Genomic DNA, 144,179 nt, shown 5'->3' on the forward strand with positions numbered 1-144,179 from the left:
CACACAATGGAATATTTTTCAGCCTTTAAAAAGAAGAGAATCCTGCCATTTGTGACAATGTGGATGAACCAGGAGGACATTATGCTAAGTGAAATAAACCAGACACAGAAGGACAAATAATGCATGATACCATTTATATGAGGAATCTAAAAAAGTCAAACTGGTAGAGCAGAGAGTAAAATGGTGGTTGCTGGTGCTGAGGGAAGACAGAAATGGGGAGGTGTCGTCTAAGGGTACAAAGTTTCAGTTATACAAGATAAACAAGTCCTAGAGATCCACTGTACAACAAAATGCTTACAGTTTACAATACTGTATTATATACTTAAAAATTTGCTAACATGGTAGCTGTTACATGTTATTACAAAAAAATTAAAAATAATAAGCGAGAGGGCAGGAGGAAACTTTTAGAGGTGATGAATATATCTATGGCATAGATTGTGGTGATGGTTTCATGGATATATACGTATCTCCAACTCATAAAGTGGTATACACAAACTACCTACAGCTTTTTGTATATCAATCAAACCTCAATCAAGGACTTCCCTGGTGGTGCAGTGGTTAAGAATCTGCCTGCTAATGCAGGGGACGGACACAGTTGGAGCCCTGGTCCGGGAAGATCCCACATGCTGCGGAGCGACTAAGCCCGTATGCCACAACTACTGAGCCCGTGTGCCACAACTACTGAAGCCCGCACGCCTAGAGCCTGTGCTCCGCAACAAGAGAAGCCCCTGCTCGCCGCAACTAGAGTAAGCCAGTGCGCAGCAGAGAAGACCAGCGCAGCCAAAAATAAATAAATTAAATAAAAAGATTATTATAATAATAATTTTAAAAAAACCCTCAATCAAGTGGTTTTTAAAGAAGTGTATTGTATTTCACTCTAATGGGCATCAAACATATGGGTGTTCTTTTGCCATACTCTAGTGGATTTCTGAAGGAGTGGGGGAGGAACATGTACGATTCCTACAAGCTCCATGGTTGTCCAGGACAGGTGTTAGGATGAGAAGAAAAGGGGCAGTACTAACACACTTATTTTATTATGAAAGTGGATGAAGTATAATCATCTGGTAGGTGTCAGAGAGCAGAAGACACAGGTGGAATGAATTCCTGCTTCCCAGGGTCGATCTCTGTCTCTGTCTTCGTGTCTCTCTCTCTCTCTCTCTCTCTCTGTGTGTCTCAACACACACGCATGCACACACACACACACACACACATGCACACACCAAAGTTCTGTCTTTGTGCTGTCCCCAGTTTACAGACATTGGCATGGCAGGGAATTTGAGGTGGTCCTGCATGGTCATGGGCCTGGTATCCCCCTTCTTGTGTTTAATTGTACCAAACTCCACAAACGCCATGAGCAACTAGTCTTCTTTGAGTGATCAGGACCAGTCCTTGCCCGTAATCTTAAATTGCCTTATCTCATTTGATTTTCACAATGACCCTAAGAATAAATTTTGTAAACGACGAAACAAGCTCACAGAGGTCAGGTAATTTGCCTAAGGTCACGCAGAGAGAAGAAATTACAAATCTAGCTTTGATCCCATTTCCTTTCTTACTCAAGCTGTGATTCATTTCCTCTAACCTCTCCCAGTTACACTGAAATAATCGCTGTTCCTCTAACACCCCATGTTGCTTTACACCTCTGCACACACTGCGTACTTCTGCTTGGAATCCTCCTCTCTGATATTCAGCTGTCAAAGTCCTACCTAGGGCCCCTCATGTCTGCGGAGATTCTTCTGAGCCTCCTGCCTTGATGCCCTGTACACATTCCCCTCTTGCACGCATCACGCTTCACTGTAATGATGTGTTTACACATCCCTCCCTGTCTCCAGGCTGTGAGCTTCTGGAGGCAGGGCCAGTCTTAGTGTTCTTGCCTCACTGTGTCCGGCAGATATTACTGTCCAGTAAGGGCTTTTGAACTAAACTGGTGTGTACAGTCCCTGGTGGGTTCTCAGTAAATGTCACTGGACATAATAGTGCCTGGGAAGAACAAACCAGTTTCTAGAGAATGTAAACACTAGTAATGGGAAAAAAAAAGTGGCTTGGAAAATCATAATCTTTGAACGCATTATTTATGTATGAAACTTTTAACGATTGTCTTTCTCTCCTGTAATCCTTCACCATTAATATTAGGCTTACTTATTAAGTTTAGTTTATTGGGAGTCAATGTTTAATTTAAAAATGTAATTCTTATTAGGGTTTTAATAAATAACATGTAATAACTGCCAATGATATTTTAGCATATAAAACACTTAATTTTTAACATAATTAATTTTTAAAGAAAATGTAATAGAAAAATTACTCTGCATGCAACTCTACACCTTGACCAAGTTTTAGGTCTAATCTTATCTTTGATTCTCTTTGTGTTTCTCATTCCACAGCTTTCTCTCCTTTTTTCTTCCTATTATTTCTTCAGTAAGGTTTACGTGAAAGAAGATGGACTTTCTTCAGGGCTACTGTAACGTGGGGAAAACAACACTGACTAAAGAAAGACAACAAAATATAGTTACTTTTAATATATAGGAAGATATAAAAATGTCTACAAATAAACATTTTTGGGTTTAAACTTTAAAATTCCATTTTTCTATAGGCTGTGGTTAATTTTATTATAAATTAACAAGTATTTAAAACATCTGCAGTGCTGCCTGTCCTGGCTTTTGTGATTCAGAAGAGGTTCTGGGGTTTTGGCTCACACACACACACACACACACACACACATTAATATATCTCTAAAAGCATTTGATTAACAGATACACACAACTATATATAAAATAGATAACCAACAAGGACCTACTTTATAGCACAGGGAACTATATTCAATATCTTCTAATAACCTATAATGGAAAACAATCTGAAAAAGAATATATATATGTGTGTGTGTGTGTGTGTGTGTCTGTATGTGTGTGTGTATATATATATATATATACACAAACACACACACATATATATATATATATATATAAAACTGAATCACTTTGCTGTACACCTGAAACCTTGTAAATCAACTATACTTCAATAAAATAAATAAGTAAATAAAACAAAAACCAAACCAAACCAAACCCAGATGCAAACTAATATCCTTAGCAAGACAGCTCAATTAGTAAATTGTAAACTTTCACTGTCAACTCTAAAAAAATAGAAAAATATTCCCTAAAAGCATCTGTTAGAACCTTCAGGGAACAGTCACTCAGATAACCACAAGTAGTGTTAGTTTATCATACAACCATGTTTCTCAAACTGAGGTCACCACACCTCCGAGGATTACATGAGTTATTGGCCAGGAGTTTACGGAAAGCAACTGAAAAAAATTGTGGCACATCTCCTTAAGTTGTTAATTTAAATTAATGGATTAAACATTATTTTTATATAAAAACCAGTACAGATCTCTTGAGGAGAATGCAAATTTCTCATGAAATTTTAAAGATAAAAATAACGAGAGACTGCAAAGAAATGTTGAACTTGTGATAAGCTGCTTGGGCTGTGTCCCAGACTGCTAGTAGTACACAGGATTTTCTTTTCTTTAGTTAAGTGGAAAGGTCAGAGAAGTATTGTACAGGATTTACATAGAAACAAGGACAATAGCAAGAACTGCTCAACAAAATGTTGGAAATTGGAATGTTGTTCAAAGAACAGAGCAAGCTAAAAAAAAAAAAAAAATTCCAGGATGGCTGTAGAAAATGAATTATCTTGACATCACTTCAGCAGGTGAATGCTTCATCCTCTGCCCTTAAGATAACTCCATCTAGGGTCTATATGACTGCTTTGACAGTTCTTACTGCCACCAGCCAACCATGCTCTCCATTCCTTTATATATCTTTTGCTTTCTTCTTTCTTATTGCATTTGCCTTCTAATAATTTTAGTATATCCAGTAGTCTTTCATATGCTTTCCAGCCGACTCTCTTTCTGGGTATCTTTTCTTCTGCTCCATCTTTCAAATGCTCAAACCAATTTGCGTATTACACGTAAAACTCTCCAAAGAGGGAAAGTAATTCCTTTATTTAATCACCATTATCCCTATTTTGACATAGATTTTGTGCCAAGCTGCCTCATAGAGCACCAGCCAGCCTACATGTTGTTTGCCCTTGAGTTCAGTTCCCACTTCTGGGGAGGTTGGCTGTTGTTGTGTCAGAGGAGTACCACAGCTTAAGGATTAAAATCACATCAGTTGAAGGATTCACCTGGGTCAGGTTTCCTCTGCAGGAGACTGTGGAAGTGTGTCATGGACACTCTCACTCTTGCCTTCTCCAAAACAGCCCCTCTAAAAGATGTCAGAAATGGATTCCTTTAGAATGAGGCACAGCTGATATAAGAAGATAAAGATCTAAAGCCCTTTCATTGACACCAGAAATCCGGATAAAATTATATAGAAATTTAAAGAACAAAAACTTTGTTTGAAAGGATCACATAGGTAATGCAGGTATTCTTTCTTATTTATTTTTCTTTCTGTTACTTTTTTTTTTTTTGTATCTCAGTTACAGAACATTGAGTTGACCATACTCAGTTCCCAGCCCACCATCACTATTGGTCCGAGCAAGGCCTCCCTTTGTTGATTGAGTGATTAATTGGAATCCTCTCCACAATGTCTCTGACAGACATTTTAAACTACTTCTGGAACTCACTATCTCTAAAGGGAACAGATAATACCATATATAGAGCCCTCCAACTCTTAGATAATTCTTTCTTACATTATACCAAAAATAACTTTCCTATAAGTTTGCCCCAATGTTCCCAGGTTTTTCCTGTAGAACCATACAAAAAAAATCAATTCTTTCCTCAGCTGATAGCCTTTCAACCCTACAAAGTCAGCTATCATGAAGAAGTAAATTTTCCCTTTTCTATGTGAAACATATTCTGTTTCTTGAGTCTTCATATGATGTGGGTTTAAGACAGTTTACTACCTAGTCACCTTCCCTTGGACAAACTCTAGTTTGACAATGACTTTTTAAAAAATAGGTATTTAAATATTTTGAAATTGATGTGCTCTGCCAGTGCAAAATATGATGAGTGCAACCCTCCCCCCTTCCTTAATTTCAGTTTCTATTAATGTATCCTAAAATTTGTATTCATTTTTTTAAAAATAATACCATATTTTTGACTCTCATTGAACTTTAAATCTTTTTCAAGTGAACTGCTGTCAATCCAGAGCTTTTCTACCTTGTATTTAAGTAGTTGATTCTTTGAACTCAGATGCAGAACTTAACATTTAACCCTATTAAATTGTATATCGTTAATTGCATTCCACCTTTCTCCTTTGTCAAGGTCTTTTTCAAGTTTGATTCTTTAAAATGGTTTATCCATTTTTCCTCCCACTTTCAGTCATCTATTAATTTGATAGACAAAATTTATGTTGGAATTCACCTAACTTACTGATTAATATGTTTAGGGTTTTAGGAAAGAGGGCAGAGAACTTTAGAGTGGCTCTCAAATGTTAATGTACAAAAGAATTATCTGGGACATTTGTTAAACATGCAGATGACCAAGTCGCATTTATGGAAATTTTGATTCAGTAAGTGTGGGATGGGACTTCACATGTGCATTTCTAACAAGCACCACATGTGATTCTGATGCTTTGGGTCCTAGGCTACACTTTAGAAACATATTTAGAAATTTCTTTAAGCCGGAGTTAACAGTAATGTGTTCATTCATTCTAATAGGGTGGTTGTCTACCACAGTGCTGAACACATGGTTAATACTGAATGAATGAGTGAAGGGATGAAGGAATGAAGAATGGGAAGGAAAGCTTAGCTGATAACCCAGTTTATATTTTTCCATGTTAATCATGATACCAATATGATTGACTTTTTCAAATACTTTGTTGCAATTAAATTGTATCTTTGATATTCCCCACTGGGAAAGGTGTATTTTGCATGACTTATTCTTCATAACATATGTAGTCTTCTAATGGTCGTGTCCTTTCTAAGTGCTCACACATCATGCATTTAATTCCTCTAAAATTTCATTGAGAATTAAAGGGTGTTTTATATTAAAACCCAGAGATCTCCCTCTACTAATTCCTGCTTGACTTATAAGAAATTAGGGTGTTTTTAGTGTTTGACTTATTCGTTCCCCTTCAGGCCATGTTGTTCATCTTTTGTTTTAACATCTTTGCAGATATTGGGTTGGCCAAAAAGTTAGGTGTTACAGAAAAACCCGAACGAACTTTTTGGCCAACTCAACAAATAAGAACCCAAGTGCCAGACACTTCAGCATGGAGCGATTTCTTACTTTTCCCCTGAATTTATAGTTTTGAAAACTATCAAAGTCCACAGAAAGACTCAAAGACTAATACAATGTTCTTTACCTAGATCAACAGTTGCTAGCATTTTGCCACATTGGTTTTTTTGTATCTAGTTATAGCTAGATTTCTTTCCCCTGAACCAACTGGTCACCATGTTTCTTTAGTCTCTTTTAGTCTAGAACAATTCCTCTACCCTGTTTTCTGCATTTTTGGGGAGGACATCTGAATTATCTAAGTATGCTTCTTGTTTGTGTTTGTTTGTTTAGTATTTTAAGTGTTGGCTTTCAAATCACATAGTTTTATGTATTCAAAAAATAAAATTAAAGAGTATTTTTTTTTAAAGCTAACTTTAAAATTTGTTCCTAAAGGGGGATTGGAGTTGCATATCACAGAATTCAACACAAATTTTAAGGAATCAGATCCTGAGTACAGGAGAGAGGGACAGAAAGCTGGGTGGAAGCATCCTAGACCCTGTGAAATTTAAGAAAACTTCAGCAAAGCCATTGGGATTTCTCCAGACTAAATCAGCCATCAGATGAGGAAGAGACCTGCCTTGGCATCCTGATGGATTTCAGATCCCAGCCCTGGGTCTGTGGGAGGAGACCTGAGAGGTGACACAAGGCTGCCACACCAGGGTCATGCCCTCTTCTTAGGGTGGTCCTCATTTGATCGATTGCAGGGCTCTCAAGGCGAACTGCCCTCTCACCCCAACTCAGGACAGATCTGGAGGGTCCCCACCGAGGCTCTGTCAAGATTTCATCACAGTTCAATGTCTCACTCTGCTCAGTCCTGCTTCCTTCCTTTAGCTACACCAGCTGAGGATTTTAAGAGCATTCTCTAATAAACCCCATGCTCGCCCATCTCCAAGCACGGCTCCAAGCTCTTATTAGCTATGAATGTATGTAATCCTCAAACACTATGAGGTAGGTGCTATTAGCATCCCTATTTTATATGTGAGAACACTGAGGCACGGAGAGTGGCTAACTGATCACCCAAAGGTACAAAGGCATGACTCACACACAGGCAACTGACAGCCCTGCCACTCCCTGAGCTCTCCTCTGTGACAAGAGATGGCTGTTGGCACACACAGTATCCTAGTTCTATCATATTTTCGAGATGCTTCCTAAGCAAAGATGTAGAAAAACTTCCTGTAGATTTAGCAAGGGAGGGGATTTGTCCTGATCATGTAAGAAAGGCAGGTAAAGGCAGTCTAACCAGACTGCCTTCCAGAGGGCTTTAGCCCTAACTGTTGTTCTTCCAGAGGGCTTTAGCCCTAACTGGGAGTACACTTCACCCTCTGAGCTGACTCCCTGGAGCTCAGTTTTCCTCTGGTGACATGATACACCTGCCACTCCCACTCTTGCCAAAGGAAAGAATGTGCACAGCACAAAAAAAATGAAAAGAGAGATAAATAGGCTTCTCTTCCCAGAGACAAGAGGTAGTTAACCTGACCTATTTGGGTAAGCATTCAGAGCTTGTATAATGTAGCTTAACCAGCCTATTTAGCATTTATGCAATCTGCTCTGCTTTCAACAAGCTCTTTAAGATGTGACTTATTTAAAAATCTTCATAAATAATGCAAGGTCAAAATAGCCACTTCTATCTATAGGAAGACTCAAGGAATTATCAAGACTACTTTTGCAGTTCACAGTTGGGAAATCTTTCCACTCCAGTGATTTTTTTTAAGCCAAAAATAGGATGACCAACTGTCCTGCTTTTGCCTGGGCTGAGAGGGTTCCCAGGATGTGATATATTTTCTTTGCTGAAACATGTGAGTTGATCACACTACAATAGACACTTTATGACCCAACACCATTATGCTACAGGAAATGCCTGTTTCTCTATTGCAGATACTTTCTATTATCTCAAAAATATTATATTTTATTATTAAACTAGAAAATTTAGAAACCATGGAAGGAAATAAAAGAGAAACTAAAAACCACACAAGTCCATAATGCAGAGATCACTATTTAAACCTTTTGGCACATTCCATGCATTTTTCTGTGTGTGTGTGTGTGTGTGTGTGTGTGTGTGTGTGTGTGTATACGTATATTTTACAAATCTAAATTGTGCAGTACAAATAATTCTGTGTCCTGATTTTCACTTAGCATGAGCATTCTACCATAACAGTAAATATTTTTTGAAAAGATCATTGCTAATTGTTGTATAATTTCCACTGAGGATGTGCTATACTTTATTTAACAATTCTCCTATTGTTCAGCATTTAGGCTAAATTTTTTTCTGTTAAAGGTAATGTTGCATTGAACATCTTTGGTTTTCTAATGATTTCTCTTGCAAGGGTTTCCAGGACCGAACTGGGTGAAAAGTTATGGGCTTAGTTAATGCTACTGAATCCTATCTCCAAAATGCTTCCAGAAAAGGTTGTACATCAGCAGTGTTTACACCTGCCCCACTCAACTCCTGCCAGCACTGAGAATTTTTTCAACCTTCATCAATGTTACAGGTTAAAAAAAAGTTACTCTAAACAATCTACATTTCTTTGTTTGTTAATAAAGCTTAAACCTCTTTCATATCTTTCTCATTTGAACTTTTCTGTAAATTGTTTGTTCATATAGTTTCTCAGATTTTGTATTTCATATCTTGCTTCTCAGTTTATATGAATTCCTTACAGTCTAACTATAATAACTCTTTTTATGTCATATTTGTTTCAAATACTTTTCCTGAGTAAATGTTAGATAGACGTTTTTTAAATACCCTTAAAACTTCCCTGGTGGCACAGTGGTTAAGAATGAGCTTGCCAATGCAGGGGACAGGGGTTTGAGCCCTGGTCTGGGAAGATCCCACATGCCGCGGAGCAACTAAGCCTGTGGGTCACAGCTGCTGAACCCCGCGTGCCTAGAGCCCGTGCTCCGCAGCAAGAGAAGCCACCGCAATGAGAAGCCCATGCACCGCAACGAAAAGTAGCCCCCCACCTCGTCGCAACTAGAGAAAGCCCAGGCGCAACAATGAAGACCCAGTGCAGCCAAAAATAAATAAATAAATTTATTTTTAAAAATACCCTTAAAACCTTAGATGTTAATGACAGTGTATCAAATTCTGCACACATGCATGGGCACACATACAACACTTGGGAGAGGTCTACGCTTTCCTTTAAAAGTCTATTTTTTTTAACTCAGCTCATCAGACTTCAATTATTTTGTAATATTTGAAAAGAATATGTGTAATATATATGTAGTTTTGAAGAAAAATGGTAAAACAAAATCACATGAATTAACCACCCAACCTAAGAACTAAAACATACTAACTACTCAGTGTTCCTCCCTGTGATGGCTAATTTTGTGTGTCAACTTGACTGTGCCCTGGGGTGGCCCAGATTAAACATTATACCCGAGTATGTCTGTGAAGGTGTTTCTAGATGAGATAGCATTTGAATTGGTGGACTTAGTAGATTGCCCTCTTCTGTGTGGGTGGGAATTATCCAATCTGTTTAGGGCCTGAATAAAACAAAAAAGTGGAGGAAGGAAAAATGTGTCCCCTTTGCTTCCTGCCTGCCTGTGGAGCTGGGACATGGGTCTTCTCCTCCCCTTGGACTGGGATTTCCCCCATCGGCTCCCCTGGTTCTCAGGCCTTTGGACTGGAACTACACCACTGACTTTCCTGGGTCTCCAGCTGGCAGATGGCAGATGGCAGATCACAGGACTTCCCAGCTTCCATCATATCATGAGCCAATTCCTTATAATAAATCTCTTCCTATACGTATATGATTGGTTCTGTTTCTCTGGAGAATCCTGACTAATATGCTCCGCAATCTCAGATTCCTGTCTTTCCCAAGATGTAGCTACCACCTGCTTTTGCCTTTATCATCCCCTTGTTTTTTTTTTGAAAAAACCGTTTGATCCTGTATATGTTTGTACCTCTAACCATATGTTTAGTTTTCACATTTTTGAGCTTTACAAAAATAGATTCATCTTTTAACTTATCTTCTCAGTCTCGCTTTTTTCCCCCATTAAGTACTATATATAAGATTTATCCATCTTTTATGCGAGTATATGATTCATTCATCTTCACCCCTGGACAATATTTCATTTCATGAATTATATATATTATACATATACCTCTACATACAGGTATATACACAGTAATCGAACGGCTGGGCTGAAGTGTATGTTCATATTCAATTTTATAAGCTATTGCTAAATTGTTTTCCTGTGTGGTTGTACTAATTACATTCCCAACTGCAGAGTATAAGATTCTTGTTGCTTGACTTTCTTGCCAATACTTTGATATTTTCAAGTATTGAAATCTGGTAGCCATTTTTTACTCAGGAGATTTGCACTCACTTTTTAGGCTTATTTGTCCAAGTTCTTAAAGTCTGAAAACTAGTTCTCAAAACAAATCCAACCTCTTTGGATTTGGGCTTCTAGTGTCTCCTTGAGGTCAGTCACCTTGGCATGGTGGCTTTACAGGAAAACCCTTAACAAGCTGTTCATAATGTGTCTTGCTGGATCTAATGTTCAACCCTTCGGAAAAGAGGCTACATCCGTTCGGACAAGTGAACAGCAGATGGAGATAGGGATTGGGAAGACTGGCTCTCACTTTGTTCTGCCCCTGCAAGTTTGCAGGGCAGGCATATAAGTCACGTCACCTCTCAGCATCCTATCTGCTCACTAGGCAAAATGCAGCTGACCTTCCTCCCTGCCCTGCAGTGAGGATGAAATCCTGTTGTGGAGCACTTTGAAATCTTTGGATGAAAAGCCCGACAGAAGCGCCAAGTGTGATTGTTACCCGTGCCAGCAACACTAGAAGACCGCATAAAAATAGGAAGCAAAGAAAATTTCATTTTACAAAAGCGTCAGGGAGAAAATTGGCTGGTCAGAATGTCAGTCCCTGTTTTTGGTTCACATAGACATTGGCTTTTATAAAATTAGAAAAAAAAATAAATGTACACATGTTTGTCTTTGCCAGGCAGAAACCCTTTGATCGTCGCCATCCCTGTGACATCAGGTGAGTCACTGATGCAGAAGGGAGATTAATACATTAGGAGACTCTGTGAAATCACTTCTTCGTAGTTACCCCCCAAATCTCACCTTTCATTACAAGGCACTAAAGCCATAAAGTCTGAGGGGATGTTTTATATATATATATATATATATCCTTCAGCTGAAATGGAGACCTGGCCTCCGCTCAGATGTTCTCAGACGCTCTCAGACCCCTATCCTGCACTTCACATGAGAACATGAGAGATAACAGATTTAAATTCTCATAGGGGACCTTTGTAACAAACTTTGATATATTAGGAACCCCCAAATAAAGTGAATCATGCCAGTTAATGCGCAGGTTCATTCTAAAAATGACTTAGGCATAATTTTAGTAGCTTAGACCCATCTTTGGTATAATGCTGCAAGAGACTTGTGATGAGCTGTAATCACGTTACTTATGAATCGGATGGGCTGTGGAGACAGTTCCCAACCACAGAAACAACAATTTCAGACCCTGATCTTGCCACCTATTATGACACTCAGAGAATTTAGAATAGGAGCTTTTGATTCTTCTGCCACTTCTTTATTACCCAAGGTTTTTATGTTGGAATTTTAAAAAGTCAACCCCCTAAAGGGTGGTTTGGTTGCTGCACCCCACTGAGAAGCTGAGAAGTAAAAGGTCAGAAGGTGTAGCCATGGGTGTAAAGGGGGATGTGAGTGACATGAGTCCACCCACAGCAACTGTTCCATGAAGTTATGAATCATTGTGTTCAGCTCCTAATTTCCACTCAGGAAGGCAAAACTACTGAGCCTATGGAAATGTTTTGTTCAGAATTTCTCAGAGAGAGGGTCCTCACAGTGTTTCGTGGAATAATTTCTATTCTAAATGGCATAATTAAATTATTTCCCTAGAATTGGCAAGGTGTGACTTTGGTAGAAACACTGTCCATTAGGAAATACCCCTTACAAAAAAAAATGTTCCCTGTAGCACCCAGTCACCTGGCAATCTCTATTTATTCTATTCAATAACACATTGAGAAGGGTCATTCGCACTGGATTTTCAATTGCTTACCTGAAGAAATTAGTTGAAAAGTGGAAATCCAACCTGCTCATAGTTTCTTTATCTGCCCACACCTAATAATTGGTTTGACTGATTTTTCTTTTTAAATTGACAGATTATTTTTGCCTCTGTGAATTACAATGTTACAAGGGTCTTCCTTTAAAATATTTTTTTTTGGATGTTAGAACTGTTCATAGTCAGGGTAAAATTCCATTCCCATCTTCATCATTCTTGTTTGTATAATATGAATTTTTAACAATGGCGGACAGTGGATAATTCCACATCCTGGAAGTATCACGTTGATTAAGACAATGGAGCACCATAGGGAAATGATGGCATGTTAAGGGAAAAAGAATATGAAATTGTATCTGTACCATGATTTCAAATACACACGTTGTGTATATATGAGCATGGACTGAAAAAGGAATATGGACAGAGGAAAAAGGCGGTTGATTAAGATGATGGGATTATGAAAGTTCCCCCCAGTTGTTTTTAGTTCTCCATTGGCACTCTTACAATATCGCATGTGTAGTAAACACAGTTATAAAAGCATTCAGTTGGGTGCAGGAGAAGATACAGCAGGAACCTAGTAAAGTGTAAGCTGCAGTTCCCCTCACTTACCTGGGCCCAGTGAGAACCTGAGTTGCTGGGCTCTGAAGAGTGTTCCAGGTGGAGAGAAGAGCCGCGTGACAATCAGAAGAATTTCTATGTCAGCGTTTCTGGTAAACTGCCTGAAAAGATCTCAGAAGAAAGGGACTTGATCCTCCAGTGCTCCTGAAATTTGTCATTATCTATTTTCTCATTCAAAGTAAATATTCACTTCCATGCCTAATTTTGTATTTGTAAATCTGCATCATTGTTTTTCCTTAACGAGGGCTCTTGTAATTGTATAAGCTTCATGCTTCACAAACCCTTAAGGTGCCTTTGATTAGCTGGGTCCTCAGAACATTAACTGAGGACTGCCAAGTGTGAAGTCTGCCACCAGAGTCCATCCCTGACTTTTCCTAAGTACCGTTTAGAAAGTGCTCTTGTGTTTGGGTCACCACACTTCTGATTCCACTCTGTCTCCTCCTAAGCTGATTTCGGTTCTTATTAATGGGAAAAGCAGCTTGGAAATACCAGCTCAGAATCTCAGGGTAGGAAGGGCCCTACCTGAGGGTCAACTTCAGCCACTGCTCTGCCACTCCATTCTCCTCTTCAAGGCACATTCCAGCCTGAGCTTCAACCCCGTGCCAGAGGCAACGCACTACTAAGGCTTTTTTCTCGTCTTGTGTCAAACCTTGTGGCTGCTGGTATGGCTCTGTTCTCATGGGTTCAGTAGAACAAGTCCAGCCTTTCAGATGACAATGGCAGAGAGCAGGGAAAAGGAAATAACTCAGTTCTTCCTTAACTTCCCTACTAGGCTCACTGGGAAGGGTTTTAATACAGTGTTGACTTAATCTTCACAGTAACTCTCTGAGTTAGGTATTATTATTATTACCTAGGGTTATTAGATTTAGTAAATAAGATAGAGAATGCCAGTTAAATACAAATTTCAGATAAAAGCAAGTAATTTTTAATGTAAGTATGCCGCTTCCCCCAAAATGTGAAGTGAACTTGTCCTTGGAGAACAGCTACCAAAATGCCATACATTTTTATTGGCAACCGAATTATTATGCCCCTTTTGTAGCTGAGGAAACTAAAGTTCAGAGTCTGGCAAGAAGCAGAGGTGGAATCCAAGCCCAGGTCTTTGGTTTTAAAGCTGTTTTTTTCCCCTTCATCATATGATACAATTATGCAAAATCTCCCTCTGACCCACTCCAAGCAAAACGTGGAATTAGTTCTAGAGAAGAACTACCAAAGCTATTAAAACAAATAAGCAAACGTGAAACAAAAAAAATAACAAACCAAAAATCAAACACATTTTCAGCTAAGAGAAGACAACCCCCAGGAATCTACTGCTCCATTTATTTAACATCGTGGGCAGAATTCCTGGTGAGAAACCAGCAAGAGCTGTAGCTTGAAGTAAACGCTGGCAGCGTGGAGTGAACAACACTGGGAGGTGTGAGGTGACCCTGAGAAACAGAAGAGAACTGTGGGCTGGAAGCTCCTTCCACACAAAGCTGTTTCCAAGGTCTCTGGAAAGCACCCTCCTTTGTCATGGCAGCGATGGGAAAGGGGAGGTTGGGCCCCTGCTGCACGCCTTTCCACCTGGGTGTCACTGGAAACTGATGTCCTAATCATATTTCCCTGTCACCTCTCAGCACTGATTTACTTTCTCTTCCCATTCTCTATGCAGCAGAACTAATTGGCTGCCTAATTGCCAAAACTAATTGCTGTGACATTCATTGTTCATCTGCTCTCTTCTCTGGCTTGAGCTCAGGCAGGTGGCTTACGCAAAGGCAAGGATGGAATTATTTCTGGGTTGCTTTGGGGACAGGGTGCTTCAGAGCAATGTCCCAGCAATTGCTTCTGTCATGTAGGTGGACCAAGGAACCAGCTTCCTTGCTGCAGAGAGGACAATGTTTGTTGGCAGAGGTTCACCTTCTTCTGGCTTGAGATGGTGTTACTCTGACAGATTTTGAGTCCATTAAATCATACTTTTCAGGGAGTCCTTTTCTCCCATTTAGAGATTAGAATTAGATTTGTTGATTAAAAAATTCAGAGAGATGAGCCTGCTTTTCTCTGGCCACACAGTTAGTTAGAGGCAGAGCTGAATCTGGTGCTGGGACTTCCCAATTCCCACAATGATCTCTACTGCACCTCAACTATTAAAGATGCACTCGGGGTTTCCCTGGTGGCGCAGTGGTTGAGAGTCCGCCTGCCGGTGCAGGGGACACGGGTTCGTGCCCCGGTCTGGGAGGATCCCACATGCCGCGGAGCGGCTGGGCCAGTGAGCCAGGGCCGCTGGGCCTGCGTGTCTGGAGCCTGTGCTCCACAACAGGAGAGGCCACAACAGTGAGAGGCCCGCGTAACACACGCACACACAAAAATAAATAAAAAAAAAATAATAAAGATGCACTCAGTTTTTCTTTTACATTTGTTTATACATTTTTATTAAAACACTGTCAAGTAGTTTCCTCATTGGTAGCTGTTAATATTTATAACTGTTTAATAATAATATTTATTTATAAATATTATTTATAAATAAATATAATATTTATTTATTATTTATAAATAATAATACTTATAACTGTTAATATTTATTGAGCTGTTATGAATATGAAGCCCTTTCCATGCATTATCTCATTTAATCCTCAAAAACAGCAGCATGAGCAGGTGCTATCAGCATCCTTATCTAACAAATGGGGAAACTGAGGCAGAGGAAGGTTAATAACCTGCTTGGGTTTGATGCCAGAGCCCATCCTCTGGCCAACACAAGGTCATGTGCAGGATCCTGATGACAGCTTCTAGATTCTGATAGACGGAAGAACTTCTGAAGTTGGATTGAAGGTTGGAGTTGGAGCAGTTTGAAATTAATCAACAAAATTATGCAAATTAGTATTAAAATTTATTGTTAAGCCAGGAGTCATGACATCCTCTTTCCTCCATATTGTTGAGATAAACACAAATGGACCACAACCCTGGTTTGGGATGAACTTGAGGAGATCAGGAGGAATTCCTGAGACTTATCGGACAGTGGAAAAGGCAGTGTGTCGAGAATCAGAGGCCTGAGGTTGGGTTCAGTATCTGCCTCTAGCTAGCTGTGTGTTCCTGGGAAGACCTGGTTGCCTCAGTTTCTTCTTTTGTGAAATGAAGGGATTAGACTCCATGGACTAGGAGACCAAGGCTGCTGCCATTCTATGCATCTCGGATAGCATGTCCAAGATGGAAGCACACAATAGCAGAGGCCTGTAATAACTTTCAAGACAGCTCTCCAGTGGCTGGAAATAAAAGTCTTATTGTTTGGTTCTTGATCTTTTGCCCCCTCGGTGACAGGAAGAATAATAAAAGCAATAACACTATTGTGTGAAATAAGAGTTTTCTCATCCAGAAGTGAACTACAACACATACAATAGCAAACTATTTGGAAGCTGAGAAAATAATTATATAATTGATTGAACAGCGTAGGAAAAACGAATTAGGATAAGGGAAAAGGACTAAGAGTTTTAAAAAGTTTTAGAATTTTGTTTGCTAAAAAGTGTGCATTGTCATGGCCGCTGAGCCTGCGCGTCCGGAGCTTGTGCTCCGCAACGGGAGAGGCCACAGCAGTGAGAGGCCCGCGTACCGCAAAAAAAAAAAAAAAGTGTGCATTGTAAGGTGACTAACATGTAGAAAGAAAGAACTATTTCAGAGAATTTTTAAAAGGAAAGCCTAAGCACAATTAGAAAAACACGAGGAAGGAAAAAAGAGAAATTTAATTTTATCTGAGGAAAACAAAAGTTGTGTTCATGAAAAACAAAGATTTTGAAACAAAGACTTCTGTCTTCAGTTGCCTCTTTTAGAATTCTTCTGGGTAATTTCACGAGGCCCTTGTGATCTTGCAACATCTAAATGCCTATTTGAGGGAAAGGTAGTAAGGCATGAATTTAAAAATTAATTTTCACGGTATAGATTTTACAGTAGAATGCTCCTTAGCAGGATGTACCATGGAAACCTGGTAGAAAGACCCCTGGAGAACAGGGCAGAATTCAAGTTCCCAATCTGCTTCTTCCTGCTGTGTGACCTTGGGCAAGTCCCATCCTCTCTCAGGGCTTCAGTGCCCTCCTGTCTGCATGAAGTCATTGGATTGAATGCCTCCAAGGCCCTATTCTGCATGTTTGCATTTCTCATCATAGAACATGGTTAAAGAACCATTTTGTAGTCCTTGGTCTATAGGCTACAGACATTAGGGTAAAACCCAGAAAGTCTATTTTTAAAATTCGGAGTGTTGGGTCTGGTGAAACATTCATATTTCGGACCAGGAGATTCTGCTGATAGAATGATCCTAGAGCAGTCTGCCTTGTTTGCAGGCCAAAGAGGAAGTGAACACAGGCTCTTCTTTTTCCTGTTTCCTTCTTTCCTCAGGCGAGTGCGCACACTTTTGTGGGGAGCCACAGCAGCAAACCATTCAAGAAAGCACTTGAGCAATTCAGTGTGGCCGTAACTACAGCTCCTCCCAGAGGACCTCGCTGAGCCGCTTGGGGTTAGGGACGCCGTGTGCCCTGCATGGCCATGGGGAGCCAAGTTAGAGCTTCAGCTGCAGCCTGGGAGTGACAGGCAAGAGGCTGCCTTGCGGTGGGGTGGGTGGTGGCAGAGCCACCTATCAAATGGAAACACCTGCCACAGAGGGTTCTCTGAAGCCTGAGAAATAAATGTCCAGGGCTGTGGCCTCCACCATTATTCTGGTTAGAATGCACCTATCGGATCACAGTGCCATGAAAGAAACCAAGAAAACCGCTACTGTGAGCACTGGCCTGCAGAGATAATGAGCCATTGAAATAATTCTGAGATGGCAGCCAGAGGGGCTGGGATGGAGGAGAAGTCAGGGAGTGGGAATGGGGAGATAAGGGGGGCCAGACACAGTAGCCTAGGGGCTGGTTTCACTTCAGATACGTGACCTAAGATCTGCGTGTGTGTGTGTGTGTGTGTGTGTGTGTGTGTGTGTGTGCATGCGCGGGGGGGTGGGCTGTCACTGGAGGGGGAAGCATGGGGAAAGGGACTGAAAAGAGAGCTGTAAAACCATGACAGGATAATAAGCATCTGAAATATTTAATTACTACAAAGTGTTCTGCGGCTTTATCTACAGCCAAAGTTTCTGTACCGCAGGTTGTACCTTGCAGACGTTTGTGAGATCAATTTGGTCATGCAGGGGTTCTTAACCTGGGTCCACGGACACAGTCCCCTCTCCCCCCAGAGGCACAAGCATAAGACTGTATTTCAGTATAATTGATTTCCTTTGTAATCCTATGAGTTTTGTTTTATGCATTAAAAAACATTAGCCCAAGAAGGGATCCATGAGCTTCACCACACTGAGTAGAAATGGCACCAAAAAAAAAAGGTTAAAATCCCAAGATCAAGACCAGTATTTTAAAAAAGTTATTATGATAGACTAGATTAAAATGAAAAAGAACAATTTGAGCTCTGTATGTGATAAGGGTGAGTATTATTTTGTGAAACTTTTGTTTCAGATACATAAATAGGTGTGTGTACACATACACATATGTATATATATGTGTGCATGTGTGTGTTTATACGTATACATATTTATTTATAACAGTAGAGTATGGTCCAAAAAATTGGTAGCCACCAATCTATTGGCTTCTAGATATTAGGGTAAAAACTTAAAAATCCCATTTAAAAATGATGGCTGCAGAATGTGGTAAAATATTTATATTTTGGATGCAGACATTTGACATTGGACATCCATCCCCTTGGTGGTTGGTCACCAGCTGGCCCTGACCACGGCTTGTAAGGCACGGCTACATCTCTTTCTGCCTTGTTGAGGCCTGAGTTAATCTGAAATGATGAAACCTCTCAGAGACACATGTTGATTCCTGTGGCTACCAGGCACCAAGAAGTGTTAGAAACAGAGGTATTATATTATTTCCTGAGAAGTGTGTCTTCCTGTTATTTCTGCCAGGAAGTTTGTTCTTTCCTGCCAAAACACCAAAGCCATCTGAAGACACAGAGAGAGCGGCTCCCACTCCCACTTTTTTGCTCCCAGCAAAAAAGGAAATGTGAAAGTGAAGACAGAGAAATAGGGGGCAGAGAGGTGAGCTGTGGCAAATGTTCAGGAGAAGGCGGGGTAGGGTCATCAAGGAGAGAAAGGCAAAGAGAAAAACAGCAAGTGTATAAGGCAAGGAGCGGGCCAGCTGACCCACAGCACAGTAAAAAGCTATCGCTCTAGTCTGTTAGCCCCCTGCAGGATTCACAGCATCAAGGATGGTGAAACTAAAAGAAGGAAAAGGCAGTTCAGCAGGAAAGATCAACAAAGACAAATCCTGGGACTAGACCAAACTGGGATTACACTTGAACCAAGCCAGAGATATGGCCTCCCCTGTTAGTGAGCTAATGCTCACTTACTAGTATTTTAAAAATGAAACTCATATTTACTTGGTTAGCGTAGAAAATGTAAGCTTCAGCAGAGCAGGTGGACTTTGTCTACCTCATTTCCTAGATCAGCACTAGTGTCCTGGTAAAGGCACAATCAATATTTGTAAAGGAATGTTAATTGATCAGCCGGTAGTTGCTATTTAAGATTACTTGGAATAATAATAATAGTAATGACTAAAATGTATGCAGTGCTTAATAGTTTAGAAATCAATTTCATGGATATTATTTCATTCAATCCTCACACAGTCCCATCAGTTATCACCACTAGCAACCTCATTTTAAAGATAAGGACACTAGTTTAATGCCATTCGATGGTAAGCGTCTGGGATGTTAATCCATACTCTCCGATGTCAAAGCCAATACAGCACTTTGCCTCTTTTGGAATGTTGTACACTTGATGTAAAAGCCTTGTAAATGTAAGTAGCTATGCCCGTAGTAGGTATGTGTATAAGTTTGGGTCCTCCAGGAAGCTGACACTCTGATGGAGTGTGGCAGGAGGAAGAGGAAGTACCACATGCGAAAGATAAAGAAGGAGGGAGTGGGATGGGGCAGGGATGCAGATCTTGCATCCCTCCTTGTGAGAGAAGAGGTGGAAGGAAGCAGACTCAAGCTGAGAGTGCCTCAGACCATGTTACAGATCTGATGAAGTCTTAACCAATATGAGGGGCATCCCTGAGCAAAGATTACCTGTAGTGGAGCCCCACGTTAGATAGAAATGGCCAGGCTCTGACCCCTCACCTCGCTCATCAATGTCTGGGTCTGCCCAGGAAGCATGTGTCCTTGGCTTGAAGGTTGAGGTGGATTCTGCAGGCACTGCAGCTGGATGTTATCAGCTAACTGCTCTTCTTATAGCTGAGTGACAAGTTCTTTCTCAAGGGGAGAGGCAAGCGGTGCACCCCCATGGTCAGTACAGCAAATATTGAATGTTAGTTAAGATATGACATTTTCTTTACAAATACAGTTTAGGTACGCTAGCTGGATATTGTTTTACGTAGAATACTTTGACTTTCTAGTTAGTAAACTATGGCCTGCGTAAGGACTAAACGTCTCAGTTTGAAAATACTAAATTCCTGCCTACAGGGTTAAGAGAAGAAAAGGGGTTACACTAGGTTGAGCAATTAAAATCTGATACACTGGGTCAGGTCAACTGTTACAAAAATAGGGTGCTGCCACTCCATTTTTCACATTCATGGGGCCTTGGCCTATTGATCACAACACTCTTCCTCATGAGTTGTGTTGTCTGCCTCAAAATTATTCTCAGCATAGTGATCCAGACAGCCACTGACAATTTATCAATGTTGGCATCTGAGATGAAACCAATTTATCAACCCAGCACTAGGTAATAGGGACAAATATGGGTCTTTGAGCAGGTGTGTGTGCACAAATGTACGTGTGTGTGGGTGCTAGGGAGAGCAAAGAGTTGAGGGAGAGGTAACGAAAATGAACACTTGAACCTGTTTATTAGTTAGGGACTTAAGTTTCAAATACTTTTTAAAAAACATTTTTATTGAAGTATAATTAATTTACAATGTTGTGTTAGTTTAAAAACACGTTTAAAACTTTTTAAAAAGTCTGAACCCAGAATACTTTGTCCTCCCCAGAAGCAACGTTATAAATACGAATTATACACAAAAGTAAGCACCTAAATTCCTACTTTCCCATACATAAGTATTAATAGAGATGCTTTTGGATCCTAACAAAAAACTCAACACTCATTGACCTTATCGAATAGGGGTTTTCTTTTTCTCCCATAGTAAGAAATTTGTACATAGGCAACAGCCAGCATGAGTTCAGGGTTTTCACAATGCATCCCTGTGTTTCTGTTGCTGCTTTCCTCATAGTTACAGAATGGTTGTTTTTGTTCCAGATGTTGCTTTCAATGTCAGAAGAATTTGGAAGTGGGGTTGCCCTGGAAAGAATGAGGAAAGAACGAGCTCTCTATGAAACCTCCCCTAGAAGACTTCCATTTACATCTCATGGGCCAGACAGGATCACTGACTGTCTCTAGCTTCAAGAAAAATGGGGAAAGCACATGTTTTGTTTTTCAGCCTCGATAGTGGGAGGTGGAAAGAGACAAGGGATTGGGAGCAGCTCATAAACAGCTAACCAGCTGTGAATGACACACCTAGAGGATAGTAACGATTGAATTCTACCGGTTAAAGTGACTCTCAGACATTCTTGAGCACAGGTGGAAAAGACTGTTTACTATTCTACTCATTTCCACTTTCCAAATGAAGGCCATGTACAAGTACATTTGTTGGATGAGGGTGGATTCTACATATATGTGCGTTAGCAAAATAAATGCTTATTTTGCTCTTCAAAGAACCTATGGCTTAAAATCAAGTCATTAGGTAATTTTGAGCCCAAATATTATGGATACATCATTATTCACTGTAGGATTAACCCAACAACTCACTGCAAACTAAAACAAGAATTCTAAAATTAAAATAACAATGAATTGTAATTAAAGGTAACAGTAACTTCAACAGAAGTTGAAGTCTCCCGCCCATCATGATAACAGCACTAAAAATGTAGAGCATATTTACTCAAAATTACAGAAGTTCCAAACTATCTCCATGCCTTTAAGGAGGTCACATGCCAAAGATGACAATCCTTTGGTGCTATTCAATCTTCTTAGTAGAATGTAGAATTAAGTCCTTGGTAAACGCTAATAGTGTGTTATTTTAGATCACAATACCATATTTTAGTAATCCTTAGCAACATACTTTGTTGGTTATTAGAAAGAAACTCTCATTATATGTAAAAAAGAAAATCTAAGGCATTGTATGTCATGTATGTCGTTTACTTCCAAGAACTGGAGGAAGGAAATTTTGGGGATTCGTTTTTGGTCCAGTTTTGGATAATACATTGAACGCTATTTTAAAGAATCATGATGCAGTAGAAGACAGAACTGGTTTGAAGTCAGCTCCAGGATTTGAATTTTCATTCCACCTCTGACTACTTGGGCAATTCTCTTAACCTCTCTAAAGCCCACTTTCCTCATCAGTAGACCAGCTACGAATACAGAAACTCTACCAACAATCAAGTTGCAAGTGAATCCATTTGTCGGAAAGTCCAAAGTGACTAAACTTGCAGTCCCAAGTGCATTTCCAGAAATAGGAGCATGAATCAGTTCTGTAAACTTTTAACTAAGGCTAGCAGTCTTATTCATACATGTGCTATGTTGTGAATGCCTAGATGAGACAATAGAGCTTGGCACACACAAAATATTGAATAAATATTTTTTGAATGATTGAATGATCTATTTTCACCACATCATCCTTGTTTGTGTCTACTGGAAGTCTATGCAGGCAGATAACTGCTCTCCTTGGGAATCTACCAGGGTTCTGAGCTGTCCCTTAGCAGCTAGTCACCATCTTACCACCTCCCCACTGGGGTGGATGTAAGGCAGATTGGAAGAGAATTTCTCTTTGGCTAGAGACAAGAGTTTCAGGAGTAGGGCCCCATCAGCTAATCCTTAAACTTCTCCAATGCCTAGAATTAACCCAAGGCTCCTACCCACCCCGTGTCTAGCCACGCACTCAAATAGTGTTCCACTGTGTCCCTCTTCCCTTCTCTTGACGATATTGTCCATTGCAACAAGCACAGCATCTTTATATGTTACATGATTTGCTCTTTGTCCTTCAGAATCATTTCTACTCTTGAATAATACATTCTATATTAACATGAAACATTCCTACTTTTCTCACCACTTTAAAAATTTAAAAATCTCTTCTGTTTCCATGGTGATTGTATATCTTGCAAAGACTTTTAACACTCAGTGCTCTTGGACTTACTGGACCTGATGTGGTTAATAATGTTCGGGAAAAGTGTCTTAAACACAAACACAGCAAGATGCACTGATGGTAAGTAATGCAGTTTTAGAGTCCAAAAGGCAGCAGCCCACATTCCAACATCAACTGCTGGTACCATGCAGTGTGTTCTCACAGGAGAGTTCTGTTTTTATCTGTGCACATCCATAGGTTGAAAGTCGGCAAGCAGAAGAGTGACTGTAACTAATCTACTTTCTTCACAGATTTGTTGTTGGAATAAAGTGAAGTGAAACTGTGAAATGTTATTCAGAGCTTTGTTATCATTTCCATGAAACATGCCCCATTTCTGCACTTCCATGTTGGGACACCAGGGCCAGATCTTTGTCCCACAGCAAAAGTGGGAACTCCAAGCTCAATCCCTCTTTATTTCAAACATATGAGCATGTGTTCAGTCATCTTCAATTCTCTTTTTTATTTTCTTTTTCTTTCTCTTTCTTCTCTCTCTGTCTCTTTTACCTTCTTTTGTCTTTATGATATTTCAAGTTAAAGAACATTGTTGATGCTGTTACAGATCAATATATATGGACCAGTGGACCAATAAAGAAGTTAGTATATAAAGTGGCTAAAACCCAGTAAAAATATCTAGCTTCTACATGTCTATTTCATTCTGAGGGTGGTACATGTTTTATTTACACACACACATACACACACATGCAGTCTCACTTAATTCTCCTAACAGCACAACTCTATAATAATGTTATGCCCAATTTTTGGATGAATAAACAAATTAGATAAGTTGCTTAATACACACACACACACACACACACACACACACACACACACCCACCCACTATCAGGAGAGGTAAGGTTCCGGGTTTGCAGAGTTTTCATCCCCTACAGCAGGAAGGGGAATAGAGACAAAATTCCTATTTGCAGATAACTTGCAAACTCTCTTCATTTTCACAAGGAAAGAGTTCCTATTATTTACTTAATGGAAGAAGGCAAATCATTTGATAAATGTTTTGAATTGGACTAAAAAAGGACACAGATTGAGATTAGGGTGAAGGATTTTTATTACATCCCAGAGCACCAATATAAAGTATGTTGCAGTTATGTTTAACTGAAAGTTTTTCTAAATAATAAAGAGGAGACTCACTGGCATTTCTGAAATGCTATAGGAATGAGGAAGTGGAGATGCCAGCTCATGTTCATGTAATGTAATCAAATAATGAACGACCAATTTTTATGTTAAGTTATAGAATCACACAGTTATAAACAATTTACCTAGAAGGAGGGGGTCATAGAGATAACCTATAGGAAAACAAGATGGATTTTTCCAGCCAAACTTGTCTTGGATCACAACTACCTTAGACATATTGTTAGATTTTATAAAGATATTCTTCCTCTCACACTTCACTTTCACTATCTAGAAGCCAAGTTGAGGTATTTTCCTTGATGAGGGGGATTTGTAAGGACTAGCTCAAGAGTGGAGTGGGCTTTAGGCAAAGCTAAATGCAGGGGAAATTATTGCTGTAGCTGCACCTAGTTTCAGTGTTTGAGCCCAAGCCCTATCCCCTGCCAAGCACCTCGAATTCCTGCAGACACAAAATCCACCACAGAAGCGGCTCCCTGCTCTTTTTACCAGTGCCCTGGGCTTAATTTCTCTTCGCCACCATCCAAAATTTAACAGTTCAAATATTTATTTCTTCAGGGCCTCAGTTTGTGAACATTAATTGGTACCAATACCCATAGTTCTTATGATGTAAAAGTAGTTTTCTTCCGAGTACATAGTTTGCATTTTAACAAAGGTAAAAACAAATGCCTTAGTTCAAAAGACTGGCATCATAGGGTTGTTAAAATTTAACTTCCTCCAGGAAGTATACCCTGTCTCCCTCCATCCCCACAGGTTAAAATGTTATAGAAAGGCTCCCGAGCAAAGCGTACTTTTCCTGCCATGGCACTGAGCACCAATTACTGTGATCACTGTTTAACTGGCCCCCTTCTGGACCCACTGTGAGTTCTGTGTACGTTGCAGCCTCATATATATTCATATACATATGCTGCTCTATGAGTTCCCACCACCTAGTTCTGTGATGAAATACTTGGAGGACCTCAATAAATACTTGTGGACTGAAGAATGAATGAAGTGCTGAGGATTTCAGAAGCTATAGAAGAGTGAGGGGAGAGGAGGGCAGCATTTTCGAGGCCAGATGGTTTTTGTTTATGCTTCCTACTTAGTTATTTTATGAGGCTAGAAGGCCCTGCTGACCAACCTCAGAAAACGGCACTTGAAGATAACAGACACAGATTTCAATATCACTTTATGTGCTTTTAGAAACCCACTCAGCATTGGATGTAAATGGTTAGTTAAGGGGTGCAGTCTTAATCTGTTACAGCCAGAGGTACTGTTCATATACAGAAATTATACAGAAAAAGTCATGGCATCCACGTTTTACTCAATGAGGGAATTCATTGTTCAGGTTGAAACCAACGTGAAAATTACTCCCTCCACCAACAGGAGCAGAGAATGAGAAGAAAAACGAAAGTAAAATCTCCCCAGTATGACCTAGAATACAGCAGACCCTCCTTATCTGCTGTTTTGCTTGCTGAAATTTCAATTATCCGCAGTCAACCTTGGTCAGAAAAGATTAAATGGAAAATTACAGAAATAAACATTTCATAAGTTTTAAGTTGCACGCTGTTCTGAGTAGCATGATGAAATCTCGCTCTGTCCCTCCCGGGACGTGAATCATGCCTTTGTCCAGTGTATTCCGCCAGGTAGTCACCTAGGTTATCAGATAACTATTGCAGTATCACGTTGCTTATTGTCAAGTAACCCTTATTTTACTTAATAATGGCCCCAAAGTAGTGATGCTGGCAATTCAGATACGCCAAAGAGAAGCCGTAAAGTGCTATCCAAATTTAATGTAAAGGTGAAAGTTCTCAACTTAATAAGAAAAAAAAAAAATCATGTGCTGTGTTTGCTAAGACCTATGGTAAGAATGAATCTTCTCTTTGTAAAATTGGAAGAGGGAAAAAGAAATTCACATTCACCACATTAAGTGATAAGTGCTTAGTTAAGATGGAAAGGGTATTAAATCTGTAAAATAAGATATTTTGAGAGAGAGAGACCATATTCACCTAACTTTTAGTACAGTATATCATTATAATTATTCTATTTTATTATGAGTTGTTGTTAATCTCTTATTGTGCCTAATTTATAAATTAAACTTTATCATAGGTGTGTATGTATAGGAAAGAAAACGTAATATACATAGAGTTTGGTACTATCTGTGGTTTCAGGCATCCACTGGGAGGTCATGAAACATCCCCTGTGGAAAAGGGCAGGGGGCTCCTCTGGCCGGATAAAAAAGAGAAAAAAGCTTTGAGGGAAACAAAAATAAAAAGAGGAGTATTTCAATGATATCCCAAGTAAATAGTGGCTAGCATTCTGATTCAGTCTCTGGAGAGTATGAGACCTTCCTTAGCAATACAGTGATAAGAGCTCTTCTCAAAGTAAAGCAAACGTGGAGCAAGTGAATGAGAAAATATTGAGAACAGGGGCCAGCTAGACTGCAGCCTCTCAGAGCAGGCGGGGAAGGCTTGGCTGAAAAAGGAGGAAAGGAAACTTTATCCTAGACCAGAGACTACTCTATTTGTCTTGCCCGTGGGAGTCTTCTTCAGTTCTCAGTGAGGAGGAATTGTGAGTTATATCAGAACTCCACTGTACGGAACATACAGTTTTTTAGTACAGCTATGGCTAAGTCAACTGCATGTAGCTCTCAGTAATATGGCATTTCAGTCATTTTCAATTCTTCTTTTTCTTTTTCCTTTCTCTCTCTCTCTCTCTATCTCTTTCACTTCCCTTTGCAGTTACGATATTTCAAGCTAAAGAACCTCTCTGATGCTATGATTAGATAAGTATATGTGGACCAGGTGGACCAATAAAGAAGTTAATATATAAAGCAGGCAAAGCACAGTAAAAGCATCTAACTTCTACAGGTTTAACATCTAACAAAACATGTGACATGTTCTGTTTATATACACACACACACAATCTCATTTAATTCCCCTAACAGCACTACTCTATAATAATTTTATGCCTATTTAAAAAAATTTTATTGAAGTATAGTTGATGTACAATATTATACGTTACAGGAGTACAGTATAGTGAGTCACAATTTTTAAAAGTTATATTGCATTTATAGTTATAAGATACTGGCTGTATTCCTCATGTTGTACAATATATTCTTATAGCTTATTTTATACCTAATAGCTTGTACCTCTTAATCTCCTACTCCTATGTGGCCCCTCACCTGTTCCCTCTCCCCACTGGTAACCACTAGTTTGTTCTCTGTATCTGTGAGTCGGCCTCTTTTTATTGTTATATTCACTAGTTGTATTTTTTAGAATCTATTCCATTTGGAATCTAAAAAATGCCTATGTTAAGATGAATAAACAAATCAGGTAAGTTAAGTAGCTAGGTCAATAACTAGAATGTGGAGCATGAATTCAAAGCCAGATTGTCTGGCTCCAAAGCCTTTATTCTTTTCCCTGCCTATCTTGGGAGATAACATGTACAAAGTAGGACCAAATGAGTGTTGCAATTACTGCTTAGCTTAGATAAAGATGTAATATCCTCCTTCATAGGGAATACATTTCCCTAGCCTTGAAGACGAAATTGCTTTAAAGCTACAAGATACAACTGAAGATTCAGAAGCTATCCACGCACAAGTTTTTAAACACAGCATCTTCATGGTTTCCTCCTTCCTTTAGCCTGGGTCAGTGGACAAAATGGCCACGTTCCTGGCGTAGAGATCTCATCCATTGTAGATGTTCCTGAATAGGTGCCTGAGGCTCCAAGGCTTAGGGGAGTCCCTCCAGGGTCCTGCACACCTTCCACAGGGCACCCAGATGAGTGGCATGCCCTGGCACCGGTTCAGGAGCTACCACTTCTACTTCTCCCTATTTGACTTACAGTATGACCTAGTACAGGATCAGAATGTTGATATATTTTAATTTGCTCATATGCCAAATTGCAGTGTTTATATTTGCAACTCTGAAAGTTGATGGGGAGAATAAATAGAATTGGAATTCATAAATATGAACGCCATGAGGTACTTTGAGCTTCACTAAAAGGGGAGATACACAAGACATTACACTGAGAAATTGTTTAGGAGCAGCAAATGGAGAGAAGCAACATTTTGTTTTAAAAAAAAGCCCCACATCACAACCCTTTCATTATGTGCAGCACATAATTTAACAGGTGTGTGATTTACTCATTTATTCACAGACTCATGGACAAACCATTCCATCACAGCACTATTGTCTGTGAAGCAAAACACATTTACAACAAACTGTACCAGCTTCTTCAGAGACACTGAATTAGCTGACCTCCAGAAATCCTTTGCTGCCAGTTGAAAAGAGGGTTAATAATCACCAAAATGGTGAACATGAATAATTAAACTTGACCTCAGTAAACTCTTTTCCATCCTGTGATTTCTGGGTCATCAATAACCAGTGCTTGATATGAAAGGAAAAAGTATTTTGGTGTATTATTTCCACTGGAGAAATAATGAAAAATAACAGTTTCTCTACATGCTTCGGAATGGTCAATGACCCTGGTAGGAAATGTTCTATAGCCCTGCCCTTCCCACCTTCCTCAGTTCTTCTCTTGGAGGAAGATGGTCTTCTGATTGGTGAGACTAGGGAAAGTGTCCCACCTACTCGCCACATTTCCTTACTGGGCAAAGTTAAGTGTTGATAGGTCACTGTTCTTTTTCTCCTGGTTTCTTAGACCCAAGTGCTCCTAGGAGCTGCACGTGCCTATCTCAAGTCTCCAAGAGGTTAGCTTGTCACTGATGGGTCCAGCTAAGTGATTTGTTCTTGCTTCTCCACTTGCAGGTGGGTAATAAGTCATGGTCCAGTGGATCCCCAGGTATAGACACTGAACAGAGAACTAGGAGGTCCGGGCTGAACTTCCGCGCAGGTTAACAAAGCGCCCTGTGTTTTCTGGCCCTATCAGAAAACTGATCCTCTGCTTGGACGTCACAGTGTTACCCTATCCGGCTTTACTGCTGGTAAAGCTGATGCTGTGCTCTGGTTCTCCAGTTGCTCCTTTTGCCAAGTTCTTAACTGCGTGGAATTGGAAGGTGAGGATTGGATGAGTGATTTTTACCCTGCCCCCCAAACTCCAATAGAACGGGAGCATCCCTGAAGAGAGGCAGGGCAGCAAGGAGATGGGAGGGGAGGATATCGTGGAGGAATGGGTGTGCCTGTGGGTGTGTGTGGAGAGATAGCTACTTTTCACTTTCTGCCTGCCTTTAATACATTACAGTGTCCTAATATAAAAAACTAAAAAGCTATGTTCAAAACTGATCCCGGGGACTAGGATGCTGCTGGCACAGTGAGGAACATGCAATCGATAAGTAAACAGACCATGTCAGCCTGAAGAACTTTCAGAACAACATTTCTACTCCGGAAAAAATAAATAAATAAATAAAAGTAGATTGAGTCTATTTAAATATTCCCCAAGATCTCTGTTAAATTTCAGGTAATAATGTTTCTTCCTTTGAACCTCATTGCATGTTTGCCTTTGACTGAAAATAGCCTGAGCTAGACACCATTTGATATTCACCCTGTGACTATTTTAGTATTGGGGCTGGACCAAAAGAAATTCATGCTCACTGAAATGATTTTCACTTACTGAAACGAATTCACTTTTTTCTTCCTTCAGCAATTCATCAATCTAATGGGAGAAACAGAAGCTATCATAATAATGAGAATAGACTTCTAGGAGCAGCAGCCAATATCAATACTTTAATAATGCAAATTCGATTGCTATATATTTGGCTTCAATTTTTAATTAAGTTTTTTGCCATTGCATGATCCTCTCTCTCTCCACACACACACACACACACAAACTTTATATATATATATATATATATATATATATATATATATTTTATAGCACAGGTATCACATTTGACCAGATCCTATTATCTCTGGACAACATTAATAATGACATGGAGGATATCACTATTATCATCATCATTATCATCATCTTGATAAACATTTTTAGAACGTTTTGAATGTGGCTGTGAACTGCGTTTTGGATAAAGTAAATACCTCCTGTACGATATATCCCAAAACAATAACAGTAATTGAAAATTATAGAGAATGTTTTTTAAAGTAACATATTAACATCATATATAAGTATCAGAATTTCATAATGTGTCATGGCTTAACTTATATAACATAGGACACTCTTAAACTAGAAGGGCTACCAAATTCTATTATTTCATTGTTTATGTATAGAACAATTTTAATTATTTTTAGGGGTAAGTTGTTCTGAGCAGCAGGCATCTATCTACCTAAGAATGGTATGAAATCCTGTGGCTTCTCCCATCTCGTCCCTCTATCTTCAGTAAGATGCTCTGGGCATCCCATAGTTAGCAGGCAGTTCCCAGTCTCTCGCTCCTTCATTTCTGACCTGTTCCTGGGCTATTTCCAGCCTGTTCCTGACTCTGCTTTATTGTCCCCTACTCTCTATCTCCTTTTATTCCTTGAACCAGGCCTTTGATTTTGGGTTCCCTTCAAGGACTCTTGCCTCCCTTTCTATCTGCTTGAAAAGGGATAACCCACCCCAGCAGACTCCAGATACAGCTGCTGACCTAGTTTCTCTGGTGGGTGGATTTGGACAGCACAGATTCAGACTGTAATGCGGTTGTTCTTCATCCTTCTGTATCCAGTCATTAAACATTGGATTTCCACAAGGCTTAGCCCTGGGTGGAAGAAGGAAAGTCTACACTGGTTTATAAAATAGTTACTAGATTCTGAGAACCATGCTAAGAGTTTTAAATTCCTCATGCCGTTTCATATTCCCAACAGTGTTATAAGGTAGGAAATATTATTGTCTCTGTTTTATAGATAGGAAAATTTGGTTTAGAGTATTTGCGCCATTTCCTCATGGGTGCACAGTTAGGAGGAAACCGAGCTGGGCTGCAAATCCAGGCAGTTTTACTCCAGGACCCCTGCCCTCAATCACCACTCTGTATTGCATGGGTTACATGGAATCTCTAAGTGATCTCATCCACACTTACGAGTGCAATTACCATCAAAGCATGAGGACTCCTGAACTTCAGGTCCCTCCTCCAGATCTCCATTCGGATGTCTCAGAAACACTTCAAGCTAAGCATATCCAAAAGTTAACATAATTATTTTCCCCTCCAAACCCAGTCCTCTTAAGTGTTCCCTCCATCAGGGAAGGACAGAGTCCTCCATTTAGTGGTACGAGCTAGACACCTAGGCATGATTCCTGACTCATCCCTCTCCTCTCCTTTAATCCTGTATCAAATCCATTATTAAGTCCTGTCACTGATACCTCCGAAATGTGTCTCAAAGCAGTCTTCTTCTCCCCATCTCCACTGCCACCCGCTTTGCCCAAGCCACGGTTATCATTCATCTGACCTGGTTCCATAGACCCCCGAGTGGTGTTCTCACTTCCAACCTTGGCCCTCTTCGTCTGTTCTTGACACTGCAGTATAAGAGGACTTTTTAAAATGCAAACTGACCATATCATCCCCTGCTTCACATGGTTCTCGTTGTTCTTAGATAAAGAACTGTCTGCTTAGCTGGACCAGCAAGGCCCTGCAAAGTCTGACCTCTGCCTGTAGCTCCAGCCTCATGCGAATCTCCTTCTCTCTGTTCTCTGTACTCAGGACCACTTGCTTGCTTTCATGTGGACATCTTCAACCCACTGCAGAGGAAAAATGCTGTTTCCTCTGTCTGAAATGCTCTTCCCACCAAGTCTGATTAACTTGCTCATTCTTCAGTTCTTAGACCACATGTCACTTCTGCAGGGACACCTTCTTGCCGCACCACCCCCGACCTTCCCAGACTAGGACAGGTACTCCTGTAATATATCTTTATAATACCCTGAACCTCACTGTCGTTAACACTTAGCTCTGTTTGCAATAATGCTTTTTTTAATGTGATTATTTACTAAACCACTCTCTTCCCTGTGGGAATATAAACTCTCTAAGGGCAGAGACCAAGTCAGTTTTTGCTGAACATTGTATCCCCTGCAGGCATTGATAAATATTCATTGAACGAATCCAAGTCGACTTTTAAAACACAACAGAATTCATTTTAAATGCAACAGATTAAATGGCAAGAACTAAATTTCTGTTGAGTGATAGGGAATATATTAAATTTTAAGATAGTTAAAATTTTTTGACTCAAAACTCTCTTCTGTTGTAAGCCTCTTACCACACTCTGAATTGTATAATCCTTTTAATTTTCTTACTGACATATGACAAAAGGGTATGATCTAATCTTTTCCATCCTTGGGTCTTGAAACTTGGCCTCACTGCAGTGTGTGGCAGCCACAGGGTGCTTTTGGATACTGGCTTGGCTGCCCCCTTTCCACCACACTCACTACACTTCCCTGCATCTTCAACCATTTGGGCTTCCCAGCTACCCTGCCTTCAACTCAGAGCCTGTTGCTAGCCCTTGGTTGGGGTGATTCTTAGGCTCTATTTTTTGCTCCATCCTTGGATTTTGTGTCCCTACAGCTTCAGCAGAAGTGGGGAGTGCAGGGCTGGGGATGGAAGGAAGAGAGGATGGCATTGGGAATACTGATGGTTGGGCTCATTCCAGAGGCATGGCAGGAGGGAAATTTGTGAAGGTCTGACCTAGAATCCAAACAGTCTAGAAGAAAGAACAGGGAGTGTTGAGAATTGCATGAAAAGATGAGATACTAATAGGATTCAATATTTTCAGTGTGCTTTGGGGAAATGATTAAGTGCCAGGTCTTCTAACTCTGAATCTCTGAGACTGGCCCAGAAATCTGCACTTTAATATGCAGCCCAGGTAATTTTGATGCATGTGGTCCCTGTACTGCACTTTGAAACAACAGTGGCATAGAGTCACCTTTTATTCAGAGCACTGTTAACACTTATTCTCAAAAAAAAAAAAAAAAAAAGCCCATATTCTTAGCTCTACTGACTTGCTTGGAACAAGATATATATATTCCACCAATGGGTTGATCCTCTGGTCCCTTCTATTAAATATATTAACGGCTATTATTGTGTTTTTATGCTAAGAAGCATAGAGGAGCAGTTACCTGTTTTTCTTTGTGAATCCCAGGAACATCTGTTGCTTAACACCTGGCGTTCTCTGTGACAGGTGTATGCTCGAGATAGCAATGGTAAAAAATCAGATGATGTTGGCTCAGATCACGATTTGCAGCCTGTCACTCCTGCCAAATGGGTCAGTTGAGGTGGAAACCACAATTTGAGCAGATGTGTATTAATAAGTTAGGGAAGTGTGACAATTTAAAGGCAAGAGGACGAGAAGACGGGCTGTCTTGTGAAGTGGGAGAGGCAGTTTTCAACTGTCCAGGAAGATCATTTTCTTTCTTCCTCTTTATAAGTTCTCATTCCCTCCTTACTCGTCCCCCAAAGTTTTAGGTACTTCCAAAGCCTATGAAGGAGATAGAAGTTGGAACATTGTTTGAACAAAAGAAAGCAGTTGTGTCGAGTGGAGACCTCAGCTGGATACTGTTAGATTGTCTGGTTCAAACCTTCCACTACGTAGACAAGGAAATGGAGGCCTGGGGACATTATGCGATTGAGCCCAAGGATGGGCTACTTTATCTTTTATTCTGTCTGGAACCCAAAGCACAGCTAAAGTCCAGGTGTCAGATGTAGTTTATTATTCTTCCCACATTATCACAACATGGTAACTCAAAGAGTTCTAGGCAAGGGAAATGGTCAATGATGTTCTCTCCACTACAGTGGAGATTGTATGACTGCAAGCACCTTGCCTGTCTTGTTCTTCACTGTAACCTCAGCGTTTAAAACAGTGCCAAGCACATTGTGAGTAATTGGTACGTCTCAAGAAGCCCTGTTAGCTTCTACTTCAGTGTTTCTGGGAACCTTGAGCTGCCTATAAGAAGTCTGGCTACTCTGATGGAGATACCAGGTGGATAGACCATGTGCCAAACCAGAACCTGGGAGTGAGACCTTATTTGGAAATAGGGTCGCTGCAAATGGAATCAAGTTAAAATGAGGTCATATGGATTAGAGGGAACCTAAAGCCAGTGGCTGGTATGCTCATAAGAAGGCCATGTAAATACACAGATACACAAGGGGAAAAGGCCATGTGATGACAGAGGCAGAGATTTTAGTGATGCAGCTGCAAGTCAAGGAACCTCAAGGACTGACAGCAACTGCCAGAAGCTAGAAATGAAGAAGGATTCTTCCCCAGAGCCTGCAGAAGGTGGCCCTGCTGACACCTTGATTTTGGACTTTTAGCCACCAGAACTGTGAGACAATACATATCTGGTTTTGTTTGTTTCTTTTGTTTTTGTTTTTGTTTTTGCATTACATGGGCCTCTCACTGCTGTGGCCTCTCCCGCTGTGGAGCACAGGCTCTGGACGCGCAGGCTCAGCGGCCATGGCTCACAGGCCCAGCCGCTCCGCGGCATGTGGGATCTTCCCGGACCGGGGCACGAACCCGTGTCCCCTGCATCGGGAGGCGGACTCTCAACCACTGTGCCACCAGGGAAGCCCACATATCTGTTGTTTTAAGCCACCAGTTTGTGGTACTTTTTTTTTTTTACAGCAGCCCTAGGAAACAAATATAAGAGAAGCAGCCTTGGAACTGCATGGAAAGGGAATGAAGACCAGCTATACAGCATTCTGGTTGGTTCTTCAGGTGACTCTAGGCCCAGCTGTCATCTGACCACAACCACATGAGAGACCCCAGGTGTGACAAGCAGAACTGTCAGGGGGCCTCAGACACCTGAGGATCCACGGCATGGGGCGTCTTGGACATTCCAGCCCAGATGACTGCAGCCCCAGCTGTCATCACCTGCGATAGAAGAACCACGCACCAGAGACAGTCCACCCACTGAATTGTGAGAGAGAATAAAACAGTTGTTTTAACCACTACATTTTGGGATGGTTTTACTACACAGCGAGAGATAACCAAAATATTTGGATTCCTCAGAAGCAGCCTCTGAGATAAGGAAGTGATTTATTAGGAGGTACTCCCAGGAATACTAGGAGTGAATGGGGAAGTGGGACAGCAAAGGGAAGACAACCAAGCCAGGATGTGGCATCAAAGTCCCACGGAGGGTAAGTTTGACCTAATCTTGTCAGGAGCACTGGAGACAGTGAAAGTCCTAACTCAACATTGACCCCATCAGGGTCAAAAACACTGGTGTAGCTAAACCCCTTCACCCTTCAGTCATTGGTTAAGAGCTGGCCCAGGGACAGATAAACTCTCAGACACTTCTCGCTCTTTGGGAGGGGTGGGGAGGAGGTTAGGGGAGGTTAGCAGCCTGAGGGCAGCTCTTCAGCAAGGAGACACAGGTGCCAGGAGTGAAGATGCTCACAGAAGCAGGGGATGTAAATTAGAAAAGGGAGGGTAAGCCGTTCATCCCAGTTTGCCAGGGACTGGATTTAAAATGGAAAGCCCCACATCTTGGGAACCTGCTCAGTTCCAGGCAAGTCAAATTAGTTGGTCACCCTAGAAAGGGATCCCAGGGGACATGGGCAGAGCCTGACAGCATCTGCTATAGCGGATGCATGAATATCTCTAAACTGGAGAGAATGGGGCTCACAGGACTCGCCAGAGGCACCTCTGTAAGAGTCCAGGGATGTTGGACTTCAACCAGCAGTCAAGGACCCTCTTAATGATAAGAGCCTGTGACCTATGACAGGTATAAATGATTTCAAACTGTTTCAAACACTGCAGAAGGGCTGAGGATGATCAGAGTGGGGAACTGTCTTTTAGTTTGGCAATTAGACCCATGGGTGAAAGAAGAGGGGCAGACACACAATGGTACAACATGAAACTCAACAATGGGTAGACAGCGCAGCGTCCTCCATGGACGAGGGTGTAAAGGGAACAAGAAACCTGGGAGTTAGAGGAATGACGGGGGACAGGAAGAGATGAATTTAGTGCTAGGATGTTTTTAGAAATGTCTGTGTTGCATAATGATCATTTTTGGATGTTTTCTCAGGGAAAAGAGCTCATGGATGAAAATGAAGGTAAAAGGTAGTCAGGGGAAGGGTGAGACTGGTGGCTGATGGTTCCAGTAGGGGGAAGAAATGAAGTCCCAGTCACTTCAATTACAAGCCCGGAACCTGATTTATGTAATGAACAGAATGGAAATAAGGATTTTATTAGCAGGAATGAGAACTCTTCAGTGAGAAAAAGCAAAGAGAATGGGGAGATTTCATTTAGGCTTATAGATTAATGAATGGTCTGAGGACAGTACACATAAATATGTTCATTTAATCTCAGCATATTAGATGAAAGGTGTTTGTTTTTCAACCAAGAAAGAAATGCTTATAGGATAAACCAAAGGAATGCTATTTTATTTAATTCAACAAGGAAATATATGGAAGAATCCCTGCTCACAGGGTGTAATATGTAGGCTAAATTGATAAAGAGGTTCAAGACAGGTTTGGATAAATTACTGAGTGCAAGTCCATATCAGATTAATAAAGAAAGGTGTTTAAGATTTTCTTGTTTATTTTTTCATATGTATTTGATTTGATTTGAATATTTAGTAAATGTAAAAGGCCATACAGTGAAAACTTGCTCTCTTGACCCCTGTTCTACATCTCCCCAGTCCCTGCCTCTCCCAACAAGTAATCACTATTATGGATTTTCTTTATCTTTTAATATACTTTTTAAAGTGCATATACAGGCAGATAAGAATAAATTCCTTGAAGGCAAAGAGTTTAATCTGTTTTGTTTGCAGTCATATTCTCAGAGTCTAGAAGAGTTCCTGGGACATCGAAGATGTTCAATAAATATATATTAAATGATCAAATATATTTACCCCCATAATTGTTAAACGAATAGCAGCATCCTATACATACTTGCTTCTTTGCATATTGCTTTGTGTATTTGAAAATATGTCCTTGAGATCTTTCCTTATTTGTACATAAAGACCTTCATCCTTTATTTTTTTTATTTTATTTTTTTTTAGCGGTACACGGGCCTCTCACCGCTGTGGCCTCTCCCGTTGCGGAGCAAAGCCTCCGGACGCGCAGGCTCAGCGGCCATGGCTCACGGGCCCAGCTGCTCCGCGGCATGTGGGATTTTCCCGGACCGGGGCACGAACCCGCATCCCCTGCATCGGCAGGCGGACTCTCAACCACTGCGCCACCAGGGAAGCCCCCGTCCTTTTTTTTAGAGCTGAGTTATAGTCCATTGTATGGATGTGCCATAATTTATTCAACCAATCTCACTAACGACCACCTAGTTAGTTCCCAAGTTCTTGTTTTTACAAATGTCAGTGCAATGAATAATCTTGTGTGATTCTTGTATTTGTAGGATAAGTTTTCAGATGTGCAACACCAGTTTTTAAGAAGTCATGTCTTCCCTTAAATGTCTCAGATAATGGTGACAGAATTCTTGATCAAATGGACCACTGACCTGCCCTGCATGACATTTCTTATGTGTTTTTCAGTGGTCATTGCTAACGCCAGATGTCTTTGGCCTGCTTAAAAAAAAACCAGAGAGATTTGCAGGATGAGAAATAGTGGAGTATAGGAAGCAGTGAAATTGACACATGGATGTTTAAGATCAGGCTGAAACATCACTGCAGAATCGAATCTAAAATCCCAGCTCTTGTGTGGCCACTGCTCGGATGGCTAAGCTGGCTGTCTTCACTGTGAGAGATAGGTCTTAATTGCCGCTGTATCATAATACACATCTATGTTTTTACTTCTTTTCTAAGGACAATTGAGTACCCAGGGTTCTTTGCTGATCTCATCACCATAGCCTCTTATTTTCATCATAGCCTTGGGGCTTTGATCTTATTATTTTGGTCAGACTGTGACACCAGGGACATCAGGCTGAAATGACAGCATCCCCCTTGGTTTATCTCAGTGTTGTTTCTTACAGGGGAGTGCAGAGCCGAATTGCACGTGGATGATGGTGCTAAAAGAGAACAGTCTCTGAATCCTTAACCCGGACACACGTGGCTATGCTTCTGTTCCCTGCCATGTTTCCGTCGGAAACATGAAAATAATAATACATGCCCTGCACCCATTGAAGGTGTGGTGGTGAATATTAATAAGCTTCAAAATGCAGTTTGAGCTCTTCAGCCCTGAGGTTCTTGATAAAAATTGGGGTATAGAGTTAGTGAGATAAAGAAGCACATTCCAACCATGACCATTTTTCATTATAGAGTACCTTGACAACTGCTTTAAGCCTCGCACTCCAATACAATACCTAGGAACTTTCAGTACAGCGCACGTGTATTTTTAATATTCGGCTTTATCTTCTTATGTACTAACTGCCGGAGACTGTGGTCGTTTAGTCAATCAGCAGATATGTTTTAGATGTTCACTGGATTCTGTGGAGGCATCAGTCTCAGAAAGAGCCCTGGGCTCCTGCCCAGGAGATTGGCTTTTCTACGACTCCTCCCCAACCACCTGAAAGCCTGTGAGCAGCCGCTTCACCGGAGCCTCAGTTTCCTTTTCAGCAAATCGGGGTAATGACTCCTGCCCTGTGCGTCTCTGTGAGTGAATGGGAAAGCTCAGTGACAACGGATGGACAGGCTGTTTTGTAAGATACGGTCCATTAAAGATTAATATGACTATTAATGTCTATGCAGGGTACTTCCTCACATGGGAAAGAAAACTGAGATGTCAGGAAACAGGGGCCACACACCCCAGGCCAGGGCTTCCCAACCTCAACTGAACTACAGACCGGGAATATATCTAAGTTTTCTACTGTGATATATCAAAATCACATAGGCCTATATATGTATAAAATAGGTACACAGGATATATGTAAAATATGCATATATGGATATAAACTATAGGGATACCAATACTTCAGTGATAGCAACAACAAAAAGATCTTCCTTTCAGTCAGATCACACTGAACTGGCCTATGACGCAAGTTGGTTTTCTGCCCCCTGAAGAGACAAGAAATGTCAAAGGGGCCAATGCCAAACTCAGAGCCCTGCCAGCCCACGTTCCAGCCCCGGGAACAGGCTCGTGGCCTTTGGATGCCCTTAGGAGCCTGGTACAACTCCATTCCAAGAGCTCTAGGGACTCAGTGAGAAGGGGGGAAAAAAAACCTGTTGATCCTTTTTTTTCCCTGAAAGTAGACAGCTAACTGAGGGCTTGGTGATGCTGGTGCCCATGGTGGCGATGAGAGTCTAGGAGAAAGTGAAAATTCACTCGTTTCCACTCAAATGCCTACTGGGCTCATCAGGTAATGTAGAAGAGTGAAGCAGCCAACGTAAGAATTCTTATCATCCAGTGTCGTTATATTTCGTAATCAGAACTGCAACGGACTGAGGTTCAACAGAGAGTATCGATCCTCTTGATCTGAGGTCACAGATGGGATGCAGGCTTCGTGTTGTGGCATCCTCCGATTTTTAGTTGAGGTCTAATGAATCCTATGTGACATTATTCTAAGTTTTGGATGTTGGCGTGTGTATACATGTACTTACACATACATGCACAGATCATTATGTGAGGCAAGCTGGGGTGGTCTCCTGGGGATCCCTGGACCCTCAGGGGTGGAGAGGAGATAGTGGTGCCAGGCACAAGGAGCAGACATGATTATAACTCAACAATACCGTGGTCTCTCCTTCTGGAACTCAGCCTAACCTCCAAGGTGCGGGAAGAGAGGCTGCTGGGCCATGACGGAAACATTCATCAATTTCTTAGGGACTGGCAGCTGAGAAAGACTCCTTTACAACTGTTTTAGATTCCCCGTGTGATTTGTCAAGGATCGGGGTTCCCCCGGCCGTAAGAGAGTGAACAGGCAGATAATGGAACTATGCTTTGACAGCTGTGTGGGTTTCTAAGCGAAAACACTGTGCATTGTATTACAGGAAATGAGGGTCTGGGAAGTGGTCTTGGTGACTCCTAGAATCATAAACGCTGGCTACTTCTAATAAGGGGAAAAGGTAAACAGGCCAATGATTAACTTCGTTGCACTTGTGAAATAGAAGAGCTGAAATGTAAGAGCTAAGCAACAGACCTCCTGTAAGGTAATTCCGGGGAACTGCTTTGCTCCAGAACTGGAAGGATAAGTACTTCCAAATGACTCATTGTCTTGTTTCTTTTGACTCCCTGGAATTTCCCAAATGCTAAGCGACAGGCAAGAAAGTGTCTGCCAGGGCACAGACTAGAACTATAAGTCTGGATAGGGTACTTCTATTCAGTTGATTATTTCAATTTTCTCACCCATTAAAGGGTATATAGCAAAGAACACCTTTTCATACACCGTGAAAGCTGATTTGGAAACCAAAGGCTTGATTCTTTTCTTTCACTATTAAGCCTGTGTGTAGAAATCAACCACACCTAATATAATCACACCTGTTTCTATTTTGATGATGAGATCAAGGGATTTATAAGCTGAGGCGTATAACCCCAGGGAAGCGGGAGGGTAGGAAGTGGTGCAAATCAGTACACGTTGAGCACCCAAAGATGCAGTCATGTCCACGGTCCCATTTAATACTCACAGCTTCCCCAGAGGGAGGTGTCATTACCTTCATTTTCTAATGAAACGAGTTTTCTTTTTGAAAGTTTGTTCTAATTGGAAATCAAAGTAAAAAATAAAAGTGATACACAGGAAACAAGGGAAGGAGGGAAAGAAGGGAAACATTAAAAGCTACATTCTCCTCACTTACCTTTAACTGATCTGATTAATCCTTCTTACTTTCCTTCCTCTGGACAGCCCTTAAGGGTAAGCACTTCCAGTCCTTGGTCCTTTCCCAGTCTCTGCTTCTGAAAGATCTTACCTACTCCAGGCTTGAGGTACAGCCTCCTGAAAGGCGACTCCCATCTCTAGCCCTGATTCTGTCCTAATTCCAGACCTGTGCAGCCTTGCTGGCTCCCAGCTACCTGAGGGCTCCCCACCCTACCTAAATGGGCAGGGCTGAACTGCTCACGGGCAATGGGTGTGTGTGAGGCCAGAGTCACTCCAGCCCCTTCCAGAATCCCAGTGAGAGCAGGACCAAAGAGCATCTGCCTGAGCCAGGAGGTCAGAAATCTGACTGAAGGGGGCACCTTGGATCGGCAGTACCCTCTGGAAATAATGGGGCTGCTGAGTGGTTTCCAAGGGCCTTGTGTTTTCTGGCATCCTGGGCATTTTGGATCCCCTCCCAGGTGTGTTCACTGCATGGGGACACCCATCCAGTATCCCTACCAAATCCTATTTCCCTACCAGCCCCAGGGCCTGGGAAGACCAGCTCTTATACTCGTTCTCCACAATCTGGCTTTACCTACTTTTGCATTTGGTATCATATCCACTCTGCTCTGACCCATGTCCCTGGATTGAAACCTCAGGATCGCCACCTCCTGATTCCAGACTGGACTAAATCGTAATATCCCTGAGCAGACTCCGTCTTTGCCATATGGGCCCCCTCCAAGGCACGGAAGCTTGGTCCATTTTCTCATTTTCCATTTTAGTTTCAAGTCAGGTTCCTCCACCATCTCCCATACCAACTACTGACTGACAGTCCCAGCAGCTGCCTGTTTGAGTGTATCCACATGCATGTTTTGAACATGCTTCAAATCCCACGAGACTCAGATAAAGTAGGGCCTCTCTCCTGACCCTGCCTCCGGTTCCTTCTCTCTGTTCAAATGGAAGAAGAGTCAGTGGCAGAAGGCCTAGAATGGTGTAGTTGTCATCCACAGCTACCAAGACTTCCTCACTTATTTTCCACTGATGCCTCTCTGGAAAGTCATGACTGGTGTCTCCCTCCCTCACTCAGCTCCCTCTGCCCTTTTTGTGTGGCTTTGCCACTAACTGGGTGACTTTGGTCAAAGTTTTTCTTCAAGCTGTTCTGAAAATTTAATACAGGCATACCTTGTTTTATTGCACTTCACGTTACTGTGCTTCACAGATATTGTGTTTTTTACACATTGAAGCTTTGTGGCAACCCTTTGTTGAACAAGTCTATCAGCACTAATCTTCTAACAGCATTTGTTCACTTCGTGTCTGTGTCATGCACTGGTAATTCTCACAACATTTTGAACTTTTTCATTATTATAATACTTGTTATGGTGATCTGGGGTCAGTGATCTTTAATGTGACAATTGTAATTGTTTTGGGGCACCACGAACCATGCCCATATAAGATGGCAAACGTAATGGATAGACGGTGCATGTGTCTGACTGCTCCACTGACTGGCTGTTCCCCAGCACTCCCCTCCTTGGGCCTCTCTAATCCCTAAGACACAGTAATATTGAAATTAGGCCAATTAGTAGCCCCATAATGACCTCTAAGTGTTCAAATGAAAGGAAGAGTCGCACGTCTCTCACTTTAATTCAAAACCTAGAAATGATCAAGCTTAGTGAGGAAAACATGTCAAAAGCTGAGACAGGCTGAAAGCTTGGCCTCTTTTGCCAAACAGTTGGCCAAGTTGTGGATGCAAAGGAAACGTTCTTGAAGGAAATTAAAGTGCTACTCCGGTGAACACACGAGTGATAAGAAAGAGAAACAGCCTTACTGCTGATATGGAGAAAGTTTTAGTGGTCTGGATAGAAGATCAAACCAGCCATAACATTCCCTTAAGGCAAAGCCTAATTCCAAGGAAGGCCCTGACTCTCTTCAATTCTGTGAAGGCTGAGAGAGGTGAGGAAGCTACAGAAGAAACGTTTGAAGCCAGCGGAGGCTGGTTCATGAGTTTTAAGGAAAGAAGCTGCCTCCATAACATCAAAGTCCAAGGTGAAGCAGCAAGTGCTGGTGTAGAAGCTGCAGTAAGTTATCAGCAGATCCAGCTAAGATACTTCATGAAGGTAGCTGGCTACACTAAACAACAGATTTTTCAACATAGATGAAACAGTCTTATATTGGGAGAAGGTGCCAGCTAAAACTTTCATAGTGACACAGGAGTCAATGCCTGCCTTCAAAGTTTCAAATGACAGGCTGACTCTCCTGTTAGGGGCTAATGCAGCTGGTGACTTTAAGTTGAAGGCAATGCTCATTTACCTTTCCCAAAATTCTAGGGCCCTTAAGAATTCTGCTAGATCTATTCTGCCTGTGCTCTCTAAATGGGACAACAAAGCCTAGATGACAACGCATCTTTTTACAACGTAGCTTATGGAATACACACCCACAGTTGAGACTTACAGCTCAGAAGAAAAGTTTCCATTTAAAATATTACCACTTATTGACAATGCACCCAGTCACCCAAGATCTCTGATGGAGATGTACAATTAGATACATGTTGTTTTCATGCCTGCTAACACAACAACCATTCTGCAGCCCACGGATCAAGGAGTCATTTCGACTTTTAAGTCTTAGTATTTAAGAAATACATTTCGTAAGACTATAGCTGCCTTAGATAGTGATTTCTCTTATGGAATCCGGGCAAAGAAAATGAAAACCTTGTGGAAAGCATTCAACATTCTAGATGTCATTAAGAACATTCGAGATTCATGGGAAGAGATCAAAACACATTAACAGGAGTTTGGAAGAAGTTGATTCCAACCCTCATGGATGATTCTGAGGTGTTCAGGACTTCAGTGGAGGATGTAACTGCAGATGTGATGGAAATAGCAAGAGAACTAGAAATAGAAGTGGAGCCTGAAGATGTGGCTGAGTTGCTGCAATCTCAGGATGAAACTTGAACGGATGAGAAGCCGCTTCTTATAGATTAGCAGAGAAAGTGGTTTCTTGAGATGGAATCTACTCCTAGTGAAGATTGTTGAAATGACAACAAAGGATTTAGAATATGATATACACTTAGTTGATACAGCAGCGGCAGGGTTTGAGAGAATTGAGAAATCATGATTTCTCTACAGAGAAATCATTCGTGAAAGGACGTGTCAATCGATGCAACAAACTTTACTGTTGTCTTATTTTAAGAAATTGGCCACAGCCACCCTATCGTTCAGCAACCACCATCCTCATCAGTCAGCAGCATCAACAGCGATGCAAGACCCTCCACCAGCAAAAAGATGACGACCCTTTGAGGGCTCAAATGATGGTTAGCATATTTCAGCAATAAAGTATTTTTAAATTAAGGTATTTACATTTTTTAGACATAATGTTATTACACACTTAATAGACTACAGTATAGTGTAAACATAACTTTTATATGCACTGGGAAATAAAAAATTTGTGTGACTTTATTGCGGTGGTCAGGAACTGAACAACAGTATCTCTACGGTATGCCTGTACATATATTAAGTTCCTTTCAAAACAGTAGTTGCTCAATAAAGGATTATTATAATTTAAAAAATGTATTACACTATAACCAGCTTGACTTACCGTTGCCCTCCCACGTCATATATCTTTACGTTTCTCAGATTGAAATTATTATAGCATAAAGGGTTCAAGTCTACTACTGTGGGGCCTTGGGCATGTTACTTAGCTTCTCTGCAGCTCAGTTTCATATCTGTAAAATGGAAATAATACCTCCCTCATTCAGTTGCAAAATGAAATCTGGTAATATAGATAAGACGCTCAGCACAGTGGCTGGCATATAGAGTGACAATCACTATATTTGTGCCTTTGTTCACGTTAGTCTTCTTAGAATACTGCTTCTCCTCTTTTTCATTTTGCAAAATTCCAGAAGAAAGACCTGGTTGAAACTTCATTTCTTCCTCGTGGATTCATGTTTCCTCAATTGTGTTCCACTGCATTCAGGTCTAATATTACAGTTTATTGCATGATACATATTTGATTTACCACTTTCCCTGCTTGACTCCTTATCCTGGTATTGATTTTACCTTTCCTTTCTCCCAATGTTCCTCTAATACTTCCTCTCAACCACCTGATCCCTTACTGTAACACACTCCCATGACTTTGTGTCTTTCCTTCTGCCAGGAATGGCTTTTCCCCATTTTTCTTTGCTACTGGAATCTTACTCATCCATCAAGGAACAACTCTACGAATCCTTCTCTGTCTCCTCCAAGTTAGAATTACTTTTTTCAACTAGCTTCAGTAACACTGTTTATTTCTCTGTTAGGAAACTTAGCATTATAACATTTTAATTATACGCACATATCTTTCCCATTAGACTGTGAGCTCTTGGAGGGAAGGATAATGTCTTATTCATATTTGTTTCCCTCAGTACCTAATATTGTGCTCAAAATATAGGAGTAATTCATCAAATTTTTGTTGTATTTGTACTACTTAAATGTACTAAATAGCATCGCCTAAACCAATAGGTCAGACATATGACGGAAGGTGACACTTCTGGATCAGCAGTACCTTCTGTAAAGCTCGTGGGTTGCTGAATGGTTTCCAAGAACCAGATGAATAGGTGGTTTAAAATGTATCACAATATCCATCTGAAATAAAATATCCAGTCATGAACATAAGTATAAGCTAACATTTAATGACTAACGAAGTCCAGGAAGCGTAAAAGAAACCAGGTCATATGCAACGGCAATAGATCAGTGAAACTACGAAAAAAATCTAATAAACTCTGGCTGTGATTTTTAGTCCCTGTGTATTATGAAGAATTCTTACTGAAATTTATGCTTGTGGAAAATTGGCCAGCCTCAGTCTCAGCATGGTTGGGTCAGGGACATTTCCTGTTATCAATAGGAAGCTGCTATACAATTAAATGGATTAATGATGCAGTGAACTGAATTAGTTGTTTTCTTACAGCCAAGTAATTGAACTCGTTGTGCATTCTACATATTTTTAGTTGTACAAGCATGATCTTTGAATCTATCGTGTAAGAAGATGCTTGGGCTGCTTTAGCCTACTGATTCGAGAAGCAGTAAAAGGAACTGGGTTTAGTTAGGAAGGCAGTAAAGTAACATCAATAAAATGGTGCAGGGGATGCACATCTGACACACTCAGTAGGTTTATGGAGACAATGAGTTTTGAGAACAATTTGCAAATCTGGTCTAATTCAGTTAGTACTTTAATAATCTACCTTAAAATATGGTGGAACATTCTGTTGTCTATTCACTGCATTTGGTTCTAGTCTATGGAACATTTTAATACTTATTATCAGCGGTGTGCTGGTAAACCGGATCTCTGTTCTGTTTTCTTTTTGTTTTTTAAAGCCCTGCTTTTTAGTGTTTTCCTATTTCTATGGTGTAAGTACTCCCATTATGGGCTGGTTTTAAGCTACCAAGTTTAACAAATGCTCTCAAAGTTTCTGAATCTCTGACAATCAGCTCTTAGGAGATGGTACACCACTGCAAGTTATTACAAACAGTGGAGGAGAGCCTGTTAAAGTTTTAAAATCATGCAGTCTTAGGACTAGAAGTATCCAAAATATTCTAGTCCTACTGCTAACTTTTCAGAAGAAGAAAATTGACACTAAGGAGAAGTAACATCCTAAAAGTCATGCAGGCCATTACTAGCAAACTTGGGATTGGAATCAGAGTGTCTGGACTCCCCATGCAGTATTCTATGCAAAAGCCTTTATATAGGGAGTAGAGAAAAAAGTAGTCATTGGATATAAATGGAAATATTACTGTATAATCTTGCGTTGGGATGTGGATGGGACAGGATGGGTGACAGGGGCTGTGAACGAGAAGTTCCCTCAGAGCTGTTTCAAGCCGTGTTGAGAATCACTTAGGAAACCGTGAAGTTTTTAATCTTGGTTTGTTAAATGGGCAGGCCACTTAACCTTTGGGGGCTTAGGTTTTATGGTTTTTTTAAGTGACAGTTTTTAATATTAGTATGTCTTAAACTCTAGTGTTTGTTACATAATCTAGGGTACTTATTAAAAATCATTCCAGGCAGGGCAAATTTTGAGATTGTATACAGGCCATACTTTAAAAAACAATAATTTAGATCCTCTTTAAAGACCCTTTTAGATCTAAAATGGTTTACCTGTTTACTCGCAGCCAGGAAACATTTCTAGAGTGGTAGCTCCTTAAAGTAGTTCTTCCATTAGCTGCATCAAAGTCACATGAAAAGGGCTTCCCTGGTGGCGCAGTGGTTGAGAGTCTGCCTGCTGATGCAGGGGATGCGGGTTCATGCCCCGGTCCGGGAAGATCCCACATACCGCGGAGCAGCTGGGCCCGTGAGCCGTGGCCGTTGAGCAGCTGGGCCCGTGAGCCGTGGCCGTCGAGCCTGCGCGTCCGGAGCCTGTGCTCCACAACAGGAGAGGCCACAGCGGTGAGAGGCCCGCGTACCGCAAAAAAACAACAAAAAAAGTCACGTGAGGAGCTTTTTAAAATTTCTGACCACCCAAGGTCCCACCAGAGACCTGTGAAGTAAGAATTGAGGGAGAAGAGGGCTGAAAAATTGGGTATTTTTCTAGAAGTTGCCTGTTTGATTTTGATTCCCAATTAGAGTTAGGAACTTCAGCCGTTTCTAGCCTAGAGACTGCTGTGTAAGGTAAGAAAGCAGTAATTAGTTGTTAACCACTGACCCATACAGTAGGGGCTATGTACAAAGGCTTTATCTAATAGCTTCTCAAGTAGGGGATGAGAAGAAGCAGGTGGGCTCTAGGGTACTGTCTGAGGGTCAACTGGAAAATGTCCTTGTAGTACTTAGCAATGCAAGGACAAAGTATGGAGGGGACCAAGATGGGCCTAAAATAAAGCACTGATGGTAAGTCAGCAAGTCACAGGTTTGAACTTTGCATGTCTGTATCAACAGCACCCAATTATGGAATTGGGTGCTTGAGACCTGCTATGTAGAACATATTAAGATAAGCATGGTTCTTGCCCTTCTCTTCCCTGTATTTTTAAAAAGACTTGTCAAACAACAGCAACAACAACAACAACTAGTGAACCCCAAATTGTTTTTACCCTTTAGAAATGCCATTACACCTCTTCAAATATAAAGTTTTAGGAATTACGACCTGGCTGTTGGGCACACTCAGTTTTAAAAAGGTAATGCTTTGACAATGGTTGCTATTTGACCGCAAAGTAGAGGGGTGCTTTCTAACTACTATAATTGCATTGTTATAATGAAGACTAAAGAAAACACAAAAAGCCTTTTGGGCTGGCAGAGAAGAGTTTTAAGAAGAAAAGCACTTGGCCATTTAATCCCATGTTCTCTACAAAGTTTCCCAAATCCTCAGTCTACTGACATTCAGAGAGCATCCATCCCATGCTTGTTAACCATCCACACAGCAGAGCTTTGAATCAGAATTACATGTTTTCTCATATTCCTACACAGGTCCACCAGTTCTAATAAAAGGTTGGAAAATAATCTCAGATTTGTATACTGATTTTCACATACCCATTTAATTAAATCTGCATTCTTAAAGCATGTTCTGAGTGAAAAGTGTCTGTGATTACATATTTGCAAAAAGAAGGAATTACATTTGTTGCTTGCAGATTCACAATGTAGATGAGAAGTCCTGAAGAAAATGAAACTTGTTTAACGTTTCTCAAATTTACTGGTTACAGAGACTTTTGCTTTTGTTTAAACTCATGGGAAATGCTGACCTAGATAAATTAAGAGGGCAGTAGAGAAAAACTTCCTTAGAGGGGCCAAAAAATTGTTCCTACTTGGTCAATGAGTAAATGATTATATAAGCTTAAGACATGTTCACCAGGCCATATAATTTTATTGGAGAGGTTATATGATTTACACAGTTGATTGTCTATTTGATTCAGAAGGGGACTAAATTCTGTATAAAGCATATCATTTCCAAGAAACATCATTTTTTTAACCTTTGTATTTTGTAATAATTTCAGATTTATAGAAAAGTTGTAAAAAATGTACAATGGATTTCTATATATTCTTCTCTCAAATTCCCCAAAATGTTAACGGTTCACATTTTAAAAATCATTCTCCCTTTCTCTCTATATGTGTGTGAATATACAAACACACACATATGTATATGTACATTTTTTTCCCTGAACCATTTGAGAGCAAGTTGCTGACATGATGCTCCTTTACCTCCAAAGACTTGTGTGTATTGCTAAAAACAAGGATATCTCTTTATATAACCACAGTACAAATATCAAAAAATTAACATTGATTTAATACTATTATCCAGTCTACAGACCTTATTTGAATTTTACCTGTCTCAATAATGTCCTTTTCTGGGACTTTCCTGGTGGTGCAGTGGTTAAGAATCCGCTTGCCAATTCAGGGGACACAGGTTTGAGCCCGGGTCCGGGAAGATTCCCACATGCCGTGGAGCAACTAAGCCTGTGTGCCACAACTACTGAGCCTGCGCTCTGGAGCCCGCGAGCCACAACTACTGAAGCCTGTGCGCCTAGAGCCCGTGCTCCGCAACAAGAGAAGCCACCACAATGAGTAGCCCGCCCACTGCGATGAGAAGCCTGCGCACTGCAACGAAGAGTAGCCTCTGCTCGCTGCAACTAGAGAAAGACTGCGCGTAGTAACAAAGACCCAATGCAGCCAAAAAAAAAAAAGTCCTTTTCTAACAAACAAAGTTTTGTTTTGTTTTTTTTCCTGGCCCAGGATCCAGTCTGGAATCACTTGTTGCATTTAATTATGTCTCTTTCACCTCCTTTAATTTAGAGCAGTTCCTCAGTCTTTGAGCTCATGACGCTATCATTTTTGAAGAACACAGGCCATTTTGAACAGTGTCCCTCCATTGGATTGTCTAATGTTTCCTCATGACTAGATTCAAGTCATACATTTTCAAGAACATGGGCTTTTTTCAGGAGAGACACATGATGGCTATTTGTTCCACTACTAGTAAGGTTAACTTCTGATCACTTAAAGTGATATCTGCCAGGTTTCTCTACCATAAAGTTACAATTTTTCTTTTCATGTAATATCTTATAGGCTTCGAGATTATGTAAATATTCAGTTTTTCATTAAACTTTCACCTACGAGTTTTAGCATCTGTCACCCTAAATAAAGAGGTAAATTGAGGCAAGCTCAAATTACCAGAAATATTGGTGCCATTTTTCCATTTGCTCATTTCATTCTCTGTGTCCCATTTTGGTAATTATTGCAATATTTCACTTTATTATTAATTATTATTACATTATTATATGATTGGTGATCTTTGTTGCTACTACTATGACTATGACTCACTAAACCTCAGATGATGGTTAGCATTTTTTAACAATAAAGTATTTTGTAATTAAAATATGTACATTGTTTTTTAAAGACAATGTTATTGCACAGTTAATAGACTACAGTATATTGTAAACATAACTTTTACATGCATGGGAAACTGAAAAATTCATGTTACTTACTTAATTGTGATATTCACTTTATTGCGGTAGCCTGGAATTGAACCTGCAGTGTCTCTGAGATATTCCTGCATGGTAGTTTCCAGATGGTGATTTCTAAACGCAGTATTCCTTTTACTTTAACTGTCATTCTAGTGTAAGGAAGACCCTTCTCTTCTGCTGTTGATTCATTTATCTCTATCTGTATGGACTTGTGGTTTCTTGTTTCATTCTGTGGGTTATAATTTATTACTATAATTATTTGTTTTGACACTCAATTATCTCAGATTGGCTGGTGGGATACCCCTCAATCTGTGTCCTTTAGTCATATCCCCATCATTCTCTGAGCACGTCCTTACTATCTGGCAGAGCAAGGTATTCCAGGCTTATCTTGTGCTTTCCCTGCCCCAGCCCAGGAATCAGTTGTTTTTCTAAGAAGTCTGGGTATGTCTGTTGGGTTTTTTTCTTTAAGTAGAAAATTTAGAAACCAGGATGTGTTAGGTATTCTCATTGTTATTGGACTGTCACTGCTTCTAGACCCTCTTAGAGGACAGAACTAGTAAATACATGTATATGTGTATATGCATATCTGTATCTATAAGTATTTATATTTTCTATTCATCTATATGTATGAAAAACCTATGAGTTCATACTGATGCTGCCAATTCCAGTCCTGGACCCATCATTTATAATTACTATCTTGAAACTGTGTCAAATCTCATAGACTTGAAGACATTAAATTCACCTGCTGTAGAATAGCAGCTACAAGATATTCTGGAACTGCATAATTCCAGTCATCTACCCATTCACTTACTAAGTCACACCCTATGTGCTAGGACTTGGCTAGGAATATGGAAATGAAAAAGACTTTCTCCTTGTCCTCAAGCAGCTCAATCTACTAGAGACAGTTGAGGAAAAAATAATTACAATATAGTACAATAAGTTCTGTATTAGAGTTATTCACAGTGCTCTATGGAAACAGAGAGGAGGGCCCCCCAACCCAACCCGAGTAAACTGGGTTATTTCAAAGGAAGTAAAAATAGGTTGCTTACAGTAGTTATTGGAAGAGTTCTTAGATTACTGAATTTGCATGAAACGAAGAGTGCACTTTGATTCCAAGCAAAAGTACATTTTGTGGAGAGCTCTGATTTATCTAGAAGGGTTCTCTGCATCAATTGAATTCATCACAAAACTACTCAGCCCTGACAATATCTATGCAAATAAGTTCCAGGGGAATCACTGTTAGTTTGTGGGTCCAAAGGTTAGGTTTCACACTTTCTATTCTGCCCCTTCCTCTGACCATACAGGAAGGGAAAAATTTTGAACTTTTTCAAACTGCCTGTTATCCCAAATTAAATAAACTGACTTTGCCATTGTATCGATTGCCACCCTCTTGTGTAATAGTTTACACATACTGATTTTCTTTTATCTAAACTCAGTCTTGAACTAGAGAGAGTATGAAGGAAAGAAAAAGATTTGTGTGTGTGAGGGTGAAAGTAATGGCTAAAAAAAGAAATTGGGGTGGGGATAAAATATTAAGATAAAAATGAGAAAGGGATTTTATTAGTTTTGTTGTATATATATGTATTCTTATCAAAATTTATCACTAGGTAAATTTATTTTCCCCCTTCTTTTCAAAAAATAAATGTGGACTATCTTGTGGTTTGAGTGCATCTCACCAGTTTCCCCCAGTTCCAAGTTGGTCACTTTAATATTGCTTATTTCACCAATTTAGAAATCCCAGACTAGAAAGTTGCTCAGTAATACATGTAAGTAAAGATCACCAGCATCAGCAGGTTGATCTTGACATGACTTGCTGTCTCTCCTTCTGCTACAACATGATTCTTTAGTATAGCTGATACCATAGAAAAAAGTAGAACTGAGAAATGTATATACATTTTCATCACTATAGGAGCAAAGCCAAACATGACGGAAATGTTTATTTTTTATTAGGTGGCCTTAGATCATAGAAGATATAAAATCAGTTTAGTCATGAAATGCTCGTGATAAATAATAGACTTCAAGTGTTAATAAAGATACTGAAGATTTTTCTGATGCTTTCTTTTTAAAAAATGTAATTTTAGGTAACCATAATGCTGAGGCAAGGGTAGTTTGGGTTCTTGGAAAGAATCCCCAGCCATCACTGGCTGCCTCTGGGTGCAGAAGTACTTGTGTGTGGATCCAGTGGAAGGGGCCAGGCTTATGTCAAAGGTCCATGTGCTGACAGCAGCGGCAGCACCTGCAGAAAGCACGGGTCCTACACATTTGGCATCATGTACCTCTTCCTCAAGTGCACGGAACCATAAGGACAGTGAGCCACCAGGTGGGGGCTTTAACACATGTAATGATTAGTGAAAGCTTCTTTGAAAGTGAGAATTTTTCATTACTTTATTAAATATTATATTCAATTCAAAGGCTTTGACCATCCATAATCATCATTGTATGTATACACACATACAATATGTGTGTATATATGTAAAAAATACCCGTTCAACATGCTTTTAAAGGAATAACTGTTTTGAAGTCTATGCAACATGAAATATGATTTGATATAAAAAAACTAATCAGAAGCCTGAAAAACGGTATGTTTTAATAAGAGCCTATTGCAGATTCTGGAATGATTGTGGCATGCATGTCCCTGGTCATGTTGGACTTCTCCTTCAGTTTTGACTGGAGTAATGTGTGTTCCACAACACCGATTCTAATGTCCATCTGAATAGTTTCTTGCTTCAGCTTCGTTAAGCTCTGTTTAATCTTCACCAAAGGAGCTGCAGAATGAAAATAACATGGAATAAAAATGTTCATTTGGAGTATCAGTGTATTACAGAATGGTATGACATTTTCCTCACTTTGTCTTAAGCCAAAAGTGGGGTTAAAAACACAGCCAACAATTTACTGACATTCACACAGTTTTGCTGTGGCATTTTAAACACCTGAGATTTCTAGGCTGGGAAATGATGCAGCATTTGAGGTACTGAGGCTGAACTTCCTTTCTTTTCTAGAGGAAGAGTTGCTAAAGGTGTGTTTAAGAATGTCTTCTATATATATATATATATATATATATATATATATATATACACACACTTTTTTTTTTTTTTTTTTTTGCGGTACGCGGGCCTCTCACTGTTATGGCCTCTCCCGTTACGGAGCAACAGGCTCCGGACGCACAGGCTCAGCGTCCATGGCTCACGGGCCTAGCCGCTCTGTGGCATGAGGGATCTTCCCGGACCGGGGCACGAACCCATATCCCCTGCATCGGCAGGCGGACTCTCAACCACTGCGCTACCAGGGAAGCCCAAGAACGTCTTCAATATTTTTTAAGGGGCTAGTATATTTATCTAAAGGAAAAGGGGATACAATGGAAGAAAAAGAGAAGGAAGAACTACCTTTAAGACATAGCTAATGGCTCATTCAAACATTCTACAAACCCCCTATACATCACCTTCTGAAAGATCACTCAGTATATTCTGTTAGAACTCTAGAAAATCTTTCTAGAGCAACGAAGGGCCTTAGGCAATCACCACTGGGCCATGTCAAAGTAACTAGCTCACAACAGAGGATGATTACTGCAGGATTATTAATTCTTCTCTATTTGACCCTTGCCCAGTCTTTGACCTTTCCCCAGGGAAGAGGGGAAAAAAAGGTCATCACATCACCACCTTTGCGCTGTTTGGGCGTACACTTAGTGCTTTTTTTGTACATAAAATGGAATAATGAAGCTCATTTGATGAAAACAGAACAAAATATTATTTTTTTAAACTGGCATAACAAAGTGCATATTTAACTATCTCCTACTCTATTTCTGAATTAATACAGTTTGAATTTTTTTAAAAATCCTGAATGATAGTAAAAAAAATTACGACTCTTCTCAGTTCATTTATAAAGAAAACAGTATACTGATTATCAGACCTCATTTTTGCACCATGTACCTCCCCTTCAAACAAATTCATTTTAAAAAGCAGCCTTCCTATTTATTAATACCTCTTTAAAAAATAGATTTCTTAAAGATATATTCTTCTTTTGCTCATTTTCTTCTTAAAATGAGTGTGTACTTACCACCATCAGTCATACTGCTGCCTTTTTCTTCCATTTCTTGTTTTACCTTTTCTAGCTCTTCTGTAACCTTTCATTGAAAACAAAAGTTTTCATGAGCACTGTATTTTAATAAACTTTCAAAATTTTTGTATGATGTATTAAAAAATTAATTCAGATATAATACATACATAAAGGGATACAAAGATATTAGCAGTATTCTGGACATAATTTGAATAATAAAGTATGCAGACATGAAAAGCTTTTTATCTTCTGAGAGTGCTCCTATTGTTGAACTTCACCAAATTATTCTTTTATTGACTGTCTCAGGTTGTAACATGATAGAATAAAAACGATCAAGTTGTTTTTTTAGGCATCAAGCACTCAAGCTTTGCAGTTATCTCATAGCATCTACCATGCCAGTCTCTAATGATCAGTTATTAACTAAAACAGCACAAACATCCTAAAAAGATTTTAAATTTCTAGAAGTTTACTACATATCTTTAATATTACAGTTTTATAAGAGAATATGCCACCTTTTCCTCTACAGGACACTAAAAATAACGTTTATACCATATGGGTATATATAAAAATATTCTAACTGCTTTACTTTATCTAATCCATGAACTCCAAGAGGCACACTGGGCTGTTATATTGGCTCTAATCTGTACTCTATATCATACTCAAAATTATACTCCTATAGCCTCTATAAATTCCAAACTAGCATAAATGTAGGTAGAAAATATCTTTTAAAAATTGAAAAATTTTGATATGATCTAGAATGAAACCATAATCGTAACTTAGTAGGCTTTATTTTTATCATGCTGGTGAGTAAAAACTTCCTTGGGAATAAAGTGCTCATCCAAGTAAAAGCAAATTAACTTCTTTCAGGCACCTGAAATGTTACAACTGGGGATAGCTACATACTCCAAAAGAACTAAATGGTTCCCTGGACTCCCTTCAAGTGTTAATTTACCTAACATAAGTGAGCACTTTACTTCTGTATAATGTTTTATCTGCCTAGAAGCACCACGGGGTTAGAGTCTAAATATTTCTAAAGTTATATTTTTAGTATTTTAAAATAACTATTTACTCTTCAAATAATCTCCATAAAAGAAGCTTAATTCTATTATACAGAAAAGTTTGTGACAATTATACTTGATTGTATCCAAAGATAATCTTGGACTTTAGTCCCATATTGGCTACTGACCTTGTTGTAAGGTTTTTTTTCCTCTCAGCTCTTCAGTGAAAAATGGGAGTATATATTATTAATATACATATATAAATATACATGGGTAAGATCTAATATATAATATATATGTATTACTAATATAATTCATGTAGTATGTTATATGTTAGGTCTTACATCTCCTGCAAGATGATGAAAATAAATACACTATACGTAAATATTCTGTAAGTTTTTAGAAGGGAAAGGGTTACAAGCCATTCCCAATTTGTGGACAGAGAAATACGCAGGATCACACACAAGTTACTAACAACAAGCACTAAAAACAAATCTTATATCTTAAAGACTAACATTAAAATTTATTATAAGACATTTAAGTCAATGCTTTACCTACTCTTCTATATATTAATTACAATTATGTTTTAAAAAAGATTAAGGAAGATTATAAATGTGCTAATATTATGAGCATGTGTTATGTTACATTTAGTAAAACAACTTCAGGCATTTTTGTGGAAACAAGTAGTACATAAATAGGTAATTGATTCACTGATAAGACAATTTAGGGATTTTCTCCTGAAGGAAAGGATTTAAGAGCCACAGGAGGCAATTACTAGAGGAAACAACCCACGGCAGTAGCAGATTAAACCATTCATGGCTCTGAACCATGGTACCCCGCTGACAGGTGAGAATCTGGCAGGAGCACACAGTATGTACCTCAGACAGGAGTCTGGTCCTTTCAGTTACTCCACCGTTTCCCTGCTGGTAACGCTCCCTTGCCTGAGGGAGAAAACATTTTGTTTAATGGCAAGTTCAAAACAGAAGCCCATGACTTAAATATGACCTCGTTGTGTTTGTAATTTTTGCATATCATTTTATGACAACGCCCCTCCTTGTTTGTGAATACTATTGTGAAAAGTGACATTTTAACGGTAGCTATTTTATGTCCCTCATAGGCACCATGTATTTAACAAGAGCACTATACAACGATGAACTACCTTAACCTTCATATAATAATTGTGTAACTCACAGGGGCATGGTTCACAATAAAAACTGTCCTCAGCCACTCCTAAACAGTTTAGACAACGGCTCTTGGTCGATCTAATCTGCGTGCTATGCAGAGAAAACATGTTCTAAAAAATAAATCATAATACAGCATCAGAGTCAGTAAGTAATAAGGATTAACAAACAGTATGACAATATGGAATATGTCCTTGGGAACGAACTTAATCAATTATTTAATATCAATGTTTGAGAGATACAGGGTGGCTTTAATCAGAGACTTTTTATACATTTTAGAAGTAAAAACATTTGCAAATAGACGTGTATATGTGTGAATAACTAATTAAACAAATAATAAAACAGTGAAGGTTACTTTCTGCTTGGTCTTTGAGAACTTCTGAAAGTATGGAAGTATCTCAAGTTTATTTCCATTTTTTTCTCCTTCTAACCTTGTCTGCTGAAAGAAAAAAATATGCCTTCAACTGACATTCGCAGTTGTTGAGGAAGACATTAGTAGTCTTCCTCAACATCAGGGAAGAGGGGGCATAAATCCCAAAGGAAAGCCTTTAGATCCCTACTGTTGGAACAAAGCACTGCTGCTTTCAAAGGCTGAAGGTTTTATTTTATTTTGGTAGAATTTCTAAAACTTTGAAAAGATTAAAAAATTTGCTCATTTAATTAAACTGCTTGCCTTCGAACGTGTCTTGCTTTCATATTCCTTATTATGTGGTTGTAAGCCACAATGGCAAGGATGTCTTTTCTCCCTGACACATGTAAATGCATACTATTCCACTTCCTCCTACTCAGACAGTAAATTAACAGCAGACTTAGAAACAAAACCAGGTGTCCTGACACTCTGTTCCTGTTCTAAGCCATGTTTCTCAGCAATATGACTTCTTTTACTTAAATCAAATGAAGAAATACATTTAAAGACTTCTAGGAGATAATTTCTATCACATGTAAAATGGAGATGACAAGTTGTATTTGCTTCCTAAAGTGGGCAGAGAATCAATGTGCTGCTGTTTGTGAAAAGTATTTCATGATTCTCAAATGAAAGGTCCTGTGTCGGGACTTCCCTGGCGGTCCAGTGATTTAAGATTCTGCCTTCCAGTGCAGGAGGCGCGGGTTCAATCCCTGGTCGGGGAAATCAGATCCCACATGCAGTGGGGTGAGGCCAAAAACTTAAAAAAAAAAAAAGTGCTTTGTCAAGTTTAGGGATTAGGGTCATTAATTGGAATGAACCCTGGATATCATTCCTCAGTTACCTCACTCAGCTGGGCTTGAGCTGCACGATATTCTTGAACCAAGTGCTCAAGCTGATTGTTGATGTACTTTTCCCGGCTGCCAATCTTCTCCAGAGTCCTGCTAATTTCACTATGAAGTTTGTCCAAAAGTCCCTAGAAATTTTAGTAGACAGAGAATTCACAAATATATTCTTCAAAAGTAGTTTTAAATGGGTTAAATCTCCCTCAATTCATCTCACAAATTCTCAACCACCAATGAAAAAGTAGTTTGAAATTTTCAGCAACAAAAAAGTCTGTAATGAAAATTATTTTAGTCACACTTTGCAGAATGTTAAAATAAAAAAGCACCTGGTAGTGTTAGTCAATTTATTTGTCCTTACGCAAATCTAAAATATATGTGAGTGGAATGTGCTTTATATAAAGTCCACAATCAAAGTAAGTAAGGGAATAACACAATTTTCTTATAGCACAATTCAAAGATGACTGGAATATTCCAGTTGGAAGTAGATCATTAAACTTATAGCTCTAGGCTGGGACCCATAACTTCTTACTCCAGCTTTGCTTCTTTGTGGTATTCTCCAAAAGTCCCTATTTCTGGCAGGGCAGCAAGCCTGGGAAGCTGTAGGTTCTAGGCGTTGCTGGGCTGATGCTGTTATCCCCTGAGATTCAGTGGGGAAAGAATGATGAAATGATTCTAATGTGCCTACCTATATATCTAGAGTATGTAATAATATACTAGGTATATATCATATTGCTTTTATACAGTTACCTTTCTTTAGTTGGTTTAAGTGTTAGGGCTGTTGAAACATAATATGGTACATTCAATCAGGAAACTCCTCAAGGGCAAGGATTGGGTCTTTTTTCCTTTCATGTTCTCTCTTAATAGGTATTACACAGATGAGTAAATGTACTCATGTACTCATCTGAAGTAATTCACATACCTTGGTCTCCTTTAGAGCAGATTCAATTCCACTTTTGTGCTGGTGCATTTGGTCAACATGGATTCTCCAATCCTATAGGCATAAGAGCATACAGGAACAAGTAAAACATACTACATTTCCACTACTTTTTTGAAGTTGTATCCTTTATTTTAATTACTTTGGTTGCTGCCCTATTTCAGGTGGGAGAGTCCTATATATAGCTTGCAATCAGATTGTAAAGAAATGTGTGTAGAGCACTTTACGATAAAAGGTTCTAAATAAATCTAAATTATTTTACGTATTCACAGAGTGATGTCTCACAATTTGAATGTAAATTATCCCTGCACTGCTGGTGGTTAATAGTTATGACTACCCATCAAAATGAAAAAAATTCTAATTGCTAGAAAAAAATACCTGTTTAAACAGTAACAATTATGTTTGCCAGAAGCAACTCTGGAATCAAGTAACATATATCAAATATTAGCCTGTCCCTTGAAATTAAAGTGGGACGCTTCTTTGGACTTTGGAATCCCTTTCTTAAGAAAGGAAGTCTGTAATGATAGTTAGAGTTCATATATTTGAGATGTATTGTACTACTGCTAGACCGATCTGAATTTGTGTGCATATATATATATATATATATATATATATTTTTTTTTTTTTTTTTTTGCGGTACGCGGGCCTCTCACTGTTGTGGCCCCTCCCGTTGCGGAGCACAGGCTCCGGACGCGCAGGCTCAGTGGCCATGGCTCACGGGCCCAGCCGCTCCACAGCATGTGGGATCTTCCCTGACCAGGGCACGAACCCGTGTCCCCTGCAACAGCAGGCGGACTCTCAACCACTGCGCCACCAGGGAAGCCCTGTGTGCATATTTGAACTCTCTAATCTAACATTTTAATTTCCTACCAAAGATCCTCAAAATGTTTTGGTTTACATTACTAAAGGTAACAATTTTAAGACTTGAGAAATACTCATCAGAAGAGAAAATATATTAAGGTGAGTTGGAGTAAGTGATGGAGCCAGGATATCCCTCAATCACACACATCTGCTTGCATGCCCTGACGCTCCACTTTGCTATCTACACTATTTAGTGAAGGAAAAACAATTTTGTGAATAATCCCATTCTACTGACTTCTTAACTTTGCAACGTGGGCCAGTGACCATAGGGTAAAAAAATCCTTGGGTACTTCACACATACCAATTATACAATTACATTACAGCTGCAAAGAACCTCAAAGAATATCTAGCCTGACCTTCATCATTGCAGAGATAGGCAAACAGAGGCCCAGCGACAGAAAGGGGCACACCCAAGGCCACAGAGGTGGTGGTACACCTGGATCAGAAGCCAAATGCACTAATTCCCATGCAGTACCTTTTGGCAGTTCAGAGTGAATAAAAGGAGGAATTGGCTGCGTGACACCAGTGAAAGAGCTAGACCCGAGAACAAACAGCACTTTCCTTTGTCCTTAAGCATTTTTCTGTCTCATGAGCGGAAAGTATCTCAGAATATAGAGCGTGGAAAGGACCTTGAAGATCACCTACTCATCCGTCTAACAGTCATCTAGAGCAATGCCTTCATTTTGCAGTTGAGGGGACTGTTCATCACCTGTGACTACGGCTAGACAGATGCGGCCAGGAAACAGGCCCCTCCAGCTCAGCCAGTGAACACTGAAACAGGAAGGAGAAGCAACTGGCTGGCCTCCTGCGACGAGACCTAATATGGTTAAGCTTCAAAATGGAAACCTGCTTAAGCCCAAGCAAGCATCTTTATGAAAGATAATAAACCTAACAAGTATCATTATGTTAATCTTTTAAAGAAGTACTCATCCTGCCTGATTCCAAAAAGAATTTTAGAAGCTTAATAAACACCAAACTCAAGTATTCCTATCGGTCTCTGTCTCTGTCAATCGATATATATGTATATGTGTGTATATATACATATATAAATGTATAAACATACACACATATATATATATCTATACATATATTATATAGTTTTAAAATTTATTGTAATTGATGTGTTTAAAATAGTTTGTGTTCTGCTTTTTCTACGCAGCATTATTTTCTATCCAGCAAATGTAAAAAATGTATTTTTTTCATGTTTTGATATTCAAAATACTTTGAGAGAAGAAAACATGCCTGACTCATCTAAGAAGTATAACTATGATAATTTACGTTGATGGTAAGCTCCACGGAGGAGCTGGCATTTCAGTGGCACCTTGAAGCATGAGTAGCATTTCAACACACTGGAAAGGAGGGGGAGAGTAAGGGTATTTTAGGCTGAGGGAGTAACAAGAACAAAGAAAAACAGGAAAGTATATAGGGAACAGGCAGCCTAGGCTGGCTAGAATATAACACAAAAAGTTCTTGGGGTGGGGTGTGGAAGGTGAATCACAAGGAAACGAAGCTGGAGAGGTAGGTTGAATTAGATCAAGGGCTTTAATTAAGGAGTGTGGATTTTATCCTGTAGATAATGGAGAGCTATCAACGACTTTTGGTTTCAGTTTTAAAGACAAGTCTGTGTTTTGGGAAAGTACAGAGTGAAGGACTGATTAGAAAGGCAAGAGACTGAAGACAGATAGCAGACCAGTTAGGAGGTTGTGTCACGGTCCACATGACAGATTAGCAGGGGTTAATTAGAGCAGCGCTTGTAAGAATGGAAGGGAAAGGATGGATTCGAGGGACATTGCAGACACAGACTAGCAGCACTTGATTATTGACTAAGGGGAAGTGAGGGGTGGCTGAAGTGGAGGTGGGCCAGTAGAGAGAAGATGTTTGTAAGGTTTCTAGTCTGAGGAACTGAGAGGATAGTAATATCACAGTGTGACAAGAACAGAGTAGATTTCAGGGAGTCTGAATTATTGAGGAATTTGGTTTTGCACTTTTTAATTTGATAAGCCACTGGAACACTGTGTATTCTTATTGCCTTTCAAAGTGGAAAGCTAGTAATGATTTATAATTATCCATCAGGCAAATCTGAATGTTTGTTTCATTAAAATCTTCTAAGTGGACACACTTCCTGATGTACAGCTATTTTTATATAAGCTTTAAAAGTGTTCTTACCCTTTAACCCAGCAATTTCACCTCTAGAAATTATTTCCAAGGAAATAATTGGGGATACACACAAAGATCAATGTACAAGTTCTGTGTAAAACAGCAGAAGACTCTCTAACAGTAGAGGACAATTTCAACTAATTTTGTAATGTTCATTTCATCCCTAAAAATAATGGGGTATGATGCCGTTTTTATAAAGCTCAAAGTAAAACTCAAGGATACACACTATTTGGAGATACACACATATGTGAAAACACACACACACACACACGAAGAAGAAGAGGCAGCAGCAGCTAATGACAGTACACAAACCAGGGGACAGCTGTTACCTAAAGGTGGGAAGGGGCAGCCGCAGAGCAGCACATAGGTAACTTCCAGGATGTTGTAATGGTCTAGTTCTCAAGTTGGGTAGTGGTTTCATAAGTGATCGCTTTATTACTGGATTTTATAATCCTATATGATTGCATATTAAATACATTAGTATTGTATATTGAAATGTTAAATTCATGTTCCCCAAAATATTTCATAGTCAGAAAAAATGCATGTTAACAACACACAGTAATGTGGAAAAACACTGCCAAAGAGTATATTCATTAGCTGTCTAATTTAGTAAAAATTAATATTTGTGTATATCTGTATGTGTGTATTAACACAGGGATTTGAATACTGGTGTTTTTAATTTCTTCCTCATCCTAACAACATTTTCCAAATTTCCTATAAGAGAATTTTGTCACTTTTAATCATCCGGGGAAAAAATGTCAAAAACTTTCTGGGTGCCCAAGACGTTTCCTAAAGGGGTTTAATATAGTTATAACAGAGAACATAAATGACTGTACTTGTAACAGTTTAAAGACATGAATACACAGCTTTTAAAAAACTGCAACTGAGATGGTTAAAAACTTTACAAACGTTTGTGGTAAGAATGGAGAATATAGGTTTTAATGATATGTAAGGATTTGATCCTCCAAATAAGTAACAGTAAAAGGAACTGTTAATAATAACTATTCTTAAATAAGAGAGAATCCATTGGGTTACAATGCACTTTTAAACATCTTTCCTTACTTGAGACTCACAAAGATTTGGAGCACTAAGTACATATTCTCATCCCTTCCTTTTCACCACTATCCTTCCCTGTAAGAGGGTTATGTGACTTGCTGGCTGGTTGTGGGAGGACTGCACTTCACTGCTCCAGTGATGCCGGCCTTGGCCATGTGCTTCTCTTCGGCCAGTAGAATGATGATGGACATGGCCTATGCCAGGACTGTGCAGAAGCTGTAAGAGGCATCCACCAGCTCTCTTGCCCTTTCTTTCAGCCATGATAATAGGCATGCCCCACAGAGGGGTTTATCCTTTAGGTCTGGGAATATGAAACATGGAACATAGCTGGAATAGAGCCACAGCTGTGCCACGCTTTGGCAGATGTGTATCTTGAGTGAGAATAAATGTATGCTATTCTTATTGTAAACCACTGTGATTTGGGGGTGGTTTGTTATACCAAAAAACTGAGTATATATACACAATTTAGAGGGACAAAAAAGAATCAGATAGGTTAAATGACCTTTCCAAAGTTTTATGTCTGGAAAGCGGAAAGCACTCCATACCAGTGCTTTTCCCACATATTATATGCTGCTTTTCTTTATGATAAAATGAACTACCAAAGAGTATCTAAGGTAAACCAAGAATTCTTTTTGTTATATATCAAGTGAGACCACATGGGCCACTGGAGGTTACTAGTCACCTATCCCAAAGTGCTCTACGTGTGTGTCTATTAAGCATCATTTCTGATCTCTGTTGAAGTTGAGTTTTTCACCTAATCTAGCACATTTCCTCTCTATGGAAATGAGAAGACTAATAACGATATAGAATATCATTTCTTTAGACTTTCTATTTTTAAAAATCCTTTCATACAAACTCTCATGTGTAATTCTCTCTGTCACCTGTGAGGTAGATGGCAAAGGTATTGTTGAACTATAACTCCCCTCCTGGCTCCAAATTCTTTAGCACCAAATTATATATCTCCCTTTTTCAGAAACTGGAGAATTGTGATGACATCTCTGCAGATGGTGATTCACAGTATACTGTAAAATCACAACGTATGAGATCTTTTCGCAGAAGTTAAGGTGACTGGAAGACTATGTGGATCTCTGGGTTTTCCTTCAACAGAACAGCACCTGAACAGTTTCCTTTGCGGACACAGAGACATTTTGTTTCTTTGGCTGGATCTCCAGCTCAGTGCTTAAAGTACCTCTCTGAAACTGCAGGGGAAAGACAGACTGAAACATGAGCTAAGCATGGCAAATGGAACTTCTATCTGTGTATAAGTTACACTAATTTACAACTTGTGAAATGTCAAACTCTCAGGTTTTTTTTCACCCAAGTTTGAGCTTCTTTATGTGTGGAGAGGCAGAGTGCCAAAGGACTCTTGATACAGAAAAGCTGAGGAAGGCACCTTCATGTGTACTGGGATGGTTTTCTCCTGGGCTCACGAAAAGTCCATGCCAGAGCACAGCTGACTCTGGCAGCAGGGGCCCTGCCTCTCTCCCAAGGGCAGGCGCAGGGCCCCAAGGCTCTGACGTGCCTTGAATTGCCGTCCATCACAAAATGCAACTTCTGCCATATACCCCACTTTTCTCCTCTATTCTTACTGTTCCTCCCTCAATTCTGTTATGAATAATTAGTGATGAAATCTTAATTCATTGTTCTGCTTTTGCAGTTTTATTTTAATGAATATAAAAATATTTACAAGGGCTTTTATGGGCTCCCTCCATTAAAGGTGCCTAACCCATTTTTTTCTTAATCATCTTAGGCCTTTTTTCTTAATCATCTTAGGCCTTAATTTTCTTAGGCCTTTGTTTCAGCTCTGAATTCACTTTCTCTAGGGATTTTCAAGATCACTCTGGGGAGGAAATCCTATGTACTTCACATCCATTTTGATATCTTTTTAAGTCTAATAACAACAACTTCCATGTTAACATTCAAGGAAGGCTTCATAAGTGTCAGGCACTATGCTCAGCACTGTTCGTACATCATCACATACGATTCTCTTAAAAACTTTATGAGGGTATTGAGATGCAGCTACTTTAAAGTAGGCTTCCCAAGCCCACACAGTGGTAGAGCCTAAACCTGCAAAGACCACTATATCATATTATGTCATTCCCCTGATGAAATGCAGTAAAGCCATAACTAAAAATTTTAATGGGGCAATGGTTAAAGGAGACTTTAGTTTTATCTTTAATATTTGAATTTTTATAAGAATGTATTTATATATCAACTGTATAGTGAAAAAATATATTTAAAACATTTTAGGATAAACATATATATATAATTAAAAACTTTCTCACAAAGAAATAGCCACACCTACATGGCTTTATCAGTGAATTTTCTCAAACATTTAAGAAAGAAATAACAGCAACCTTGTATGAATTCTACCAGAGAACAGGAAAAAAAGGGAGAGCAATTGCCAACTTGTTTTACAAGAACTGCATAGTGTTACACTAAAACCTGACAAAGTCACCTAAAAAACAAGAAAATTAAAGATTAATATCTTTTGTAAACAGATATAAAAATCCTCAACAAAATACCAGGAAATAGAATCCAATAATATACAAAAAGGTAATATAACATGATTAAGTTGCATTTATTCCAAAATGCAAGGTTAGTTTAATACTCAAAAATCAACCATTATATACAGTATTGTAAGCCATATTCATACTGCTTTACATTAGATCTCCAGAATGTATTCATCTTGCATAATGGAAACTTTGTATCCTTTAATCATCTCTCTCCATTTCCCCTTATCCCCAACCCCTGGCAACCACCATTCTACTACATGCTTCTATGAATTTGACTATTTCAGATTCCTCTTATAACAGAGATCATACAATGTTTGTCTTTCTGCATCTGGTTTATTTCACTTAGCATAATGTCTTCTAGCTTCATCCATGTTGTCACAAAAGTCAGGATTTCCTTTATTTTTAAAGCTGAATATTATTTCATGTCTGTATAATATTGCATTGTATGGATATACAATGTTTACTTTATTCATTCATCAATTGATGGACATTGGTGTTATTTCTGCCTTTTGGCTATTATGAGTAATACTGTTATAAACCCACGTATCTGTGGTCAACTGATTTTCAACGAGGGGGCCAAGACCATTCAATGGGAAAAGAACAGTCTTTCCAACAAATAGTCATGAGGCAACTGGATATCCATATTCAGAACAATGAATTTGGACCTGTACTTCACACAAAATGTAAAAATTAACGCAAAATGAATCAAAGACCTAAATATAAGAGCTGAAACTAGAAAACTCTTGGGAGAAAAAATGGGTGTAAGTCTTCATGAGTTTGGATTAGACAAGGCCTTTTAATTATGACATCAAAAGCACAAGCAACAAAAGAAAACACAGATAAGTTGAACTTCACTGGAATTAAAAACTTTGGCTCAAAGGGAACCATCAAAAAAGTGAAAAGGTAACCCACAGAAGGGGAAGCAATGTTTACAAATCATATAATTGATAATGGGATAGTACCCATTATATATAAACAATTCTTATAACGCAAGACGAAAGACAACCCAATTTAAAAAATGAGTAAAAGTGAGTAAAATGAGTAAACAGACATTTTTTCCAAGGAAGATACACAAATAGTTAACAAGTACTTGAAAAGATACTCAGCATCATTAGTCATCAGGGAAGAGTTTTAAAACCACAATGAAATACCACTTTATATCCACTAGGAAGGTGATTTTTTTAAAAAAAGGAAAAGGAAATTAACAAGTTTTAACAAAGATGTGGAGAAATTGGAATCCTAAATTCTTTGCTGGTAGGAATGTAAAATGGTACAGCCCCTGTGGAAAACACTTGGTATTTCCTCAAAAAGTTGATAAAGTTACCATACAATCTAGCATTTCCACTTGTTGGAATTGCTGCCAAGTACACGAAGACAACTGAAGACATATGTTCATACAAAAACCAGCACCATAAACTTTCACAGCCAGTGACAAACTGTGTCTGCTTTAAGCCTACCTCCTTCTCCTTCCTCAGCTTTTTTCATGCTTCAATTTTCTTTCTCATTTGGGAGTAAAAGTTCTTTTTGTGGAAACACTTTGCTTTTTTATTGAATATATTTAATATATTTTGTTCTAACAAAAATTCATTTATTTGTGTTTTGGTTTTGCCTTGCTATATTGTAAATGATAACATTTATGGCCTGACATACAAACAATACATGTTATTGCATAAAAGTCAACTGCTTGTTAACAAATATATTGATTGTTTAGCAATAAAATGGAGAGAGTAAAAAAAAAAAAAAAATCAACCATTATAATCCACCATAACAAGAGAGAAAAAAAGAGGAGATAAGTCAAATGGTCATCTCAATAGATGAAGGAAAAAAAAAAACAATCACTTGAAAAAATTTGACATCCATTCATAACAATAACTCAGCAAACTGGGAACCAAAGGAAAGTTCCTTAATCTACCTTATGATATTTGTGAAAGTCATAAAGCTAACATCACCCTGAATGGTAAAACTGAAATACTGAAAGCTTTCCCCCTGCTAATGTCACTTATAACCAACACAGACTAGGTATTTCAAGCAAGATAAAGGAAATAAAAGGGATAAGCTTGTAAAGAAAGAAATGAGATTGATGTTATTTGCAGATGATATAATTGTATACACAGAAAATGCAAAAGAATCTACAGGCTTACAGTTAGAATAAGTGAATTTAGCAAGTTTGCTGAAGATGTATACAAATATACACACACAGAGAAATGTATTTTTGTATAACAGCAACAAATAAACAGAAAAGAAAATCTAAAAGATACCACTGAAACAAATAGCCCGATGTAATAGAACAGAATGTCCAGATACAGACGCTCACAAGCATGTTCTCTTTTTATGACAAAGCAGAGCACTGGTAAAAGGATAACTTTTTCAATAAACTGGGTCAACTGCATATACATATGAAAACCAAATAAATCTTGAGTTCTACCTCACACCCTCATACTGTACACAAGAATAAATGCTAGATGGACTGTAGATCTCACTGCAAAAGGTGAAACAATACAGCATCAAAAGGAAAACAGGAGAATATGTTCATAACACCGGGAGAAGCAAAGATTCTTAAACATAGACTTAAATAAAGAGTAAACGAAGATTCTTTAAACAAAGATTAAAGCATAAATATTAGCCATACTCCACTCCCTGCAAAAGAGATCATTTTGAGTATATTAAAATTAAGCCGCCTTTATCATAATACACCAATAAGAGTGAAAAGGAAGCTAAAGAGTAGATATTTGCAATACATATATCTGACAAGGGACTCATATCCAGAGTATATAAAGAACTTCTATAAATCAAAAGAAAAAGCAGATAAGCCAATAGCAAAAGACAAAAGAGAATATCCAATTGCCAGATAAACATATGGAAAGGGGCACAATTTCATCAGTCATCAGGAAAATTCATATTAAAATGACAGTGAGACATCACAACAAACCTACCAGGATGACTAAAATAAAAACGACTGAACCAATACTAAATGTTGATGAAGACGGGGAGCAACTGGAACTTTCAGATACTGCTAGGAGTATAAATTTGTGTAACCACTTTCAAATATGCAGACACTATGACCTAGCAATTTCACTCTCAGCAGAAACTGCAGGAGAAAGGTGTACTTACGTTTCCCAAAAGACACTTCAAGACTTTTCAAATCAGCATTATTTAAGTCACAAACTATAAACAACTCACATAAGCCAGATGTGGGCTCCCCTGGAAGGGCACAACCTTGAGTTAGGCAGCTCTGCACTGAAGGAGCAGACAGCTGGAGGTTGTCTGCTGACCGCACTCTCTGCGGCTGGGCGGCAAGTCCTTGTTTGGAAGGGGATCTGGACAATTCATCTCTGTTTTAACCACAGGGAGACAGACTTAGTTATTAAAATGATAACTGTAGCTGCAGTGGTAGAGAGGTAGGGCCAAGGGTGAGCTGCAGTCCCAAAGCGATCAGTCTCAAGATTTCACTGTGGAATACTGATGTTCCTGTGACATGTTTAATACTCCATCCACAGTGAATGATAAAATTCTCTGGAAATCTGATGGCAAGAAATCAGGCTAAATGAAAGAGGCAGAGAAGACAGCTTGATAGAAGGAGTTGCATATGTCTAAGCTCACTGTAGCAAATATTTTTGGGACAGGTCAATAATTTATCATTCTCTTTGCAAGGATATGAGCAGCATATTTCCCTCCTCTACCCAGAACACTCCTTTCTCTAATGACAGAACATTATTTGTATTCCCTCCTTTTGCCACTTTGCACAAGCAGTTTTGCCATCTCTTCTTCCTGTTCTAATTGTTAGATTAATTTGCAGCTTCATCACTGCTCACATTTATGTGTGTATTTGTGTGTGTGTATGTGTGACAGAGAAAGAGAGAGACTGTCCATTAAATTAAGTAACTTTTTCATGAGATTACTTTCTTAATGAAAAATGCCCATCAGGTTGCAGGACAGTTGCAGAGTGTGGCTTTCCTAAATTTTTAAATGTGACATTTTTCTTTAATTGTCAGCAGCTTAAAGTCTTCTGTGGTATACACCTTTGTGGTGTGAGAGCATGATTTTTCTTCATAAGTGTTCAAATAACTAGACATACGACCTAGGAAGAGTTCAGTATGTACGTGTGCTGTATGCTGTATGTGTGTGTTTGTTGCAGGGGGTGTGGCAATCAAGCTGGAAACATATGTTTCCTCGGGAAAGTTCTTGCTTTCTAGATATTGTTCTTGTAGACAAAAATAATACGTGTGCATAGAGGGTAAGCAAAGGCTATCATAACAATCACTGGGATTCTCACACCTGCCTGTAATTGAACTGAAACTGGAGATCCATAATCTCTCCATAAAATACCTTGTTAGTAAAATGATTACATTTCTAATGTGTGCTCAGAAATTATCTTTACTACCATCTGCTACTAAGCATTTTCACATGTTGACTCAGACTTATTATTCATGCTTATTCTATCCACACCCCTTTTCTATGGGCCACACAAATCTTCCGAGCGAGGTTTTCCAGACTTTAGAAGGCATTGCAAGCCTTGAGAAGAGATTTGGCAAGGCCGAGATTGGGGGCCTTCTGAGAATGCAGGAACACCCTTAGGCTAACTCAGAATGTCACTGTTTCACAGGATGCTGAGGAACCATGGTGGAGAGCTGGAAGAGATGACCTCGCCAGTCCCTCTCAACTTTGAGAATCTACTAATCAAAACTTTGATCTCATACTGATACGCAAAAAACAAAAACTGAAAAAATGGAGTCATCTCCATATCTGAAGAACTAAGAAACATTAAGTCACTACCTTGGCCTAAAGAAACAATCACATATAATGGGAAAAAGACTATGGGGGTAACAATTTGTCCAAATATTAAGAAATTTGTAATAAAACACTCTGATAGTGAGAACCGCTCTAATACTGTTGATTGGAAAAATGAGTCAAGGCAATTAAAAAGTGCAGTTTATAGGGAGGTCCATACGATACATGGTTTCTGCTTCAATTCATATTTTATATTAAGTAAAAGGAAACATGAAATTATACTTCGTAATAATGATGTATTTAGGCTAGAAATTTCAATTATAATCAATGTATATTAACTCAATGCTCTCAATCACAAATGTCTATTTGAGGTATATCGACCGTGAGGCATTAGTAACTTTCCTCCTTAGCATTTACATAACATGCAGTCTTTATTGGTTATTTCCTTAAAAATCTACCACTGTTGATGCTCTTTAGTTAGAGATGATGGTAATCTCTAAAGCAAAAACACTTGTTCTCCTATTTCAACTTGTGATAAATGAAACCTTTACGGATCCAGCTGAAACATTTATCATGCTCAGGGTAAATAGGAAGAAAGGCATCATCAACTAACTTTAAACCCAGAATACCCTGAATGTTCAACAAGACTGGGACAGAAGCAGCTGAAAATCATTTCCAGTTGCTTAAGGATGGCTGGGTTTTTCTACACCCCTATGCAGTATTTTCAAATGTATAATTTAAGCATAGTATTCTTTCCCACAACCCTGTCCATGACCTACATGCTACAAAGGAAAAAAAAAATGTTGACCTTGAGAATACAACTTAAAGTCCACCAAATAACACCATATTTTAAAAATAACACAAAAATCCAAAACGGTATTCTGTTTTGTGTAGTCTCCCTTAAAGAAAGCTTGCCTGTAAAAGTCCATCAGTGAATACTTCCCCTCATTCTCTGAGACGACGTGGCAGTTGAGTAATCACACCGGCTGCTCTAAAAATGTATGTGTGTCTAGTTAATTTAGGCAGTTTATTTTGATAGCATTCACCTCTTTCTGATTACAGCAGGTGTTTCAAGGATAAATTTGCTGAAAATTGTATTTTGTTTAAACAACAGCAGCATGTACATTTATGGCCTTACTATATTAAAAAGCATTTACTGTCTGGCAGCAATGGATACAATTACAAACATTTGTGACAGTAACTGGAGCTATTACTCCTGCATGGAGTCTCATGAAGACCAACTTATTGCCACCTGTATTTACATGTGTTACTGGTAATTGCAAAAGCTGATTTTTAAAAATTTGGTTCCTTATTTTTTAGAAATTGTGTGACTATGTTTCAACAAAAGGTCTGTCTACCAGAACATCTGTAAGAATTATAAACGTGGTTTCTCCGTTATTTAAATAACAGGCAGAATTCCATTTTATGAGGAACATATATGTAAAAGGTATTCCTGTATCCTAGCCCACAGAATATATTATACTTTTTTGCTCATGACTGCAAGAAACCTATCAATATAGCCTATCCGGCAACCAGGGTACAAGTCTTGGGAAATGCTCTTTACTCCAAAACTATAATAATTTATAAACCCCTACAGGTCAGAAATATTTAGAAAGCTAAATTTTATTACTCTGCATCCAAACACAGTGATGGCAGAAGGTCAAAGCAAGTTGACCTTCCACTGCTTCGGAATGAAAGAAAATACCCTCCATTGCTTCCAGATACAGATTTGTCTACAAGAGTGAAAAGAGGAAGCCTACCATTGTCCATTTCTGCATGATTTGGCTTCCAATTTCAAGAGACTTAGATCTAATATGGCAATTCTGTGGTCCTCCCAGGTTCATTTAAATGGAATTCCACCTGCTGATTAATGAAGGCCTCTCTATTCCCTCTTAGGTTTTAGCTCTCACAGTGACTAGAGAGCCCAAGGGCTCAAGACTATTGTCATGATTCCATCCTTAGCAGAAAGACTCCCAAAAGGTTTCCTGCTGTGAATTACCCAAGGCAACACCTGTACGGTTTATTTACATTAAAACGAAATCCAATTGCTTAGAGTTGAAATTTTAAGTTTAAGGTTCTTTTTACAACTGCAACCTTCAGAAAGTTGGACACTGAAGAACAGTTAAGGATGTAAAAAAGCAGTTCAGTGAAGCAAAGGCTTGAAATAATTAGACACACATGCTGTAGTACTTCCTAAGCCTTAAATAAAAAATAATCTCTTTATCTAAATTCCTTGTAATGAACCTGAAGATTTACATAATTACTAAAGACATTTTGGTGGAATGAAGGGGGTACCTAGCCAACTATCTTTTAAAACAACAAAGCAGGAAACATTTAATTATAATTTGGAAAAAAGTCTATTTAAGTCATTAATCAAAATTCTAATTACAATATCCACAGGGCATTAAAGCATGATAGAACATTTGTTCATTGCATTATATACCTAATATTAAATCATTACAATATACAATCTTTTAGGAATAAATACTGCATAATTGAAAAAAAAGGGCCTATGTAAGGTTTCGTTGAAAACTGATTTCACGCTTGCTGCTCTTCTTTAATTCTGGGGAACAGAAATAAATATTATTAATGATTACTTAGTTTCTTTGTAAAAACCCCTGACTTGGAAAAAATCATTCTCCTGATAAAGATTAATAAGAGTGACCATTTTAAGAAGACACTTTCCCTCGGTTCAATGAATGAAGTTGAGAAACTGAACATACAAATGGACAACAGATAACAGCTAGATCATTACCCAAAATATTTAGAATCCTGACCCACAATCTGTGGCACCTAGTCCAGGAAGCCAAATATAACCTCTGTAGCAACTGACTTCTGTAGCAAGGACTTTGTAATTGTCAGCTTCCCCAATTTTTGCTCAAACCGCACTCTCCCGCCCCGCCCCGCATTTCCAATGTAGGACCAATTAGACAAAGCCAAATGTCCTCCCCTAACCAATCACATGAGAGGCCCTGCTTCTAGTGAGCCCACCTCCAAATTTCTAGCCACATATGAACATACTTGAAGCGTTCCCTTTTTTCCACTACACGTCTTTCAAATTCTCCTGCGTGCCTTAAGTTCTCTGCCGACGCAAGTAGTGATGGCTGACTCCCTTGCTATGGCAAGCTCTGAATAGCCTCTGCCTGTTCTCATTTAGGCGGCTTCTGTTTATTTCCACAAAGCCAAATAAAAGCTTGCTGTTTTTAATAGTAAAACAGAAACTAAAAAAGATAGAATAATTTTCCTCAAGAAACGGCATTAATTATTTATTTAGCAATCAAAATTAATCAAAAATACAGAGAGTGAAATCTATATGAATATGCATTCACATTTTCTTTCTATTCCCCTAGAAATAGAGGACATGCAGAATTCTTTCGCAGTTCAGCTTCAACCATTTTATTATTCAACTCAGCAACTGTCAACTGACTCAAAAGTTTAAAAAATTACTATTATGGAATTTAAAATATTTCAATCAAGTAGGAAATATTACCCTTCAATAATTATCATAAAGTACCCTGAGGAAGAGCCCCTCACACAGTTAAAAACAGGTAAAAGCAGCTACAACCTACAGGCTGGTCTGACTGTACATTCTTGCAGCAATGAGTAAGTATACAAGATTTCTAAATTTCATTTTCTATTTAATCTTCATTTCTGCTTCTTGCTCTCCATGTTTTCTCTTTCAGCTGGATTTCCAAAGTCAACAATCACTTGTTCTCTAAAATGATCCACTGGCCGATCCATTTCTTGCTAGTGGTCTGTGTTCTCCTAAGAAGGTCTGTGTTCTATCCTAAGCATCAGTTCCTGCAGGACAATGCCCTGTCATTTCTCCACCCAGATCCTAGAGCTCCTGGTTTGACCCCAACCTGCTGAGCTTGGCCAAGCCATCTCCCTACCAAGCACTCAGCTGGAGACTGACAGTAACCTTCTAGCACTACAGACAGCCATCTAAAGGTATGGTTTGTAATTTTTAAGGCTATGTGGAAAATGCTCATGATGAAATGATATGTTAAAAAAAGAGGTAAAATCTCAGCACCATACATAAAAGCCCACAGAAATAGTGGTCAACATATATTAAGTGATTCTTCTGGCACCATTCTAAGTGCTTTAGATATGTTAATTCATTTAATACTTTTTTTTTTTTTTTTTTCAGTACGCGGGCCTCCCACTGTTGTGGCCTCTCCCATTGCGGAGCACAGGCTCCGGACGCGCAGGCTCAGTGGCCATGGCTCACAGGTCTAGCCGCTCCACGGCATGTGGGATCTTCCCAGACTGGGGCACAAACCCGTGTCCCCTGCATCGGCAGGCGGACTCTCAACCACTGCGCCACCAGGGAAGCCCCCTTTTTTTTTTTCATTTAATACTTTCAATAACTTTGTTGAGGTAAGCTTTATAATGAATTCCATTTTACAGATGAGGAAACTGAGGCACAGAGTGGTTGCGTAACCTACCCACAGGTTCCAACCGCTAATAACTGTTAGACTCAAGATGAGTACTCAAGTGTCCTGAGTTTAGAATTTGTGCTTTTCACCAGTATGCTATATTGTCACTAATTGAATAGGTAAGAGCCTGGGTTGGAGGTTCAAATATCATATCTGTCACTTACTAGGCAGAGGCAAATAACTTCTCTGTGTTTCAGTTTCCTCATCTGTAGTAAAAGGTACCTGCATATCATAGGGCAGTGGAAAGGATTAAATGAGTCAATGTACGTAGTGCTAAGAACAGCACTTGGCACAATGCAAACACTTAGTAAATATCATTTATTATTATTATTTTCATCATATCATATATACCTTTACTAAGGAAAAAATTAGAAAGATTTACCAAAGTGATACTTATATGAATCCAATTACACCCTAGGTAAAAATATAAGGCTGATTGTTATCAATATTCCCTTAAGTGATGGAAGCATTAGGGCAGGAATTTTGTAAATTCTTCCTGAATACCGATACAGATACAAACCTAAGAGAGCTATCATAGAATACAATAATATTACAAAACAATATTGTAACATAACAATAATTAACATTTATTAGGCAGTAACTATGTGTCAGACACTGTTCTTGTTTCTTTACAACTCCTCCATGAGGTAAGGAATATAATTAGTCCCATTTTACAGATGAGGAAAGGAGGAACAGAGAGCTATAGTAGCTTGCCCTAGATCACACAGCTAGTAAGTGGTAGAAATATGAATTTTGGGTGTCAAGGGAAGGTGTGTGAGATAGGCTCCATCCTCTCTGGGTCTTTATAGCTACCAAAGTTCTACTAAGTTTCTGAAACTCTGGGTCAATAAATCAGGATTTGATGGTGGGACTAAATGTGCAATCCCTAGCTTCTAATTCACAGTACACTACCTGCCTCCTCTCCCCTTGAAATATTACTTCTGTATTATTTTTATAATTAACAACAAAATTGTGTTTTAAAAAGACTCAGAGATTAGGATAATTCTTGACCAGTTACAGATTTAAGTCTAGTGAGTATAATCACAGATGTTTGCTCTTAGTGTTAAATTCCACCAGCGTAGTTATATAACACTTGTGGGCACTACTATGGGGTCTAATAAAGAACAATAAAAAAGAGATAAAAAAAATCAGAAAAGGAAAGAGTTAGAGAAATAAAGAGTAAAAAAAAAAAGAAAGGAAAGAACAAAAAGTCCAGGATGTATTATACTCGTAGACGATTTTATTAGGTGGCACCGACATCCACTCTAGTTTAGGTGTCCTCAGACTGCCCTTCTAAGGAATTGATGCCTGAGCCTTACTCACTTGGTCAGAACTGAGGCCTTAACGAGGATTGGCTAATGACCTGGTTAATGATCCAGGATTTTGCTGAATTTATCAACTCTCTTGGCAAAACTTCTGACTGTCTTCAGATACATTATTCCAAATTGAGGCAGATCTGAGATGGGTATATAGCTACTCTAGAAGTAATCACCAGGAGCATTCTCTATACCCAGCTCTAAAAAGGGAACTGCTAATACAGTCCATTCAAGCCAGCATATGACAAAAATCCTTTATCTTCAGTTGTGGAATGTATTATTTGCAGTTTTGGCAACATACTTATTTTCCCAGTTGTAATTTGTTTAAGCTAATATTAAAATTTATTTGCATTCTTTGAGAACTGGTAATAGTAACAAGTAGTGCCAGAAACAAGAATAAGCTAGCCTAGCAATAAAAACCTGATTACATTATGAAGAATATACAAAATAAAATACTGGTGTATGACAGGATGTCATCAAGCATACAGACTATAATATGCAAAAAGAACGGAAAAGAAGATTTACTTTTTTAATATAATACACTGCTGGGAAGCATACAAGGACTAAAATGAACCTGTGAAGAAAAAAAGCAAAACATTTGATCCAGTGCCAAATAAATATGGGACTTTTTTTACTTCTAACACAAGGTAATTTTAAAGAAATTTATCATTGTTTTAAATAGTGCTGACCCTATATTACTTATCTCCTACATCTCTATGCTACTTAAAAATTAATGTAACAGTGATCAGTAAAACACATTGATCTGAAAGTAATTAATTCCTTTTCTTCCCCCTCAAACATGAAGTTGAAATCTTGAAAGGTCCTAAATGCCTGCAGTGAGTAAGAGGTTACTGTTTTGTCCAAAAGTAAAGGAGAGGGTTTGGTTTTGGTAGTTAGGAGTTGAGGAAGAATGGGATCAACCATGATTCTGGTGTCAACACTTCCTGATTAAGGAGGATAATGAGTCCGTGAGAAACCACATGTATAACCAGATTACTTTATTTCTGAGACATGAAAAACATTTCTCTATTCATTAGCCCCTTATTTTCTCAAATCAATGTATAATTTTATTTTTCTTAAGTAAGCTGAATAAAGAATTGACCCTAAAGCTGTAATTCCCATTTGCTACAGCTGAAATACTTAGGAGAAAGAAGGGTTTACGAAACACTGGACACAAGGACCAAATTATCTAGAGAAGAATTCTGAAAAAGTAATCAAATAGGACTCTATGTCAGTATTTTTACCACAAAAATCTAAACTCAAAATGACATTCACATATTCGAAAAAATACCAACCCCCCCAAAACTTTATCTGACATTTTCGAATGTTGCCTGTAACATGGACTGTATAATTAATGACACAGTATATCCTCATAAGGTCAAGGCTGGTAATGAATGGCATGAGACTAAGAGTCCAACCCCGAATTAGTTAATTCTTCCCCAAATCAGGAGAACATTGATTCTTTAAGAATCCAGGATTTTGACTACTGCAGTATTGGTTTATAAAACTGTATAGGTTAGCAGTTACATTTATATTCTCTCTTTCTTTATTCAGTTACTTCTATGTGGAGATCAATGACAGTTCTTAAAAAAAAAACACACACTCGTGTGATCCTATTAGATTTTAAGTGAGATGTTTGATTTCAAGAGTTTACTTATCTTGAAAGTAAACAAATTAAACTTGCTTCCTCACGGGACTAAGATGTACTTGAGAGTTCCCAACTACACAATTATTTTAACATGTTGTTCTAACTACAGTTGCAATAATAGTGATGTTTAATTGTATGAAGAAAATTTGTTCTGACAAAACTAAAGAATCAGAAATTACATTTTCACAAAAAAATTCCATTTTTGAAAATTATGACTTCCAGCAGAGATCAAATCAGGAAAGAAATTCTTATTAATATGTATTTACATATGAGAGATACATAAACAGAGAATTTACCCCCAATGTACTCAAATAATAGCTGTCCTCCATAATGATTGGGTAAATATATTGTAAACAGGCTGTAGGATTTGCCCACTTACTCCAGATAAAGCTTGTTCCACAGCTGTTCACAGTCCAGGAAGACCTCTGTTGTCCTTATCTTATTTTAGGACTGCCCTAGGAGTCTAGGCTACTTCTTAGCTTCTCTAGGATACAGTTCTACATGCCCAAATCCAGGCAATTGAAGTATGAATTAGCTTCCAAGGCACTGAAAACAGCAATCTTTGTATAGCTGCTACTTTGGGGAGCAGACATACAACCACATTTGTAGAGTGACAAGTTTCCCTAGAACCTTGTTCCATAATTCTGGGGCTTGTCTCTAGCCTCCAAGGATAAAAATCCTTGAATTTTTTTTACCTAGATGTCTCTCTAGCCCCTTTTATAGAGATTATTATAATACTAATAAGAGTAGTATTGTCTAGTCACCTATTAGCTTGTTCTGAAGTTCTTACTCATAAATTGTAGGAAAAAAGTAAGCAGAAACTTGATTAAATGGGCCAGTTCATCTGGCCTAATCCCCAAATCTTTATTGCATATGATTTCTTGATTATGTTCTTAATATTAAACTTTTAATCATGTGTACTGAGTAGATTATGTAAGGTAGCTTCCAGGATGTCTTCTGTTTTGTCAACCAGCAGAGTTCTAAACCATTTTTTAACTCTACTCAGTTAGTATACAGTCACAGAATTCCAATTTCATTCACTATTCACCTAAACAAAATATGATTGCCAAGAAAATATATCAAAATGTATTGAGAAAATACGCCTTAATCCTAGGGAAATGTGATGTGTTCCAAATCATTTTAAAGATACACTCCTTGCTTTGTGGGCCATATTACATTATTTATTCATTCAACAACAATTTATTAAATCTCTATTAAAATAAAACATTGGAAACTGAATCCCTTCTTAAATCACTTTTGTAACTGGGAGTACCCTTGACCCTGAAATGGCCTTATAAAAATCTATCTGAACAAAATGTGTTCTCTCTTCTATACCTTATTGTCAGTCCTGATCGTGACTTTCAGTTGTGGTAGTACACGTTCCACTTCTAGATTCCATTCCGCAGCATCTGTTGTGGATTCCAAAATATCTTCTTGTTTGGCAGACTCGTTCATATCCTAAGAAAGGAAAGATATCACAGGATTGAGAGTTTATAAAAAGAAATGGTAAAATTTTGAGGCATTTTAGCAGCACTGCACAATTTATATCAAGCATGGTAGTATTAAAATTACAGCGGCAGAAGAAATTTTTTTCTGTCCTCTTATCCATGTTGAAAGAAAATGATGCACCAACCTGGTAGAATAGAAAAGTTACTATTTATAAAAGAAGCAAATATGTGATTTAACTATTTTTACAAAGAATAATTTTTTTGAGATATCAGAGTGAACTCAATGGGAATACTGTCAAATGAATAAGCCATTTAGGTATGTTAATTGGTAATGGTAGAAAAGATGCAAACACTCACATGTTTGGTAACAAAACATTGCCTTAGTTTGAATTCACTGTACTGAAATACAAACCCAAAATCTGAAAGACAAAAAAGATAAGATCCCAGAAGTAAAGGGCACATTGTTTACAAATTTTGTATTTATAAGATGATATTTTGGTTAGGTCAAACCATAATATAGCTTAAAAATGTGATTTAATGCAGACCTATTTGAACTCAAATAGGGTAGAGGTCAACTTTCTTGCATTTGTTTTCTGCTGTTGAGTAATAAGCTCAATTCAGTCCTGTCTTTGAATCAGAAAAGGAAAATTTTTTTTTTCCATTTTCTCAGCCCTCCACATTTCGGCATTAAGTATGTATGGATCTAAAAACATAAAGAACGTAAAAATTAATGATTTAAAGATAAAGTTTAATGCATTAATTTTGGTAGTATTTTTCCTTTTATGCTCCCTTGAAAAATTATTTAAAAAGTAAGAAAAATATAAAAAATTATTAATATAGAAAAAAAGAAACCTGAGAGATACAAACAGCCAAATACAAGGTATAAACCCTACATGGATTCTAACTTAAACAATCTGTAAAAAGATGTTTTTGAGACAATTAGGGAAATTTGAATACGAAGAGTATTAGATGATATTAAGGAATTATTATTAATTTTATAGATATGACAATGGCATGATGGATACGTTAAAAAAAGGCTTTATAAATCAGAGATAAATGTTGAAATACTGACAGGTGAATTTACATAATGTCTGAAATTTACTTTAAAATACTATGGGGCGAAGAGAAAAGGAGGGAGGGGCTTTAGAGGAAACACAATCAACCAAAGGTTAACTGTTAAACAAGGTACTGTTGCATAAGGGTTCATTATCTCATTCTAATTCTGTATATGTTTGCAATTTCCCATAATACAACATTTAAAAATAAAAGACTATATAAACAACCTCATGGTGAAATTACATTCTCATTGTGAATTTATGTCACTAAAAGATACTTCTTGTCCAGTATAACACTAAGTACAAGAATAACCTTATATTGGGATTTAATTTTGGGGGGAGCTTGAGGTCTTCAGGGGCTTTGAACTGACTCCCGACTGAGTCTCTAGGTCACTGCTGATGTGAAAAAACCTCTCTCTCTCTCCTACCTCCCAGCTCATATTAGCAAGTTCTAAACAGACTCAGAGCCTTAAAAGGAGCATATATTGCTTTCTGTTCAGAAATTCAGGGGGCTATACAGTTCTAACCATGCAATGAGAGAATGGGTAACTAATATATGCTTTTTGCATTTCACAATATGTGGTCTGAATTTATTCAGTTAGTATAAAAAATACAAGCATTAATTTAAGAAAAGTAAAATGTGGAAACTCCAAATGAAAAATGTCCAAGATTCTATTTTAAGCATTAAAGTGCTCATTTAAATATAGAAACATTGTATTATTTTGAGCACCTAATATAATGCTATAGACCTATATAAACTGAATCCAAGGTAGCACAATAGCATCATAGCTGGGGACGGGTGGCAGTATTCACAAAGCAGACATGTGTGAAGTTATATAAGAATGTATGTGATGGCATGAGAAGAGATACTGGGTCTCCCAGTGGAAACCTAAAGCCACAGGGAAAATTCTCAGTCATGAAACTCCACACTAACATTCATTAATGTTCATATACTTGCACACTCACTGGCACATCCCAGTACCCATCCCTGGCTCTAGGAGGCCCAATTCTGACTGGCTCATTTTCTATAAAAAACCGGGTAGACTTATGAGGATGACAGTGGGGGTGGGAGGATGTACACACTACCAGTGGGATGTGAGCGCTGACATTTGGAGCGTGTGTGTGATATATACACAGGCTTGCTCCTTCCAGGGTTATGAGCTCCACATCCCAATCGCACAGAGCCAGACTGAGTCGAAAAGGGGCACGTCCTTTTAAGCAGCAGTTCTGTATGATTCCTAATAGAACGCAGGTGTTCTGGTCACTGATTTAAAAATAAGTTTGACTTACAGAACCACTGTTTGGGTGAATTGAAACTAGTGCTACTGATTAAATCCTTGAGCCACTCTTCCCCAACCCCATCATCCCCTCCATCCCATCCCCCCTTCTTCCCTTCCTTACAGGAGGGTGGAGTCCAAAATCACCAAACAAAGCCAGAGAGGGTACCCATCCACATTCCCACCTTCTTCAGGCCTGAACATCAGATTGTTCAAGCTGTGCATAACATACTTAAAATTTTCACTCAAGGAAGGGCACATTTTTCTAATTTTCATGAAGGCAAATGGTCAGTATTGGCTCTGTTTGAATCGGACAGTAGAGTACATGGAGATCAAACACCACATCAAGACAGCCCTGTGCATAAGCTATAATACTGTTTGGTTTTATATTGGGCACTTCAGTAAGTTACATTTACCCTTCTTAGCTTATTATTTGGTTCCTTCAGGCAATAATTTGCTAATTCCTACTCCCAATGTCCTGAAATGATTTAATGTAGCAGCTCAAAAATTTTCACTCATTCCTAGGCTATAGTTAATATACTGGGGGAAATGGCCTAGTTACTAAATGAAGAAAGGGCAAAAAAAGAGAACATTAGGCTTGGTAGAACAGCATTAACTTATTCAAACTATACAGTCCCTTTCTACTTCCATCTTTGCACATCTATTTCATAACCTTGTTCCTCACTCAGAATTTCCTAATGCCTAATAAGTGGATACATTAACTGAGCAAGCCCTACATATGAAGTATAAATCATTTTAACCATACCTTGGTTACAATACTTTGAGAAAACCTTTCCTTTCCGATTGTTTCTCTAATAACAAATGGTATTTTATGTGGAGCTATTAGTTAAAGAGAAATAAACTGCTGTTTCCATTTAATCAAAATTTTACATCATCATGACAAAGTTCCTCTCTGAAACAACATTAACGAAGATAAAGCATGGCTCCTGGGAAACTGCATTTTCCAGTTAATGCTGCTGAAGAAACAATTAGAAGCTCAATAAGACACAGGTTATCCCGAAGTCTCATTTATAATTAATTAATTTACCAATAAGCCATTTGTTAAGCTCCTACAACATTCAAGGTAAGAATCCAGGCACTGTGCTTGGTATGGAGAGATAGAAGGATTTAATCCCTGCCTGCAAAGAGTTTACAGCCTATTAGGAAGAGTCTGAGGCTAGTTAGTGGGGGTAATAATTGGTCCTAAGAAAAAGAAACTGATGAGAACTGACCCTAAGACTGCCAAAGGGAGAGCTGAAGATAACAGTCCAAGGCATCCCCTAACGTAACCTTGAGGCATACTACCCAGGGTCAGTTCAAGGATCGAACATGGAAGGTTGGCGCTCCGTACTGCTCCCTCCCCGGGAGCCCCTGCCTCCCTACCTCCCTCCCGGAATGACTAAGGGCAGAGGGGCCCCACCCCCCAACCCCGCCGCCCAGAATGGAGCCCGCGTTTATGCGGAGCTGTAACTCCTGGCTCAGGATCTCTTCCCTCCACTGCTGCTGAGCCGCCCCAGAGCCCAATGGGAGGGTGGAGCGACTCCCAACCCCGCCCCCGCCCACGGCTGCAGCGCCGCCAGCTCTGGAAGGGCCCCTCCGGCCGAAGCCGTGACCTTCCTGGGGACCGCGGGCCAGGAAATCAAATTATCAGTGCCCGAAGGAGACTGACCAGAGGCCCAAGAACACAGGAAATACCAAAAGTCATCACACAAACATCAGCCTCACAGAACCCCTAAAGCCCAGATCCTGAAGAAGCAAAAGGGGAGACAAACTGCCTCAAAAGGGATGTTAGTCATGTATACTCCCTGTAAGAGTACATCAAAGGGCTTGTTTCCACTGAGGATGACAAGAGATGCTACAAAGGCACTTTCAGTTTTCAATATAATGGAAATAAAAACTATTATACTGGCATTGTAATTTATTTTCCCCATACCATCATTGAGGTTGGGTGCCTCTTCATATGTAAAATGATCATTTTTATTTCTTTTTCAGTGAAATTTAATTTCATAGGCTCCAAATATTTTTATTTGGTCACTTCTATTTCTTCTTTTGATTGAGAGGCAATTCAAATATACTTTATATTTGTGGTGTCTTCTCCCACAGCACCCTTCCAAGCTAATTACTGTCCACACGGTCACTAAAAAATTTGTCAAGGAACTTGCTTTCACAGGTCATCCACCACTCAAGACATTTGATGTGAGGGCCATCTGCCTTGCACAGCCTTATATCAAGAGCTCTGTATGGAGCTCTCTGCACTCTACTTTTGGACCAGATAAAGGACAGGATGACGATATCATTATTTCCTCACAACCAGGTCAATGCTCAAACATCATTGCCAAGCTGACAGACAACAGGCCTGGGATCTTCTCCTATGATTTTCCCCAGCTTGCCACCAAGACATTTGATCTGAACCATGTCACCATCACCTTAGTCCTGAGAAGTTTGTTTCTAAAATGAACCTGAGGGACTTCCCTGGTGGCGCAGTGGTTAAGAATCCGCCTGCCAATGCAGGGGACACGGGTTGGAGCCCTGGTCCGGGAAGATCCCACATGCCCTAGAGCAACTAAGCCCGTGTGGCACAACTACTGAGCCTGCGCTCTATAGCCTGCGAGCCACAACTACTGAGCCCGCGTGCCACAACTACTGAAGCCCACACGCCTAGAGCCCGTGCTCCACAACAAGAGAAGACACCGCAATGAGAAGCCCGCGTACCACAACGAAGAGCAGCCCCTCCTTGCTGCAACTAGAGAAAGCCCTCGCGCAGCAAAGAAGACCCAACGCGGCCAAAAATAAATAAAATTAATTTTTTTAAAAAATAAAATGAACCTGAAATACAACCCCCCCCCAAAATGCAATGTTACTTGCCTGCTCAGAATCCTGTTCCAGAAAGTAGTCTCCCCTTTTCCCAGGTAATATTAATGGGATAGTTAAGCATCTGAAGAAATACTGTGTTCTCTGTGTGTGTGTGTATTTATACACACACACACACACACACACACACATAAATATACATAGTTGGTTGTGGTTGGTCTTATGAAGATAGGGGTGTAATAAGAGAAGGCCCTGCATTTCAGTAAGGGAGATCATGTGAGGATATATAAAGCCCTTTGCATTGGATAGCGTGCATAGTGCTGCAAAGCTGTTCTGGTCAACTAGGCTAAGTATGACTACAAAACCTGATACATTTTCAAAGTGCAAAACCTCTTACTTAACTCTGGGGGCTACAGGTAGGCCACGGCTACCAGTAGGGGGAGTAATGTATTAACAGAGAGAGACGGACCTATTAAGTATTAATACAGAAAACTGTTACAGGTGATATACAGTGGAAGCACTGGTCATGTTTTTGGTATACCTGTTGAGTTGCCATCTTAAAACAAAGAACTTAAAACTATCTCTTTGGGGAGAAACTATTCCTAATGGGTACTGCACACACATTACTGGAAAACCCGGTAAGAGAACAGGGACTAATCAGGTTACTGGCCAGAGAAATGTTGACTATGACTTCCTGATGTCAGCAAGAGTTAACTCCACTCATTTCAACTCTGCTAGGTCCATAACAACAAAAGCCTGGTACTACAGGATCTTTTTGATCCCAAGGGTCCAAGCCAGATTGGGCAGTTGGCTCTGGTTAAGACATCCCCCCATTGGGAATAAAGAAGAAAGCTGGGAATAGCGTAAGGCAGTATTTCTAAAACTTGACTAATTATGGCCACCCTACATCCCTTGATCACTGACTGAGACCTCGTCTGGTAAAGGGAACATATATGCCTGCATGGGCAGACCCAAGAGTGAAGCTCAAGGCTCAGGCAAGGAAATGAGAAGACATTTCCTTGGGAATGGAGTCCCCATGTCAGACATTACAGAGAGATCACAAGTTCAGATGGGAGCCTGCTGGGAGGACCTAGATCGTAAGGGCCTGGACAGAAGCTGGATTCACAGACTTCCAGGTGAAAACGGGAGATGAAGGGAGAGTTAGAAGATCCCAACACCGAACTAGTAATGAAATGAGAATAAGTGGAGGTGCTTACGTCTACAATTACCAAGCCAAAATCCCTACCTCTTAGGAAGATCAGACACCACTGTCAGACTGGATTCTGGATACTGGTAAATGCTGACATTTACTGGCTGTAATTTTTTTTTTTTTTTTTTTTGTGGTACGCGGGCCTCTCACTGTTGCGGCCTCTCACATCGCGGAGCACAGGCCCCGGACGCACAGGCCCAGAAGCCATGGCTCACGGGCCCAGCTGCTCTGCGACATGTGGGATCCTCCCGGACCGGGGCATGAACCCGCGTCCCCTGCACTGGCAGGCGGACTCCCAACCACTGCGCCACCAGGGAAGCCCTACTGGCTGTAATTTTTAAAAAATATTTGTTTATTTGGCTGCAGCGGGTCTTAGTTGCGGCATGCAGGATCTTCGTTGCTGTGTGCGGGCTCTTAGTTGCGGCATGCGGGATCTAGTTCCCTGACCGGGGATCAAACCCAGGCCCCTTGCATTGGGAGTATGGAGTCTTAACCACTGGACCACCAGGGAAGTCCCTTACATCTTTCTGATGTCTCGTATTGTATGTACTATTCCGTAATACAATGATGCCCTCAGGGCGGAGAAATCTGGATACGACTGATCCCACACTAAATGATCCCAGATAACTAAAGTTGCTCACATTCTGCCTGTATACTGTTCCTGTAGCTTCCTGTTATCAAGATGCCAGTGATCACCTGCGGCTGTCTCCCTGCTTGCCTGTAGTACCCCTTCCTCCTCCTAGGCTGCTGTGGGTTTAGAAACCTAATAACCAAGCTTGTTAGAACGTAGGCAAAGTCAGAATACAGGGGAAAAAAGTGGGCACTCAGGGACAGGGGGCAGTGAGGTTAGGTCTCTTCATAGAATATTTTTATATGGAAGTGTTTATACTTATTTTGGTTGCTCAGAGGCCTTTTTTGCATTTTTCCTCATCTGCTGTTTTTTCAAGATATGATAGGTGGCCAAAAGGCTAACATAGTATATACGGTCTTACTATGAATTAAACAGGGTTTCTCCTAAGGATATCTAGTGTCCCTGTTTCCTTACAATCTATCAATAAAGCTAGATAGAGGGATAAGTTATTTCAATCAAGAGTGTTCATCAAAATCCAATGATTTTAACAAACTATACTTAAGGCAGAGTTAAAACCTTTCATGTCCCTACAAGCCAATTCTTCTTCATGATTAAAGAAGCACAAATTGTGATTTTGGTTCATTATTTTCTTTCCAAATTAGGTTTTACATAATTTAACACTATATTACTATGAAGAAAAAAAATGTTTAATACCATAAAAAAAGTATCTTCAGATTTGTTCTGAATAACCAAATTAAACCCCGGCTAATCTATCAAAAGAAATAGATAGATGGTAGCCTCTATCTTTAAATATATGAAGTTCATAAAAGGTTTTCTTAAGTTCAATTTTAAGACTATCAAAAGAAATTTTATTCTAAGTAATAATGTGAACCAAGACGAATAAATTATGCTCCAACAAATCAAAAAAGGTAAAAAGAAAGCTCCCCAAATTAACACAAAATAAATTTAATTTTCCAATAGGAAATATGAAATTATTTTTGAATGACAATTTAACCTCCTATATTATTTCTATTTAATACATCAAACTACCTTTGCTACTACTTTAACTACTTTAGCTACATTGGTACACTAAGTGCTAAGATAAAACCATCTCTGACTTTTTATTTTCTCAAAATAAAACCAAAAGAAAGTATCCCTGGAAGTATGTCTGGAGGAACTAATGTAGACATTATACTTGGTGTTGCAGAGTATGCAAAATAAGTCTAACTTTTTATGGCATGAATTTCTAAAAGGCTTCTTTCCTTCGAGATGGCAACCACATAGATATACCAGTGCTCAAATACCATACTTGGTCAATATCAAGAGAAGGGGTCCCCAACCCCCGGGCCGCACACCTGTATTTGTGGCCTGTTAGGAACCAGGCAGCACAGCAGGAGGTGAGCAGCTGGTGAGTGAGTGAAGCTTCATCTGTATTTACAGCCACTCCTCATTGCTCGCATTACCACCTGAGCTCCGCCTCCTGTCAGATCATCGGCAGCACTAGATTCTCATAGGACCGTGAACCCTACCGTGAACTGCGCATGTGAGGGATCTAGGTTGCACACTCCTTATGAGAATCTAATGCCTGATGATCTGAGGTGGAGCTGAGGCTGTGATGCTAGCGCTGGGGAGCGGCTGCAAATACAGATTATCATTAGCAGAGAGGTTTGACTGCACAGGGACTATAATAAATCAATTGCTTGCAAACTCATATCAAAATCCTACCAGTGAGTGGCAATTGACTTTGTCCGTGCTAGAAGAGGATCAACTGCTTGAGATCGCAAATGACGGTGGCCTTAAAAGTTTGTTTGAGACAACTTCAAATCTCCATACATTCTGGATTAAAGTCAAGGCGGAGTATCCTGAGATTGACACAAAAGCACTGAAAAGCCTGCTTCCGTTTCCAACACCCTATCTTTGTGAAGCAGGGTTTTCTGCAGTGACAGCAACCAAAACGAGATCACGGAGTAAACTGGACATAAGCAACACACCTCGGGTGTCACTGTCTCCCATCACCCCCAGATGGGACTATCCAGTTGCAGGAAAACAAGCTCAGGGCTCCCACTGATTCTGCATTATGGTGAGTTGTATAATTATTTCATTACATATTACAATGTGATAATAAGAGAAATAAAGTGCACAATAAATGTAACGCACTTGAATCATCCCGAAGCCATCCCACCCCCGCTCCCGGTCCGTGGAAAAATTGTCTTCCATGAAACCGGTCCCTAGTGCCAAAAAGGCTGGGGACTGCTGTTGTAGAGGGTGAAATAAGTCTAACTTTTTAATGGAACAAATTTCTATAAGGTTTCTTTTGAGATTGTAACCACATGGATATATCAGTGCTCAAATACATCTGAAGAACTCGATTCATATACTTACTGAGAGGAACATGAAAGTCCACTTAACTGTCAAGAGTAAATATTCCCAGGACTCAGGGAAAAGGGAACTAAGTTGTCTTGAGAATCACCACAGCATGATGTAAATGTTAAGTGGATGAAATCAGGAATGCCGTCTCTGGTCAAACCCCCCTTCATCACTTACTAGCTGTCATTAAACCTCAGGGTTCCCATCTGTAAAATGGGAATAATAATAGTACCCTCTCCTCATTGGAAGGGTTGATATGGTGATTAAATTAAATGATGTATTTGAAAGGCTTTCACAATACTTGGTACGTAGTAAGCCCTCAATATATGTTAGCAGCTATAATTATCATTATTACATGCCACGCTTGGTACTAGATACCTTTACATATGGGTTAAGTGCCCAGTAATAACACCATGAATCAAAGGAGACTTATTCCTATTTTTTTCGAATGAGAAAAATGAGGTAGAGAGCAGTTAGGTAATTTTCCCAATGTCACATCATTAGTAAGTGGCAGGGCCCAGGCAATGTTACCCTAGAGCACAAGCTCTGAAACACCTTACTGTACGCCTATCAATCCTTTGTCATATAGGTAACAACTATATCCGCCCAGTTTATTACTTGTTTTTTAACTTTATGGTGTTCCCCACCCCTCCATATATAAGGTTTTAATTTTTATGCGTTCAGATTTATTAGTATTTTTCCTTTATGGTTTTTAGTTTCCTTGCCATGCTTTATCATGCCTATTTCAACCCATGAATATTACACTTGCCACTCATATTCTTGTGCCTCATCATTTTTTAATTTGTTGATCCATGTGAGGTTTATTTGGGTGTAAGATATGAGGGAGGAGTCCATCTTTTTTCTCCAAATGAATAGCCTGTTATCCTATCACCATTTAATTGAATAGTTTTCCTGATTGATTTGCATTGCTTCATATACTAATATAACTGTATATGTGGATTATTTTATGAACTCTGCACTACTTCATTAATCTATTTTTGTGTCAGTATAATTTTTTTCAGTCTTACACAAAAAATTACACAAGTAGCACAAAGAATTCCCATATACCTTTCATCCAGATTCATTAAATGTTAGCATCTTACATGACCTCAGGGCAATTATGCATAAAGGGATATAATGTTTATATCCGGGAGCTGAGATTTGAAGAAATTTTTTCTTTGTACGCTTTTGTGCTTTCATTAAAAAAAAAAAACCAATGAATATACTTCCCTTTTAAAAACAATAAAGTTTTTTTCAATAAAAACAAGTAAAAATATATGTTTGATTAACTTCCAAAAACTAGCTGGTACAGGTGGTAAATGCTTCAGGAGTTGGAATAAGAGAGAGAAGTGCGTTTTAATGGCGATGGTGAGATTTAAGTTTAACTTTACAAGGAAGTTTGGGATGTAAACAGGCAGAAAAGGCAAGCCAAGGGTTTATATAGCCAGGAAGGCATCATAAGCCAAAATATGAAATATTGAATGAACACAGCTTGTGAAGATCACACGAGAAGACAGACAAGGGGCTTAAAAAGGTGAATACTGGGGAGCAAAAAATATTGAATATATTGTGAAAGACCTTAGAGGACAGGCTGAGGAATGTGAATTTTGTCCTTTAAGCCAGAGGGGAGGCAAAGTAAAGTTACAAACAAGGTAAAATAACTTAGCCCACCAAACTTTATTTAGTACCTACTGTATACCAGGTACTGTGCTACTCCAGGGACAGTGAATAAAATGATAAAAAATCCTCATAAAAGAACATGCTAGTTGTGTTTTATGAAGATTTGTGGGTTGTACATTTGTGGATCATAGGATTAAATGGGGCTGGGTTAGAAGGGAAGGTATCACTAAGAAGGCAGAATTTGAGCTGAACCTTGAACATTGAAGAGTCAGGTAGAGAGATGATGGGAAGGCATTTTGGGTAAGAGACAAAGGAAGAGAGGATAGGATGAGAGCAGATATACTCCTGAGGTGTTTCAAAACCTACGAGAGGTCCTCTTTAACTTAACCTGGAAAAGTTATTCCAGTGAAAGAAAATAAAGTTGGCTATGTGGACAGTTGTCAAATTGCTAAGGGTTTTGAAAGCCAGACCAAAAATGTATTGCTTTATAATCTGTATAAACTGTCCTGAAGGCAACGAAAAGCCATCAAAAGTTACTGAATTCAGAATGATCTGACTAAAGTCACGTTTTGGTAAGTAAGACTGAGGAGCGAGATGAAAACTATTTTGGAAAAGGGAGGTGGGGAGATGAAGATGAGAGAGATTTCAAAGGCAGCATCCAGAGGTCTTAGTAACTAACTAGATGTCCTGGATGAAAATGAATCAGTCAGATATTCAAAGCACTAACACTGTTGGGGGGATGGGTGGGGGTGGGTGTATTTAAAGATTGTACGTTTGCAGAGGAGGACTGAAAAAAAGCACACATTCTGGGTATGCAACTAATATACTGAATTACATAATAAATATAGGCTGTTAGTGTTGATTTAGGAAATACAACCTACCCGTTTATAAAAGGACGGCTTTCAAATGATTCCTGGAAAAAAAATCATTGTATTACTTTTCATTAAATTCCCCTTAGTCATTTCCGCAGGGGAGACCCTACGTGACAGCAGATTGAGTCCAGTGGGACTTCAATAATAATTCACGTGACAGATTATGAAAATAAAGCCATGCTATCACCAGAGCTTCCTAATTTACAACAAAATGCAACCTTCTTGATAACTTATATGCTATGTAAGCTTTTTATTCAAAAATACTCATGGTGATCTAGAAATTTATTTGTATTGAGAGACTCGGGCTTTTTCTATTCTCCTACAGCACCTAAGAATGTTTGTAACTAATTCCAGTCTCTAGGAGAGGTAAAAAATTATACAAAATAAGAAATGCATCAAATGTATACTCTAGGCCGGCACCATGCTAGGTGTGGTGCACAAGTTCTATTAATCTTAAAATAACCCTTGGTTGAATTGTGTCCCCATCTTACAGATAAGAAAGCTGAGTTACAGAGAGGATAAATCAGTATGGCCACATGGCTAGTGACATGTGGTCAGGATTTTATCTAAGGCTGCTTTTCCACTGTAGCATTGACCTTGAAGGTATGGACTCAGAGCTAGAAGGGACCTTGAAACGTCCTTGCTTCCTACTTCTTTCTAGGCTCACAATAACACCATGAATGAAAATAAGGATCTTTCCTATTTCAAGTGTGCGTTCAAAAGCTACACTAAAGATCAAGTAAAAGTCTCTTTTACACCCAGCAAGGACTGCTGTTTGAGCCTCCTCTGAGCAGTGAGGAGTACAGCATTTTTCTCTAACCTACATTTCCTATTCACCTCCAGATGTAAAACTGATGGGGTGGTACGGGCTAGCTACCGGAGAAATAAAAGCATTTACTCAGTAATGTGTTCCATCACACTCGAACATGTGGCGTTTTAATTGTTTCTTCTGTGAAACACCAACGATAGACTTCCCACAGTCAGAGCCCAGATAGGAGAACTCACACCCAAATGTTTCAGGAAAAGAGAAGAAAAAACATTTTCCTCGAGCAGGAATCAGAACCAGGGGCCTCCTATGGGGCACGTTGTGTTGTAGAATGGTATTTTTTTCCTGTATTAAGAAAGGACATTTTGTTGAAGAGTAAAGTGTAAATCATATGTAAAATGAGGAAAATGTAAAGTATTTAAGATATTAATCGAAGTAGATCCATCTTCTCCCCCTTTTGATCACAATATTGCAGCCTTGCCACAATGACATCCTAAACTAAAACTGAAATGATGATTTTTATTCTACGCCCAGATTTTTACTTCCTTACAGCTTCTGCTTTTTAAGCTAAAAATTCTCTCATTCTTGGTACAATGAATTTTTTGCTAAGTAATTAGAAACCAATTGTGTTTAAACCTTTTGAGATAGTTGGTTTTACGCTGTATAACTCAGGATTTGGTTTCTAAAACCTCAAATTTAGCATCTCAAGTAAGAATGGTGTCTATGGCATGTTTGAAAAAAATGTTTTGAAATGAAGTGATGGGCATTTAAAAATAGAATTCAGAGAGCACACAGCTTCCCTCCCATCTTTTTTTTTTCCACTGGGGGAGAAGAATGACACATCTGCATCATGCTGCCAGAACACTACTGCTGTGATTCTACTGAGCTTCAGAATGGAGGGGAGCTACAGAGACCACTCATAATTACAGCACAGTTACCATGAACATACAGGTACTTTCCAATCAGCATACTCAAGTTTGAAACAGAAATGACCCAGAACACCTGCCGAACACCTTGCCACCAGAGCCTTCCTTCCCTGCTCCCACCCCTCACATCTCAGAACATTCTACCGCACCCCTAACCCTCACAGGCTCTGCCCAACTGTCAGAGCTTTAATTCCACACAAGTGTCCCTCCCACCACGGCCACTCTCAGGTACGCTTCCGCTCAATTTCAGATTTCAAGACCATTCAGAAATCAGAGGGACAGAAAGAGTGTAGAACTTTGTGGGCTAGCTTCAAAGACTAATATCCATCCATATTTTTTTCTTTCTAAGAAAAAATTCAAAATTTCAATAACTAACCTGCAAATCAAACTCTGGAAAAATAAAGCAATCCTTCACTAATTGCAGAAGTTATTATCTTGCAAAGTACAGGCATACCTCAGAGATATTGCAGGTTTGGTTCCAGACCACCTCAATAAAGTAAATACCACAATAAAGAAGCAAGTCACGCAATTTTTTTGGTTTCCCAGTGCATATAAAAGATGTATTTACAATACACTGTAGTCTATTAAGTGTGCAATAGCATTATGTCTAAAAACATAAGGTATGTGCTAATTTAAAATATTTTATCATTAAAAATGTTAACCATCATCTGAGCCCTTAGCAAGCTGCAGCAGTAACATTAAAGATCACTGATCACAAATTGCTGTAACAAATATAACGACAATGACAAACATTTTGAAACATTTGAAAACAATTTGAAACATTTCGAGAATTATCAAAATGTGACACAGAGACACAGTGAGCAAATACTGTTGGAAAAATGGCACCAGTAGACTTGCTTGATGCAGGGTTGCCACAAACCTTCAATATGTAAAAAATGCAGTATCTGCAAAGCACAATAAAGTGAAGCGCCACAAGATGAGGTATGCCTGTATTATTGGTCAAACCACAATGGGGTAACAGAATTGGAGGAAGAAATCACAGCAAAAATGGCTTTAAAATACTTTTAAACCTCAAAGTAAATAACTATTCTGAAAAACACCTGCTTCCCAACAAACCAGTGCCAAACAATCACTATAAGCGTTCGTGATTGATAGGAAGCGCCATTTTCTTAGAACACCGGTTTCAGTGCTCATGAAATACTGCTGCTGTGTTACAGTCTGATTAGGCAGACATCTTAAAGTTTAGTCAATGGGCACACAGCATCTCTTCACAAATTCTTCAAATTAGCGGTTACAGGCTTCAATTATGCAGTGGGAGTCAGGAAGCTAGACCTCTAGGGTCTCCCTTCAAGGAAGGACTTGCGCTCAGTTGCGGGCAAGGTGGCCAGCAGCCGGCTTCCAGCTGTCAGCTCCCTCGGGCTCTGTCCCACCTGCAGAGCCACCTTACCTGGGGCCGCATCCTTCCCAGGGCAGACTGCCTCCAGCGACCGGCCCAGCAGGCAACACTTCTCACCCCGGCCTTTCACCATGAACATCTTGCATCCCAAACTCTGTCTCAATGTCCACTTCCAGAGAACACAATCTGCAACATATGTCTCTTTCATTTACCTTTTCTCGTGCTCCATTTACCACAAATCTCAGGAAAATGCTCATGTACACCCAGCTTCTTGAGTCACCATGATACTTAAGGGCACACTTTTCAGGGCCTAGACTTTGCTTTATTTAATGAAAGAAAGGAATATAAGTAGATTTCTCCCTGTATTATCCTACACAGTACATAGAAGAGGACCCAATTATTGCTGAGTTCTTTTCTCTATGAAGATTAAACTATACTTTCTCATAAAGCTATAAATATAAAATAGCATTCATTCACGTGTGTATTCATTCAACATTATTCAGTACTGAGCACTTTCTACACACCAGGCACAGGTACAAAAGCAGTTAAAGAAGCTTCTGCTCTAGATGAGTTTGCATCCTACTGGTTGAGATAGACAATAAACAAATCAGATGAATACAATGCCAAAGTCTGTGAAGAACAATAAAATGGGGAGGATTAGAGAATGACTGGAGAAACATCTATTGTTTCAAAACCACAGGTAGAGGGGGACTGTTGTAAGCTGCACATTGCTAGGCTGGCAGTCACGTATACATTCAGTACATCAATTTCCTAGATAGTATCCATCATTCTTGCTCTAGTGTAGAATTCATCACATCAACTTTAGTAAAATAATATTTCTTCTGCATTGTGAGCCCACATGCTGCATGAAACACAAAATCTTAAATCTGTGTTACTAACCTATAGCGCAATTCTGTCTTGGGGAAAGAGCAGCCTGAGCCATCGCAAGCTGTAGTCAGATACAGCTGTCTCAGGCAGATGGCTTTAGTGGGCAACATCATAAACTTGCCAGATTTTTTTAAATATGAAAGGGTTTTCTGCCTCATTAGTACTTCATGGCTGACCATCCACAAACACCTGGTGTTCAGACTTCTTCCTCTTGTGAAAATGAAACTATACATAGTCTTAGTTCAAAAAGGTATATGTTATATAATCATTGTCCAAAGGATCTAATACCTAGATAATTATAAAGTCATACGTGGGGGAAAACCCATCCTTACACAGCTTAATTGAAGTGAAAAATTGAAATCAGGACCAATAGGGACTTAGAGTAATGGTAAAGGCAAGTTAAATCACTTTGCTCCTTCCTAATACTCAAACTACTTAGCCCAGAGGGAATTACAGGTGGCCTTTACCGGCCTCTATTTATATCATCAACATAAGAATGAAGAGTACAAATATCAGCTTCTTTCTAAGAATAACGGTGTATGCATCTCTACTTATGCTTTTTTCTTCATACTTTAGAACTCGGTCATCACATCTTCAACACATACAGGAACACCAAGCACCACAGTGTCCTTGCTTAAGATAGGAATCTACCCTGTTGAACTCTTGTTTTAAGGTAAAGGAGAAAAAGAAATAGAATTGGGAGTCTGGAGAAACTGAGTTCAAATTAAGCCACTGTAATTTATTAGCTTTTTAAAAGATCAAACTGTCCCAAGGTGATAAATTTCAGTTTTTGTACCTGTAAAATGAAAATAACATCTTCTCAAATGCCTTACAAGGTCACTAAAAAACGTGTTTTAAAGTACTTTGAAAACTACAAAGTGATGTGCAAATGTATTGTTACAACTGGAGTTTATCTGTTTGGATTTAAATGTTAACACATTATTCTGAAATAATTTTCAATTGAGCAACAAAAAATACATTCTTTCATTTAAGAAGCATTTATTCAGAATTTTCTGTGTTATACTATGGAGAATATAAAAAATGATAGTTATCCGTGTTAGCAAGAAGCTTGTACAAGTCAGATTTGAGAGAAGGAATGTGGGGGGAAGGTGTGGTTTTGGTTTTTGCCAACACCTTTTAAGTACTTTCTATGTGCCAAACATCATTATAAATGCTTTAGATGTAGTAACTCTTTTAATCTTTAAAAACTCTACATAAAAGCTAATATTTTTATCCTCATTTTACATTTGAGGAAGATAAGGCACAAGAAGGTTGGAAACCTGCCAAAGGTCAGACAGCTAGTTAAGTACTGGAAGTCTCAAAGTCAACTCACACACTCAGTCAATTTTACAGATGAGGAAGATAAGGCACAAGAAGGTTGGAAACCTGCCAAAGGTCAGACAGCTAGTTAAGTACTGGAAGTCTCAAAGTCAACTCACACACTCAGTCAAATTAGCCACAGCGTTATGTTATATTACATCTCAAGTTGGGCAGAAAACGCACACATATCATTAATAATACTCACTAATGCTGACTAACAATACTAAGGCAGTGAATGATAAGTGAAGAGATTAGCATGGGGTGAGGTGGCCAAGGAAGTCTTCATGACAGGAACCCAAAACTAGATCCAAACTTGTTGGTAGAATTGAGATAAGAATAATTAAATAAAGAACAAATAAGACTGTGTTTCATACGTACTTTTTTGAGCATGCAATAGGTATCACTTTATTGAAATATAACATACATATAGGAAAACAGAAAAATCCCAAATGTACTTTTGAAATATCTCATTGAGTGGGTTCTCTTTTATAGACTGGATTTATTTCCTAATTAAAACAGAGCAAAAACTGACTTGAAGCAACATATGACTACCTATCCATATACCAGTCTTAATATAAACCATTTTATTTCAAAGAATTACCATTTGAGTATTTCCTATAATCAAGACCATTCAATACTGCCCATTATAATGGAAAATAACTTGAATTATATATACATAACATATATATATATATATGTTTTTCCATAATAAAAAAATAACATATATATATATGTTTTTCCATAATAAAAAAATAACATAAGGCAAATCAATTATTTCCAGTTTACATGAGAAGCCCTGAGTTGATATTCCATGGTATGGACAGAAGGCTTTCCCACTTGCCCCTCTGATTTGTATATTTGCTATAATTATAATATTGTATATATAGAAAAACAGCTTCGAGAGCTACTTTTCAAATGACACACAAAGCAATGGCCAAGAATGATTTCTACTTGTTTCAATTTCTAGCAGAATATGTGTACTGACTGCTTGTTGGTCCTGTGTGTATCCCATGTAACTTACCAAGCGATAGGTCTGGGCCTTCAAAAGGCTGAGATCAATAAAGTTTTCTTCATTGTCTGTCTCCTCTTCCTTAGAAAAATAAAAGAGTTTAAAAGTTAATAATTATAAAAGTTGTAATTAAAAAAGGTATTTTCAGATTTCACATACTTAATATGCTAAGCTCTATAGAAAGACTAATGCAGGAAAGGGTATTTAAAAGCCTAGTAGTGTGCATAAAGTAGGGCATAATGTTATCTGTTTTTTGATGATGCCATTTAAAAATAGGACCTCTTTTAGAGTCACTGAAGAAAAGAAAAAAAGAGAGAAAGATGCCACTGCTGTGAAACTGGGGATAAATAAACATAAAAACATAACAAGAAACAGTCCCAAGTGGCATATCTGAAATAAAGAGACACTGGAAGGAGTTAATGGAAATTTTGAGTAACATGACTAAAATGGACAAAAATAAGAGGCTGACAGATATAGAATACTCTCACCTACTCCAGGGACCAATCACATTAACGTATATTTTTGACATCTCATCTTTTATATGCTCAAGTTTAAAGATATTAAATATTAAATGTATATAAGGATGTAAAATATATACATGTAAGATACTAAACTTGTATCTTAGATATTAACTATCTAAAAGAAAAGTTCAGGTAGATTCCAAGCTGGTCCTGATTCCTAGCCCAACTGATATGGGGAATGGGGTCAGAAGAGACCCTTTGAGAATCAATTCCCTCTCCAATATACAGTAAATACAGAGTCTGAGCAGGCTCTCTAAGCATATACAACAAAACTTTAGTTCCCCTTTCTCTTCAAATGTCTTTGTGGTGACAAGTGACATAGTGGGTGAAACAAATTTAACAAGAATATCCAAAGCTTAAAGACATGGTAATAAAGCAAATGGAACTTGGCCCTGAAGTCTTGTACAGAAAAAAAAAAAAAATAAGTGGGTGTTGTTTGGTGGACACTTACACATGTAGAGTTGTACAAAAGCTGCAGTGGCAGATTTCAAAGATAACCCTTATCTTTAAGCATTTAGAAGTATCAAGCTTCTTTTCTGACCACAACACTATGAGATTAGAAACCAATTACAGGAAAAAAACTGTATAAAACACAAACATATGGAGGCTAAAAAATATGTTACCAAATAATCAATGGATCACTGAAGAAATCAATGAGGAAATCAAAAAATACCTAGAGACAAATGACAATGAAAACACGACAATCCAAAACTTATGGGATGCAGCCAAAGCAATTCTAAGAGGAAAGTTTACAGCAATACAATTCTACCTTAAGAAATAAGAAAAATCTCAAATAACCTCTCATTACATCTAAAGCAACTAGAGAAAGAAGACAAAACAAAACCCAAAGTTAGTAGAAGGAAAGAAATCATAAAGATCAGAGCAGAAATAAATGAAATAGAGACAAAGAAAACAATAGCAAAGATCAATGAAACTAAAAGCTGGTTCTTTGAGAAGGTAAACAAAATTGGTAAACCTTTAGCCAGACTCATCAAGGAAAAGAGGGAGAGGATTCAAATCAACAAAATTAGAAATGAAAAAGGAGAAGTAACAACAGAGATACAAAGGATCATAAGAGACGACTACAAGCAACTATACGCCAATAAAATGGACAACCCAGAAGAAACGGACGAATTCTTAGAAAGCTAAAACCTTCCAAGACTGAACCAGGAAAAAATATGAACAGACCAATCACAAGCACTGAAATTGAAACTGTGATTAAAAATCTTCCAACAAACAAAAGTCCAGAACCAGATGGCTTCACAGGCGAATTCTATCAAACATTTAGAGAAAAGTTAACACCTACCTTTCTGAAACTCTTCCAAAAAATTACAGAGGGAAGAACACTCTCAAGCTCATTTGACCACCATCACCCTAATACCAAAACCAGACAAAGATACCACAAAAAGAGAAAACTACAGGCCAATATCACTGATGAACATAGACACAAAAATCCCCAACAAAACACTAGCAAACCAAATCCAATAACACATTAAAAGGATCATACACCCTGATCAAGTGGTGTTTATTCCAGGGATGCAAGGATTCTTCAATATATGCAAATCAATCAACATGATACATCACATTAAGAAACTGAAGAATAAAAACCATATGATCATCTCAATAGATGCAGAAAAAGCTTTTGACAAAGTTCAACCCCATTTATGATAAAAACTCTCCACAAAGTGTGCTTAAAGGGAACCTACCTCAACATAATAAAAGCCATATACAACAAACCCACAGCGAACATCATACTCAATGGTGAAAAAAGCTGAAAGCATTTCCTCTAAGATCAGGAACAAGTCAAGGATGCCCACTCTCGCCACTATTATTCAACGTAGTTTTGAAAGTCCTAGCCATGGCAATCAGAGAAGAAATAAAAGGAATCCAAATTGAAAAAGAAGAAGTAAAACTGTCACTGTTTGCAGATGACATGATACTATACATAGAAAATCCTAAAGATGCTACCATAAAACTATTAGAGCTCATCGATGAATTGGGTAAAGCTGCAAGATACAAAATTAATACACAGAAATCTCTTGCATTCCTATACACTAACGGTGAAAGATCAGAAAGAGAGATTAAGGAAACAATCCCATTTACCATTGCATCAAAAAGAATACAATACCTAGGAATAAACCTACCTAAGGAGGCAAAAGACCTGTACTCATAAAACTATAAAACACTGATGAAAGAAATCAAAGATGATACATATGGAGAGATATACCATGTTCTTGGATTGGAAGAATCAGTATTGTGAAAATGACTATACTATACCCAAAGCAATCTACAGATTCAACGCAGTCCCTTTCAAATTATCAAGGGCATTTTTCACAGAACTAGAACAAAAAAATTTTTACACTTTGTATGGAAACACAAAAGACCCCGAAGAGCAAAAGCAATCTTAGAAAGAAAAATAGAGCTGGAGGAATCAGGCTCCGTGACTTCAGACAATACTACAAAGCTACAGTAATCAAGACAGTATGGTACTGGCACAAAAAACAGGAATATAGATCAACGGAACAGGATAGAAAGTCTAGAGATAAACCCACACACCTATGGCCACCTAATCTATGACAAAGGAGGCAAGAATATACAGTGGAGAAAAGACAGTCTCTTCAATAAATGGTGCTGGGAAAACTGGACAGCTACATGTAAAAAATGAAATTAGAACACTTCTTAACACCATACACAAAAATAAACTCAAAATGGATTAGAGACCTAAATGTAAGGCTGGATACTGTAAAACTCTAAGAGGAAAATATAGGCAGAACACTCTATGACATAAATCACAGCAAGATCTTTTTTGACCTACCTCCTAGAGTAAGAAAATAAAAACAAAAATAAACAAATGGGACCTAATGAAACGTCAAAGCTTTTGCACAGCAAAGGAAACCATAAACAAAACGAAAAGACAACCCTCAGAATAGGAGAAAATATTTGCAAATGAAGCAACTGACAAGGGATTAATCTCCAAAATATACAAACAGCTCATGTAGCTCAATATCAAAAAAACAAACAACCCAATCAAAAAATGGGCAGAAGACCTAAATAGACGTTTCTCCAAAGAAGACATACAGATGGCCAAAAAACACATGAAAAGATGCTCAACATCACTAATTATTAGAGAAGTGCAAATCAAAACTACAGTGAGGTATTACCTCACACCAGTCAGAATGGACATCATCAAAAAATCTACAAACAATAAATTCTGGAGAGAGTGTGGAGAGAAGGGAACCCTCCTATACTGTTGGCTGGAATGTAAATTGGTACAGTTACTATGGAGAACAGTATGGTGGTTCCTTAAAAAGCTAAAACTAGAGCTTCCGTATGACCCAGAATCCCACTCCTAGGCATATATCTGGAGAAAACCTTAATTCGAAAGGGTGCACACACCCCAATGTTCCTTGCAGCATTATTTACAATAGCCAAGACATGGAAGCAACCTAAATGTCAGTCATCAGAGGAATGGATAAAGAAGATGTGGTACATATATACAATGGAACATTACTCAGCCATAAAAAGGAACAAAATTGGGTCATTTGTAGAGGCATGGATGGACCTAGAGAGTGGCAGACAGAGTGAAGTGAGTCAGAAAGAGAAAAACAAATATCATATAATATCGCTTATATGTGGAATCTAGAAAAATGGTAGAGATGAACTTATTTACAAGGCAGAAATAGAGTCACAGACGTAGAGAACAAACGTATGGTTACCAAGGGGGTTAGGAGGGGTGGGATGAATTGGGAGACTGGGACTGACATATATACACTGCTATATATAAAATGGATAACTAATGAGAACCTACTGTATAGCACAGGGAACTCTACTCAGTGCTCTGTGGTGACCTAAATGGGAAGGAAATCTAAAGAAGAGTGGATATATGTATATGTATGACTGATTCACTTTGCTGTACAGCAAGAAACTAACACAACATTGTAAGGCAATTATACTCCAGTAAAAATTAATAAAAGAAATTTAAAAAAAGAAGTATGTAAGACAGTGGTTCTCAAAATGTGGTTCTTAGACAGGCAGCATCAGCACCAGCATCACCTGGGAGCTTGTGAAAATGTAAGGCTCCATCCCAGAGCTACTCAGAAAGTAGAATCTCTGGGAGTAGGGCCACTAAAATAAGATAGGGGAACTCTGCTAATCTTTGGGGAACTGGAAAGATTTTAGTAAAACATGAAACAATATAAATGCAGATTCCATACACTCAACTAACGTTCATATTTTTGGGGATGGGGCAGTGGGGCATAGAGGTGTAGACAAAACTGATCTGTTTACATGTTAAATCTTAAGCATACATGCAGAGCCACACCTTTGAGAAACAGCTCAGTCCATCCTGTGTTTGCACTAGTGATGGTCTACTTAACCAGAGCAAATGATTGAAATGCCAGTGACTTAGTGCCCATGGGAGAAGAGACAAGTTTATAATGTTTTTATAATAACCTAATCAGTACTATTAATATAGGTGATCAATAAATACTTGTTGAATTGTGGTGGACTGAACACTCATAGGCAAAAAGCTTTAAGAGTAGGTACTAGAAAAAGGATTTAAGTTACTAAATATTATTAAGAAAGCATTCGAAAGGAATTTGAATATAAACAGACTCAAAAATAGTTTTAAAATAAATTAAGAGGATTTTAATCTCAGTAATTTAGAAGGCACTCAACAATTTCCTGTCATTTCTTTGCCTAATATGTATCCTCTTAATTCTTTTATTGCCAATTACTAAGGATATGATTATATACTGTGAGAACATTCTGTGAGAATATTCTTTGAAAATATTCTGTGTCATGATCCCAATCCTCCCTCCCTTCCTCTCTGCCTCTCTCTCTCCCTCCTCCCCTCTCTCTCCTCACTTTTTCTTTCCAATGTGTCCTATCTTTATTTGGCCAGTCTAAAACTGAAGGTTTTGAGTTCCTTGTTGATTATAGACTAACTTTACTCTGTCAGAAATGATCTTTACCATCCTTGAGCTATCCCACAAACTGGCAACAAAATGAAGTACTATCCCACCAGCCAAAGGCTTTTTGGCACTGATCCAGCTCTCCTTAGCAAGAGGAATGGGAGAGGTAAGAGAGGGTTCCTTAGGATAATATAATGACAATAAGGAAGAAAGGAAAGAAAAAAATTCAACAGACATGACAGCCTCAGAGGCAACCCCCTGAGGAAGGCCTTCAGCTTGATCTTATGACAGCAGAAGGTCTCTACTTCACAGTTGGCAAGAAATGTGTGAAGAGGCTGCTTTCTAGTTTGTTTCTCTAATTTACACAAACAATAATGCTGCTTTGAACTTTAAATGGTTCTCAGAAAAAAAAAAAAGCTATAATTTCTAAAAGTTACAAGCAATATGCTGACAGGTGATTTTTGGTCAAATATTTAATGAACACTTACTAAGGCACCAGGCACTGCATAATAAACTGGAGATACAAAAAATGTGCAAAATTGGTTTCTGCCCTCACAGAGTTTTCCTTCTGATTAGTAGGTTTTCTTCCTTTTTTCCCCCTGACGAGCAGTTTTGAGTTATAGGTCTTTGAAGCTAAATTTTTTTTTTTTTTTTTTTTTCCCGGTATGCGGGCCTCTCACTGTTGTGGCCTCTCCCGTTGCGGAGCACAGGGTCCGGACGCGCAGGCTCAGCAGCCATGGCTCACGGGCCCAGCCGCTCCGCGGCATGTGGGATCTTCCCGGTCCGGGGCACAAACCCGTGTACCCTGCATCGGCAGGTGGACTCTCAACCACTGCACCACCAGGGAAGCCCTGAAGCTAAATATTGATGCACTAGGACCAGGTATCTGTAGATAAGCTATTAACTAATAACTAATAAACAGTAACTAAGAAGACAAGATGAGGAAGATACCCGAGTAAAATAAGTGAGATGAACAACTGGGACTATGTGAGGACTTAAAATTTTCTGAGCCTGAATGGAAAGATCTATTACACAAAGTATAAAGTCTAAACTTAAAACGCCCAAAATGATCTGGACCTGGTCTATCTTCCCAGTTAATCTTAAGCCACCCTCCCGCTCACTTAGGAGATACGGCCACTGTGGTTTTCTCTCAGTTCCTTGGTCATGCTAAGCTCCTTCCTGCCTCAGAGTTTTTGTACATCCAGCACCATCAGGTTCTTGCCCAGTGCCTGCTACATAACAGATGCTCAATGAACACATGAATGACTACATTTTTACCTTAACTTTAAAAATTTATCACATTAAGAAAGATACCTTTTAAATTGATTTGTTTTATAGTGGTCTTTTTCCTTCTATAAATAGCAGTCATCTTTTTAATACATATGGTTTAAAATATTTCTACTGCTAATAAAATACATGTTAAAAACTTTGAAGATATAAAGATGTATAGAAGAGAAAATAATCATCCATAATCCCTCTACCCATATATAACTAATGTTAATATATTAATATTTTTTCTGCATATTTTATATAGTTGAGTTTATGCATATAGTATAAGTTGTCATCCTCATGTCACTAACATTTCTTTTTTTTTTTTTTTTTTTTTGCGGTACGCGGGCCTCTCACTGTTGTGGCCTCTTCCGTTGCGGAGCACAGGCTCCGGATGCGCAGGCTCAGCGGCCATGGCTCACGGGCCTAGCCGCTCCATGGCATGTGGGATCTTCCCGGACCAGGGCACGAACCCGTGTCCCCTGCATCGGCAGGTGGACTCTCAACCACTGCGCCACCAGGGAAGCCCTTCTTTGTAAACAATTTTTAATGGGTATATGATATCCTACTATCTGATATAGTCTAATTTATTTAATGGTTATTTTCATCATTCACTATAAAATAATGCAGTGATTAATATCTTTGCAGCATATAGTACCTTAATAAATTACTTTAAGCTGAAATATAGAATATACTTTCTGTGGATTCAAAAAAATCACCTGAAAAATTTAATTGGTTTATGACAGTAAAATATACTACAAAGTTTTTTTCCCTGCCATTTTAATTTCAAATCATATGTACACTTCCTAAAACACCAGGGTCAATCCATATCTGGTTCTGAGGAAAAGTTCTTTTTCTCCACCATTTTCCTAGTCTAGTCTGTTGTAGAGACGTGAACATTTAATTTCACACTATGGATAGAATGTTAAGTATGCGGATAGGCCCAGATGCTGCCAAACAATTTAAATAATGTTGATATGTATAAGTATTTTTTAAGTTCCTGCAGGGTGGTCTTCATCCTAATTTTAGAAGCATAAAGGAGTTCCTGAGAAATGAATGGTGTTCTTATGAAGCGGAATGTATTAATCCTAAATTCTATTGCTCTCTTCTAAATTCTTTATTATTTATGGCCTATTTAAGATCATGAATGGTTGTTAATAAAATGTTAACCCATATAACTAGTGGTCTACTACTTCCTATCTACATTTGAAGAACCTCTGCTAAAATTCAGACCTCAATCATTACAGAACATGAGTATTAACTTAACTAAAGGTCTAAACAACTGATACTGATTAAGGGAAATGAATCCAATGGTGAAAATGAACAAAAAGTTCCGCAACACACATACCACAAATTCTTCATCCACTTTATTTAATGTTAATTCTGCATCATCTTCTGCAACAGTTTCTTCTTCTAATTCTTCCACTGGGTATGTTGGTCTAAAATAATAAAGCTTAACATGAGATGAGAGTAAAAAACAAAACATTTCAGCAGAGCAAAAAGGCATAATGTGAATATTAAGGATCCCCCCGCTACACCAGTTCTGGTCCTTTTTCACCTGCCCCCTTTTCCAGAATCACTGTTAAATGTTTCACGTGTCCTTTCTGAAACCTTCTATGTAAAGAAGCAAAAATGTTTACCTCCAAATTTGAAGAATCAAGTACATAAATGGGATGATACCACGCATACTGTTAGCCAACCTACTTTCTTTACTTACTAATATACCACACTTAAGTATATATACAGTTGACTCCTGAACAACATGGGTTTGAATTGCATGGGTCTATTTACACAGAGATTTTTTTCAATAGTAAATACTACACTGCTACACGTTTTGTGGTAGATTGAATCTGCAGATGCAGAACTGCGGATTTGGAGGGATGACTTATAAGGAAGGCCTACTACAAGTTATATATGGATTTTCCACAGCCTTAAGCTCTGCATCGTTCAAAGGTCAAGTGTACAACTTCTCCTCACCGCCCCCAACATACCTGCACTGTATTCCACTGAACCATAAGTCATATGACTAGCAATCTCTGGCTGAAAATTGACGTTGTTTCTAGTTTCTTTACTAGACAATACTGAAAAGATCATCCTTATACATTTATCGTTTATGTATATCATTTAAAATAAATTTGTACAAGTATAAGGGCTGGGTCAACAACTTTGTACATTTTATTGTTTTGCTCAATATTGCTAAAACCAGCTTCCAAAACGTTACCCTAATTTACACTCGCACAACAGGGACTCTGTTTCCATACATTCGCCAATATGGTAAACATCTGCCAATATGGTAAACAAACTTTAATCCTTTCCAATCATCTAAGTGAAAAAACCTCACTCTTGTTTTAACCGCATTTCTTTGACATGAGAGCGGTTGAATACCTCTTCATATTTCAATTGGTTATGTGTGTTTTTCAGTGAAATGCATATTTATGCCCCCTGCCCTTGTGTGTATATTAAGAAAATTAATGCTTTGCTTAACTGTGTTAAGAATATTTTTCCTATTTATTTCTTATACTCTTAGCTATTCAGGACTGTTACAATTCTTATTACATAGATTTAGCAACATTTTCTTGCATGGGTCCTAGCTTTAACATCATATACATAAGGCTTTTCCATCACATGACACATCCCACATCCCTTTGGTCTTTCAGCACTCCTATAGTTTCATTTTTCACATTTACGTCTTTGATCAATCTGAAATTTATTTAAAAAAATTTTAATGTATCTATTTATTCATTTATTTTTGGCTGCATTGGGTCTTCGTTGTTGCGCGCAGGCTTTCTCTAGTTGTGGTGAGCAGGGGTACTCTTTGTTGCAGTGCGCAGACTTCTCATTGCAGTGGTTTCTCTTGTTGCAGAGCACAGGCTCTAGGCGTGTGGGCTTCAGTAGTTGTGGCTTGTGGGCTGTAGAGCGCAGGCTCAGTAGTTGTGGCACACGGGCTTAGTTGTTCCGTGGCATGTGGGATCTTCCTGGACCAGGGCTCAAACCTGTGTCCCCTGCACTGGCAGGTAGATTCTTAACCACTGCGCCACCAGGGAAGTCCTGAAATTTATTTTGATAGAGGTAATAAGAAGGACTCCAGCTTTGTTCTTATTTCCAAAATCTAAACAGTGGTCCTAACACTAAGTATTGAGCACTCTTTTCTCCATCAAGATTAATGACACACATTTCCCATACTGAAAATACTCAAAAGTATTTGGGGACTTCCCTGGTGGTCCAGTGCTAAAGAATCTGCCTTCCAATGCAGGGGATGGGGGTTCTATCCCTGGTCAGGGAACTAAGATCCCAAATGCCACAGGGCAACTAAGCCTGCGTGCCACAACTGCTGAGCTCGCGTGCCTTAACTAGAGCCCGTGGGCTGGAAACTACAGAGCTCACGCGCTCTGGACCCTGTGTGCCACAACTACAGAGCCCACACGCCCTGGAACCTGTGCGCCACAACTAGTGAAGAGAAAAAACCCGCACACCACAACTAAAGAGAAGCCTGCATGCCACAAAGAAAGATCCTGCATGCCTCAATGAAGATCCCGTGTGCTGCAACTAAGACCCAATGAGGCAAAAATAAATAAAATTAAAAAAATAAATAAATCTTTAAAAAAAAAGTATTTGCATTTATTTCTGGAAAGTTATTTTAAAAATCCATACCTCAGGTTAACAAAATACAAAAATCGACATTTAATATTAAGGAAGTAAAGTACCACAAACCAAATCAATCTTCTTAAAGAATAATTTCCTTTTTTTTTTTTACTAGTTTGTTTTAGCATATTTAGATATATAAAATAAGAATCTATAAACACGTAACTTCTACGTCACTTACATATCACATAGTTGATATATTCTCTAATCCCTATTTTCAATGTTTCCCCCTACTTTCCCCCCATGTATATACGGTCCCTATAAATTATACAAATCACAATCCGTGGCCAAGAATAAGATATGCTAAGAAACAAAGGAAGTACCAAATTATCTATTTAATTTGGTACTTTGTTTCTTAGCATATCTTATTCTTGGTCACGCATTGTGATTTGTATAATTTATAGGAACCGTATATACATGGGGGGAAAAGATACCAATTGGTTATCTTAGTGGTTAAGATACCAATAATTTCTGGTGAATTTAGAATTCATTAGGCAATAGATTTAATAATTTTTAAAAAATGCCAAATGCAGGATATCTCATAACATTTCATGGAATCTAATAAAGAAGTAATGTAGATTATGTACTCATTCTTCACACTGCACTAAGTGGTACTGTTTGGGTTGGAGCGTATGAAATTACCACTTTTTTTTAGTTCAAAAATAGATGAATATCGGTAATTTCATATGGTTCAACCTGATGATAACCTAAGCCAAGTACGTTTTTAAAAGTATTCATTAATAGAGAGTAGATAACTTTCCTGAGAGAATGTAACTGAATATACATTAAAATATACAAACAATATATACACCTTTCCAAGAAGGTAGTTCTAATCCAAATTCACTGCTTGCTCATGTTTTTAACCTGAATAATGCCTTCCACAGTCTCTAACCTATCAATAATCCCAATCTCCAAAGGACCAAATTTGTATATTTTCTAATTATAACCTATACAAATTGATAGTTTCTTAATATTTTATTCCCTTATCCATGTGGTCAACATTTATTGAGCATCTATGATATATCAAATGCTATGTTAACTGCCATAGAGTACATACAAAGATTTCATAATTTCTAGCAAGAAAGCCAGACCTGTAAACAAATGACTTTAATACCATGGTATAGATACAACAATAGAAATATAAACAAATCACAGGTCAGAGAAAGAAGCAATGAACAATGTCTAACAGAGTGTCAGGTGGCTTCTTCAGTATTATTCTTGCCCAGTCACTATAAACAAAGGAGAAAGTCCCACTTAAAATACTATATTAATTTCCATTTTTTTCCTTAAACCTGTAGCTATCATTTACCCCCATGTATATACTATCTTTGGTTGTATAAATAAATATATGCAAAGAAACTTTTAAAAAATGTCCTAAATTGACCAGGATATACAGTTACAGTTAAATCCTTAATAATTATATATCTGAACTGGGAAGGGGCACAATATCAAAACTGGTTTTGAAGATACCAGATATTCCAATTTTGTCTATACTAAGTTTTCTAATTAAGTGTGGCATTTTCAGTTTAGAACAGTCAAGAAGAAATACTTCCTATCAGTTCAACTAAACAGCTCTGAACCCTTAGAACAAAAAGCTCCGCACATAAAATTACTGTTGCCAGGTGGGGTAATTTTTACCTTTTCCAAGTGAAACCAATATATTTTAATGCTTCTTCGGCTAAACAGTCAAGAACATAGCATACATGTGCTCCATAACCCGATTTTAATTTTGAAGGAGCAAAATCTGCAGTTCTCCCCTGAAATACAAAAGATAAACAGGGTATAACTTGTTATTTATATTGCAAATGTCAAAATATTTTAAGCAAAGTACTGCTGAATAAATATATCACTTCTCTATTCTTCAAATATGATTTAAAATAACTAATTACATTGCTTCTTAGAAATCCATCTCTTTAGTCTTTTTTTTTTAATCCATTGGTACAGAAATACTAAAGGAAAATGAATACGTTTTACTGTCAAAAGTATCAAATTAAAAGGCAATAACCTCATGACAGCAGAAAAAATCATCCATCTTGTTAGGGTGAAAATTCAGTATAACCACTAGGTTGGTATCATATCATTAAACAACCATGCGAAGGATGAAGTGATTCACTTGTCAAAAATCAATAACGTGTGCCAAAAATTCTTACTGCTTGTCCCCAGGAAAAGTCAGAAAAGTACAACTGTTATCATGGTCTATTAAATCAAAGTTCCCTTTCAAAATACAGTGTTCCAGCTTCCTAGTTTTTAGTCATTTTTTAGAAGGAGAACTAAGTATCCATAAATTTATCTCAGAGACATATCAAGATTAAGAAAAATATTATTACTTTGGGCTATAATGTGTGCACACTAAACATGTTTAGAAGTGGCATTAATGTTATAATATCAACCATTCTGAGACGATTTTACCTGAAAAATAAATCTAGATATAATTATATATATACATATATACACATATATATGCATGTGTATATAGTTATTCAAAGAGAATTCTTCTAAAAGGCTAGCATTTATGTGGCTGTATTACCAATATTAAAAATGTCCTAACTTGAGAACATGCAGAAAGAAGAGAGTTGTTTACACTTACGAATGATCGAAGTTCAGATAATATGTTAGAGATTGTTGCATTAGGGTCATCATATTCTTGAGGCTGCTCAAAGGGGTGTCCTGCTTTATTAATCAACCAAGCAGCAAGAGTGAAAAACATGTAGAACTGTTCCCCAGGATTGGTAGGCAGTGCAAAATAGTGTCTGTTTCAAAAGAAGGGGAGAGGGTAAAATATGAAATATTTCAAACAAGTCCATAGTAGCTAAAGGAGCTAAATCCAAAATTGCCAAAGGATTTTTTTTTCCAAATGGCTTTAACAACAAAACACATTGATAATTCACTCTTTGAAGTTTCTAGTAAACCACAACACTCACATTAAAGTTTTTAATCAACAGGATAAGGGCAATTACTACTGGTCACAAAATATTAGATCAAAGACTTTACATCCAGAAAGTGCAGGTCATGTTAAAAAACCGAGCATGTAGAACTTTGGCCAAAATCATTTATGTGTCAGGAATAATTAATAAGAGAGTACTTCCAGAAAATGGTCATTTGGAATTAAGAGATGCTCAGAGTTTAAAAAAAGACCTTAATGATTATTCACTATGCATTTTTACATTTTTTACAATGTCACTGTTATCTTTGCTTACTGATTCTACCCTATCCTCTAGGTTAAACAGTTGGTCTCATCTTGGCTGCATATTGAATCACTTGAGGATCTTGTCAAACTATTGCTACCTTACTAAACATTGCTTCTTGCCTCGCAGATTAAATCAGAACTTCTGGGAGTGAAGCTCCAGTATGGGCATGTTTCAAAAGCTTCCTAGGTGGTTCTAAGGTGCAGCCAGGAGTAAGAACCACTGTGTTTTATCACATCCCCAGTCTAACAAACATTTGTTGACTTTAGGTTAAATCCCCAGACTACTAAAAATAGCCCTATGAGGGTCAACATGATTTGTACCTAAACATATCAGGAATAAAACCTGCTAGCAACAGTATTCGTCAGTTTGATCAAAGATCTTATTTTGCTTTTATGTGTAGCCATCACTATTGTGTTTACATTTGGATTTATAGATATTATAACTATTTTTCATAAGAATCAGCAGTCTACTCCTTCCTGTTTCCAAAACTTTTTCCTGCAGGGTAAGTGTAAATGTTCTCAAAGATAACAGAAAGCTGGAAAGAAAAAAAGGCCATGAAGTCCTTCCAGGTAGGTATCAATATATGTTCACCCACTACTAACAACCCATCTTTTCCGTATCAGCTGCTAACAACTCCAAGACAGAGGAATGGATACTGTTAAATACTGTAGACCTAGGACAGTGGCTCTCAAACTTTAGCAGGCATCAGAATCACCTGGAAGGCTTGTTAAAACAGACTTCTGGGCCCCGGCCCCACCCCTAGGATTTCTGATACACTAGACCAGGGAAAGGGCCTGTGGGACTGCACTTCTAATAAGTTCCCAGGTGATACTGATTCTGCTGGTCTGTTGACTGCACTTTGAGAACGATTAAACTAGGATATTTCCATGCAAATCCATGACTCAAAGTACCCTGCTAACCTGCTGAGGAAATAGTATACAGATTATATCTATAGAACCTTAAGGCCTTTCTTTTAGTTTGAAAAATATACTTGGAGAAAAAAACCACATTTTTATTAACATAGAAGATGTTGGTTGTTTATATTATCCTATTCATTTAAGTAAAAACTTCCAATCCTACAATTTCTATCATGAATCAAGCAACAATGATTCTTCCTCTAACTTTTCTCCTATTATGGACTGGCTTAGCAATATGGGCAGTTTACATGAAGCCTACATATCTTCTAATGTGAGTTACTGGAAGAGAGCAAGAAATGAGATTCAAACTGTCAAGGGAAATTATTTGAGACTAGCTGTAGCCTTTAAGAGAAAGTACTACAAATTCTTGATCTAAAATAAACACAAAAAATTAAGTAAGTACTAATGTGAAGGAAAGCTATAAAACTTATTTATGAGGCTATCACTAAGCTACACTGACTGGAAGAGAAAGTGCTGGCTGTCCACTACCCTCAGTAACTAATGCCAGTGGCTTCAGGATGATGGACTTATTCCCCACCAGAACAGGGCAGGCCTTTGGGTTCTATGAGAGAGAGACAATTCCAATAATTGTCATTTCATTTGTCTTTTTCACTTCTCAGTTTCCGAGAATACTGTTACTGCAAAGGCGGAAGTCTTTTAAACCATAGCAATTAGTGAACAAGTTTACTAACTGCATACAAAGTGCTCAGCAAGGTCCAGGTACCCACAGTTACAAGTTGTAGGGACAGGCTCTCAAAGAGAAAAACAAAAACTAGAGATAGATCTAAATTGATAATGGCATTCATCTTTCGGGATGAGATTATGAGTGACTGCAGTACTATTTTTACACATTTTCTTGTGTTTTCTGAGTTTTCTATGAGGTTGTTTTATTACGTTTATAATCCGAAAAAAAAAATTGTGTTTTATGGAGCTGCGTGTGTGCTCTAGGCAAGCTGTCTTCCAATCCTATCTGTAGTTCCAAAACTTTACTCTTCCTACAAAAATACGAAGCCTAAGCTCCGTGAGTAGTCCGGCCCTCCGTCGCCAAGTTTGAGGTGAAGTGCCCTTTCCTGCGAAGGAAGACAGAGGCAAGTGTTCGCTAACCCGCGCTTGGCGTTCCCCCGAAGGCCGGAGGAAGGCATCTCCCCAGAGCCCAGCCCGTATCCAGGCGCTCGGGGGACGAGGGCACCCACCTGGACGGGGGCTTCAGGTTGTTTTTCCGGAGGAGATCCTCCTCATAGCGGAGCAACTTCAGCTTCTCCACCAGGTCCTCCATCACCACGAACATGTGGTAGGCCGCGCCGGGGCCCCGTTCCACGACCGCCTCCCCTGCCCCTTCGCCACGGGACCGAGAAACCCCATCCTCCAAACCCGACGGCGTGACCACTGCCGCTGCCATCGCGGAACAGACAGAAAGAGTCCAGCGTCAGCCCCGGCCCACAGACCTCCGCGGCCTGCGCTGGCTCAGCCAAGACCTCCGCGGCCGGTTACCAGGCGACCGCCGGGCAACCCATCACCAGGGAAACTAGACTCCGCCTCCTTCCCACCTTGTCTCTTCTAAATTCCCTCCAACCAGGGAGGGCTCCATGGATGACGTCACGTGTGGCCCCGCCCCTTCCCCGCCTCTAGGGAGACGGTGGCTGTGAGACAGCCCCGCCCCGTGGGGGCGTGGCGTTCTCCTACTCACGTTAGGCCACGCTTCCTCCCGCTGAAATTTAAACACCGAGGAGGGTCTGCGGGCGTTTCCGCTGTGCTCTCTTGGTGGTCCTTAGCAGTCTTTAGGGGGCTTGGGCCGTTGGTTGCCAAGGGCCCCTGAGTCGGAGTGTGAGTCAGCTGGTAGCAGTTAAAAAGAGTAAAGGAAGACGTGCTGCAGTATTGAAGGCTACGCTAACCTGCTGGTATCTTTTTTACTTTTCTTTTCAAAACTGAAAGTTTTTCACAGTTGTAAAGATAGTCGATATAATAGGTTTCCCCTTACCTCAGGAGCTTTCCAACGAGAGTTTTCATTAATCTTTCTCTCATTCGGGAATGCTGTGTTTAACAATATATTGTAAGATTTGAAGTATTATAATTCTCCGCTGTTACTCCAGGGCTGGGAAAAGTTGTTGGTTGGGAGGGGGTGGGGAAGAAGAAAGGCTGAGGATAAGCAGAAAGGAGGCATGAGGAACGATTTGTTCTACCTCAGAAATAAGAACTCTAAACTCACATCCTGCTGCTTAATCTGTTGCAAGCCCATTACACGTAGTGTAAAGTTTGGGGGTTCCTTGTTCAAAATCAACAAAATAAAGGAGATAATCTTGAAAGGAATTTCCCTGCGCTATAACTCTTAAGTGTGGCTAAAGACAGAGTGTTAACTACTGTACTGCGCAGCTGTTGACCTGGAAAATACAAGAAAGGGCATAATTGACCAGAGCTTTACAGTTGTCAAAAAGAGTTTGTGTATCAAGCAGATTTCCTACCAGCTACATAAAAAATGAGGTAAGTGGTGGATGCTGGAGGTTTCCTGGGAGAAGAAAATGTATGGCAAGAGGTTGAATGTATGTTTGTATTTATGTGATTTTTGATCTCTGATCTCCTGTATCTGCTACTAGAGAACATAGAAGAGGCCCATTTTTTGACAGAACTGAAGTTTAAAATTTATTTGTAGTATCTTTTTGTTAGAAAAATGGGCAGAAGAACACTTCTCATTTTAATATCAGTCTAGACCTAACTTGCTTTTGATACCAATAAAGGATCAAAGTGAAAAACCAGAAAGGCAAATACCTTTTTCTATTTACCAAAGAAAAGGAATATGTAAAATGACTGATTTATGTAGAAAATAACCCAAAGGGGAAGACCACTGAAAATTTTTTTAGATAAATGACATCATTTGCCTACTGCAGGTCATTAACAGCTGCTTTTAATAAAAACGAGTGGAAAATTTGGATTTGATTCTGCACCACTGCCGAACTGTTGTTTTTCTTTGCCTCCGTAGAACAGTGTTTCTCCCCCATACATACCAACAACAACCACCATACCTGTGGGTAAAGGGTACTGTGGTATGTCTATATAACTTTCAGAGAACAAGATAGATGCATAGCTTTTTAGGACTGAAAAAAAAAAAGTATAAGCTCAGTTATATGCTTTGAGGTCCTTGATTAATCCACAAGTAACCTGTGGCTTTTTAGATGACTCTCAGAACAGTGTCAGACTTTACAGGTAAATTGATTATAACCAAGGAGATGTTCACTTGAAATCAGGCTGCCTACATAAGATATTCTGACATTTTCAGAAAGTTATATATAACACTCAGAATGAAATAGTCAAACATTGTTTTTTGGCTGATGAGACATCCTCCAACAACATATGTATTTTGATTGGGGGGAGAAAAAACCTTTCCCAGAATCTACCCATTTCCTTCCCAGGTACAATACTGATGCAGCCTGGCTTGAAACCAGTATGAATAATTATTTTCCCCTTTAACTGTGTGAAGAAGAAAAGATGAAATTAAAATATAAACTGTCCCCCAGTAACTGGCACAGAAGAAAATGAAAGAAACAAAGGAAAAACCAACTGTTCAACACTGCATATTTTCTCACAGAAAGAAAAGATGGGAAAGAACACTGAAATGTCATTTTATTTTTATAAGACCTAGGGATTATTTTTGCTGAAGTTTTGTTTACCCATAACAGTTTAACACTTCAAGAGGTCTTTTGCCTGATGGAGGTAGTTTCCTTCACATGTGTGAGAGTACACGCTCAAATCCTCTTCCAGCTTCCTCAGCCACCCAGGAGTTTTGGGGTACAGTTGTGTTAGTATTTTGGCAGGACTTGCTCACTGGTTGACTAAGGAGTTAAATAAGAGCTTGAAGAGAATGGAATGTTGAGGCATGTGTATGCTTTCAAGAATCTTAAAGATTTATCCCTGGCTCTATGTGTTGACCACAATTGATAGCTGGGCTTCTAACTCTTTTATCTCTTGCAAACTATCTGTGAAATGATAGGAGGTAGTTTTTAGGGCCCTTAAGATATTTCTGTGAATGGATTAATCTCTGAAAACTAAAGAGCATCCCAATCAAAAGTGATTTAAGCTAAATAGATTTTCCTGGGAGATGCTGAGCAAGGCTAGGGGTGAAAAGGAGGCAGGTTCAAAGATGGAGGAAGGCTTTCCAGCTGCATCTCCTAATATAAGAAGTCCTTCAGGAAGACTGGGCAGACTTAAAGAACAAAGCTGCTTTGTGTTATAAATGGTCTAGTACCACCCATTTGGGATGTTAAAAACTAAAAACTTAGAAAACCACTAACTGAATAAAATTTCCTTAACCTGATAGAAAGTATTGGCCACAAATCTAGAAAGAAAAAAATGTTTAAATGTGAAGCATTAGAGGCAAAGCCTTTTAAAGTCAAGAACAAAGTGAAGACATCCACTCTTCAAAACTGTGCTAGAGATCAGAGCCAGTACAATGAGACAAAAAATTAGTAAGTATTGCAGAATAAAAAACTGTTGCAGGTAATATGATTAAGTGAAAAATCCAAGAGAATGTACAGACAAGCTATTAAGACAGTTCAGCAAGTTAGCCATATATAAGATCCAAACTAAAGAAAAAATATGTAAAAACCAAAAACCTCAAAAACAAACCATATATAGCACCCAGGAATAAGTCTATCATTATGATTACAGAGAAATTGTTAAAGTCATGGAAAATCCAAGTAGGGATACAATATTCATCAATGAGAAAAGTCAGTTATCTTTACCTAATCCATAAACAATTTCAAGTATAATTCCAAGAGGGCCTACACTGAAATTCATGTAAGAGTAAATTTAAAGAAGCAAGAGAAAGGAATCATATCAGGTAGTAAGTTCCCTAATAAAAGTATAACTTAAAATAATAGCATCACAGGAATAAATAGAGAATAGCCTGGAAACAGCTGAGAGTTTACATGGAAACTCAGTATATGACAAAGTTGGTGTTACCAACTAGTGGAGAAAGATGAACTGTTCAATAAATGCTATGGGTTATCCATATTGAAACAAAATTACATCTCTGAATTCCAGCACATAAATTCCATATGGATTGAAGACATAAATGTGAAATACTTGTAGGATGGTTAGAAGGAAGCAAAATAGAGTATCTTTAATCTCAATGTAAGCAAGGATTTCTTGAAGGAAATAAAGAACAAATTTTAAAGAAAAGAGAAACTCATCAAAATTTAAGAAATTAAATACAAATGAAGACTCCATAAACCATGAAGAAAGGAGATACTTGTGACCTATTTAATGTAATGGATTAGTTTCCAGGATACACAAAGATGATAGATCACTGTAAGGCCTCTGTGCCGTGTTGGAGGGTTTTAGATGCATTCTTCTAGGTCAGGATTTCTTGGCCTTAGCACTATTGACATTTTAGGCTAGATAATTCTTTGTTGTTGGGGGCTATGCTGTGCACTGTAGGATTTTAACAGCATCCCTGGCCTCTACCCACTAGATGCCAGTAGCACCCACCCATACTTGTAACAGCCAAAAATGTCTCTAGACTTTGCCAGCTGGCCCCTGGGTGACCATATGCCCTCTGGTTGAGAACCACTGCTCTAGAGACATGGGTTGAAGTAGCTAATGCCTATGTAAAAACCAGGAATGTAAAGGTAAATGAGTGACTGAGCGATGCGTGTATGTGTTATGGGGAGGGACTGTGGTGACCTAGAAAACTCATGAACCATCTCAAGGAGGGGACATTTTTGTCATGCAGGAATTCAGCTCAATTTTGTGATGTTTTATGATTTTGCAAGGATCTGAGCTTGGATTTATATGTCACTGTGAGATCCTAATGACTTTGAGGGTGACCTTTCTAACCCAGAAAATACTATTTCAGGGGCTACTTTAGTTGTTAAATGTATTTAATTTATTAATGCATTGAAGTTCAAAATGAGAAACCTTATTCTTTTATTTTGATATTCAAATCTTATTCAATTTGTAAATATAGTAAATTTGTTACAGTGGAGTTTAATGAGGGGATTTACAAAAATTCCTATAGAGGTTTTAAACTGTTCATAAGCTTATTATATTGTTTTAATATTATCTGACAAACTATTCTAGATACTATAAAATCTCCTGACTCTAAAAGTAAAAAGTGAGAGAGGAGGGAAATAAGTTCTATGAAATATTCCATTACTGGTTGTAAAGGTAGATTTTAATGTAAAACCAAAAGTCTAAATCAGTTACTCAACTGTGTATTATAAATGGGAATCACAAGTCAGTCTGTTTCTCTAACAGGCAAAACTTTCAAACATTAGATACTTAAGTATCTATAGGCACACATTATTCTTTAACATAATTATACTACTGTAGGTTTGACTTTCATCATTAGTTACCCACTTAAGAACTAATCATCATCCCAACCTTAACCTGTGAAATTTCACATCCAATGTTCCAAGAGATTCCTGGGCCAGAGGTCCAGGAGGTTATTGCCCAAAACACCAGTAGGACACACTCAGTCCTAGCTTGCTGTAATAAACTCCCTAACTTAGAAAGGGAAGTGAGTGGTTTTGTAACCCATTCTCCTGGATTTACTTAGTCTTTTAGTTCTTCTCTACTAAATGGAAGTCTTCTAACGCCTCCAAGATTATAGTTAACTGTTTCAGCTAACTTTGGCTCTCAAGGTAGATAAATGCCATCAAGTTGCATTGTGTTATATGTATATCAAGGCTTTTCTTTGCTCCATGGTCTCATTTTCTTGGAGGAGAAACAAAGTGCATGGGTGAACTGAGTTCCATTTAATGCCTCTGTGTAGGTGATGGCGATGGTTATTGAAGGATTTCAAGTAGAGGCACCTGTGTCGTGGGAGGGGAAGTGGAAGGTGATTAAATTTGCATCTTAGAGTGTTCTGACAATATTGTAGAGAAGGGACTATGGAAAGATGAACATTGATTCAGAAGGCAATTCAAATAGTCAGGTGAGAGATGCTCCTGAACTGGGATGAGAAACAATTAGAATGGTGAGAAAATGATAGATATTCGGAAGGAGATTCAACAGAACATAGTAATGGGCACCATGATACGTTCTCTGGGACATGAATGGCACCATAAGGTGCCCCACTGTGGGGCAAAATGGCTGGTCTTTATACCCTTGTCTTCCTGGGTCATTGGCTGTGGGCTGTCCCAGACACCTCTGGGTGAGGTGGCCTCTATTATCAAGGGTAATTTTCTGGAAAAGGATGCAGCTGTGAACACTGAGTCCCCAATATTCATAGCAACTGGGGAATACATATATCAGCCTGGTGAAAAGGGATCTGGGCAGGCACTGGCAACTTTTACTACAACAGTTGACATTAAAATGCAACACTTCTGAATTTCTTATGTGGTTCCGAAGTAGTGAAGACGGTCTTAAGCTTTTGTTTTTAAAGAGTCTGCTAAAGATTGATCAGCTGTAGTATATACTGTCAGATGGCAAAATAGGTAACTCTGCAAATATTGAAACACTCATTCTAGTTTCTTGATAAAGTCCTATTCCATCATATACGTTAGTAACACTTAATTTGACACATGTTGGGTACTAACAAGAAAGATTGATTTTTCAGAGTTTTAAAGGTTAAATAGAAATAGGTTTATTCTTTAAGGTCTAGATTGAGAAGATTCAGTTTATTTATGGGACAGCATTTTTTTCCCTCAAGGAAAAATTAAATTCAAGACGGAGGGTAAATAATAAATGTCCTAAAATCTTTCTTAATGGGGGTCCCTAGAACCTAATAAAAGCAAAATCTGCTAGATGCCACACTTTGCATTGCAATACACAGTACACCAGGCTCTCTGATGGCCTGTTTTTCAAATGGTTATTGGCACCTTGTCTTGAGGTTTTGGAACCCATTGCTCAAACCATTACGTGGTAATCAAACATTAAATCCAAACACCTTATTTTTATTCCTAGCTATTTAGTGTGTTAGACCTGCGCGGTCTCCTAGGAGTTTCGACTCGCCCAGGAAACAACAAGAGTCGGAAGTCGATGCAAAACGCAAGAGGTTTATTGAAGGCCGGTGCACCGGGGTTCCTTGGTCCTCACGCAGGAGGTCGAAGAAGGAACCCTTTTGGGCGCGAATATGTCAGTTTTATAGGTTCCCACTTCCCCGTATGTAAATTATAGATTTGGTTGTGTTCTCCTGCTGATTGGTCCGGGCTTAGCCTCGGACCAGAGAGGGAACTTGTCCCCAGCTGCCTGATTGGTCTTTGACAGACACCTTTTTTACATTTTGTTATCTCCCTCCTTCTCGGAAGGGGGCCAGACATCCTGGAAATTCACCCATTGTCTAAGAAGCCCCTATTGTCTGGAGAGTTCTTAATCATTAGCTGGAACAATGTCCCTCGAGTCCCACAAGTGGAGATGATTTCCTACACCATACCTACATATTTTGCTTCATGAGTAGAACAGGTAATCCATTCTGCCTTTGCATCTAGTGAGATTTTGACGAGAGAATTTTTTTCTTTCTTTCTGGAGGTGTGAAGGAGAAAGCCCAGACTAATAGGTCCAGAGATCAGTATTTTGCTTTTGACAGCCACAGAGTATTTTCTAAATTTTTTTCGCAGTAAATATTTGAGTACATACAATGTGTTAGGCACTATGCTTGGGCATGGTGATACAAAGACTTATGAGCCTCCTCTCTGTGCTCAAATAACTCATACTCTAGCACGGCATACATGTGTAAATTGGCAAGTGCAACCTAGGATATAGAAGAGTAGAGTGTATTCTTTTCTCGTACCCCTCCACAAGACAGTTGGTTGTGCCTCCTCTGTACCCCCATGGCCTGTGATACTTTCTCTCTCTGGAGTCCCATTTTTCTCCTATGCTCTGAAGGGTTGCGAAGTTTTAGGGGAAATTGGTAGGAGAATTCATATGATTGAGGTAGATCTCTTGCTTGGAGAGCTAAACTTCAGAATAAAGGTGATGGGTCCTCTCCTTTGTGTCTAGTATGGGGGACAATGCCCTTTAGCCTTTTGCTTAAGGGTGCAAGGGTGTATGAGCTGACTCTCTACCTAGGAACTTTAGCAAGGGGTCTGCCATTTAGAGTCAGGTATTTCCAGAATCTGGAGAAGAACATGCACCTATGTCCCATTCACTAAGAATTCGAATTGGAAAGTGTTTAAGTGCATTCCAAAGAACTCACCCCAATGTAGTCCTGAATCAAGAGCATAAACTAAAAATGCTTTTGACTTTCTAACAACTTATTTTCAGTATGTCTTTGTGCTTGATCTGCACACCCAATATACATTTCGAAAACTTGTAGCTACCGAGTTCCGAGGAATACTCATAAACTCTGTATAAAACTTTTCTTCCTTCTCTGCAGTACCCCAAGGCAGAGTATGGATTTGTCACAGTAACCTTCTGGGAGAGTAGACAGTTGTTATGGTACATACCCTGTGTGATTGTCTAAGCCCTCAGGAGGAAGGAGAGACCTTCCCCACAGCTCCCACATAGAGCAGGAGTTGCTGGTTTCCCAGAGAGCTGTGAAGAAAATGGCTAGCCATCTACCAGCCCATTCTTACCCTATTAATGTGAAAGATTTATACTTGGTCCATTTTCAGACTTCAGACTTTGAACAGACTTCTCCTTGCTTATTCTCATGCCTGTGAAGAAAAACTGTTTTTGTTTTTGTGGCTTTAAAATAAGATTTTCCCTCAGGTAGAACAACCCACCTCTAATTCTCTCAGTCTTCTTGACTATGATATATTCTTCTTCCAGATGAACTCTAAAATGTATTCAGTGTGAAAATATGTACTCTTAGGATATTTTTTGTAATATTAAGTTTATCATCCAGGGATATAGCATATACTCTATTTGAATCTCTTATTGGGTTAAAAAGGTCTCTGAAAATCTGTTATATTTTCAATTTTTAAACTGACAGGTAATTTTAAAACAAACTGTTGCTGTTACGTTACTTACTTTTGCTAGTAGGTTAACACTGTTGAGTATGGAAACTCCATATTTTACTTTCTGAAGGCAAGGAAAGATTGTTATACTGCAGAAGGTTTGAATCTCCTCAGCTTCTTGGAGGAAGAATAATACTTCTGAAATGGGAAGCCAGAGCTTTTATATGTAAAATTAGAAATGCCCCAGAGGATCTTGCTCTTTCAAAAGGAACATGAAGTCCTTTCACAAAATAAAAAGGAAAAAGGTCTTTATTCTTGCTTGAAATACAATGACAGCTTCCTTCTGTTTTCCCAGCAGACCTAGTCCTCTTTCACACTTTGTCTACATTGTTCCCAGAGTAATCTTTCTAAAATGCAAATATGGACACATCACTGTCCTGCCTGACATCCGTACATGACCCTGCATTTGGGACAATGTCCGCACTTTTTAGCCTGCTATAGAAGCCTCTAGGGGCACATCCTGGGTTTGTGGGACTTGAAGCTTATGCAATTCGGGGGTGGGGATCCTTCCTAATATAAAATTTTGAATTCAAAATGAGCCTCAGGGTCTTAGAAGGGGTAATACAAGGGGCAATTCTCCTTGAAACATAAATTTTACTAATTTCCTAGGGTATCTGCCTCTACTAAGGGAATTGTTTTATTATCTCAAATGAGTTGCAGTTACCAGGTTAATAAATAAATCATGACTGAGGTAAAGTGTCCAATAAGCTAAAGTTGAAAACTTTTTCCTCTGCCCTTCTAGATTCTTTGGCTGAGGCTCTGTGAATTAGACTGAAAAAACAGATTAATGAGAGAAAAATAAACAGTTTATTAACGGGCAGTGAGCTCACATGCAGGAGAGAAACTCAGTGATGAGTAACTCATACGGGTGGTTAGAACTTGGGCTTATGTAGCATTTTAACAAAGAACAGTAAATGGTAGAGAAGAGACAAGACAAAGGAAAAGGGTTTTAAGCTTCCAAGGTAAATATATGGGGGAACCAATGGAAGATGAGGATTGTTTTGGTAAAGCATGTTATGTAGATTCCTCTTAGCGCTGTCTCTGGCCTGGTAAGAGTCTCCAGTGATTTACGAATCTAAGTTTGTTTCAGGCAAATGGGGAGGGCAGAGCACATTTTTTTTTTTTTTGGCGTCTGCTATTTCTCAACTGTCTTCAGCTCAAAATAATCCTTATGCTGAAGTGGCTTATTTTTGTGTGTCATATTCTGATCCCCTACAGACTTGAGATCTGACTAGAACTCAAGACCCAGTGGCTGCATATGGCCAGGATGGTTCTTCCTAAAATGAGACATATTTTGAGCCTTTTTAGAGTCACCACAATAAGGAAAATATTAAGCCCATAGTTTTCATACTAGGTTTATTTCAAATAGGTTCCAGTTCAACCCTTAAATTACTAAATTAAAGTTAGTTAAATTACTTCCCTCTGATTTGAGATTGCAACTCTCTACACGGTAGTAACTAACTTCCTTCGCTAATCCTTAGCTACATGGTTGAAATATCTATTTTAACAGTCTTCTTGTCTGACTGAGCCACCAATCTTAATGATGTTTTAACAATGGCTGATTGGATCCTATATCTCTTCTGCCTTTGTCTGGCTTTGTAGTCAACACCACCAAAGTCGTGCTCTGATTAACTCTTCCTCACACCAGATGATGGTTCTGGTTTCTTTTCAGTTGAGACTGAGATGGTGGAATGATGAGAACGGCTACACATACTTTCATTGTTTCCTACCCCATGTGACCATCCTCTCTTCACTCAGTAAATTTGGTTCCTCCCTTTTCTTTCCTCTAGAGCCTCTTTTTAAAGATGGCAGTGATTTCTTATTCTTTAGGTGACTTTTCTCTAAAGCACTTGTGTTAGTTTGAGTCTTCCAAGAATCAGAGGCCAAAATGTGATTAGACATGCAATCTCATTTATTAAGCTATATACTTGGGATGGAAAATGGGAAGGGAGCTGGCAAAGGCTGGATCAACAGTCAGATCTTGGCGCAAGAGAGACCCAAGTGAAGAATAAAGGGAAGAAACTGTGTATGGAAGTGTTCGCTCCTCACTGCCATGCAGTCCAAGGACCTCAGTCAAAGCTGGCAGCCTTTTGTATCACCCTGTATATGGGCAGGGTGAATATTCCTAGGTTTCTGCCAGAAGCTGAAGAGAACTTCCACGTGTATTGCTTCCTTCTTTGTGCAGGGAATTCGAGATACAGTGATTTGTCTTCTACTTTGGAGCATGTCCCAGCATACCTATGATCACTGGATTCTTAAAACTTCACTGAAGGGACTGGCACCTGAAAATTTGAACTCTCACCCTCTAGAGTGCATGCATTTTACCATGGCCTCCAGCCTACCAACCACCTGTTGTTCCTGCTCAGTCAGTATTATATCATGGATATAATGGATAGGTGTGATGTTCTGTGACATGTCCTGAAGGTCTAGATCTCTTTGGACTATGACAAAGGACAGGAGAGTTAACATAGCCCTGAGGGAAAATTTTAAATGAATATTGTCGTCCATCCACGCAAATGCAAACTTCCTGGTTCTCTTTCCTGACTGGGATTGATTAGAATACATTCACTAGACTAATGGCTGGGTATGTGTACCTGATGCCATATTAATTTGCTCTATCAAGCATACCATGCCTGGTACGATAGCTACAATCTAGGATACGTCTTGGTTGACGTTGTGACAGTCTACAGTCATTCTCCAAGAGCTATCTGGCTTTTTGGAGGGGCCAGAGTATCAAATTAAATTGAGATATGATAGAACCCACCATTCCTGCATCCTTCTGATATTTATTTAATGCTGGTACTCATCTTTGCCACACCCCTCCATGGGATATGATAATGCTTTTTTTAAATTATTTTGGGAGGCAGTTTCAGAGGTTTCCATATGACTATCCCCACTATGACAGCTCTCACTCCAGAGGCCAGAGACAATGTGGAGATTACTCCACCCGCCAATTGTATCAACTTGAATCACACGTACAGGCACTCTATTGTCATGGTACATGCTTGCCATGGTGTAACAGAGTCCTTCCTCCTGGATCCCCAGCCCCTTCTTTAGTCAGAGGGTTACAGATGTGAACATCTGGTCTGGGAACTGAGTAAGCAATTGTGACTTTGTTGGTCAGTCACTTTCAGCATCCTGCTCCTCTGTTCTTTATTTGGTTGTAATATTAAGCAACACCCTTGTTAGCTGCCCATATGTTTTGCCTCTAGAGACACCATGCTCTGTTAACCATTTTTACAACTCCCAGCAGGTCAAGCACCCTTGGCTGCCCTCTGGCCTTGCTAGTCATTATGATAATTACAGCCTCCTGGCTCCTGACAGACAAGTGCTGCCATCTGTCCTCTATTACTTAAAGCCCCTTCATCTCCATGGATGGTAACCAGCCTAGCTATGCAACTGCCTCTAGTATCAACATCCCTGGCTTGTAGAGGAAAGCCATCACAGAATTTCATAGTGGTACTGGTGCCCCTCTAACCAGTGCATTCCTGATGGTGTTGGTAAATGGAGTGCTCTTTGTGCCCTCCTACAGAGCTCGATCTTCTGGTGGGTCTTTTGGCCTTACATATCCATACCACATGCCCTCTTTCCTCAGCTACTTAATTCCTTCACTTGCCTTCTGTTAGGGTAACCTCTTTGAGAATTAGCCGGGCTTTTAGGAACTACCCCAGCTGCTAGTTTACCTACTCTCTGGGGTCCTTGCTAGGGTGTTAAATCCTGGGTCTTGATAAAGTGTCTCTAAGTCCATGAATTCTGGCTTATTCAAATGTACATTCTGTCCCCATTGATCAAGCACTGCAAAATCCACTTCCAGCAATAATTTCCAGGCTCCTACTAGTGTATCCCAGGTCATTCATGTAATTCTTTAGGTGTATAGTCTCTTTGCTTCCTTATAAGGCCCAGCCCATCTTCAGCTGGGTTAAGCTGAGATTTAACCCTGTTTATTGTCCTGGCAGCCAAGACATATAGTAGGGGTAGCCCGTGTGTATATCACCTACTGCCTTGTCAGGGTGAAATTCTTGCTGTGCTGGGCTTGTTCTTACTGGGGAGGATTATGCTACCTCTGCAGTCCCAGAGGGTCTGGAAGGTTGCAGAATCAACATCCTCAGGACAACCACTCAGATGTCCCTATCCAGTTTCAGGGTTCTGGGTTTTCCCCACCAGGGCCCTGACCTTCACACAACTGACCTGCCTTGGCTGAGAATTAAAATGTTTCTTGAGCTCTGGAACTTTAATAATCAAGTCTTCAGCCTGCTGTTTAACTGTGTCTACCCTCCTAGCAAGAGACAGGCCTCTTAGTAAGCTACCACCAAGGCTTTCTGGCTCTTCTATTTAGTTTCTGAGTGATGTTTACAGCCCTCATCTCTCATTATCCTTCTGTAAAGTGTCAATGCAACTTAGCAGTAACCAGCCAACCCCTCTATCTTTGTAAGCATTGTTCCCCCCAATTTTTTTCAAATGCCAGTATCATCCCTACCTGTCGCAGCATTCACCTCCTGAACATTTTCCAGAGAGCATTTACCAAGGCCATCATGAATGCACTGGTGAGAGGTCACTAAAATCTAGCAATTTAGCCACTATCTTTTGCCAGAAAGTGTGTGATCCACCTACTAAGGAGGATGGTGTCCTCTGTCTGCCTGGTGGTGGGTAAGCCAGTACCAAACCCCCATCTTACTGTGTGTTTTTTCGGACCATTTCTGGTACTACTGGTGTTTGTCTGGGTCCTCTGAAATCAGACACCAAGACTGGGTTAAGTGTAAAAGGATTTTATTAGAGAAAATGCCTATATGAGAAAAAATGATGAGGGAGATGGAAAAGGCTGGAAGAGCAGTCAGACCGTGGGCAAGTCTGAATGTGAATGAGGAAGAGATGGAAGGAAGGTTGAGTGGAAGCATGCCATTACAGTCTAAGGAAGGCTCAGCAAGGCCGTCAAGGAAGTCCAGTCAAAATCGCCCATCCAAGGAGGTGCATGTCTCCTACAGAACTCAGTCATTGCCTGCAAGCAGCCCTTGGGTGTGTTGCCTCTGTCCAAACATGTAGTGGTTTTTCAGAGCACAGCTGTTGGAGCCTCTGGTCAATTCTGCTCATTCTCATGACCCCCACAGCTTAATCAGTGTTCTAGTTACCATTTTTGCATCACAACATACACCAAAATTTTGCAGCTCAAAACACCATTCTATTATATTTATAGTGTTAAAGAAAAAACAAAATGGAGGCCATAGTTTGAATATACCCCTAAATCAAACACTCATATCACCTAACCAAAATAAGCTGTGCTGATTTCCCTGAAATGCTGACTCTGACCTTAAACAAATCTTAAGCTTTCTTCATGTCTGTGTGACCTTACAGCTTCCTAGCCAATAAGCTACAAATTAGTAAACTTATACAGTGCTATTACCCTAAAAGGAATGTAAGTTTCTAGTAACCAGTCACAATAGAAAACAATCTACAGTTGACCCTTGAATAACATGGGTTTGAACAGTTTGGGCCCACTTATATGTGTATTTTTTCAATAGTAAATCCTATAGTACTACATGATCTGCAGTTGGTTGAATCCAAGGATGCTGAACTGTGCTGGAGGTTGGTGTTCCTAACCCTAGGGTGGTTCAAGGGTCAACTGAACTCTTTCATTCATTCGTTGTAAATTGAGGTGTAACTGCTGAGACCTGAGCTTCGTGTTACTTTTGGTTTTGAAGTCTCCCTGTTGCAAAAGGTTTGTCTCTTGCTCAATAAAATATTTATATCAAGTAATGCTCTCTGAATTTTCTTTTGAGAGTAGATTGGTCCAGAAACTCAAACAGAGCATAACAAGCATGTCTTATCTTTGCTCTGTGATGTTTGAGGCCTCAGCTAGGAAGACTGGAAGGCTAGGGCGACTCCATGGCTGAGGACTGGGTTCCTCCGAAGGCAAATTCACTCATGACAGGCGCCTCGACTGGGATGGTGTGACGATTAGGATGTCCAATAAGAGTTCGTACACATGGCTTCTCCATGTGGCTTGGCTTTCTTACAACATGATGATCTCAGGGTAGTCAGAGTTAAGAGTTTTCTTTTTTCCCTCATCTGAATTGAATCCAGGTTGATGAAAACCAGGAATTATCCAAATAAACAAACTACAGGGAGCTATTTCAAGATTCTTCCTTTTTCTGAGGTGGTTGATAAACATTTCAACTGTAGTCTGATATTTAATTCCAAAATAATAAAATCCTAACTTGCTTCCTGAAATGGCCTTTCTAAACTGGGAATTAGGGAAGAGTTCTCATCCAAAGGTAATTAAATGGCCTTAATAGGTAACTAATGACTTCTTAAGGACCTTCTCAGTGTATTCAAGTGCAGTGTTTACCACAGTAAGAAAACTATAAGAGAACTGGGAAGAATGACAGGACTTTGTCCTGAAGGACATATATCTTATATCTCCCTTTAAAAATATTACCAAAAAGTAAATGACAAATGTTAGATAATAAAATGGATTAAAGTATTTAATCTCTCTCTGCACAGTGGTTAAAATGCAAAGTAACAGAAGAAGCAAGAGGGAAATAAATGAGACCAACCAAAATACATCTTATGGCTGACTGTCAAATTAGCCCTGAGTTTGTTTAATCTCTATGTGATTTATACATGAAGAGCTAGCTAATTTGTGATATTGTTTGGAGAACTCAGAGGTATCAGAGTGAAGGCAGTTTTTCCAAACTAAAATGAGTTGGGAAGATAAGAAAATCCGCCATTTAAAATAAATTGGCTTAGGGACTAGCAAAACTCAGTACAAAGCTCTATCACTAATGAAATCCTTATTGAAAACTTAGCTTTGACCTATCGCTAAATTTAAAATTCTTATTTTAGTCTTGTGTAGCAATAGATATCATTTATTTATAAATTTGATTTTGCCTGTGACAATTTGCATAGCCTGGTAACTTAAGAAATCTACACAATTTTAAAGAGAAAACAAACATCTACTGAAATTAGAAAAACAGTTTTCCTACCAGTCCATGCTTTTCATTATGTATTTGATAAAGCAATAGGTTTACCTTGAGTTGTACAGAATCTAATTTTTGGACTTGGGCCTGTCTTTCTCGAAGATTGGTAGGATTACACCTTTATCTTTATTATATTCCCTTTGTTTTTGTAGTCAGACTAGCATAGAAAAAAGTGGGTTGCTTTCTCCATGGTCTCTCTGGCTCACTTCTGATCAAAGAGAGAATGTTTATTTAGAAATGGGGGGTAGTTCTTTTCATTTGTTTTAGCATAAACTACTGGGTTTTGAAAGCTTAAAATAATAATGAAAAATACCATGAATCCAGAAAGATCTGTTTGGGTAGTTATATCCTGATTAGAGATCAATTCTAAGTGTCTTGGAGAGAGGGGAAGTAGGGCACCTATGTTTGACATTAATTAAGGCTACAAAACTAGAGAGGAGATTCTTTTAGTCTGAGAAATTAATTGAACTTATCTGAGTCTTAAGATAATCTTTCAATATACATCAATAAAACATGTATTTTATAATACCAATTTGTCATTGGCAGTTTCTGGCTATAAAGTCAAGGTAATTAAGGATTAACATTTTAGATTACAAAAGTAACATTTGTTGAGAGTCTTCTTAAATATTTAGGGTTGGCGACCCTAATCTGCTAAAAACTAGTTCACTGAGCAGCAGTTATGCTGCTGCTATGCAGATGCCTATCCCCAACCAATAAGAATGTTTTGATTTACTGCATTTGAAGGCGCCTGTACATGTACATGGTTAAAATCTCTACAGTTGAATCTGAAATGCAGCTAGTAGCTATATCATCCTCTTGGGAAAGTAACGTTACTGCTTCTATCTTGCATCATGTTGCTGTGGATTAAAATGCGGAACTCCCTCCCTTTTCATGAAATACCGCTTGTTGGATTAACTACACTACCCTGTGACATTTTGCGATGTGAAGTTTCCTCCCTCAGTTATCACTTTACTGTATCCATCTTGGGCTTCAACTTTCTATCAATATTGTTCTACCATACAATAAAGATTTTTTCTCCTTTATAAAGAAGAAACACAATCAAAATTAAGCAGTTCTGCCTCTTTTCACTGGATGATTTTTTAATCCTATTCTTCAAGTAGTAGGGTCTATCCTGTCTTTATTGCTTTTTCTTTTGAAAACTTAATTTCAACTTCCTGTTGCAGTCCTTTCTTGTTTTTTGATTATATGCCTGTTCCCTGAAACTATAATTTGGGTTGTTGAATTTATGTATATGTTTCCCTTTTTTCTTTCCTCTGTCACTTCCTAAATGATTCCAGAGTTTAGTTTGAGCCTCCGTTGCAGGCCTGAACTGTCTTTCACAATAATAGACTGTCTGGCATTTGAATGCTCTAACTGCTTTGAAATAAACCTTCCCAATATCTGGTGTACTTTTCATAGTGTACTTGACATTCTTTTCGTTGATTGTAATAGATTCTGAGGTGTTTTCACTTTCTTCCAAAGTTTCTATTACTTCTACTTTAAAAAGCATAATATACGTTGATCAGAGTGAAACTAATTCAAGTGGAACAAATACTTAACTTCCAAAAAAGCATCTTCTTAAGAATCCTGCTTCATTCCTCTCAGAAGGATTTGTCACGCAAATCAAGAATTTTATAGTACAAATTTCCCCCACTACCTGAAAGTAGAGCATTCCTATTAAACTTTTCGTAAGCCGAAATGGTGGAAAGCAAAGAAGCAATTATCTTAGGACACATTTTGCTAACGGATGCACAAAGTAAATCAAGATAAAGCACAGATGCTCACAGAAACAGTTCAAAGCTATGGCAGCTTGATGCTGAGATTCTGAGTGTAGTTCCTGGGGAAGGAGTTTAGCGGGGCCACTCTCACTGCTTGAGGCACACACTGCCTTTATAACAGCCCCCTGCAAAACAAATGCTGAATGTAATTTTTGCTTTTTGCCTTTTTTTTGTAAAACCCAAAATCCTCTTTGGATTTCCTTCCATTAGCGAAAACAGGTACTAATGTGGGTAATTTATAAAAATGAAGTGGCGTAAAGCAAACTTTCAAAAAGGGGGGTGGTACCTGTATATTCTTTTTCTTAATATCCCCTCTACAGGAAGCATTCCTTTATCAATAGCCAACTTAGACAAAGTTTTATGTAACTAGAATTTTTCTGTTAGTTTTTACAGTAGAAAAAAATTGGAATCAACTAACGTGTCCGTTGGTACATAGTTAATATTCCATTGTATATATAGGCGCTAATTTAGGCAACATTGAAAAAGATGTTTTAAGATATTGGATGACGTGGAAAAATATGCATGCAATCAAAAAGTAGATTTGAAAATGGTATATAAGCAGCATAATATCAGTGTTCTAAAAATATATGCATATAAAAATAAGGTTAGTCATGTTATTCTGTAACGATGATTGCATTATCTGTGTTTCTTTTTTAATTTTTCCAGTCTCTGTAATCATACACTCTTTAAAAATAAGGAAAATTTACTAGACAGTTTTTTAAAAAATCACATATACACTTCTGTTAACACATGTTTGCTTAGTTGGCGTTCTATGTCTCTTTTATATGTTGTTTTATAATCTAATAATCCCTTGTCAAGTTTAATACAGGGACAGGGAAACAGTTGCTTGCTAAACAATTGTTCTGATTCTTTCTCCTTCATGATAGCTAACGTTTGAGTACTTACTGTGTGGTTAGACACAGTGCCAAGGGTTTTAAGTATACAGTGTTTTATGTATCTAATTTAGACACTACCTTGCTTAAGCCTCAAAAGGAATCTAGTGTTTTATAGATTAGGACACTGAAGGTCAGACTGTCTAAGGTCACACAGCTGATATGTGGTAAGCTATATCTCATCCAAGGTCTCTAATGACAAAGCCCATAGTCTTTCCACTACAAAGTGAACATTACCATGCTTTGTCCAGAGTACGTGGGTAATATAGCAGCCTCTAACAGAATTATTTGGATATACAATAAAGCTTCTCCATTGCCCTGATTCTCAGTTAGATTTTTTAATTGAATTAAACTTTTAAGATAATCGTAGATTCACATGCAGTCATAAGAAATAATCCAGAGAGATCCTTTGTCCCCTTTTCCTAGTATACTCCAATGGCATCGTCTTGCAAAACTATGTGCAATAGCATCAGGATATTGACATTGACATAGTCAAGATACATCACCACAGGGATCTCTCATGTTGAACTTTTGTAGCCATATCCACCTCCCTCGCACCTCACTTAACCACTAGCATCTGCAAAACTGTTCTCTGTTTACATAATTTGTCATTTAAAGAATGTTACTTAAATAGAATCAAACAATATGTAGCCTTTTGGAGCTGGTTATTTAAACTCAGCATAATTCTCTGGAGATTCATCCTCGTTGTTGTATGGTTCAACAACTATGTATAGTTGGTACTTTTTTTTTTTTTTCTGAGTAGTTTTCTATGGTATAGATGTACCACAGTTTGTTTAACCATTCGCGCATTGAAGGATAGCTGTGTTGTTTCCAATTTTTGACTGTTACAAATGGAACTGCTCTGAATATTACAGGTTTTTGTGTGAACATAAGTTTTCATTTCTCTGGGATAAATGCTCAGGGGTGCATTTGTTGAGTTGTATGGTAGTTGCATGTTTAGTTTTTAAAGAAATTGCCATGATGTTTTCTGGACTGACTGTGCCGTTTTGCATTCCCCTCAGCAATGTATGAGTGATGCAGTTTCTCCACATCCTCACTAGTGTTTGGGGTTGTCATTACTTTTAAAACATTTTAATTATCATTTAAAATTTTTTATCATTTTTATTTAATTTTTTAATTAAAATTTTTTGTGATAGTTGTGTAGTGATTATCTCACTGTAGTTTTAATTTGCATTTCCCTAATGTCTAGTGATGCTGAACATCTTTTCATGTGCTTATTTGCTATCTAAATATCTTCTTAGGTACAATGTCTCCTCGTGCCTTTTGTCTATTTTCTTTTGGATTCTTTGTTTTTTTACTTTTGAGCTTTGGAAGTGCTTCATATACTTTAGATACTAGTTCTTTACCAGATATGTGGCTTACAAATATTTTCTCTCAATCTATAGTTTTCCTTTTCATTCTCCTAACAAGGTCTTTCACAAAGTAAAAGTTTAAATTTTTGATGATGTCAAGTTTATAAGTATGATTATGGATCATACTTTTAGTGTCAAATCTCAGAAATTTTGCCCAGCTCTGGTTACTAAAGATTTTCTCTTTTTTTTTTTTTTTCTAAAAGTTTCACAGTCTTACCTTTTATTCTTAAGTTCAGGCTGATTTTCTGCGTCAGTCCTAGAATCAACTATTCTAGCCTACAAATCAAAGAAGTATGTGTTATGCTAACTCATACACTAAAACTTGCATGTACATATCTAGAAATATTTTTATATGTAACCATCTATATCTATAGTTAAGCTAAACTTGAGTTTATATTGATGTCTCAAACTCTAATCTATTACCATATGGATCACTCTTGCTTCCTTCCCTTGCTTATCTGTAAATTCCCAACTGAGAAAACTGACTCCTATCATCTGCCATCTATTTACTTAATTGCTCAGCTCCAATGTACATATATAGTGGTGTCAGAATTGTTAACCTGTACCCCAGTGGGAACAACTTTATCAATGAGAGTACAGTGCTTACGTACAATTTTCTTTTGTTAGAGACTCCACTCATTTCCAGAGTTACTTTGCTCAACACCTTTCCCCCACTTTCCACCTTTTCAGTAAAGTTGTTTCATACATTTGTAGTACAATTAGATTGTTTTGTCACAGTTTCCATTCCATCCTAGAATCCCCTGAGCTCCTGAATGATTTTTTTAAATTTGCATGTATTAAGGTTTACTCTTTGTGCTATGGAATTCTGTGGGTTTTGAAAAATGCATAATTTAATGTATCCACAATTATGTTATCATACAGAATGTATGCCTTAAAAATATCCCCCATGATTCACCTATTCAACCTCCCTCTTACCCCTCCTTCTTAGAAAACACTGATCTTTTTACAGTCTCTACAGTTATACTTTTCCAGAATGTCACATAATTGTACAGTATACTGCCTTTTCAGACTGGCTTCTCTCACTTTGTATTATGCATTTAAAATGGTACTGGCACAAAAACAGAAATAGAGATCAATGGAACAGGATAGAAAGCCCAGAGATAAACCCACGCACATATGGTCACCTTATCTTTGATAAAGGAGGCAAGAATATACAGTGGAGAAAAGACAGCCTCTTCAATAAGTGGTGCTGGGAAAACTGGACAGGTACATGTAAAAGTATGAGATTAGAACACTCCCTAACACCATACACAAAAATAAGCTCAAAATGGATTAAAGACCTAAATGTAAGGCCAGAAACTATCAAACTCTTAGAGCAAAGCATAGGCAGAACACTCTATTACATAAATCACAGCAAGATCCTTTTTGACCCACTCCCTAGAGAAATGGAAATAAAAACAAAAATAAACAGATGGGACCTAATGAAACTTCAAAGCTTTTGCACAGCAAAGGAACCATAAACAAGACCAAAAGACAACCCTCAGAATGGGAGAAAATATTTGCAAATGAAGCAACTGACAAAGGATTAATCTCCTAAATTTACAAGCAGCTCATGCAGCTCAATAACAAAAAAACAACCCAATCCAAAAATGGGCAGAAGACCTAAATAGACATTTCTCCAAAGAAGATACACAGATTGCCAACAAACACATGAAAGAATGCTCAACATCATTAATCATTAGAGAAATGCAAATCAAAACTACAATGAGATATCATCTCACACTGGTCAGAATGGCCATCATCAAAAAATCTAGAAACAGTAAATGCTGGAGAGGGTGTGGAGAAAAGGGAACACTCTTGCACTGCTGGTGGGAATGTAAATTGATACAGCCACTGTGGAAAACAGTATGGCGGTTCCTTAAAATACTACAAATAGAACTACCATACGACCCAGCAACCCCACTACTGGGCATATACGCTGAGAAAACCATAATTCAAAAAGTGTCATGTACCACAATGTTCATTGCAGCTCTATTTACAATAGCCAAGAGATGGAAACAACCTAAGTGTCCGTCATCGGATGAATGGATGAAGAAGATGTGGCACATATATACAATGGAATATTACTCAGCCATAAAAAGAAACGAAATTGAGCTATTTGTAGTGAGGTGGATGGACCTAGAGTCTGTCATACAGAGTGAAGTAAGTCAGAAAGAGAAAGACAAATACCGTATGCTAACACATATATATGGAATCTAAGGGAAAAAAAAAAGGTCATGAAGAACCTAGGGGTAAGACGGGAATAAAGACACAGACCTAATAGAGAATGGACTTGAGGATATGGAGAGGGGGAAGGGTAAGCTGTGACAAAGTGAGAGAGTGGCATGGACATATATACACTACCAAACGTGAAATAGATAGCTAGTGGGAAGCAGCCACATGGCACAGGGAGATCAGCTCGGTGCTTTGTGACCACCTAGAGGGGTGGGATAGGGAGGGTGGGAGGGAGGGAGACGCAAGAGGGAAGAGATATGGGAACATATGCATATGTATAACTGATTCACTTTGTTATAAAGCAGAAACTAACATACCATTGTAAAGCAATTATACTCCAATCAAGATGTTAAGAAAAATTAATCCATGTCCTTTCCTGATTTGATAGTTTGCTTCTTTTTTTTATAGCTGACTAACATTCCATTTGTACCACAGCTTGTTTATCCATTCACTTATTTAGGAATGTCTAGGTTGTTTTTAGTTTTCTGTGATTGTGAATAAATTTGTAATAAACATTCATGTGCAGATTTTTGTGTGAACATACATTTTCATATTAGTTGAGTAAATATCTAGAAGTATACTTGCTGGATTGTATGGTAAGTCTATGTTTAGCTTTGTAATGAGCTTTTAAACTGTCTTCTAAAGTGATTGTACCTTTTTGCATTCCCATCAGCAATGAATGAGTGTTCTTGTTGCTCTGCATCCTCACCAGAAATTAGGATTCTCAGTTTAAAAAAAAAATTATCCATTATAATAGATGGGTAGTGTAAATTACATTTTTATTCTTAAATATATACTGGAAACAGATTATTTTGCAATGCAGAAGAATTTCTTTTCTGTGTCTTTTTTTTCTCTTTAAATTGGAGTATAGTTGATTAACAATGTTGTGTGTTAGTTTCAGGTGTGCAGCAGAGTGATTCAGTTATATGTATACATGTATCTATTCTTTTTCAAATTCTTTTCCCATTTAGGTTATTACAGAGTATTAAGCAGAGTTCCCTGTGCTATATATTAGGTCCTGGTTTGTTATCTGTTTTAAATATAGCAGTGTGTAGATGTCAATCCCAAACTCCCAATCTTTCCCTCCCCCACACCCCTCCCCCCGGTAACCATAAATTCATTTCTAAATCTGGGAGTCTGTTTCTGCTTTGGAAATAAGTTTGTTTGTATCGTTTTTTTAGGATTCTGCATATAAGTGATATCATATGATATTTGTCTTTCTCTGTCTGATTTACCTTACTTAGTATGATAATCTCCAAGTCCATTCATGTTGCTGCAAATGGTATTATTTCATTCTTTTTAATGAACGCAGAAGGATTAATTAAAGGAAATGATACTCTTCAAAGACACTGATAACCATAGTCTTTGCCTCCTCCTCACAGAATAAGGATTGGCCTCACTGCTAAGGAATTTTCTTGAAGACCCCGGAGAGCCCATGTTTGTAAACATTCCCTGGAATCCATGATTCTCAGCCCTATCAGACCCAGTGCACCCTTACAACAAATGTTTGTAATGCCTTCTTTTCTATGCCAAAATGAAATGAATCAGTAATATAACCTAACTGCATAGTTTTAAAAAATCAATATAATTGATTGTTAAATACAGGAGAAATTTTAAAAATTAAAAATTAGATATTCAAGCATGTAGATGTTCAGTCATAAATATATTAAAAGACAATGAAGTAGTCAGGTATTAGTACTTTCTTCCCGAATAAGTGAGAAGATCAGAAGTCACTCCATGCAAGACACAGAGGGAAATTGAAGCATTGGTATGAGTGGACACTAGAATAAAATCTAGTATCACTCTTGTGCATAATTGAAAGAGAACTTATTTATATGTAATGAGGAGGAACAACCCCAGTTGAAGTAGGACTAATATGCCAAGATAAATTACAGACTGTTTTTTTTTTAATTTTTAAAAATTACAGACTGTTGAAGTGAAAGCAATGGTGAGATATTCTTGCAAATGAACTCAGTATTACAAGTATGGTGTTAAAATTTCATATATTGTGACATAAAGTGTTAGTGACAAAGTACATGTCTCCTGCCATTTTGAAATCCCATTACATGTTGGAACATACGTTCAGTCTCAGCTAAAACAGCCTGGGAGGCTATATTCTTCCATAAGCAATAGGGACTATAGAATAGATTGGAAAGAAACTATAAATAAGAGGCTACATGTACCCCAATGTTCATTGCAGCACTATTTACAATAGCCAGGACATGGAAACAACATAAATGTCCAATGATAGATGAATGGATAAAGAAGATGTGGTACATATATACTATGGAATATTACTCAGCCATAAAAAGGAACAAAGTATACCAGAAAGAGAAAAACAAATATCGTATATTAACACATATATGTGGAATCTAGAAAAATGGTACAGATGAACCTATTTGCAGGGCAAGAATAGAGATGTAGACATAGAGAATGGACATGTGGACACAGGGAGGGAAGGAGAGGGTGGGACGAATTGAGAGATTAGGTTTGATATAAATACACTACCATGTGTAAAATAGATAGCTATTGGGAACCTGCTGTATAGCACAGGGAGCTCAGCTCGGTGCTCTGTGACGACCTAGATGGGTGGGATGGGGGGGGGGAGGTGGGAGGAAGGTCCAAGAGGGAGGGGATATAGGTATACACATAACTGATTCACTTCACTGTACAGCAGAAACTAACACAACATTGTAAAGCAATTCTACTCCAATAAAAAATAAAGGCTGTAGAGAAATTATGTGGTGAGCCATAAGGGACAATATTGTAGTAAGAGCTGAAAACAGGCAACCCCAAAATAATGCCAATGCTAGTTTCCCAATATAAGTGTTTGTCCCTGTACTACAAAGAAATAATGGAAGATGATAAGAATGTGAAATTTAAAAAATATTTTTATATTGAAATGTACTGTTCTGCTAGTTTTATAATATTCGGCATGAAGTTGCAAAAGGAGTCCCAAAGCTATCATATATTTGCAATCTGCCTTGTCGTTTTTGCAATAATTGCATTTCTACACTGAAACCCTTTTTAACTAATATGCATTTTAAAATGCTGTATAATATTGAGTAGATAGAAAGTAGAGAGATAGTAAACTATTCAATAGTTTTAAAAGTCTCTATCCCATTTAAGCTTTTCTCTCTATAACATCCTTCTCTTAAATTATGTTGACTTCTTGCATAAATATATGAAAAATCTTTTTAGTATCTCATCTACTGAAGTATCATTAGTTTGTACTTATAGTGAGTTTGGCACTCTGGGATATTAAAACTGTGTTCAGGAAGATACTCCATGTGTGGGAGTGTCCTTTCTGTTTAGAATATCTAACATTCTTTGCCCCTAACCACTAAATGACTGAGCCTCCGTGTCTCTGTCCCCAGTCGTCAGAAAAGCAAAAATGCTCCCACATTTCCAAGATGTACCCTAGCCTACAGTACCTCCCTTGTTGAGAACCTCAACTAAATCTATGTTTCCTAACCTTTCCTGAGGAATATTGTAAGTTTCAGCTGCTTGAGCGTAGTGAGTGAAATCTGGATAAGTAGATTCTGTAACAATTTCGTGGTGACTGGAGAGGCCATCATGTATTTGATGAAATGGGAGTTTCAGAACAGAGTTCAAATGATAAATGTCAGATTTTGCAAAGGTACGTGCAAAAAATGTCCTTGAGGAGGAAACAGGGTATTAGAGAAGAAGAAAGCTAGGTCAGAAACTAATGTTGCTCATTTTTTGTTGTTTTTTTTAGTCCACAAAACTGGGTGAGGACATGGGAAGAAAGACGAAAAGGAAACTGACATGCCAGTGTGTACCAGGTACCAAGAGCTGTACTTGACACTTCCAAATCTAATCTCCATAAAACTCTGAGGAGGCTACACTGTTCTCAATTAATTCTCAGGTTATGGTAGAGGAGACTGGGATTCTAAGAAACTGTGTAACTTTTCCTACCTTATTTGAAGAACAGAGTCTACCAAACGAGGAACAAGAAGAAAACTGTATGTTGGAAATGGAACACATTGGCATACTCATGCTGTTGAATGGGAAAGCAGGCTTGTTAGGTGACAGATCAATGTTTTGGGAGAAATAGAAAGCCTTTGTGAGATGGTAGGTCCAGACACTCTGTATTCCTAACCTGAGCTAAGGTCTTTTGTCCAAGTGGTAAGAACATACCACTGTTGTACTTCGTTCCCTGTAGGTAGGAACAAAATACACCACCCAAGCTTTAGGCTTTTTGATTCAGGTCTAGCTGTGGCTAGACCCCATTAAATATTGTGGCCTGTGATTTTACAATAATTAAACATTTCAAATTGAAAAATGGAAGAAGTTCCCATTAGCTCATGTTAAAGATTGAATGTGGGTGAAATGTGTTGCTTTCTACAAGTTTATGGACAGAAAACCTCTAAGTGTTTACGTGCCATTCTTGGTAAGATCTACGTTTAAATCAGTAGGTCTTGTGCTTTAATTCTGGAGTCTCAAAGGTAGTGCTTAAAACATGCTCCTACCAGCTTGTGAGGACCAATTGTTAAATTTTCAGGAGTTTTGCCATCTGTTTATTAAATCCTTCATAGTTTGAAATCAACTGTGATGGCAATATTTACATCTCAAAATCAGAAAACCCTACAAATCCAGCCCCTACTCCCTGCTTCTGAACTAACTGTTAAACATTGTATAGGTATACTAGTCTAAAGGTTATAAAATGATTCACCTGTGGTCATTGGCATTTACTTGTACTCAAGGGTATCTTTCTGTGGCTTACAATCACTGGCCATATGACAACTACTGAAAAACTTATTTGCTCCTTTTACATAACACACTTTTGGTTGGGATGAGGTAAGTAACAAAGTTACTTATTTAGGGGGAGATCTCTAGTGCGGATAGTGGTGGTAATCAGGTTGTGCCTCGTTATCATTAAAGCTTTTATTATTTCCCTTCATCCTCATTCTTTTTTCCCAAAGCCCTCTGCTGTCATTGGTAAACATTCTAATCGATTCACTGTCTATATTTTTGAATGTGTTCTTATAAAATGTGTACTGTTCTGCATACATATATTAATTTATAGAAATGGTTCATCTCAATCTGTCTTACACTGTTCCATACCTTTTACACCCAGAACTAGTATTAATGATTTTTAATTTGACTATGTTGTAACCAATTGTCCTCTGGAAAGACTTCAGTAGTCACTTTCCCATCATCCATTCTTGAGGATCCCCATATTCTCACATTCTTGCCAATACCTGACAATTTTCCAACTTTCTATTTCCAGGCTAATAGGTGTAAATAATATCTTTTCTTAATTTACATTCCTTTGATTACTAATGAGTCTGAGCACCTTGTTATACAGTTGCTAGCATTTGAATTTTCTGTAAATAGCTTGTGGGTATATACTTTGCACAACTTTTTTTCTTTGGTATTCCTGTCTCTTTATTGTACATTCTAGATATTAATTTCTTGTCAATTTCACATCCTGCAAACTTCTTTGGAAAAACAAATTTAAGTTCCTTTACTTAAATTAGGAACCCACAATCTCATATTTTTTGGTGAAAGTGTACTGAGAAGAAAATTGTGGCGATTGGTTCTTTCACCAGTCAAGATAGATTAGATCATGTTTCAGTATCAAACATTTTCCATATCTTTATGGTTTAGACAGGCAGCATACCTGAGAGAGAAATAAATATGTCAACTGTGGATCAGCAGAGGGGCTCCGCTTTTTACAGTAACGCAGGGACTGTCAGATCAGCCACCACCTCAGCATTGCTGGTTGCTAAGACAAAGGGAAAGAGGGAATTCTGAAGCATTTAGCACCAGCAAATAAATGCTTGGCCAGGAGTTGGTCATGCGGCCTTACCCATTTCCAAGAGGTCCAGGAAGTACAATCCTGCCATTTTATGAGAAATAAGCAAGATGCAAATAGTCAGCAAAAATCACTATTATCTGCCTTTCTGGCCATCAGATATGCAGGTTACCACCTTCTTTCCTGCCACCAAAACCCATTCCATCTTTCTTGAGAGACACAATCCAAAAGTCACTTAAAGTCAGTGCATCAGACTCAAAGCCCAGCATCTCTAAGTAATAAATAGCATTCTTTACATCAGGTCCAGGTGTGGTCCTTCATTATCTGGAAACCTGTGAATTAAAATGACAAGTTATTAGTTTCTCACACACCCAGTATACATTGGTGGAATAAAGGAATGGTAACTGAAACAATAGTCCTGTTCAGATTGGGAAAGAATGGGAAGTCAATTTTAAGATCACCCCGGGAATGTGTTGTCAGGATCCTTTATGCTATGGGTGGAAGATATATATATATATATTTAAGATTTATTATTTATTTTGGCTGCGTCGGGTCTTAGTTGTGGCACGTGGGATCTTCGCTGAGACATGCAGGATCTTCCGTTGTGGCGCATTGGCTTCTCCCTAGTTGTGGTGGGTTTTCTCTTCTCTAGTTGTGGTGTGAGGGCTCCAGGGCACATGAGCTCCGTAGTTGTGGCACGTGGGCTCCAGAGCTCGTGGGCTCTGTAGTTTGCAGTATGCAGGTTCTCTAGTTGAGACGCGTGAGCTCAGTAGTTGTGGCACCCGGGCTTAGCTACCCCGCATGTGGGATCTTAGTTCCCTGAACAGGGATCGAACCCACGTCCCCTGCTTTGGAAGGTGGATTCTTTACCACTGGACCACCAGGGAAGTCCCAGATATATCTAATGAGGACTCAATTCCAAGTTCACTGTTTTCCAAGTTCACTGTTTTCCAAGGTCCTTGGCTTAGGCCTTGGGAAGTTTCTCCTTTCTCCATTATCTTCTGTGGCTATAGTTCAGGAGAGGGTTGGAGAATATATCTGCCTTAGAGATTAAGAAACTTTCTCAGCTTGTGCTTTCAGGCCAAGAATCATTTTAAGTTTCAAATAATCATCAAATTTTGGTCTAGTCTTGTGGTTTCTTTGGACTAAAACAACATATTTAATTAGGTTCTCATCCGTTTGATTTCATTCATCAGCATGTGCCAGTAGACATCCACAATAGTTTTCAAGACTGGGCTAAGTTCAATTAAGTGCACAGCTTGAACCTATGAGGATTTGGTGGGAGAATCATAGCCTTTGTCTGTTTTCACTGAGTCATTTTGTCCTCTTTAAATGACATAGTGGATGCCATAACCTTAACTAGATCTATGCTTTCTGATAACGGAAACCATTCAGAAGTTTTCAGTTTTAGTCATGCCTTTGATTTGGTTCTTGCTGTAAGGCTAAATTTTAATAAGCCTTTTTTTTTGTATGAAAAGTCTTCTTATCTTTTACCAGTTGGGGTTGAGAAGTATTTCCCTTCCCAACCCTGCAAGTCCTAGACTTCCTGGATCCTCTCTGTTCCCTTTCATTCTTTCTTGTAAACCAGCCAACTCTTTCCCCAAGTTAAATGAGTTAATCTATTTCTTGTTTGTTGACAAATATAACCAATGGTAATTAAAATTCTCTCTTCCAAGCTTTTCCCTCAGAAATGCAAGTTTATCAAGAAAATACATTACATACTTTCCAAGTGTCACAGGTGACAACTTAACCAAATGTTTCACCACTGTATAACATGGATTGTTATTCTTTCAGCCTCCAAAGTTTATTTTCTTGCTACCTAGCCCCTAGGCCAATGCCAAAAAAATTGATATTTTTGTTAGGTGATACCTCCTTTTCTAAATACTTACTTGTATAATGATCCAGGCATTCTTCTAAGATGGGTGACTAATGTAGCAGGTAACTGTGAGGTTCTGCTGCTTACTGGACTATCTTCCTTTTGTTACTGAATTAGAAGGAGGGGACAATTAATTGGTTCATTGTCTCTTAAGTTCTAATATTTCTAAGTCAGTTACCAAATATAATGTTCAAGTAACACTAAATAAATATAAATATATAAATCATCAGTATCTAAAACTAATATATTGAATATCTCTTTTCCCCCTTGTTACAATTGTAGCAAGCCTGAGGATATGTCTCATATGATTTGCCTTCTTGCCTGATTCTTTCACACAGGTACAAAGAATAAATGGGTAACTTGGTATTACCTGTCTTTGCATAATCAGAAATTTTTGAGGAATTGTGTTGAGGATACTCAGTCTCCAGCTTTGTGGGTTTGTCCTTTCAAGGGATTCTTGAGTAATTTTAGACACTACTGTATTGAAGTACTGATGTGGGGGAGATAGAGAAATGAACGATGCTCCTCTACTCTGGGGGGATGGGCAACAGACTCTTCCATAAGACTTGAGAGAGCTGACACCAGCTTCATGTTTAGAGTCTGTTGAGCAACAGATCTTAGACCCATCCAGAACTGCCAAGGCATAAGAGGTGGATGAAGAGGGTAAAGAAGTCTTGATAGGCTAGAGAGGGTCAAATATGACCCTGAATTAATCACACCACTGAGCTTGACATCAAGAAGACTCAAACTCCCAATGAACCCAGGTGGTTAACACCTGATTATTGGGTACCAGAGTATCAACTCTGGAAGATGGGCAGATGGAAGAAAATGACTACGTCAAAGAGAAATGTAGGCCAACTCGTGAAATCTGTATGTAGAGAAAGGGTTGAAAACTTCCTCTAAAGAGCCAGATAGTAAGTATTTTAGGCTTTGCAGGCCATATGTGATCTCTGTCACATATTCCTTTTCCCCTTCTTCTCTCCTAACCCCTCCTCCTTTTCCACCACCACCTCCTTTTCCTTCTTTTACTTCTCCTCTTCCTCTTTCTTCTGCTATAACTCTTTAAAAATGAAAAAAAACATTCTTAGTTCTTGGATCATGCAAAATCATGCCTGCAGACTATATTTGGCCTAAGGGCTGTCATTTGTCAGTCCCTGGTATAGAGAAATTTATCCAGATATCTATAGGACCATGGATACTGGGATGCTACAAGGGAGGTTAGGGGACATCTGCAGGAAAAACTCATGTCATATAATGGAGTCATTATTGGTCAATGACTGTGCTAAAACACCAAATCCCTAGGCACCAGCAGTTATGCATAGAAAGTTGTGGATATGCCCTTTCTCCCTACAGCTGCATTGACATAATTACTGAACAAGGATGAGGAAGAAGCCTGAAGAAGGATCTTTAAATAGGAATGCAATTAAATGATTTTGAACTTAGCTGGAAATAATTTTTGAATTGGACCACCTTTTCTACTGCTAAGCATACGTAGGGCTACAGAGCTAAGATGAAATTGGTTATAGAGATGGATTTTCAATTATGTCCTTAACAATTTGACTTTCTAATCTATACCTGGTTTATGAAGATGTTTGAACAACCACCAGTGAATTTGTACAATGTGGTTAAAAATAATTGGGGATTCCAAGATAAATAACTTTATCTCTTATCAGAGGTTTGGATAGGCATAGAGGGAAAGGAGTACAAAAGCTATATTCACAGACTAAAGGAGGTCTTGAATGTGCAAAAGATGTAAGATGTAATTTTTAAACAGTTTATTTGAGAAATTTTGTAGAATTTGAAAACTGGGTACTTTTCAAACCAGTTCTGACAACACCAAATTTACAGATACTATCAAAGTTTACTTGATTAGAAAAAAGTTTAGCACTATCTAGGCTATAAGAAAAAAATGGGAAAATTCTGAATATTGGAGACATTTAGGTTTTAAAACATACCAAAAGTTCAATTATAAAAAGAAATTTTAAAATGGCCCCTACGCTCATTCTTTGTGATTCCTGATGGGAAGATCTGTAGGACAAACAAAAAAGTCCCCAAATCTTGAGCTGATATCTAGAAAGGGTTATTTAGTTCTTTTAATGCTCTGTATGTTTTGGCCTAAGGAATTGCAGGTATCATGCCCACCTTTGGAGCAGTTAAACTCTTTTAACCACAGCTCTT

The 144,179-nt window shown here is 38.6% G+C and overlaps 1 protein-coding gene and 1 pseudogene across 1 annotated transcript; one reads left to right on the plus strand and one right to left on the minus strand.

Moving 5' to 3' along the window:
- The first annotated feature begins 42,295 nt into the window (after positions 1 to 42,295).
- On the plus strand, positions 42,296 to 44,017 carry LOC138842642 (tigger transposable element-derived protein 1-like; annotated as a pseudogene).
- Positions 44,018 to 48,501: 4,484 nt separating this feature from the next.
- IFT57 (intraflagellar transport 57) lies at positions 48,502 to 112,720 on the minus strand. Its single transcript, XM_030836719.2, has 11 exons — positions 112,391 to 112,720; positions 109,680 to 109,842; positions 108,731 to 108,849; positions 104,799 to 104,889; positions 96,760 to 96,828; positions 78,586 to 78,708; positions 58,515 to 58,586; positions 57,595 to 57,726; positions 56,045 to 56,107; positions 54,169 to 54,235; positions 48,502 to 52,880 (listed from the first exon to the last, which is right to left on the minus strand). The coding sequence occupies exons 1-11, from the start codon at positions 112,594 to 112,596 to the stop codon at positions 52,702 to 52,704; spliced, it is 1,284 nt and encodes a 427-aa protein (XP_030692579.1). The 5' UTR covers positions 112,597 to 112,720; the 3' UTR covers positions 48,502 to 52,701.
- Between the last annotated feature and the right edge of the window lie 31,459 nt (positions 112,721 to 144,179).

The sequence above is a fragment of the Globicephala melas genome, chromosome 4, assembly GCF_963455315.2.
Source record: "Globicephala melas chromosome 4, mGloMel1.2, whole genome shotgun sequence".
Taxonomy (NCBI): domain Eukaryota; kingdom Metazoa; phylum Chordata; class Mammalia; order Artiodactyla; family Delphinidae; genus Globicephala; species Globicephala melas.

Excerpts from the sequence above, each read along its gene's own strand:
- IFT57 (XM_030836719.2), bottom strand. The coding sequence starts at position 112,596 with ATGGCAGCGGCAGTGGTCACGCCGTCGGGTTTGGAGGATGGGGTTTCT. Across the intron at positions 104,890-108,730 it reads ATTGGTTTCACTTGGAAAAG|ACCAACATACCCAGTGGAAG; the intron begins GTAAAAATTACC and ends TTATTATTTTAG. Across the intron at positions 52,881-54,168 it reads CAGCAGTATGACTGATGGTG|CTCCTTTGGTGAAGATTAAA; the intron begins GTAAGTACACAC and ends TTCATTCTGCAG.